Source organism: Mustela nivalis (assembly GCF_964662115.1).
Source record: "Mustela nivalis genome assembly, chromosome: 7".
Classification (NCBI taxonomy): Eukaryota; Metazoa; Chordata; class Mammalia; order Carnivora; family Mustelidae; genus Mustela; species Mustela nivalis.
Genome location: NC_139026.1, coordinates 89,925,974 through 90,068,359, shown reverse-complemented (window position 1 = coordinate 90,068,359; position 142,386 = coordinate 89,925,974). Strand labels below are relative to the sequence as shown.

The 142,386-nt window shown below is 47.0% G+C and overlaps 7 protein-coding genes and 1 pseudogene across 8 annotated transcripts; all 8 read left to right on the top strand.

The window, feature by feature from the left end:
- Positions 1–11,135: 11,135 nt before the first annotated feature.
- On the top strand, positions 11,136–17,293 carry KRT5 (keratin 5). Its single transcript, XM_082741381.1, has 9 exons — positions 11,136–11,839; positions 12,388–12,602; positions 13,379–13,439; positions 13,549–13,644; positions 14,203–14,367; positions 14,760–14,885; positions 15,188–15,408; positions 16,158–16,192; positions 16,645–17,293. The coding sequence occupies exons 1-9, from the start codon at positions 11,282–11,284 to the stop codon at positions 16,929–16,931; spliced, it is 1,764 nt and encodes a 587-aa protein (XP_082597507.1). The 5' UTR covers positions 11,136–11,281; the 3' UTR covers positions 16,932–17,293.
- Positions 17,294–38,812: 21,519 nt separating this feature from the next.
- LOC309869762 (keratin, type II cytoskeletal 6B-like) lies at positions 38,813–44,245 on the top strand. Its single transcript, XM_082741383.1, has 9 exons — positions 38,813–39,417; positions 40,347–40,561; positions 40,933–40,993; positions 41,151–41,246; positions 41,371–41,535; positions 42,058–42,183; positions 43,014–43,234; positions 43,451–43,485; positions 43,599–44,245. Exons 1-9 carry the CDS (start codon positions 38,878–38,880, stop codon positions 43,850–43,852), a joined length of 1,713 nt encoding a protein of 570 aa, XP_082597509.1. The 5' UTR covers positions 38,813–38,877; the 3' UTR covers positions 43,853–44,245.
- Positions 44,246–59,061: 14,816 nt separating this feature from the next.
- On the top strand, positions 59,062–64,632 carry LOC309869761 (keratin, type II cytoskeletal 6A-like). The gene is made up of 9 exons (XM_082741382.1): positions 59,062–59,664; positions 60,586–60,800; positions 61,180–61,240; positions 61,398–61,493; positions 61,618–61,782; positions 62,287–62,412; positions 63,266–63,486; positions 63,713–63,747; positions 63,861–64,632. Exons 1-9 carry the CDS (start codon positions 59,125–59,127, stop codon positions 64,112–64,114), a joined length of 1,713 nt encoding a protein of 570 aa, XP_082597508.1. The 5' UTR covers positions 59,062–59,124; the 3' UTR covers positions 64,115–64,632.
- A 4,870-nt stretch (positions 64,633–69,502) lies between these two features.
- Positions 69,503–73,982, top strand: LOC309870306 (keratin, type II cytoskeletal 6A-like; annotated as a pseudogene). The gene is made up of 5 exons: positions 69,503–70,042; positions 73,071–73,291; positions 73,518–73,552; positions 73,665–73,732; positions 73,780–73,982. The product of its transcript is annotated as a keratin, type II cytoskeletal 6A-like (transcript).
- Positions 73,983–85,581: 11,599 nt separating this feature from the next.
- On the top strand, positions 85,582–95,534 carry LOC309869771 (keratin, type II cytoskeletal 75; the record flags this gene model as incomplete). The annotated part of the gene is made up of 9 exons (XM_082741396.1): positions 85,582–86,079; positions 86,822–87,036; positions 87,987–88,047; positions 88,390–88,485; positions 89,318–89,482; positions 91,304–91,429; positions 91,572–91,792; positions 93,339–93,373; positions 95,292–95,534. 9 exons carry the CDS (start codon positions 85,582–85,584, stop codon positions 95,528–95,530), a joined length of 1,656 nt encoding a protein of 551 aa, XP_082597522.1. The 3' UTR covers positions 95,531–95,534.
- Positions 95,535–97,665: 2,131 nt separating this feature from the next.
- LOC309869770 (keratin, type II cytoskeletal 5-like) lies at positions 97,666–109,169 on the top strand (the record flags this gene model as incomplete). Its single annotated transcript, XM_082741395.1, has 9 exons — positions 97,666–98,145; positions 99,972–100,180; positions 102,687–102,747; positions 103,528–103,623; positions 105,656–105,820; positions 106,594–106,719; positions 107,407–107,627; positions 108,165–108,199; positions 108,910–109,169. The coding sequence occupies 9 exons, from the start codon at positions 97,666–97,668 to the stop codon at positions 109,110–109,112; spliced, it is 1,596 nt and encodes a 531-aa protein (XP_082597521.1). The 3' UTR covers positions 109,113–109,169.
- A 3,468-nt stretch (positions 109,170–112,637) lies between these two features.
- Positions 112,638–124,254, top strand: KRT82 (keratin 82; the record flags this gene model as incomplete). Its single annotated transcript, XM_082741397.1, has 9 exons — positions 112,638–113,042; positions 114,711–114,919; positions 117,277–117,337; positions 118,012–118,107; positions 118,460–118,624; positions 120,522–120,647; positions 122,134–122,354; positions 122,610–122,641; positions 123,146–124,254. 9 exons carry the CDS (start codon positions 112,638–112,640, stop codon positions 123,382–123,384), a joined length of 1,554 nt encoding a protein of 517 aa, XP_082597523.1. The 3' UTR covers positions 123,385–124,254.
- An 8,469-nt stretch (positions 124,255–132,723) lies between these two features.
- On the top strand, positions 132,724–140,975 carry KRT84 (keratin 84; the record flags this gene model as incomplete). Its single annotated transcript, XM_082741384.1, has 9 exons — positions 132,724–133,260; positions 134,448–134,656; positions 135,260–135,320; positions 136,769–136,864; positions 137,737–137,901; positions 138,067–138,192; positions 138,309–138,529; positions 138,990–139,021; positions 140,416–140,975. The coding sequence occupies 9 exons, from the start codon at positions 132,724–132,726 to the stop codon at positions 140,751–140,753; spliced, it is 1,785 nt and encodes a 594-aa protein (XP_082597510.1). The 3' UTR covers positions 140,754–140,975.
- Between the last annotated feature and the right edge of the window lie 1,411 nt (positions 140,976–142,386).

Here is a 142,386-nt window from a genome sequence, read left to right as displayed (position 1 = left end):
AAGCAAAAATATTTAAGAAAATGACAGTCCAAGTGGTTTGTAGATACGGGCAAAATCCCACGTGGCACCTGAATGGCTGTAGATGGGGAAATATTGGAGGAGACATGTACATGTTAGAGAGGGGCAAACAGGCACAGTCGGCAGAGGCCAGCTATCCCAGCACAGCTCTGGGTTGGCTGCCAGGGTGGGGCCAGCTCCTGAGGGCTGTGAGAAGCTCAGGGCTGGGCAAGCTGCCACGGTGTAGACAGCTTGGGATAGAACCACATTTTTCTCCTCGGGAATAAGTGTCCTCCAAGTCAGAGAGGGGATAGAGACTCAGAAATGTCCCCAAATACGGAAACATTTGGCAAAGGGAAAGAGAAATTTGAGCCTCATCTGTGTCTCTCTATTGAGCAGAACCACAACCAAGAAGTATATGTTGGGGGGAGGTGACTTCAACATGCAGTGAGGAAGGACTTTCTTCTAAAGGGAACTGTCTGAAAATGGGCCCTGGGCCAGGGGAGAGTGGTCCTCTCACTGGCCTCCAATAGGGTTGGGGAAGGGCATCTTCCTCCTAGCAAGTCCAGTGTGACTCTCCAATGAGGCAAAGTGGGAGGGACATGACCACCACGCTCTCAGTGGCAGCTGAGAAGAGGCTCATGGCCAGTTGAGGCCAACTTTGGTTGTTGGGAATGGAATGAATGAGAACAGGGAGAGTGAGACTCTGTGGAACCTGACAGAATGTGCTTCTTGCCTCAGCTCTCAGGAGATGTTCGGATGGAGGCCCTGCCTCAGACATCTCGAGATTCTGGTCCACGGAAAACAACCACAGCCTGGAGCTGAGCGTGTCAGAATGAAGAACGTGGCCAACCTGTTGCCCAGCCTGAGGCCCAGCTTGAATCCCCGTACGACAGTGAGGCAGGTAATTGTCGGTGCTAGAGGCCTTTGGAGGTGTCTGTCCAACTGACTCATGAGGTGGGGCCCAATTTGGCAATCTGAACCCTGTGTTTGGGTGTTAGGACAGCAATGCTGCCTGGGTTTCCTCAGGGAGCAAAACTAAGACATCACTTACTCTACTCTTTCCACTTCCATCTGGGGCTATCCTTCACCAGTGGAAGAGCCATGAGCCAGCCATGCTCATTTCCCTGGAGGAATGTGGAGAGGACCAGGATATGGGAGTTCTCATGAGGGTGCAAGGTGACAGGGAGGGCAGAATTAGCAAGGAATCCAGAGCTATTTTCATATTAGGCATGCCCCATTCTTCTCAAGGAGTAGAACTTCAGTCAAGATCCCAATACAGGGGTGCCTGGGTGGCTCGGTGGGTTAAAGCCCCTGCCTTCGGCTCGGGTCATGGTCCTGGGGTCCTGGGATCGAGCCCCGCATCGGGCTCTCTGCTCAGCGGGGAGCCTGCTTTCCCCTCTTTCTCTGCCTGCCTCTCTGCCTACTTGTGATCTCTCTCTCTCTCTCTGTCAAATAAATAAATAAAATCTTAAAAAAAAAATCCCAATACAAAGAAAAGGCAGTCTCTGTTTTGGCCAACCAAGAAAACTGGGGCTTTGGGAGGATGAACAAAGCCCATTCTGTTTGGGGTAAGCCCTCTGGGGATGTCTGGGAAAGGGTGGGGCCATTTCCACTGCCTCCTTCACAAGGAACCGGACCACTGGGAAATGTCAGTGTTTGTTATGAGGCCAAAGTCCTCAGGGAGATACCAGCTGTGGTGTCATTTTCCAGGAAAGACACATTCTTCACCAACTGTCTGAGACTTCCCTACAAATTGGCCTCTTGCCTTTCTTGGTCACACCAGCATGAAGACTTACAGCTAGTGACAGGGGGAGAACCCAAGGTGGACAAAAACAGGAATGAGCAAAGTCAAGTGACCAGGAAATGAGGCCACTGAGCTGTCAAGACCATTCCCCTCCAGACAACCAGGATGAAGCCTGGCAAAGTGGAGTGATCTTTACCAAGCAGCCTGGGCCCCACCCAAGAGGCCAGACTGCAGGATGGAGCAGATGTGAACTTGAAGGCTCAAGATATTAAATAGTAACCAAGGGATGGGTCTAATTCCAGCCCAGGTTCTTCCTATCCTCCACCAACAAGTGAGCACCTGTGACTGTCAGTTTGTGCCAGGCATTGCTCCTGCTGCACCTTGGGGGCAAGGCAATGTGGAGGGGTCAAAAGGGAAAGGTCAGTTCTGAGGAAGATGGATTCAGGGACCCATCTGGAGTGACCTCTCCAACTGAAATCAGTGAACAAAAACTCAGAGTGTATATAGTCCCTGGGTCAGAAAAACATGTATCTGGCAGAGGAACTACAGGGGATGGTGCTGTTCTATGGACCTAGTCCAGTGCCTGGTGGCACCACATGGGAAATGGGCAAGTAAATGAGACCTAAGGTAGTCGTCTGCTGTGCGCAGCTTTTGCAAGAAGGCTGTGAGAAGAGGAACTGGAAGGGAGGTGGGGCAGGACTGGGTGGAAGAGGCAGGGGTGAGGTCTTGAGATTGGGAGAGGGTTAACTGGGTGTGGTGTGGAGGATAAAGAGTAGGTTCTTTGACCAAAGCAGAATCTGGATAGAGACAGTGTATTTGTATCCTACTGTTGCAGTAACAATCAGAAACTCAGTGATGGAAACAACATAAACTTATTATCTCATAGCTGCAGAAGTCAGTGTCAGAAAGGGCTATCTGCTGGGCTAAAAGCAAGGTGTGGGCAGGGCTGTGTTTCTTCTGGAGGCTCTAGGGGAGAATTCATTTTCTTGCCTTTTGCAGCTTCTAGAGGTCACCCACCTGCCTTGGCTCACAGGTCCCTTTGTCCCTTCTTTAACAATGGCCATAGTGGTCTTCTGGTTTGACGTCACTCTGACCTCCCCTCTGCCTCCTTCCTCCACATTTAAGGACCCTTGGGATTATGTTGGATCCACCTAGATAATCTAGGGTAACTATCCTAATTTTAAGGGTAGCTGATTAACAACCTTAATTTTTTCTGCAGCCTTAATTTCCCTTTGCCAGGTAACATATCATTGTCCACGTTGTGGGCATTAGGGCATGGACCTGTGCCTATACCAGATGGTAGTAGGGATGGTGAGGAAAGGGTATCCAGAGCAATGAGGAGGTGAGTATAAGGCCAGTAGGAAGCTACTGTGCGTTCTCAAGCAAAGGAAGGCCATGCTTTACCAAGTAACCGGGGGATAACTTCAATTCTCAGGGTTAATGTGAGATCATTTTCCAGACTCAGAACAATGAAGCCATGTTATGTCTGAGGCCTTGCAGACCATAACACGTTATTGTTCTCTGCTGAGGGCAATGTGCCAACCTGCAGGAGGCCATGGCTGGTGCCAGAGTGAGGGGCCCCAGCCCTCGGGGATGCCTAGGTCAGCTGGGAGCTAGGGACTGCCTGAGAGGCTGGGTAGAAGGCTGGGAAATATTGATTGCCACCGAGTGTCTCCCTGGTCCTGAATGGTGAGACTGCCCTTTCTGAGGAGGTCTAGAGGGTGAGGAGGTCGATGGGTGGGACAGGCCCTAGAGGCAGACTCAAACCGGTTGGGGCTCCTGGGCCACTGAGGAGGGAAGTAAGGCATGGTGGGGGTGGGGTGGGGGGGGGGTCACTGTGAATGAAGCTTTTGTTCACTCCTTAACACATACTCTGTCTGGGAAGGCAGATGGGTAAATGGAGAACCAGGCCTCATAGATCCAGGGAGTCAGGAAGTCTCACCTTGCGGGGGCATCATGGTGTTGGTGGTCCTAAGGGTGCCTCCAGAATTTCTGCATGAGCAGGGCTTGGGGCTTAAGAACTGTGATCTGATTGGAAAGGGGCAATGGGACGACAGGGCTGGCTCAGAGCTGGTGGGCAGAGCAGTAAACCATTTTCGTTAAGGTGGTATGGTGATTTGAGGAGGCGTTGGTGTGTGGTCAAGTGGGTTGCTAATGGAGTTTACGGCTGTGCTGGGCTCCTTGGGGTCCCCTGGGTATCACCACTTGGATGCTGGTTGAGAGCATAGGCATTAGGAACAGCCAGACCTGAGGTCAAATCTCAAGTTTGCCACTTACTAGCTGATGACCTTACAGAAGACACAATTCCTTTCTGAGGTTCAGAAAACAGGGATAATAATGGCTTTACTGCCTATGGTAATGTGAGTAGTAAATAAGACAAGGTATGTTTAATCTTAGCACAATTTCAGGCACACAGTGAGGCTTCAATAGCCATTTATTTCAAAGAAGAGTGAGAGGAAATCAGGTCCAATGTCACCAAAAGAAATGAGGCTACATCTGAATAAGATGGGGTTCATTTATTTTCTGAGTAGTGTGGCCTAACTCAAGGAGTTAGTCTAATCCCTATGAGGTCACTTGGTAGCCCATCCACCCCTAAGAATCAAAAATGCCAAATAACCCTCAGGCTGGGTCACCCCTTCTTATCCACTTGTCTTCACGGCCTCTTTTCAACAAGAGTAAAAGTTCTGGGGGACACTATCCGGGTGTCTTGACGTAGAGAGTTTCAAGGATGGGAAAGAGGAGCAATAGAGGAAAAGGCTGGAGGTCAAGCCAAGACACTCGGTCACACATGTGGTCTTGGAAAAAGTGGTGGTCAGACACCTCTTGGCCATCCGGAATAGACAGCTACAGAGGCATCTGGGCCTTTGCCGTGCATCTGGTGCCAGGGATGTAGGGAGAGGAGTGGTAGTAGGTGATCCCCAAGCTTCCATCCCAGGGACACTGTATAGGATGACCCCAGTCCTCTGGAGTCTTGCCCCAGAGTCCCAGCTGCTCTACCCCAGGTCCTAGCAGTCCCAAGAGGGAAGAGTTCTCCCCAAGGACCACCCCTCTATCCCCACTCAAGGATGGACACTCCTCCTCACCAGGGCTGCTGCAAGATGCTGACACACACTCACGGCTGAGTGGCCCTCTGTGTTTGCTGCCCTCACAGGCTGCCCGGAGACCAGAGACGCTGCCCAGGTCCTCATCAGGTCAAGTCAGGGTCACCGACCAACAACCTGAGCATCAACAACGGTGAAGACAGGGCTTTTGGTGTCACACTTGCCCGTGTTCATGTTGAGGCTCTGGCACTTACCAGCTACTTATGTTCTCTGGGCCTCAATTTCCTCATTTGTAAACTAAGGACAATAACTGGCTCACCTCATGATGTTATAAAGATTAAATGAGTTACACTATCCAGACCTGGGCCTGGCCCTCAGCCGGTGCTAAGTGTGCCTATGGTTACTATCTTCTGTCATACCACAGAACACATCCTGAGCATGATCCATCCCATGTTCTGAGTGGTTTGGGATCATGGACAAGTCCAGGGTCAGAAAGGCACCCCACCTAGCCATTGTCAGGCACCCATTTGGAACAGACTGCCTGAGAAGCCTCTGGGTCTCTGTCTCATGTTTTGTGGCAGAGAAGCCAAGACAGAGGAAGAGTCAGAGAGAGACACAGAAAGACAGAGACAGATGGAGAGACAGAGGCAACACTCAGAGTAACTGCCCCTCTTAGCATGAAAGGCAGGGAGAGGGTGGGCCCAGGGGTAGGGGTGTGAATGGATCCACCTGGCTGGCTGGACGGCCATGGGAATCCAGGGATTGGGTGGGATGGGGGACAACAGGAGCCCTTGAAAATGACTCCAGAGGATATGGATTTGAGTAGACAGCTAGCTGAGTACACAATGTGGTCTGGACATAGGTGAACAGTGTGTGATTCTCACTCCTTCCATCAGTGGGAGGAGGGATGGGAGAAGGGCAGGAGCAAAGGGGTTTCCAGTACTTGTTCCTCATCATCTCTGGCACCAGCCCCTGGAGGGACCAGGCCTAGCAGGGGCAGATGTTTTCAGGGGAAAGGGCCTTGGTGCTGACATCGGCTCAGAGGCCAGTCTCCACCCAGCCCTTGCACGACTGAACACAGGCAGCAGATAGGGGTCACCATCCTGGGCCTGGCAAGGAGATCGGGGGACCCAATCCTGTCCTCAGACCTGTGTCTACCCCACAGGCCCGTCTTGTTCACTGTTGCACTCCCACGGTGGCGGCTCACTGCATGGAACCCCCGCAACAGCTCAAAACACTCGTGTTAAATGAAGAAATGATGAAATAATTGGTACAAGTGTTTTTGCAGTTGCCTTGGACATTGTGTCTCTCTTGGAAAAGGCTGACCCGTTTCCATGGGCCCTTGACAGTGCTTGTCAGTCCCAGTGGACAGTGAGCGAAGCCAGCAGTTTATGCCTATACGGTGTTAGGACAGGATCTGGGAGCGCGCGCAGAGGGTGCAGCTGGGCTCAGAAGGTGTTGGTGTGCCTCCAGGACTGTCCCAACACCCAGTGTATTTCCTGAGCCAGCCCCAGGTCTTCTCTCTGCCTCCCCTACACATTTTCTGTACTGGCTCACCCCAGGTGATTATAGCTCTTGCAGAGCTGGCAGTTGGGGGGGTGGGGTGGGGTGGGGTGGCCAATGGAAACCAGTCTCTGTCCCCAGGCCTTGCTCTAGGGCAGGACTAGGAGGCAGTGCACCTAGCAGAGGCTCCGTTGGAGAGGACAGCTCTAGCCTCTGCCTCCGCCTTCCCTTCCTTAGCTGTGGCTGCTGTGATGGGAGGAGGAAGGATCAGGGAGGAAAAGAACGTGCAGGTTAGGGATGCAAGTGGGGCTCCTTGCCTCTTCTGACCCCATCAGATAGAAGCCTGGGATCAGTGAGTAGAGTCCCTGCCTCTCCTTCGTAGAGAAAGTACTGTGAGTTTGCAGAGTTCCAGGCACACTCATACCCACGTGTGAGGACAAAAGCGAATGCCAAGAAAGTGGTAAAAAGCCCTTCTTTGTTTCTTCACCATTTTAGATGTACAAATGCAGCGTTTGTAGGACAGTGCCTTGCAAATGGTGAGGACTCTGTGTTTATTAAAAAAATAAAACCACCCTCCATGAGAAAACCAAACACAGAGGGTTTTGCTGTATATCCTTTTTTTAAGTCCCTCTGACTAATTAAAGTATTTGTTGATTTCCAGTCCATAGTTTCAATCAACCCAGGGGGATTTTCAAAGGCTTTGGTATGTCATTGGCAAAATACCCTTCAAATGAGGAATGAGCATTCCCCAGACTTGCAGAGGCCTGTCAGAGGGCAGCTCAGCATTCTGTCCCACAAGCGCCAATCGCCTGCTCAGTGTGAGGGGGAAGGGCAAGGCTGCTCCCAGGGCCCCCTGAATGTTTGCCCCACCCTTCCTGCCAACCCCAGCCAGCTCAAAATTATAACTCCAACTTGCACGGCCCCTTTCCTTCTGCATCTGCAAACCGTGCTTCCTCCCAGTGTGATGGGGGAAACGGCAGTGCAAGGCCAGGCTATGTGTCCGGGGTCCCAACAGTGCAAGGGTTCCCTGTGGACCTAGACATAGTCCAGAGTAGGCCCACAAGCTTCTCTACCTAAACTGTAGCCCACAGCTTGTGTGAAGCCCTTGTGCCAGAAAAGTCAGCTCCAAGGGCCCATTTATGACCATGACCCAAGTAACAGCAACAGGACACCACCTCTGAAAACCACCCACGCCAAGGCAAAGTGGTTGCTTTGCTTGGGGACATTTGCCTTCCTAGCCAGGTCTGTTTCCAGTTGGGGGTTTGACAGTCGCAGAGAGGTAGGGAGGCCCTCTCAGCAGCATGGGGAGCCCCAGCACACATGGCCACAGGAGGGTGAGCTGGTGTCACCAGCTCCCCAGTCTGCAGAGGGGCTGGGTTCCTCGATGGCCCTGCAGTCCTGAGAATCTAGCCGAGATCAAAGCCGGGACCCAGAGTTGAGGTGGGGGGCAGGATGCCACTGACTCTGGGTGGAGGCAGGAAAAATCTTCCTTCGGTTCTTCCCCGAGGCAGGGCTGTGTGAGGAGGCGCCAGGGCTGGCACACGGTCCCTCTGCCCTTGCCCATCCTGCTGAATCTGGCTCTGTACTCCCAGACGGGGCTGCCAGCCGCTGCCCAGTGAATAGGGTGATTCATGCTCTGACTATTGCTCCCCACTTTTTGTGCTGAACACGCATGGGATAGAAAGCCTGCAAAGACGAGGACGCTACCACTTTTTTTCTCTCTCAGAGGGGTACGGAACGGCTGGGACAGGGCATAGGGGCAGCTAGGGAGCTCAGGTGCTGAGCGCTCACAGGGCCAGAGGTGGTAGAAGGAGAATAGAGTGAAGGGCAAAGGACGAAGAGTCATAAGCTCTGCCGTCAGAGGGAGCCCAGACGAAAGTGGACCAGGGCCTACCTTCTGGACATGGACCCAGGGAAGGAAGCCGATGGATGGGACTCAGAGACACAGCATGGGGCTAGGGAGAGCCTCACACCAAGATCTGGGGAAGGAATGGAGGGAAATGCCTTATGTCTGCCAGGTCAATTCAACAAACGTTTGCTGAGCACCTTCAGTGTGTCCGGCTGGGCTGAACGTGTGGTGGTAATGTGAAGGGGAGCCAGCTGTGTTTCCTAACCTTGGGGCATGTCCGATTCAGTGAGACCCAGAGGCTGTGTGCAAAACCATCTTCTGTTTACCTGTGGGGTCTACTCCTCACATTTCCTGAGAGGCTTAAAGATTGCAATGGCGCTTCGAGGAGGGAACCTTGGGCTGGAATTGCAGGATGAGTCCAATCCCTGCCCATGGACACCTGGATTTATCCTTCTCACTGCCTGCTCTCTGAGGGAGGTTAGGTGTCCTGCCCCCTCTGTGGGCAGACCCACAGCGCCAGCCACTACAGCTTACTTAGCACTGTGCTCGTCTTTGCTGATGGGAAAGGCTAGGCAACGTGTGCTGCCATGACTTGGTCACTCCCTCCGTGGGTGCCCGGCAGAGCAGCTCAGTGAGCTTGCTGTAATCCCTCCCTTCCTGCCACAGTGCAATGCCGGGCTGGGGTGGGACTCTCCCACATTGCGGTGTTACCAGTGCCTGGCTCCCCACCCCCGATATTTATAGCTGTCCAGGTCTGGCACTGCAGGAGGGACCACCTTACCTGCTGGGAGGAGGGTTCCCACAAAACTCGGACTGAAAAGTGCCACCTCCCCCCTCCCACCCCAAGTCAGGCACCTAAACACTCCCTGCCACAGTTACTCGCCACCCACACACCCTTGGTCCCTGGCATCTGAGCTTGGCACACTCTAGAGATTCTCAGACTGGCCAGAATGCATTCCTGTTCCACTGAGTCCTTCTCTTTCCTCTACACAGCTGGGAGGAGGAGGGATGGAGGAAAGAGAATGTCCCAGTGTCTTGGGAGGGGTGGGGCTTCCCCGAGGGCAGCGGACTGAACCCAGGACCTGTGCGGGGGTGCAGGGTGCATAGCCTGATGGTGATCTTCCAGTGGAGAGGGAGAACCATGCTAGGAGATCCTCCTTTCAGCTTGGATCTGGTCTCTCAGACCAGATGACCCTGTCAGGGTCCCTAAACACTCACATTGGTCCCCCAAGAAGGAACAAAGTGTGAAATTGGCAAACTCAGTAAAATTAATCTCCGAGAGCTTCAGGAATTCTCCAGGTGGCAAGGCAACCCAGACCTCATTGCCCAAGACCTGGGAGGTGAGCTCTGGCTATCGGTCTGTCTGTCTGGATTTACCTGTCCACTGCTTGCTCATCACAGCCCTCTGGTGAACAAGCACATCTTAGCTGATCCCTGGTAGCCTAGAGTCATTTTCCCACAGCTGTGGCTTCCCAGGAGCCAACCACAAGCCTGACTAGAGATTCTCCAGTTTGGGCTGGGTTCTCATTCCTTTACTCTTGAGAATGTACTTCCTCGGCCCCAAGGCTCTTGATCCATCCCCTACTTCCCCAGGAGCCCCCTGGACCTGTCCCAGCTCCTAATGGCCCAGTGCTGTGTGGACTTAGAGTCCTGTTTCTGTATTAGGGAGGCCGAGAGGTGGCCTCACTCATGTCTACAGCTAAAAGGGCCACGTGCTTTAAGACAGACACATGCTCAAACCTGAGCACCACGTGATGCCCACCGGGACCAGCACAGCAGAGGGGACTAGCAGGAGTCCTCCCTAAAGCAGCTGTGTCAGACTGTGATGCCGGCGGCCCAGTCCCCCAAGTTGGCTCCACGGGCCCTAACTGGCAGGACAATCCACAGTCTCAGAATTCTACTTCCCATGCCCCCAGCCCTCAAGGAAACTCTGGGCTGGCGCTCAGAGAGAGTGTAGCCATCCCCGCTGCTCGCAACGGGGTGGTTCTCCGTTATAACAGGCCGGCGGATTCTCAACATGTTCCTGATGAGATTAGGAGCTCCTGCAGGTATGTGTTTGTGGCAGCCTTTAGCCTGTATCAACAGATACGATGACTCATTTCTTCCCTAGTGGAATAACTGAGGGCTTGCTGGAACACACCTGGGGGGCTGGGGGTGTGGGCAGAACAGCTCCCTCTGAAGAGAGACATAACTGCCAGGTTGAATCTAAGGACCTTTTATGAGGGCTTGCATGGGGACCCCAGGTCTGCTAAGACCCCGCGGGGTCCTGGAGAGGCTGAAGAGCAAGGGGAGAGGTCAAAGCCACGGAAAATACTGAATCAGGAGATGTGGAGGGATTGGCCTGGCCCTGTAGACCTATAGACCTGGGACTGAGAATGTCCCACATTCTCTGTTTCTGGAGCTTGTGGCTTAGGGAGATTTCCTGGCCCAAATCCTGCCAGAGAATCTGCCGAGTGGGCTTGGGCTCTGGGATGATAACTTCACCTCCCCCCAGGAAAGGGAATTCTGCAGTAAAGGACAGAAGTCTACTCTCCCCTCTAGCACATAGCTGAGATGTCAGGTCACATTGCCTTTCCAAGTGCCAAGGTCCCTGCAACAACCCTCTGCCTAAAAGAGTAAAAAGAGCAGATCTCTCGCAGTGGGAGACTCTCTTGGCCTCCAATTCATGGACAGTATGCCCCATGTTGAGATGGCTGACGATATCCCCAGTCCTGTAAGGAGCCTTCCGGACATTGGCCAAATGTACCCTGCCTTTCTAGTGTCCTTCTTGGGTGCTTGCAGCCCCAGGCCCCCATGGTGGAGAAAGACTGGCTGGCAACATCGCCAACTTTCTGCCAAGACATCAGCGCTGCGAGGCAAGGTTATTCCTAACTGAGCACAGCCTGCCAGGAAGCAAGCGTTTGCTCCCCGTACCACTGTGCAGGTGTGCCGGTGAGCTCACAGCTGCCCCCTGGGCATGCCCAGCCCACTTAATCATTCACAGCTCGACAGCTCTCCCGCCCAACCCAGTTCTAGAGAATAAAAAGGGGGGATTGCAGTTCCTGGGTAACAGAGCCACTTTCTGCATCCTGCTGAGCTCTGTTCTCTTTAGCACTTCCCAACCCCAAGTTCCCGGTACTCTTGCTCCACCAGGAACGAGCCATCATGTCCCGCCAGTCGAGTGTATCCTTCCGGAGCGGAGGCAGCCGTAGCTTCAGCGCTGCCTCTGCCATTACCCCGTCTGTCTCCCGCACCAGCTTCACCTCTGTGTCCCGGTCCGGGGGTGGCGGTGGCGGCTTTGGCAGGGTCAGCCTGGGGGGTGCCTGTGGAGCTGGTGGCTATGGCAGCCGGAGCCTCTACAACCTGGGAGGCTCCAAGAGGATCTCCATCAGCACAAGTGGTGGCAGCTTCAGGAACCGATTTGGAGCAGGTGCTGGTGCTGGAGGTGGCTATGGCTTCGGAGGTGGAGCCGGGAGTGGATTTGGTTTTGGCGGTGGAGCTGGTGGAGGTTTTGGGCTTGGTGGCGGCGCTGGCTTTGGAGGCGGCTTTGGTGGTCCTGGCTTCCCCGTGTGCCCCCCTGGAGGCATCCAAGAGGTCACCGTCAACCAGAGCCTCCTGACTCCCCTCAACCTGCAAATCGACCCCACCATCCAGCGGGTGCGGACTGAGGAGCGGGAGCAGATCAAGACCCTCAACAACAAGTTTGCCTCGTTCATCGACAAGGTGAGTGGGATTGTTTGTGAAAAACCACCATACGTGTGGAGTAAATGCCAAAGAAAGTGAGAAGACGGGAGATTTTCTGACTTTGTGCAAAGACCTCCATAGTTGGCCATTACAGTTTTTTCTGTGTCCTGAATTTGTGGCCCATTTTCTTAGTTAGACTGCTTCATTGGCTGCTTAAGAGAGAGGGTCTTATTTCTTCCCCTTCTGAGATGACCTTATAAGGGCTTCTTGATGACTTTAGGGCAAAGGGAAGAGTTCTATGCTCCCTATAACAGGGCTGATTGAACAAAAAGATAGATGAGCTCATCCGGCAGTAGCTTGAGAGTCTTTACAGCCACCCAGCTGTGTCCAGTGCAGTCTGGGAGTCTTGTCTCCCATAGAGGAGTGAGGCCAAGCACCTCACTCTGGACCTCCACTCTTGCGGCCCAGGGCCTGGCACTGTACATGAAAGGAGTAGGGGACCAGCATGAAATGGGAGGGAAATTGGTGAACTGATCATCAAAACATGAAATTCAGGTTTCTCCACCTTCAAACCCTGCCCTCTCCAGGTGCGTTTCCTGGAGCAGCAGAATAAGGTCCTGGACACCAAGTGGACTCTGCTCCAGGAGCAGGGCACCAAGACCGTGAGGCAGAACCTGGAGCCCTTGTTTGAACAGTATATCAACAACCTCAGGAGACAGCTGGACAGCATCTTAGGGGAGAGGGGCCGCCTGGACTCGGAGCTGAGGAACATGCAGGACCTGGTAGAAGACTTCAAGAACAAGTGGGTTGCAGGGAGCAGAGATGGGGCGGGTGATATCCTCTTGACACCAGATGTACTTTATAAACACGCTGCCACTTATGCCTTCCCCACGGGCTAGATGCATGTATGTTTCATGGGCCTGAAGCACTGGGGAAAAAAATCCTGCCCATGTTTATAAAGTACCAGCCCCAAGCTCAGTCCTTTGGTACCACCAGCACTTAGCCACCAGTCAGAGCAAGAGGCTCAGTGCCCTTGGTACTGCCTGGTAAAATGAGCCATAATGTAATCCTTATTCTTTGGGGGCTTTTCTCCCCAGTATATCCAAAGTCCACAGCATGGGCGCTCTGATAGATTTACCCCAAACCCAACTTAGTGACCCAAATAATTTCTTTAGTCCTTATGGAGCAGCAGCTGGGTTGATAGTTTTTTTTTTTTTTTTTTTTTTTTTTTTCCACAAGGCTGTGAAAGTTGAAAAAAAGCACTAGGGAAATTGACTAGATATGGAGTTGGGGAGGAAATAACACAGCTTCTTTATGGGAATATCCTTGAACCAACTGAATGATAGCAATAACATAATGATGATCTGGTAAGCAGTCGCAGAAAAACTGATGTCCCTATAGGTGAGGACCATGCTGAGGGGCTCATACAACCAGCACTCTCTCCCTCTCTGGCTGTATGGTGTGAGAAGACCCTTCTGAGCATGAAGGCAGGCTGACAGTGGTCTTCATGCAACAAAAACCCCACCTCCACCTGTCCCTCATTCTCTGATCAGCAATTCCCATCCTTTTTACCACCAGGTATGAAGATGAAATCAACAAGCGTACCACTGCTGAGAATGAGTTTGTGATGCTGAAGAAGGTGCGTGGGTAGAAGACAGTCCACAGCCCAAGGCTATGCTGTCTTAAGGGGTCATTCATTTAAGGCAGGGTAAAATCGGGTGCAGTGCCAACAATCCCTGTTTCTCTAGGATGTGGATGCCGCCTACATGAACAAGGTGGAGCTAGAGGCCAAGGTTGATGCCCTGATGGATGAGATCAACTTCATGAAGATGTTCTTTGAGGCGGTAAGAAATGCCTCCTATTTGGGACCTAGAGACATGGGACGTCACCAGGAATTAGGGGCTCCAGGATTGACTTCAGTGTCTCTCCTTCCCCTTTGGTACTACTCACACTTTATTACTTATGAAGCCAACAGTTCAAAAAAAGAAAGTTAAATTTAAAGCAAAAGATGTCTTCAGCAGTCATTGTGCAGAGTGAGGTTTGAAGTGCATTACTAAAGGCACGGCTTTCCTGGCCACCTCTCCTTTTTGGAGTGGCGTCCCTTCTCTGTTTTCGCCTAGCATGCAATCCATGCAACTAGATTATTCTAAAAATATGTTATGGTCCAAGAAGATGAGAGTCTGAGAGGTTACATGAGAGGGGTTTCTTGGAAACTCAAAGTTGTTTAAGTTTTTTTTAAAAAACTAGGTTGAGTCATGATCTGGATTGTTTATTGACTTATCTTAATTTTTGATGTAGGTGGTTATTATTTCTTTTCTCAAGTTGACATACCACAATGAGTGGAAGATTTGAGTGGACCCAACATTAAATGATGGAATGACTGACTTCAAATCTCCCCACAGGAGCTGTCCCAGATGCAGACACATGTCTCAGACACATCTGTGGTCCTGTCCATGGACAACAACCGTTCCCTGGACCTGGACAGCATCATCTCTGAGGTCAAAGCCCAGTATGAGGAGATCGCCAACCGCAGCCGGACAGAAGCTGAATCTTGGTACCAGACCAAGGTGAGTGCTGTGGCAAATGCATCCTGAGTGAAGGATGGACACGTGTCTAGGATTCCAGGCCATTGACAAAATGTTAAGGATAGGGCTCCTGAAACCTGCTGAGTGAGGCCTTGTGGGGTGACTTACGGGAATAGTCATGCATGACATTTGCCACATAAATTTAAGAACCTTAAGAATCTCATTCTGAATCCCACACCTCTGTCTCCATGAAAGCAAAGGCACTAAGGGGAAAAGTGTCTAAGACCAGGACCACCTGGACAAAGCTGAAACCAACCACAGCCCTCAGATAAGGATACTACTTGCCACTTCTTGGTAGCTCCTGCTTGTGAGTGTTGATAAATTGTTTCCATTCTTAAACAAATGGGGTCTTTCCTCTTTTCTGGTGGCTTCAGTATGAAGAGCTGCAACAGACAGCAGGCCGGCATGGGGATGATCTCCGCAACACCAAGCAAGAGATCTCTGAGATGAACCGGATGATCCAGAGGCTGAGAGCTGAGATCGACAATGTCAAGAAGCAGGTAGGGAGAGGTTGCAAGAAGGCAAGGAAGGGACCTGAGCTCTGAAAATGAGACCCATTTGTTTTATTTTACTTTTTATAAACACACACACATGCGCGTGCACGCGCATGTGTGCGCGCGCACACACACACACACACACACACACCCCAGAGCTGGAACAAGTACCAGCATTTCAATATTCCACCATGACCAAAGTTCCACAGGAAAAATGTGCTGGCTTCTCCCTGGGATCCCAGAAAGATAAATACTTCAGGCTTAGGTCAGCTACTAAAGGGTTCCCACTCACTTCTTTCCCTCTGTAGTGTGCCAATCTGCAGAATGCCATTGCTGATGCTGAGCAACGCGGGGAGCTGGCACTCAAGGATGCCAAGAACAAGCTGGCTGAGTTGGAGGATGCCCTGCAGAAGGCTAAGCAGGACATGGCCCGGCTGCTGAGGGAGTACCAGGAGCTAATGAACACCAAGCTGGCCCTGGACGTGGAGATCGCCACCTACAGGAAGCTGCTGGAGGGCGAGGAGTGCAGGTGGGCATCATGACTAACTTCACAAGCCCAGGATGGCCTCCCATTTGACAAAATGGAGCTTCTTCTCCACTACAGGGTGTAAATCACACACACGAGTGAGCACTATCTTGTACATGATAATTGTTCTTCACTAATCCAGTTTCAATCTGACACCTAGGCAAACAGCTGACCTGGGGACCCCTGGTCACCCCAACTCACTTTTCTGACCCTGTTCCCACCACTAGGATTCTTTCTCACCCTGTTCCCACCACCAGATTCCTCTCCTTCAAACAACTCAACAAATGTCTTCCCCATTCTTCAAGTACCCCTTCCTTCAGGAAATCTTTCATGATCACTCCCACTGACTTAAATTCACTTGCCTTTGGATTCTCAAACTACTCTTTTTCTGCAATCTTCTGACACTACCCATTGCATCCTTCCTGTTAGAAATATTTCTGTCCATGCCAAATTCCCTCAAAGAATGTAAGCTCCTACCAGGCCAAAACTGCTTGATACATATGCATAGTTCCCATAACCTCTTACTCGTGTTTTCCTTATAATGGGTGGAGGAGAATGTGAATTACAATCTTCTTCCAATAACCTGTTTTCAGGTCAAACAGGCTGATACTCCTCTTCATTGGGAAGTCACTCTAAAGGGCTCTCTTTCTCTGATTTATGCAGGCTTCTAGCTTGTAGGACAAGCTTTAAACATGACGACTACTGTCTTTTTGGGGAGTTTTTAACTCTTATTTTAATTTTTCCCATTTTAGACTGAGTGGAGAAGGAGTTGGACCAGTCAACATCTGTAAGTAACTTTGGATAAACCTTAACAATGATGATTATATGTGGGTATTTGGTGACAACTCAGAATCCTATTGTTACAACATACCAGAAACTCCCATCTCAGTATATAGTTATTCAGTATATTAGAGAGAGGGACGTAGTGCACGGAAAAGAGCACAAATTCAGACATGAACCAACATGGCTCATGTCTTATTTCTTAAAGCATAGACCCAGTATTCCATACATCCTGTAGCCTCTCCCCTCACTGTCCTACCTCCTGAGGACCATCCCTTGCCTTCTATGCTCACCAGCCTCTGTTAGGGACCTTAACTAAATGGCATAATCCTGAGCCACATTTGCTATTCTGTGAAAGAGGCCAGGTACAGTGCTAACACTAGTGGGATCAAATAATTTGGATGTGTATGATCAATCGAGCATGCTGGTCTCACCAAGTTCTCCCTCCTTTCTCTGCAGCTGTCATCACAAACAGCGTGTCCTCTGCCTATGGCGGCGGCAGTGGCTTTGGCGGTGGCCTCGGTGGAGGTCTTGGTGGTGGCCTTGGAGGAGGTGGCAGCGGAAGCTACTACTCCAGCAGCAGTGGAGGTGTCGGCATGGGCGGTGGGCTCAGTGTGGGGAGCTCTGGCTTCAGTGCAGGCAGTGGCCGAAGCCTGGGGATGGGCTTTGGCAGCGGTGGGGGCAGTAGCTCCAGTGTCAAGTTTGTCTCCACCACCTCCTCTTCCCGGAAGAGCTTCAAGAGCTAAGAGTCTGCTGCAAGTCACTGCCTCCCAAGTGCAGCAACCCAGCCTGTGGTGACTGCCTCTTCCAGGTGGCTGCCCAAGCCAAGTTTTCTTTTTCTGGAGTGTGGTCTAGACCATTGTATTGCAGAGCAACGTTCTTGGTTCCTGGCAGTATCTAATCCTCGGTCTCTAGTCTCCCATGTTGTGATTCTATGTTCTGCTTCAAATCAGCCTGTGGGTCTCTATAGCATGGTCCTTGATGAGAGAAGAATCTAAAGTTTTCTGGTGTCTAAACCTTCAGAACCGGGTCCCCATTTAAATCACAAATTTTATTTTGGTTCTGACTACCTCCAGAGTGTGTTCAATAAAATGCTTTTATAATATAAGCTGTTGTGAAGAATCATTTTTTTTCAAGGTCTACAACCAGCCTAGAGACCCCATGAGGGTCAATTTGTCCAGATGTGATTGGTTCCTCCGATGATTCATGGGGAGAATAGAATGACCTTCAAGATCCAGTGGCCAACATGGGTGGTCCAGAGACTCCAAGAGGCATGAAAGAATGTTGCTAAAACCTCTAGAATGAGGTAGTGTCTGGGGGGCATGAACGGTAATGTCCACTATACTGCAATTTGGACAGATTTTAGAGCTTTTGTTGAAGAGGATCCCCATTCAAGGTGGGCTGACTTATAAGTAATAGCTTAAATGGGCTTAAGTGAAATTTGTAAATAAGGAATATGTTACTTTCACAACTCAGAAAGGGCCTCAAATATGTTAGGCCTGTTCTAGTATTGTGGGTGCCAAGCAAGTCAGTAGCTGTTTCTTGACAGTGTCCAGGTGGCCTTCAGATTACCAGATAATTCCAGGTTTTTAACTGAGGTAGCAAGAATTTGAACTGTGTGTGGAGAAGTGACCTATCCTTCTTTGTGACCTTCTTTGTATTTGCATGTTCTGAATGAATGTATCCAATGAATCTCTTCCAAGGAGGATTCATCAGTGTAATATTATACCTGTGCTCCTGGAGAAAGTCCAGGCATTTAAGATCTTGCCTGCAAAGATTGTGTGCAATGGCAGGGTTATGGAGGCTTTCCCTGAACATCTGAGTTAAAGATGTATAGTGCCCCATCAGGGGTGAAGGCAAACTGTGGCTGAAAGGCTGTGGGAATGGGTACTGAACAGAATATTGTTAGCCAAATCCATAAAAGCAAAGTATTTACCAGTTGCTGATTGGGTAGAGTCAGCAATTTCATTAGTATTGGGTAGGGGCCTTAATGGATGTGACCATTAGATTAAGGCTGTGGTAATCCATTGTGAGATACCTTTATTCTTTCCACATTTGAAACCAAACCAAGTTGGTTGTTGATGGAGAAACAGTGAACATAATCCCCCTTCTCTAAACAGATCCCATATAATGGGTTTTACTGTTTGAAGACCCTGTTCTAATTTACATTGGGACATATTAACTGTTTTGTTTTTTTTTTAAACTAGGGGAAGGTCTATGGAGTCCCATTTTTTCAAGCCAATGTGTACGTGTTGAGGACTTGATTTAATTTTAGTTTGTTACATATTGGTTTTAAGTGTGCATAACCACTGTGAGAAGTTTTAGCGTCCATGAACGAAATTTAGGCAAATCAATAGCTCTGATAATTAAGGTGAGGCTTATCTGCCTGTTCTCTATTTTGCGTTCAAAAACTCCCCCAAGATTACACGGGTACCTTGTTTAAATTTAGTGAGATCCCAAGCAGAAGTGTAATTTGACCTCTAGTATGAATTAAGACCATGAGGGTTTTCCAGCTAGTGTATTTCAGATGTTAAAGTTAATTCAGAACCTATATGGTAGATGCACAAGCCAATTCATGCCTTTAAAAAAAAATTTCTTGATGTATAAATTCTTTTAGTAAACTGAGTTTCTAGTTGCATCAGATTGTGTTTCAGCTCTTTGTTTCCTCCTTGTTTCCAGATTTTTCTTTCAATCCTTTCTTTCTCATCTCTTTATCTCCTTTTCTTCCTTTCTCTTTCTCTTTTTCTCTCTTCTTTCCTTCTTTCCTTTGTTCCTTCCCTTCTTCCCTCCCTTCCTTTATCCCTCCCATTCTCTCTTTTTTTCTTTGCTGTGTTTATTTGATATCCTTGGGGGAAAGAGGGATTATTCCCTACCTTGCTCAAATCTATGACTGTCTTCCTCCAGAGAACTTCAAATTGATATCATCAGGGTTTAGGGCTTCCTTCATGGAAATAGTTGAATTAACCCCTTAGTTGTGTTACAGCTGTACCATATGTGTTTTCCCCTATAGCCCTGAAGGTGAGGACCTTTTTTGGCAACCAAGTAATGAGAAGCAGCAGCATCAAAGTCATTTTGCAGGGTCCTAGTAAACCACCTGCTTTTCATAGTGTAGCCTTAGCATGCCACATAGGAACTGCTCTTTCTCCACATAAGTGACCACCTGATGGGACAATATATTGCACAGATTATTGATCTTTCCTTTGAGCACTTCACAGGATGGAGACCAACATCTGCTTGAGACACACACTAATATTCACAGGGTAAGAGTCATTCTCATGATCTTAGCATCAGTCATTGTTTATGGGAGGATCGAGAAATACAATTCTATATGAGACATACAGACAGGTCTGGGCTGAGTGCATGGCCCAATGTCATTTTAAGGAGGGCCCCAGCCCCACACTCTTGTCTCTAAATGACAATTATTGACACTTCTGACATAAGTCAGTCAAGTCTGTAACAGATGTCTTGGTAGAACTCAGTAAATGTAGCATAAAAGAGTGTAGTTCAGAATGCAAGTTTGAGAGCATGCAGCAATACGACTCAAAGAACCTACTAGATAGAAAGCTGTAGCTCAAACTGAATGCTCACAAGTACACAGCAGAGCTACATTACAAAGCAAAGCAAGAAAAGAAAGACCTCAATGGTAACAGTCATCCTCGAGACAACCTGCTCACAGTACCAATCACTGTGGCCCCCCCTAAAGAGGTAAAATGGATCTCCACTCAAAATTTGGTTCAACTATTGAGACTGATGACAGTACACACACACACACACACACACACACACGCACACACACACCCCAACATGGTATGAAAATACATCACTAATATAATAAGGCTTTCCGGGGAGAGAAGGGAAAGCCTCAAAAGCTGATCCAAATGTGGCTTGGAAGAGCAGATAATGGAGATGGAGTGGGGTTTTTATGGTAACTAGGTGTGAGGCCAGGCTGAGGATTCCCACACATGGCTTGAAGCTCTCACTGATCAAAAAAAGGGAACACCCAGGCTTTCTTATCTGTTTTCTCAGATTTGGGAAGAGGAGTAGAGGTAGTAATAGGGCTTAGAAGCTGTCAAATACCATTACAGTAAGGGTGGTTCTTGTGGAACATAAGGAATTACACAGAGGATGTTGGGAGATGGAGTGGAGAAGTGAGTTGGGGGGAAATGGAGGGGGCGACAAACCATGAGAGACTGTGGACTCTGAGAAACAAACTGAGGGTTTTGGAGGGGAGAGAAGTGGGGGGTTGGATGAGCCTGGTGGTGGGTATTAAGGAGGGCAGATATTCTTTTTTTAAAGATTTTATTTATTTATTTGACATAGAGAGAGAGATCATAAGCGGGCAGAGAGGCAGGCAGAGAGAGAGGAGGAAGCAGGCTCCCTGCTGAGCAGAGAGCCCGATGCAGGGCTCAATCTCAGGACCTGAGATCATGACCTGAGCTGAAGGCAGAGGCCCTAACCCACTGAGCTACCCAGGCACCCCAAGGAGGGCAGATATTTAATGGAGCACTGGGTGTGATGCATAAACAATGAATCTTGGAACATTGAAAAAATAAAATAAAGTTAAAAAAACCATGCACACAATTATGTAATACACAATGTTAACAGAATAAAAGGAGAGAAACCAAATGCTCTCCTTCTCTCTCTCTCTCTCTCTCTCTCATACACACACACACACACCAGCAAATATCATACTGAATGATCATGCTAGTGCAATGAGGCACGACAAAGAAGTAAACATCTTAAGGATTAGAAAGAAAGAAAACAAGCTGCAGTTATTCACATATGACATGATTATGTATGTTGAAAATGAAAATATTCTCTATTAGAATTAATAAGTAAATTTATCAAAGTTAGTAGAAAATTAATATAAAAATCATTGGATTTCTATATACTAGCAAGAAACAATTAGAAAATTAAGTTCTAACAGTAGCATCAAAAATGCCTCCATCAGAATAAATATTGTGAAAATGTCTATGCTACCTAAAGCAATCTACACATTTAATGCAATTCCTATCAAAGTACCATCCATCTTTTTCAAAGAAATGGAACAAATAATTCTTTTTTTTTTTTAAAGATTTTATTTATTTATTTGACAGAGAGAAATCACAAGTAGTTGGAGAGGCAGGCAAAGAGAGAGAGGAGGAAGCAGGCTCCCTGCCAAGCAGAGAGCCTCATGTGGGACTCGATCCCAGGACCCTGAGATCATGACCTGAGCCGAAGGCAGCGGCTTAACCCACTGAGCCACCCAGGCGCCCGAAACAAATAATTCTAAAATTTATATGGAACAAGAAAAGACCTCGAATATCCAAAGGGATATTGAAAAAGAAAGCCAAAGTTGGTGGCATCACAATTCCGGACTTCAAGCTCTATTACAAAGCTGTCATCATCAAGACAGCATGGTACTGGCACAAAAACAGACACATAGATCAATGGAACAGAATAGAGAGCCCAGAAATAGACCCTCAACTCTATGGTCAACTAATCTTTGACAAAGCAGAAAAGAATGTCCAATGGAAAAAAGACAGCCTCTTCAATAAATGGTGTTGGGAAAATTGGACAGCCACATGCAGAAAAATGAAATTGGACCATTTCCTTACACCACAAACGAAAATAGACTCAAAATGGATGAAGGACCTCAATGTGCGAAAGGAATCCATCAAAATCCTTGAGGAGAACACAGGCAGCAACCTCTTCGACCTCAGCTGCAGCAACATCTTCCTAGGAACATCGCCAAAGGCAAGGGAAGCAAGGGCAAAAATGAACTATTGGGATTTCATCAAGATCAAAAGCTTTTGCACAGCAAAGGAAACAGTTAACAAAATCAAAAGATAACTGACAGAATGGGAGAAGATATTTGCAAACGACATATCAGATAAAGGACTAGTGTCCAAAATCTATAAAGAACTTAGCAAACTCAACACCCAAAGAACAAATAATCCAATCAAGAAATGGGCAGAGGACATGAACAGACATTTCTGCAAAGAAGACATCCAGATGGCAAACAGACACATGAAAAAGTGCTCCATATCACTCAGTATCAGGGAAATACAAATCAAAACCACAATGAGATATCACCTCACACCAGTCAGAATGGCTAAAATCAACAAGTCAGGAAATGACAGATGCTGGCAAGGATGCGGAGAAAGGGGAACCCTCCTACACTGTTGGTGGGAATGCAAGCTGGTGCAGCCACTCTGGAAAACAGCATGGAGGTTCCTCAAAATGTTGAAAATAGAACTGCCCTATGATCCAGCAATTGCACTATTGGGTATTTACCCTAAAGATACAAACGTAGTGATCCAAAGGGGCACGTGCACCCGAATGTTTATAGCAGCAATGTCCACAATAGCCAAACTATGGAAAGAACCTAGATGTCCATCAACAGATGAGTGGATAAAGAAGATGTGGTATATATACACAATGGAATATTATGCAGCCATCAAAAGAAATGAAATCTTGCCATTTGTGACAACATGGATGGAACTAGAGCGTATCATGCTTAGCGAAATAAGTCAAGCAGAGAAAGACAACTATCATATGATCTCCCTGATATGAGGAAGTGGTGATGCAACATGGGGGCTTAAGTGGATAGGAGAAGAATCAATGAAACAAGATGGGACTGGGAGGGAGACAAACCATAAGTGACTTTTAATCTCACAAAACAAACTGAGGGTTGCTGGGGGGAGGGCGGTTGGGAGAAGGGGGGTGGGGTTATGGACATTGGGGAGGGTATGTGCTTTGGTGAGTGCTGTGAAGTGTGTAAACCTGGCGATTCACAGACCTGTACCCCTGGGGATAAAAATATATGTTTATAAAACATAAAAAATTTTTAAAAAATGCCTCCAATCAAGCACTGGGTGTGGTGCAAAAATAATTAATACTGTTATTCTGAAAATAAAAAATAAATTAAAAAAAATTAAAAAAAATACCGAAAACAACAAAAAAATATTCAACATCCAAAAAAAAAAAAAAAAAAGCCTCCATCAGAAAGAACGAATACCCAACTTTTGTATCAACATGGACGGGACTGGAAGAGATTATGCTGAGTGAAATAAGTCAAGCAGAGAGAGTCAATTATCATATGGTTTTGCTTTTTTGTGGAGCATAACAAATAACATGGAGGACATAGGGAGATGGAGAGGAGAAGGGAGTTGCAGGAAATTGGAAGGGGAGATGAACCATGAGAGACTATGGACTCTGAAAAACAATCTGAGGGTTTTGAAAGGGAGGGGGGTGGGAGGTTGGGGGACCCTGGTGGTGGATATTAGGGAGGGCACGTATTGCATGGAGCACTGGGTGTGGTGCATAAACAATGAATTCTGTTACACTGAAATTTTTAAAAAAAGATTAAAAAATCTGCTACCTAAGAATAAAGATATGCAAAACATATATACAGAAAACTATAAAAGCTTACTGGAAATGACTAAAGAAAATTAATAAAGAGAGGTATACACAATCTTTATGGATTGGAAAACATAATATTGTAAATATGTCACCCCCATTTGAACTATAGATTCAAAGTACTTTCAGTGAAATTTCAGGTGGTATTTTATGGAAATTGATAAAACTATTCTAAAATTTGTATGGAAATGAAAAAGATCTGAAATAGTAAAAAAAAAAAAAAAAAAAAAAAGAACAACTTTAAAAAGACCAAAGTTTTTAGAGTTTCATATATTGAGACTTACTATAAAAATATATCGAGTAAGAGAGTGTGATGTTGGGAAATGAATGAAAAATGGATTAGTAGGATAACATATAGACTCTACAAACAAAATGCATACAGACTCACTTGATTTGCATCAATGGTGCCATTGCAGTGTAATAGGGAGAGAAAGGCTTTGCACAACAAATGGTATAAGGTCAGTTGAATCTTCATATGATAAAAATTGTATCATGAGTCCTAATTCACAACATGGACAAAAATCAATTTAACTATATTAAATTGTCTTATATGTGAAAGAGAAAATGATAATGTATGTAAAATAAACAAATTTTTCATGATGACCTAAGGATAAACAATATTTCTAAACATCATAAAAAGTGCTTACCTTACCAAAGGTATAAACTTCTACTCACAAAACAACATAAAAAGAGCAAAAAAGAAAGCCACAACCCAGGAAAAGATATTTACATTACATATATCTCTCCAAGTAATTGGATTCAGAACATAAAATATCTATATGATATTCAAAAACTATCCACAGCAACATTCTTTTCAAGTATACATGGGACATTCACAAACATAGACCATGTTCTGAGCCAGTTTTATAAGATTGACATTATATGAAAAATGAAATTATATGGATTGTTTTATAACTGGTACATTACGTTAGAAATAAAAAACAATGAAATATCTCAAAAATCCTAATTATTTGGATACCAAAACAAATACTGCTAAATAACCCATGGTAGTTTATAAGGGAATAGTTTAAAGGAAAGGGTCTAAATTCAATCATTACCTATTGCCTGCTCCTTTACAATAGAAATCCAGAGCAGCAGCCCAATCACCAGTGCCTTTATCTGTAGTTCAACATGAGGGAAGATCTATATTGGTGTATATCAGGGTTGCCAGAATTAGAAAATAAAAATATGAGATGTGCTCTTCAATTTGAATTTCAGATAAATGACACATAATTTTTTGGTGTTAGTATATTCTGTGCAATATTTAGGACATACTGAATTTCTTATGTTGTTTATGAAATTGAAATTTAACTATATGTCCTCATGAACTATATGTTCATGTTGAAATTGAAATTTAACTATATGTCCTCTGTTTTGGCAGGATAGCCCAATTCATAGGTGGCTGAGATAGTAATGCCTGCCCTGAGTATCAAACCTGCTGGTAAGTAGTTGTCCTCCATAGAACTGGAACTCATTTGGGCTTTACTCAAGGATGTGAGGGAGGCCTGTAGGGTAACCAGCTGTTATGGAGCTTCTCAAACAGGGAAGGACAACCAGAGTCTAAGTCTGACTCATTAGAAGTTTCCCTGTCAGCTTTTGGGATTTTGTTCAGCATGGCAGTGCCTAAGCTCCTCTTCCACCCTACCCTTGACCTCAAATTCTACAGCTGCATAATAGAAGGATAGGGAGGTAACTAATATTCAAAAGTTTCCCTCAACACCAAAGCTTCTGTCTAGCAACCTAACCTGTTCAGTAGCAAGACCATTGAACCACCTGTGGACAACCATGGAATAAACCTAGACTGCAGCATAATTCATGAGCAGGGGGTGGGGGAGAAAATCTTTTCTGTGGCTTCAAATTAGCAAAATATTATTATAACAGAATTGGTTATTGTTGTTCTTGTGAAATTTTTTTCTGCATTTTATTATTTGGCATATAGGTAAGCCATGGTATGGATTGTCTGATTATCCAGATTCTAGAGTAAACTTGTATAAACATAGCCTTAAAAGGGAAAAAGACCATTTCTGTTTAAAAGTCAAAATTATGTCCATGAGACTGATATCTGGGGAGATTTGAATTAAACTGATCTTGCTTGTCAAAATGTATATAAAATTTATGTTAAAAATGGTTTTTAAATATTTTACCACAAAAGGAGAATGTTCCCAGTCAGAACCACCCTGATGCTAATCTGGGTGTCATCTGTCAACATGGACCATCTTTCAATTTCATCTTTTAGTCAATGGCATTTCAAAACAAAGTCTTTAACCAACACTGTTTTGAGATTTTAGTAATTATTTTTAAACTAGTACTGGGTGGAAAAATCTGAACTGTAATTAAAATTGTTGGAGGCTCAGTGTGAATAAATTTGAGAGTTAAAAAATTTCAGTGGGATCCAGTCTTTTTTTTTAATTTATTTTTTATTTATTTTCAGCGTAACAGTATTCATTATTTTTGCACCACACCCAGTGCTCCATGCAATCCGTGCCCTCTATAATACCCACCACCTGGTACCCCAACCTCCCACCCCCTACCCCTTCAAAACCCTCAGATTGTTTTTCAGAGTCCATAGTCTCTCATGGTTCACCTCCCCTTCCAATTTCCCCCCATTCCCTTCTCCTCTCTAACTCCCCATGTCCTCCATGCTATTTGTTATGTTCCACAAATAAGTTAAACCATATGGTAATTGACTCTCTCTGCTTGACTTATTTCACTCAGCATAATCTCTTCCAGTCCCGTCCATGTTGATACAAAAGTTGGGTATTCGTCCTTTCTGATTGAGGCATAATACTCCATAGTGTATATGGACCTCATCTTCCTTATGCATTCAACCGTTGAAGGGCATCTTGGTTCTTTCCACAGTTTGGCGACTGTGGCCATTGCTGCTATAATCATTGGGGTACAGATGGCCCTTCTTTTCACTACATCTGTATGTTTGACAGACAAAACAGGAAAAAATATACAGTGGAAAAAAGACAGTCTCTTCAATAAATGGTGCTGGGAAAACTGGGCAGCTATATGCAGAAGAATGAAACTCGACCATTCTCTTACACCGTACACAAAGATAAACTCAAAATGGATAAAAGACCTCAATGTGAGACAGGAATCCATCAGAATCCTAGAGGAGAACATAGGCAGTAATCTCTTGGATATCAGCCACAGCAACATCTTTCAAGATATGTCTCCAAAGGCAAAGGAAACAAAAGTAAAAATGAACTTTTGGGACTTCATCAAAATCAAAAGCTTCTGCACAGCAAAGGAAACAGTCAAGAAAACAAAGAGGCAACCCACGGAATGGGAGAAGATATTTGCAAATGACAGTACAGACAAAAGGTTGATATCCAGGATCTATAAAGAACTCCTCAAACTCAACACACACAAAACAGACAATCATATAAAAAATGGGCAGAAGATATGAACAGACACTTCTCCAATGAAGACATACAAATGGGGGTCAGTCTTTTGGGGACAATCACATTTTGTGAATTTTAACTCTGGGAGTTCTATCAAGGGCAATGACTAGAAAAGGTAGCAAATATGGTAGCTATTAATCCAACTATATCAATAATCACTTTAAAGGTCAATAAGCTAAATACATCAATTAAAAGAGAGATTATTGGAATGTATCAAAGCCACAAGACCCAAGTGAAGATTGAATACAACAAACTCATTTTAAATACAAAGACATACCCAGAGTAACAGTAAAGAGATGGGGAAAGATATACTATACTAAGACTAATTAAAATAAGGTTGGTGTATTTGTATTAATTTCAGAAAAAGCAGACTTCAGAGCTAGGAAAATAATCAGGGAGAAAGAGGGTATTACCTAATGATAAAGGGATAAATTCTCCAAAAAGATACAGCAATCCTTAATGTATTTATACCCAACAACAGAGCACCAAAATACATGAGGCAAAAACTGATAGAATAGCAAGGAGAAATAGATGCCTGTACTCTTATAGTTGGAGACTTTAACAACCCTCCATTATTAATGGAGAGATCTAGTAGGCAGAAAATCAATAAGGACATAATTGAACTCAATAGCATCATCAATCAACTGGATATAATTGACATCTATAGAATACTTCATCTAACAAGAGCAGAATACACATTCTTCTCAAACTCACATGGAACATTCAGCAGGATAGAAAGAACAGGAGTCATACAATCCATGCTCTCAAACCACAACAGAAGTAAATCAGAACCGAATAAGAGAAAGATAATGGGAAAATCCCCAGTTATGAGGAGATTAAACAACACATTCCTGTAACATGTGAGTCAAAGAAGAAATACCAGGAAAAATTTTAAAATATTTTGAACTAAGTGAAAATGAAAATATAATTTATCAAAATTTGTGGGATCCTGCAAAAGCAGTGCTTAGAAAGAGATTTATAGAATTGAGTGCATACATTAGAAAAGAAGAACCACCTAAAATCAATACTCTACGTATCCATCTTTGGTAAGTAGAAATAAATTCCAAAGTAAGCAAAGGGAAATAAATAATAAAAACTAGAACTGAAATAAATGGAATAAAAACAAGAAATTGATAGGAAAAAATCAATGAAACCAAAATCTGGTTCTTTGGAAAAAAAAATCAAAAATATTAATGTGCCTCTAGCCAGGTTAACTAAGAAAAAAAAAAAGAAAAGAAAAGACGTAAGTTGCTAATATCTGAAATGAATGAGTGAACATCACCATGGATCCCCTGCACCTTAAAAAGATAATAAAGGAATACTATGGACAAACTCTATAACCACAAATTTGATAACCTAGATGAAATGGGGAAATTTCTTGAAAGACACAACCTACCAAAATTCATATAAGAATAAATGATCTTGACAAGTCTCTATTTATTGAAGAAACCAAATCAATAATTCATAGCCTTCCAAAATAAAAAAAATATCAGGCCCAGATGAGTTCACTAGTGAATTCTATGAAACATTTAAGGAAGAAATTATACCAATTCTGCACAATGTCATTCAAAATAAAGAAACAGAAAGAACACTTCCTAACTAATTCTATGAGGCCAGCATTGACCTAATACAAAAACCAGACAAAGACATTATGCAAAAGGAAAACTATAAACCAAAATCTATCATAAACATGGATTAAAATATCCTCAGAAAAATGTTAACAAATTGAATCCAACAATGTTTGAAAAGAATTATACATCATGAGCAAGTGAGATTTATTTAAAGTGTATATATAAGGTTGGATCAACATCCTAAAATCAATGGTTATAAACAATCACATCAACAGGCTATAGAGAAAAAGATCACACAATTTTATCAGTAGACTCAGAAAAACCATTTGTCAGAATCCTATACCATTTATGATTAAAAAAAAAAAAACCTCAGCAAGCTAGAAATAGAGGGCAACTTCTTCATCTTGTTAAAGAACATCTACAAAAATTCTACAGCTAACATCACAGTTAATGGTAAGAAACTAGCAGCTTTCCCACTAAGGTCAGGAATGAGGCAAGGATTTTCCTCCTCATGGCTCCTTTTTAATATCTGGAGTTCCTAGCTAATGCATTAGGACAAGAAAAGGAAATAAAAGGTACACAGACCAGGAAGAAAGAAATGAAACTTTGTTCACAGAAGATTAATTGTTTATGTAGAAAACACAAAATAATTGATTAAAAACTACTCCTAGAATTAATAAGTGATTATAGAAAGGCTGCAAGGTATGTAGTTAATATATAAGCCAATTGCTGTGCTGTATACCATCAATGAAAATTGAAATTTGAAATTAAAAACCCAATTCCATTTACATTAGCAGCCCCCAAACTGACAAAGTATATATAAGATCTGTATGAGGCAGGGCACCTGGGTGGCTCAGTGGGTTAAGCCTCTGCCTTCGGCTTGGGTCGTGGTCTCAGGGTCCTGGGATTGAGCCCCACATCGGGCTCTCTGCTAAGCAGGGAGCCTGCTTCCCCCCTCTAACTCTCTGCCTGCCTCTCTGCCTACTTGTGATCTCTGTCTGTCAAATAAATAAATAAAATCTTTAAAAAAAATCTCTCTCGGGCGCCTGGGTGGCTCAGTGGGTTAAGCTGCTGCCTTCGGCTCAGGTCATGATCTCAGGGTCCTGGGATCGAGTCCCGATTCGGGCTCTCTACTCAGCAGGGAGCCTGCTTCCCTCTATCTCTCTCTCTGCCTGCCTCTCCATCTACTTGTGATCTCTCTCTGTCAAATAAATAAAAAAAAAATCTTTAAAAAAAAAATCTCTCTCATGTTTCATATTATGGACTCTGAAAAACAATGAGTGTTTTGAAGAGGCGGGGGGTGGGAGGTTGGGGGAGCTAGGTGGTGGGTATTATGGAGGGCACATATGGCATGTAGCACTGGGTGTGGTGCATAAACAATGAATTCTGTTACGCTGAAAAGAAATATAAAAAATCTATATGAGGAAAACTATAAAACTCTAATGAACAAAATCAAAGGACTAAACACATGAAGAGACATTCCATGTTCATCAATAAGAAGACTCAATATTATTAAGGTGCCAGTTTTTCCTCCAATTTAATCTATAAATTCAATGAAATTGCAATCAAATTCACAGCAAGTTATTTGTGGATATTGACAAATTGATTCTAAAGTTTGCATAGAGAGGCAAAAAAATCATAATAGCTAATACAATATTGAATGAGAAGAACAAAGTCAAAGGACTGATACTATCTAACTTTAAGACTTACTATAATGCTATGGTAATTAAGACAGTGTGCCACTGGTCAAAGAATAGATAAATAAGTCAATGGAATAGAACAGAGAGCCCAGAAGTAGACTTATATAGCCAATAGATCTTTGATAAAGGAACAAAAGCAATACAATGGAGAGGCAATCTTTCCAACAAATGGTGCTGAAACAACCAGACATCCACGTGCAAAAATGATTCTAAACGCCTTTCACCTTTCACAGAAGTTAACTCAAAATGCATCATAAACCTAACATAAAATGCAAAACTATAAACCCTCAAAGACAACATAGGAGAAAATTTAGATGACCTTGTGTTTGGCAATGACTTTTTAGAAACAATATCAAAGGAATGATTCATGAGAGGAAGAATTGATAAAATAGATTAATTAACATGAAAAACTTCTATTTTGCAAAAGGCACTGTCAAGAGGCAGAAGTCAAGCCACAGACCATGAGAAAATAATTGCAAAAAACCACATCCAATAAAAAGACTGTTGTCTGAAATATAAAGAACTCTTAAAATTCAACAATAAGAAAACAATAAGAAAAAAAATTGATAAACAAGAAGAAAACTATAAGAAAAAATTGATAAACTAGATTAATTAAAATTAAAAACTTCTATTTTGCAAAAGGCACTGTCAAGAGGCAGAAGTCAAGCCACAGACCGTGAGAAAATATTTGCAAAAAAACCACATCCAATTAAAAAGACTGTTGTCTGAAATATAAAGAATTCTTAAAACTCAACAGTAAGAAAACTAACAACCCAGGAGCACCTGGGTGATGCACTCAGTTAATGCATCAGATTCTAGGTTTCAGCTCAGGTTGTGATCTCAGAATCATGGGGTCTGAGCCCCAAGTGAGGCTCTGTGTTTGCCATGGAGTCTGCCTGACACTCTCCCTCTGCCCCTCCCCTCCTAAAGAAAATAAATAAATCTTGGGGGGGGGGGAAATAAAGAAAACAAAGAACCCAATTAGAAAATAGGCCAAAGACCTTAACAGACAGCTGACCAAAGAAGATACACAGATGGCAAATAAGCATATGAAAAGACGCCCACATCACATGTCATTAGGAGAATGTAAGTTAAAACAATGAGGTGCCATTATGCACCTTTTAGAATAGTGAAAATCTAAAACTCCCGACAATACCAAATGCTGATGAGGACCATAGAGCAACAGGAACTCCATTCCTTGTTAATGAGAATACAAAATGGTACAGCCACATTGGAAACAGTTTGGCAGTTTCTTGCAACATTAAACGTAGTCTTACCATATTATCCAGAAATTATGCTCCTCAGTATTTACCCAAATGAACTGAAAACTTATGTCCATACAAAAACCTACATGTGATGTTTATAACAGCATAGATTCATCAACTGTAACGAACGTACCACTCTGGTGAGGGATGCTGATAGTAAGGGAGGCTATATACATGAGGGGTCAGTATATATGAACTCTCTGTACTGTCCACTCAATTTTGCTATGAACTTAAAACTCTAAAAATTAAAAAATTAAAACTAAAAAAATTACCAATTTTTAAAAATGGTACAATCATTTTGGGAGACTGAAATATGTTTCGTGTGTGTGTGTGTGTGTGTGTGTGCGCGCGCACGCACGTGTTTATGGTACTGGTGAGATGTACCTGGCTGGGCTGGTCATACATTTACTTTTGATGCAACAGTTCTATTTCCAGGTATTTATTTGTTTTAACTAAAAACGTATGTCCACACAAAGCCTCACGAGTATGTTCATAACCATTTTATGGAAGGTAATAAACTGGAAATACTCATCAGTCAGAATGGGTAAAGAAACTGTGGTATATTTATACCATGGCACATCACTCAGCAATAAAAGAGACTGAACTATCAATCAACAATGAACTATCACAACAATCTGGGTGAATCTCAAAACATTTTGCTGAGTAAACAAATCCAAACACACACATATGTAAATAATATATAATATATAAATATATAGCTATATATATATGCTATATATAAATATATAGCAATATATAAATATATAGCAATACATATATATTTTAAAGTATATACTGTTGATTCCTTTAAAAATTCTAAAATGAACACATTAATCTAAGATGGAAAAGTTCAAAACAGTGATTGCCTGGGAGCAGTGGGATTAAAGGACATAGATTTCCTGGCATAACAGAAATCTTCTCTATCTTGATATTGTGTGGGTTACAGAAGTGCATGGGTTTGTCAAAATTGATTGAACCCCCCACTAAAGATCTGTGCATTTCACTGTACATAAATTATATCTAATAAACTTCTTAAAGATCTTGAGTAAAAGAATGTCTCACTTTCCAAGTTTCTATAGTGGAGATGGGAAGGAAAGTATGGAACTGGGAATGGACTCTAGAATACCCAGTCAACAGATTCTACCACAGGGTACAAACGCTCTGTTCTTCTATGCCTATTTGGAAAAATCCAGGCTGTTTCCTGGAAGCAGCTGAGGAAAGTTTAGAGGAAAATGGGAAAGAAGTTGAACTTATCAGACCCCCTGAGGCTTCCTTCAGCACGTTAGTTCCATAGACTTGTGCCAAAGAATCTATTGAGGGGAGAAAAAGGAAGCAAGGGCCAGACATGGCTGGCAGTTTCCAGGCAGAATTCCTGAGGCATATGGATTGCAATAGTCCTACAGCTCTTTCAAGGACTTGCTTCATTGCTTTACCCTTGTAGCTTTGCTCTTGTTAGTGTCACTCTCCCTGATTGCTGCAAATGCTCCTGAGAATTTATTGTCAATGACTTCCAGGGCATACGTGCCACTGAAACACATCTGAAGAGTGTCAAGACTGACTTTTACTAGGCAATAGTAAATAACCCTATCTTAGCAGTGGTTAGTCCCTTGTGGTCCTGAAAACCCTGTTTCCAAATTTCTTAGAGACTTCCACTATTCTTAGCCACCAATAACTAGAAGGGATATAATCAGCCACTCCTCATGACCCCAGAACAGCTCCTTCTGCCCACGGGTCCTGTCCCTGTGCGGTAATAAAAGCACCTTTTTGCACCGAAGACATTTCAAGAATTCTTTCTTGACTGTTTGCTCCCAGCCCACATCACATCATTGAAGATCTGTCACTAATCCTAAACCCAGGCTTAAAGTGAGATTGCAGAGGATTAACAGATGGAAGTTGTCACTAAAGCCAAGAAATCTCAGAAGAGCACTTCTGAGGCATGTTTGCTCTCTAGGATATTCATAATAAGAGCCAGATGATTTTGAGATGCATTTTTGGGGGTAGGAATTACTGCAAATCATCCTGAATTGGGGGGACTTACCCAACGTACCCATCATTAACTAGATGTATTTCCCCCCCATACTGACATTAAGGATGTCTCACCAATAGGCAGATGTAGTAAGACATCATCCCATAGGCTGCATCTCAACCAACCACTTACAGTATTTAAACCAGGTCTTTGTGCATCTCGCTGGAGGGTTGTTGGAATATTTTTACCCAACTATCATTGTTGTTTCTATGACAGAGGCTAGTGAGGTGGACACTTCAGTGTTAAGGAGGCAGGATACAGATAGGAGGTGGGGGACATGAGGGAATTGGTGGAGAGAAGCAGAAACCAGGCTACCTAGAAATTTTGCCAGTGCCAGGCCACCTAGAACTTTTGTCGGTGCCTGGGGAGGGCTGGCTAGGCTCTCCTCAACCCCGGTTGTTATGGAGGACCTCATACACATGATAGGAGGCTCCCCACCCATGACCTTTCACCCTGCTCATCCCAGGCCTGATCTACTCCAGCCCTGCTGTAAGGCTTCTCAAATCTTTTTGAAAGATCTTTCTGCCTCCAAAATTGCTTCTTGCCTCAGAGCCTCATAATGTTTCACTTATTCCAGTTTCCATACTGTCTGAATTGCTCTATATGTCATAAAGGGCTGTGTTTCCACTCCAACTTGAGTGCTACTGTCTCTCCATGTTGATCAGGGAAGGCAAGCATTGTCCCCTTCATCTGAATCTGTCCCAATCCCAGCTTAATTTTGCGCCTTTCAGTTATTCAACCATTCAAATGCCCTTACCGACCCAAGACCAGTGTGTACAGCGTGAGTCAAAAAGAAATGAACACTTTCAAAAATGTGTTATGCAGTAACTAGGTTTTATAGGAATATGCACCAAAATCAATGTTTAAAGGAACATCAGAGTTTTTCTATAATTGTACAAACACTCAATTTGTGTCCTTCAAAGCACATGACATGCATCAATCCTAAATGCTAGTAATTGTAACCCAATTCATCCCAGACCTTTTGTGCATATTACTTTTGGTGGTTGAAATGATAGCCACAATGCTTCCCTTCATTACTTCCAGGCTGTGAGGAAGAAGCAGGACAAATATGAGGTTCTCAACTTATACTAGAGGTCACATGGGGTGGTGTCAGGGGGTCCGGGACCACAGTTCCACAGACAGGCAATGCTCTGAACTGAACATCTCACTGAGCACCGTGGAAGGTGTTCTTTTAGTGGCCTCTGGACTCCATGACTAACCTGAGGTAGAGCCTCACCCCACTGGAAGACAGGAGTTGTCAGAAACTTCCAGCAGCTGTGGGTAAAGCCACTCAAATTTCATGTCCAGATATATGACCCTGTCACTGTATTCTCTGCAAAAATGGATGCACCTTGTGTGTGGAAATTGAGAAATACAAGGGAATTTCTACAGTTTAGTGCAACTATATGTTCACGACAGTTACTTAGTTACAAAGTCGTGAAGCTTTGGAAGTTTTCATATTGTCTGAACAGCTCTGTAGATCATAGAAGGCTGCCTTTCTACTCCAACTTGGGTGCTACTGTCTACAGTCTTTACACAGGTGGCTGCATGTGTTTTTCTTTCAGTGGGTGCTCCCTAGGGACAGGACTGGGTCTGTGGGATTCCCTCTGAACAGCATCATCCTGCACTGGGGCTGGGAGGGTTAGGCACTCAGTCTTAAACTTTTGATGGATAATGACAATAGCCTAGCCCTTAGTCTCATCTGCCAGCTCCACCCAGGGAGGCAGAAAGACAAGGCAAATTCCTCTTGAGGCAGATTTTGCATGGACTCGGGCTCTGGGCTTCCTTGCTGCCTTCCTCCATGCTGGGAAAAATGCAAGGAGCGCAGGTGAATCCCGGGGCCCTAGAACAAAGGCCTTCTTCATTCCAAGACCAACAGACAACAGCAATGAATGGAGGATGTCCTGGCAGAAGAAAGAGGCTGGGTTCGGCAGCCTTCTGGGGAGGAGGCTAGCTGTCATCGGTGTTACTCACGTTGCTTGCTTTAGTTTCTCTCACATATTTGCCTGAACTATCACCCTTTGTTTCAATCTTGTTATGAAGGTCTGGCCTTCTCCACCCTGCTCCTCTGGGAAAATATAACCACCACGGGACATGATTCAGGAACGCTGGAGAGATTTCATTGAAGAAATCAATTCTCTAACCATCCAGCAGGTCCCCTGTGAGCACATCCCTCTCCTGAGTGTGGAAGCAGGAGCAGAGAGCAGAAGACTGGACTGTAGAGGAGGAAAAAGGACAGCTTATCCCAGAACGGCAGTGTCAAACTAGAATGCAGAAGAGAGGGTACCTCCCTGCAGTCAAAGATACAGAAAATCAAGGGCAAATGAACCAAGTACAAAGGAAAGAGTGAAATCAGAAATGGACCTGCCATGGGGCCCCTCCACTGTAACTCCTCCTCTGCTGTCGTAGGAGCCTACAGCCGCTCTCATGAGCCTTCCTAGCTGACTTCACTAATAGTCAGCATTTCCAGAATTGGTTTTAAGGCATCATTCCCTGGCAGGTAGTGATGCGAATCTTGGGGAAAAAATGTATCTTTATATATATCTTAGAGAGAACATAATATAAAATAATATGTTACAGAGTGTCTTAGAAATCTATTGATAGGAGAAATACTTGTGTGGGGAAATGAAACTTAATAGTTTATATTGCTGGTGCTCTCTGGTGCACATGCCAAGCTGGGAAGTGGGTAAAATGTTCAAGACAAACCATCCTCTGACCAGATAACTGGTTGAATGTGAAGTTTCTGCTGCTACTACTGAATTACACACTTATTCAAGGATGAGTCTTCTCCCACCCTAGAGAAGATATAAAATTAGTACTAAAGGAGGCATTGATCTGGTCATCCATGTTGGTTGATGGCAGCCTGTCCCTGCATGCAGAGCCCTGAGAACAGAAGAGGGCCCAGCAGAGGATGGCCCAAGGGAGACTGACCCCACACAGGACAGAGAGAGCAGTCTGCTCGGCTCCTGTCAAAGACACAGATCCTCCTTCTCTCTGGCCACTGCTTCCTTCCAACCACTTGGGTAGGAAGCTGCATTTGCACTAGAGCAGAAATTTCCCCTGTCCTGTTGCTTTGAGCACCAGCAAACTTATAAATCATACTTCTGCTTCTGAGGCTCTTCTGACTTCCATGGTGCTGTGCTGCTTCTGGGAGCAAGTGCAAACCCCCATATGTGGCCTCCAGGTCCTTACCAATAGGACACAGACCTTCGGTGCTGGCATCATTTCTTCTGTCTCTGTCCCCTCCACCACACGCACAGCTGTACCTGTGGTTCCAGTTCTTGAGGATTCTCATGTATCCCTGAACTCACCAATCTTCTTCCTACTTGCATTGTAATAGTGATATTAACTCAGCTTAATGGAGTACTTCTGTGCAGGCCCTATGCTAAAGCTTCTGCATTATTTCCTCCAATCCCCACTGTGAGGTAGATATTATTTTCGACCCCACTTTACAACTATAAAAATGAATAATTTTCAAAGACACACATGAGCCTAGTTAGGAGCCTGAGCACTCCATCTCCAGAGCCTATGCTCTTAACCAGGGGTTGATATACTTTTTCTTTAAAGGGCCACATAGTAACTCTATTAGGTTTTGTAAGCCATGCACACTCAGTGGCAACCACCCAACTCCACCACCGCACTGTGAAAGCAGCTATAGATATAAATACTGGGGAAAATGTGTGCTGCTCCCACCTGACTTGCCAATCCTTCCTACCCTTCCTGCAACATCTATGCCAAACTTCCATCTCAAGACAGTAGAACAGAGCAGAACACCATGCCATGGTAAGGAACACTTCTTTCCCAGAAATGGGTGGAAGCACATTGTGCAACGAGGGTGGAGAGAAGGGAGCTGTTTCCGTTGTCTTGAGAAGGTATCTCTTCCCTATGCTTAGATAGCACCTCGTTTGGGCAGGAAATGACCTGCTCTCCTGGATATTGTGCACCCCAAAACACTGGAGAGATGAGACATTTCTAAGATAGTAACAAGAGCTTTTCTCTGGTCATCTCAATGTGCGAGTTTGTCCTTCCTCTGCTAGTTGCCATTGACCCATGTGTTCTCACAGAACAGCATGCCTAAAACTGCCCTCAGTGCTCCTGGTGCTCAGCACCTAATGTGTGGGCTGGGAGAAAAGGACTTCATTCCTCTTCAGGCCAAACACCACACTCTCTCACAGCCTTCTTTCCCTCTGAGGTGTATAGCCATTTCAGATTTTAAGTGCTGAGATTAGAAATATAAATTTGGAATTTACATGTGACATAATCACACATGTAAGGGCACATTATTATGATTCACTGTTTCCATATGCCCCTCAACTTTCTGTACACACCCCATTAAGGTGTCTGCTTTTTTATTCCTCAGAAGTGTCAAAGTGTGTTGGAATCAAAATTCAGTAATTTCCTCAATAATTTTTGTCATATTCATTTTAGATTTCTTAAGTTCTAAGTGATCATTCTAAAACAGGAGCGAAAAAAGTGTTTATGGTTTCCAGTTGGACAAAAAATGTGCATAATAACAAGTCATTGGGAAGCAAAAATTGGGGAGGGAGGTGCAGAAGTCAGGTCTCTAGACAGAGTTGTCTTTGGTGATGTCTCCTGTCCTTTCAGGAAACTGCCAATTGGTGAGCTTATCACATAGGACAGAGAACAAATGTTGACTACACAGTGTAAAAACCCAACTCTTCTGGCCCTTTGTTTTTCAAAGGAAGATTACGTCCCCAGTATAGCCCCCATATTCATGCCCAGGCCACCAGGAAGAAGCCAGGAGTTACAGAAGGACAGGCAGAAACATGATGAAAAACACTGCAGGCCACTTCTTGTGCAGGCCTTTGGGCAAATGCCTATAAGAACTCAAGAGTCAGTCCCACCCTGATGGGAAGGGTGGTGCTTGAAGAGGAGAAAACCTGTGTGGGAAGGGGGCACACAGAGGAGTGTCTGAGTAAGCAGAAGGAAGGGACAATTATCACAAATCAGCTCCTTGTCTCCTTTGTTTCAGAAAATGACTAACTCATGACTTCAGTGAATTCACATCCAGGCTTATTGTGTTGGGATCATCAAGGCTGGAAGGCAAGAGAATTTCTCCATGACTAAAGGAAGCCAAAGAAGCAATCTTCATGTTTCATACCTTTAAGAGGCTGGGGCTGATCTCACTATTTGTAAAGATCAGCCCTTCCCAATCTGCAAGCTCACCTTCCAGGACGGAGCCCAACCCATTTCACCATATATAAACTGCTGCCGGGAGGTTCATCTCACAGATCTGCTCCTCTCAGCCCTACCCTTCAGCCTCTCACACGTTCTTCAGCCTTCTCCTCTTCAGAAACCATGTCTAGCAAATCTACCATGAGGAGCCAAAGCATCAGCCACCGTGGCTTCAGCGCCAGCTCAGCCAGAGTCCCAGGGGTCTGCCGCTCTGGCTTCAGCAGTGTCTCCGTGTCCCGCTCCAGGGGCAGTGGTGGCTTCGGTGGAGCGTGTGGAGGAGCCGGCTTTGGCAGCAGGAGCCTCTATGGCCTGGGTGGCTCCAAGAGGATCTCTATCGGAGGGGGCAGCTGTGCCATCAGTGGTGGATATGGTGGCAGAGTTGGAGGCGGCTTTGGCTATGGAGGTGGAGCCTCAAGTGGATTTGGTTTTGGTGGTGCACCTGGTGGTGGCTTTGGGCTCGGTGGTGGACCTGGCTTTGCTGGTGGCTATGGGGGCTCTGGCTTCCCTGTGTGCCCTCCTGGAGGCATCCAAGAGGTCACCGTCAACCAGAATCTCCTCACTCCTCTGAACCTGCAAATCGACCCCACCATCCAGAGGGTGAGGACTGAGGAGCGAGAGCAGATCAAAACCCTCAACAACAAGTTTGCCTCCTTCATTGACAAGGTGAGCCATGAGCACCTGTCTCCACTGGGATTCCAGAGTCCCCAAACTAGACAACCAACCAGTGTCCTACTAGGGGAGACTCAGGAGGAAGGGAGGGAGAAGGGGACTGGGACTCGCTCTCCCCTGAGATGCCAGTTGGGCTCCATGTTCACAACAGGCAGAAGGTGATGGAAATCATTTAAAACCACTGGGTCTCTTAAGTATCCATCATTCCCAGGGAAGAATATTCTACTTTTGATAAGCATGAAGCAAAAGAAGGCAGTGAGAGAATGGAATGGGTTAGCTTTCCCTTCTGGAGATTCCTAGAGATTAAAAAATAATGCCAGCAGAAATCTCCTCGAGGACTCTGGGCATGAGGAAAGAGTCAGAAAAAAAAAAAAAGAAAAGAAAAGGACATCTGCCTGGCTTAGAAGAAAAAGACCTAGAAACATTTATATAGCCATAGGAATACTAACTGTGTAGAACCAGAGCATGAGCATTAAGAAGTTTCTTGTAGAGGGCAACCATGTACTAAAACAGAAGTTACTGGAATCCAATCATTAGCCACATTGGATTTAATTGTTAGATTCTACACATTTAATATGCTTTTAGCTGAAGTACGATTTTTTAAAAAACTGTGCAACATAATGGGGAAATATATGATTGTGGTTTTCAATGAAAAGAAAAGAACTGTTAAACGTCATTGATAAGCAGCATAACTTACCTAGTGAGAAGACTTCATATGTCCATGGAAGAATTTCACACAGCACCACTGGAGTGGGAAGGCAATAGGTTTGTGGGTGCAACACTGTCAGCCTGAGCCTCTGTATATGCTGTGTAGTAGCCCAGGTGCGTGCTGGGTGACACCCCAGGCGTGCCTGGGCACCTGACAATGTCTACCTCTTTCTCCTTTGCTTTCTCCGGCAAATAATCACCTTGTCTTCCTCCAGGTGCGGTTCTTGGAGCAACAGAACAAGGTCCTGGACACCAAGTGGACTCTGCTCCAGGAGCAGGGCACCAAGACTGTGAGGCAGAACCTGGAGCCCTTGTTTGAACAGTACATCAACAACCTCAGGAGACAGCTGGACAGCATCCTGGGGGAGAGGGGCCGCCTGGACTCAGAGCTGAGGAACATGCAGGACACAGTGGAGGACTTCAAGAACAAGTGAGTTCAAGGAGAAAAGGGGCTTCAGTTCCCTGAAGCAGATGCTTGAAGACTGCCAGGTGACCAGGTCCAGATGTGGGCATGGCTCCGTATGGAAACAGGTCCATGGAAATGAAAATCATAATCATTGTCCCAAAACAACCCCCAAAGAACAAATGGGCCATAGAGGTGGGTGGGAGAGAAAAGAAATGAGGAATTGGGGGAACATACACACACACACCCACACATACACAAAAGGTGTGGGGGGGGGTCAGTGGCAGGAAAACTCAATTTGGACCTATCTGTTTTGTGGAAAGTGGGGATCCCAGGCTGATCTTGCTGTATTATCTCCATCTCTGGCTCAATTATGTCTTACCTTGTTCTAATTCTAGATATGAAGATGAAATCAACAAGCGCACAGCAGCAGAGAATGAATTTGTGACTCTGAAGAAGGTGAGCTGATGAAGATCAGGGGATCATGTTCCTTTGTAGAGGGGGAGGACTCTGGGTCTCTGCACACATCCAAGAGGGGAATAGAGGGAGAGACTCAAAGGTGTAGAGACTGGGAAGAAGGGCTCAGCTGACTCCAAGTTGTTGGCTTATTCCCCAGGATGTGGATGCTGCCTACATGAATAAGGTTGAACTGCAAGCCAAGGTAGATGCTCTCACAGATGAGATCAACTTCACCAGAGCCCTGTATGACGCAGTAAGCATCACCACTCCTCTTTTATTTGTTGTGATGGGACTCTGCAAAGGGTGGGAAATCTTGGGACTGGATACATCAGTCAGTGCCACAGGAAAAGATGATCTGACCATCTTCTGCTCTGCAGGAACTGTCTCAGATGCAAACCCATGTCTCAGACACTTCCGTGGTCCTGTCCATGGACAACAACCGTAACCTGGACCTGGACAGCATCATCGCTGAAGTCAAAGCCCAATATGAGGAGATCGCTCAGAGGAGTCGGGCTGAGGCTGAGTCCTGGTACCAGAGCAAGGTGAGCCTTGAGTTGACAGCCGCCCAGGAATGCCCGTGTCCCCTACCTGATCACTAGTGAGGCTACAGACTTTGCTGGGAAATCTGCTATAAGGAAACTGATATTTTCTCATAAGACGTGTACCATGCCCTCTTAGACCAGGCATTTACAGAATTTATGTCCAAATTTGATAAGTCAAGAACCCAAGTCACTAGATAAAGACCTAGTGTTCTTTGCTTTTGTCCTTTCCCTGATCCTGGCTCTCAGAAACAGGATACAGAACATTGTTGGTCCACAAATGAACTAGGCAGACAGTGGTCCATTAGAGAGAGGGTCTGTGATCAATGTACAGTATCCAATGACCTTGGACCACGTCAACTTTCCCTAAAAACCCTTGTGGAGAAACCACTGGCTTCATGGTCTAAATGTGTTAAATGCCTTGTTTGGAAGGCAAGCCACTGTTGGGATGTGAAAGCCCATATACATCATCTTCTCTCTCTCTCTCTCTCTCTCTCTCTCTCTCTCTCTCTCCCTGGATTTCAGTATGAGGAGCTGCAGCTCACAGCAGGCAGACACGGGGACGACCTGCGCAACACCAAGCAGGAGATTTCTGAGATCAACCGCATGATCCAGAGGCTGAGATCCGAGATCGACCATGTCAAGAAGCAGGTATGGTGGGGGGCTCTGGAGAGGAAAAACATCCTTTCCTTGCTACACCACTAGGTGGTTGTCAGCCACCTTTGGGAAATGCTTGGAATTGAGGGAACAGCAGAGAGAGGGGAGAACACACAGCTCCCACCTTTGAGAATTCCCACAGATCAGGGCACATGGATGCCAACTCTACAGAATGATACAGTCACATCTCAAGAATAATCCCAGTCAGTCAGATGTAAAAAGATAGTCTTGGAGCTTTTAAAAGAGATTAGTTAAAACAAAAGGTTGTTTTAGGAATATATGAAACAAGTCAGTAAAGAAAAGAGGTCAGGACAAGGCAAGATTGCTTCAAATCTGCTCAAGATTCAATGGAAAAAGAAAGTTGAGCAAGGACCAAAGGTGAAGATCAGTGTTGCCCAAGTGTAATAGAATCTGTTAGGAGTGAGGAAGTCAAGATCTCCACAGCTAGATGTGAAGCTCATCTGCTTAAATGAGGATGTTCCTAGTTTTGTATAAGTTAGTGTGGCATCCACGTGAGGTCACCAGAAGAGATCCTTGTCTGGCTTTGAAGATGGCACTCAAAAGAAATGAGTAGGACTATTTCTTCCAAATCTGCTGGCATTTTGTCCAGTATAGTGCAGGGAGGTTATAAAAGGGCACAGGTTTTCTCATGTGGCTCCCAGACTAACTCATTTGTGCAGAACAGAGAAAGACTGGACAAAAAGAGGAAGAAGGCCTTTTCTATGATATTGGACTCTGGAACTCTTCCTCACTAGAAAGAAGTGTGTTTAGTATCCTTTGGAGGACTAAATCTCGAGTTCATCCTGCCTATGTTCCTCCTCTAGTGTGCCAACCTGCAGTCCGCCATTGCTGATGCTGAGCAGCGTGGGGAGATGGCCCTCAAAGATGCCAAAAACAAGCTGGCTGATTTGGAGGATGCCCTGCAGAAGGCCAAGCAGGACATGGCCAGGTTGCTGAAGGAGTACCAGGAGTTGATGAATGTTAAACTGGCCCTGGATGTAGAGATCGCCACCTACAGGAAGCTGCTGGAGGGCGAGGAGTGCAGGTGGGTAACTCATCACACAAGCCCCTCAAACATCCTGGATCCAGGTTTAGGATGTTGGGCCATGAGCACAAGTTGAAGGCACCCTAGTTATGGCCATAGTGGCTACTCTCAGAGAACCATTTCCAAGGCAGCTTCCCCTCACATCAAGGCTTCCCACTCTGGTCCCTTGGTAGCTCTCTGAGGTCTCATGTCCCCCCGTGTCTTCTCCCTTCCTAGGCTGAGTGGCGAAGGCGTTGGACAAGTCAACATCTGTAAGTACCTTTGCTCACCTCCTTCCCTTGCCCTTGTGCTCCTCTGACTGGACTGAAGCTGGCAGAATGAGCTCACTGTGTCCTGTGTGTCTTTGTCCCTCTCTCCTTCACAGCTGTGGTGCAGTCCACCGTGTCTGGAGGCTATGGCAGCGCTGGTGGCTATGGCAGTGCCAGCGGTATGGGCGGTGGCTCAGGCCTGGGCGGAGGCAGCAGCTACTCCTATGGCAGCGGCCACAGCCTTGGAGCTGGCTTCAGTTCCGGCAGTGGCAGAGGCATGGGGGGTGGCTTCAGCTCCTCTGGAGGTAGCAGTTCCACCATCAAGTACACCACCACCTCATCTTCCAGCAGGAAGAGCTACAAGCACTAAGTCCTGCCGTTGGCTCTTGGTCCCACGTTGTCCCCGTCTATAGCGGCATTGCCCTCTCTTGGGCCACTTCTCTCTTGTCTCTGATTTCTCTTACTTTCTGAGTTTGAGCTGAAGTTGCTGAGCACCTTCATGTCACCTCACTGTCTCTACCTGCCCCACTTGAGCTTCCATTGCTCCCCATCAGAAGGTCACTGCCTGGATCTTGGTTCAGAATAAGGCAACTTCTTGCTTTTACTGGCCCAGGAATTCCCATCTTTCAAACATTGAGATCCTCCCTCACAATGGTTATGAAAGCACAAGTAATCAGGTGTGTGATAAACATGGTTTGTATCTCTGTGACATTTTCTGTTCTTTGCTCTCTTCTAATTGCAATAAAGCAGATTTATATTATAATTTATGGTGTAGTATTGTCTTGCTTTATCACTTTTAAATCTTTAGCTTTTTCATTGCACAAGTGTCTTATCATGTGATAGATACTCCCAATACCCATGTTCTTTACTCTCTTCCTTCAGACAGTTTCAACAAACTGCCGTTTGGTATCCTGATGTTCAGAATTCCTTCCCAGATCAGATTCCATATACATTTTTGGCAAATGGAGTGGCAAGGATCTGGTCTACCATCATTATAAAGTTATTTTTACTGCCTGTATTACGTAATAGTAGCTTAGTTTCTCTAACTTAGTCTCTAAGACTTCTCTGCCACTTGCCCAGTGGCTACCCATAATGCCCAAAGAAATATGTTATCTTCCCAATTACAGCAAAAGACCATTGGCAAGAGAATAAGATATTTGATTTTTGCTTGTAATTGCCTTCATGACCTAGAAACTTGCCTGACAAGGTGTATGAAGAATAATTAAAATGTGTATATCCCTGAACTGGAATTATACTTCTAGAAATGTATCCTGAGAAAATAGTACAAATGCAGGAGGGTGTATGTATGTCGATGTGAATTCCAACGATCTTCACAATATGAAAAAATTGAAAACTCTGTAACTGGACAAATTAAGGGTCCAAAAATGCAGGCACAAAACTTATATGCTGATTTCTTGAAGTGTGAAGGCAGAATGAGAATAGAAATTCCCTCTTCCTTACCTGATAAGGCTTTCATGGTGGCTCAAAGAAGCCAAGTCCTGTTGCTCTTGCGAGATGGTCCCACATCCCTTCTAGGTGTGCCCTGGCCCACTTTGACTTCTAAGAATGGTTAAGGGAAAACAGGATACAGTGCAAGGATGGTCTGTTAACTTCTACTTCCTGAGGGCCAGTTACTGTTTCCAGTCCGTTTTCTCCATGCCCCTAACCCCAACTCTCAGTACAAGAGAAATTCTCAAGGATTGGCTAATTTATTAAGGTATTTCTGGATCCCGCTGTATCAGTATTTTGCTGTGTTCTCCTCTAACCATTCCTGCAGGGAGCAGAGGTAGCCTTTCATTTTGGCACTGACTCACTTTCTGCACAGGATTTATCTAATACCAGATTTATGACATTTGGCTTCCAAAATCTAAGCCCACTCACCACACAACTAATATTCCCATGAAGAATAATGGAAAGTAAAATAATTGGCAAAAACAGACACATGAAAAAGTGCTCCAAATTACTCGGCATCAGGGAAATACAAATCAAAACCACAATGAAATATCACCTCACACTAGGCAGAATGACTAAAATTAACAAGTCAGGAAATGATAGATGCTGGCGAGGATGCAGGGAAAGGGGAACCCTCCTATACTGTTGGTGGGAATGCAAGCTGGTGCAACTACTCTGGAAAACAGCATGGAGGTTCCTCAAAAAGTTGAAAATAGAACTATCCTATGACCCAGCAATTGCACTACTGGGTATTTACCCTAAAGATAAAAACGTAGTGATCCAAAGGGGCACATGCACCCGAATGTTTATAGCAACAATGTCCACAATAGTCAAACTATGGAAAGAACCTAGATGTCCATCAACAGATGAATGGATAAAGAAGATGCGGTATATATATATACACAATGGAATACTATACTTTTGATGAAAAGAAATGAAATCTTGCCATTTGCGATGACATGGATGGAACTAGAGGGTATCATGCTTAGTGAAAAAAGTAAATCAGAGAAAGACAACTATCATATGATCTCCCTTATATGAGGAAGTGGAGATGCAACATGGGGAGTTAGGGGAGTAGGAGAAGAATAAATGAAACAAGATGGGATTGGGAGGGAGACAAACCATAAGAGACTCTTAATCTCACAAAACAAACTGAGAGTTGCTGGGGGGCGGTGGGGAGGGAGAGGGTGGTGGGGTTATGGACATTGGGGAGGGTATGTGCTATGGTGAGTGCTGTAAAGTGTGTAAACCTGGCGATTCACAGACCTGTACCCCTGGGAATAAAAATACATTACATGTTTATTTAAAAAAAATTTTAAAAACAACTAAAAAAATAATTGGCAAAGAATTTTATCTGGGATATAGAAATACACAGAAATGAAGTTAAAAACCTGTATATGCTGAGAGAAATAAGCCAAGCAGAAAGAGTCAATTATCATATGGTTTCCCTTTTTTGTGGAGCATAACAAAGAGCATGGAGGACAAGGGGAGACAGAGAGGAGAAGGGAGTTGAGGGAAAATGGAAGGGGAGGTGAACCATGAGAGACTATGGCCTCTGAAAAACAATCTGAGGGTTTTGAAGAGGGGGGTGGGAGGTTGGGGGAACCAGGTGGTAGGTATTGCAGAGGACACAGATTGCATGGAGCACTGGGTGTCATGCAAAAATAACGAATACAGGTACACTGAAAAATAAATTAAAATTTTAAAAACCTGTATATGCATATATGGATTTAAATTAAAATCATATGGTGCAGGGACATCAAAACTATAATCAAGAAAAACTACAAACAACTCAATACTTACAAATTTGATAATTTAGATGAAATTGGCCAAATTAGAATGACACAAAACTACCAGAGTTTACACAAGGAGAAACAGATAATGGTAATAGTCTTGTACCTATTGAAGAAACCAAATCAATAATATATAACCTTCCAAAAAAGAAAGTACCAGGCCTGGATATTTTCATGAGTTAATTCTACCAAAACTATGAAAAAAGAAATGGTACCAATACTTGACAATCTCTTTTAGAAAATAGAAACAGGAAGAACACTTTCTAACTCATTCTATGAGGACAGCATTACTTTAATATCAAAACCAGATAAAGATGTTTCCAGAAAAGTGAAGTACACTCCAATATCTATTCTGATCTTGGACATGAAGATGTTCAGCAAAATATTATCAAATTGAGTCCTATGATGTATAAAAGAATTCTACACCACAATGAATGAGGCTTATTATAGACATGCAAGGCTGATTCAACATTCAAAATCAATCAGTGTAATTCACCATAGAAAAGGCTAAAGAATAAAAATCATATGGTTATATTAATAAATGCAGAAAAAAATTACATAACATAATGTAACATCCATTCTTGATTTTTTTTAAAAAAGGCAACTCACCAAACAAGGAATAGAGGACAAGTTCCTAATCTTAATAAAGAACATTAAAAAAAATCTTATAGCTCATATCACACTTACTGGTGAGAGACTGGACCCTTTTTTTCTGAGGTTGAGAATGAGACAAGCATGTGTTCTCTCTCCACTTTTATTCAACATTGTCTTGGAAGTTCCAGACAGTGCAGTAAGATGAGAGAGAACAATAAAAATTATACAGATTAGAAGTGAAGTAATAAAACTGTCTTTATTCCCAGATGACATGATAGTCAATGTATAAATCTGAAAGATTTTGTCAAAAATCTCCTGGAATAAAAGCCAGTATAACAAAGTTGTAGTATACATCGTTACTATTTAAAAAGTCATTTGCGGGGCACCTGGGTGGCTCAGTTGGTTAAGTGACTGACTGCCTTTGGCTCAGCTCAGGTGATGATCCCGGAGTCCTGGGATTGAGTACCACATCAGGTTCCCAGCTCCATGGGGAGTCTTCTTCTCCCTCTGACCATCTCTCTCATGCTCTCTCACTCTGTCTCTCTCTCTCTTTCAAATAAATAAATAAAACCTTTTTAAAAATAAATAAAATAAAAAGTCATTTGCTTTTTGATATACCAGTAGTAAAGAAGTGAATGTTGAAAATTTAAGAAGTATCATTCATAGTAGTACCAAAAGATTAAGTACTTAGGTATCAATCTAATAAAATATTAAGAGCATCTGTGTGTGGAAAATTATAAAATACTGATGAAAGAAATCAAAAGTGTAAGTGTAGAGTAGACATTGTATATTTATGGATTAGAAGATTCAGTATTATTCAGATGTCAATTCTTCCCAATTTGCTATATAGATTCAACACAATTTCAATTGAAATTTTAGCAAGATCTTTTGTTGATTATTAACAAGTTGATGCTAAATTTTTTTTCATTTTTTTAATTTATTTTTTATTTATTTTCAGCATAACAGTATTCATTATTTTTGCACCACACCCAGTGCTCCATGCAATCTGTGCCCTCTATAATACCCACCACCTGGTACCCCAACCTCCCACCCCCTGCCACTTCAAAACCCTCAGATTGTTTTTCAGAGCCCATAGTCTCATATGGAAAGGCAAAAGACTATTGCAAGGTTAAATAAGTGAAGCACAGGATGACGTTGAGGGCATTAAACTTTTCTCTGTGATACTGTAATGGTGAATTAACAATACTCTGAATTTGTTAAAAACTCACAGAATTTTGTAGTGAAAGAGTGAAATTTAATATTTGATATTTAAAAAGAGGGTGCCTGGGTAGTTTGGTTGGTTAAGCATATGCCTTTGGCTCAGGCAGGGTCCTGGGATCAAGCCCCATGTTGGGATCCCTGCTCGATGGGGAGCCTGCTCCTCCCTCTCGCTCTGATGGCCCTCCTGCTTGTGCTTGCTCTCTCTCTCTCTGTGTGTGCAAATTAAAAAGGAATAATTATAAGATTGAGCAATCCCAAGTTGAAATGTAAAATGTGGAAAAAAGAACTACTGTATCACAGATGTATGAAACAACCTCACGGAAGGGGTTAGAGATAAAGTCTAACCTAAACAACTTTGGAAATGAGTGGAATCTGTAAGACTAAAGGCTAAGAGGAACTATACATACATGCTATGGTTGATAAGGTTGATTTCCATAGGGATAAGGTATAATAATTGTGAAGCCGCTATACACATATGCCATTAAAAAATTAAATAAATGGATGGCGTATGCTTAGAGCCAGGTTTCTCACTGTTGGTGCAAGTTTACATATAAGCAAAGGAAAAAGCTAAAATTATCTTTATGATAAAAATTAAAGATGTAGACATCAGCATGGGTTTATGGTTAGTTTAGCATAGATACAGATGGTTACATAAGGTAACATTTATAGATATGTGTATATGCAGGAAATGCTAGAATGTACACATTGGTTTTTTTACCTCCACCACCTAAGGGCACCTGGAAACAATGACACTCTAGTGGCACATCTAGCACCCAGATCTTGGTTTCTAATACCATGACCCATGTAAGTGTGATGGTTAATTTTATGCATCAAGCTGACTAAGCCATAAGGTGCCCAGATATTTGGCCAAAATTCATTCTGGGTATTTATATCAGAAAGTTTTTAGATGAGATTAACATTTAAGCTTGTAGTTTGTGTGGAGTTGAATGCCCTTCATAATGTGGGTGGGCTTTATCCAGTCTTCTGAAGGTCTAGAGAGAATAAAAGTCTGACCCTCCCCTAAAGAATCAATTCTCTTGCTTTGAGGGCCTTCAAACAGGGGCATCAGCATTTCCTGGCTCTGCAACAGCTTTCCAGCCTTCAGACTTGAACTGGAACAGCAACTAAGCAGATTTTGGACTTGCCAGCCTCCATATTACACAAGTGAATGGCTTGTAATAAATCACTTTATATATAAATATATATATTATATATGTGCATACAAATATCATATATAGATATAGATACATGCAAAAAAGATATATTATAAGGAACTAGTTCATGTGATTATATATTATATAAAAAGCATTTATTATATATATAAAACATTTACTATAGATTTATGATATATAACTATATTTATTTATATATAATTATCTGTATTGTATATGTCATAAATCTATAATGTGTTTTTGTACATATATATGTTGTATATGTGTGTGTGTGTGCGTGTGTGTGCGCATGCATGCGCGTGTGTATCTGCTTGGCTCTGTTTCTTTGGAAAACCCTGACTAACACCATTAAGAATAAAGAAGGCTCCCTGGAGAAATGACAGATTCTAGGACTGGGATAAGAAATACACAAAATAACTCTAAAGCATCTTTCAGTGCCAAAAATTTAGGAAATAATAAAAAAGCCCACTGAAAGAGCTCCTAATGGTCAAACTGGAACAGTTTTTTTACCAGAAAGGAAGGAAGGAAGGAAGGAAGGGAGGAAGAAATATCTGATTGTAATGAAAATATAAAATAAATAATCATGAGCCCATACGGATACAAATAAATGATTAAATTAATTAATTAATGAGGGAAGATAGACTACTCTGGTGCAGAATTCCCAATTATTTACATAGGTGCCTCCCTTCCAGCAGAGAGTGAGTAACTCCGCCCCTCCCGAGTGTAAGCTCTGCATGCTTTTGTTCCAAAGAGTATGAAGGAAAGGGGTGAAAGAATAACTTCATAACGACCTTACAAAAATCTGAGAAACACTTCCTCAGCCAGATGATCAAGGTTAACATCAACAGTGATAAATCATGTCAATAGCATGTACCCTTGATAATATGTGATGAGAATGGCAATTCTCATTGCCAAAAACATCTTCCTCTCAAAATACCATAACATCAGGGTCATCATGAAAAAACAGGAGACAAAGCCCAATGGCCAAATGTGGAAATCTACAAAATATCTGGCCACTGCTCCTCAAAACTTTCAAGGTCATCAAAACAAGGAAAGCCTGACAAACAGTCTCAGACAAGAGTTAAGGAGACATAATGACTAAATGTAGTGGAGGATCCTGGATGAGATCCTATAATAGAAAAAAGGACATCAGGTAAAAGCTAAAGAAATCCAAATAAAGTATGGACTAGTTAATAATAATAATAAAATATACATTCCTTCAATGTGACAAATGCACCATACTAATGTGAGGTATTAATAATTGGGAAATTGGGTGTGTGGGGTCTACAGGACCTCTCTGTATTATCTTCACAATTTTTTAATAAATCTAAAATTGTTTTAAAGTAAAAAGTTTATTACAAATGTGCTTAAGGTGTGGGGCTCAAAGTATTTTTAACTAATGCCAAATTTGTAAGCAAAATTACAATACAAATAAGGTGGGGAGAGAGAGACAGAAGCAGAGAAATAATTGAAGGACATATGCTAAAACAATAATACTGATTATCTCAAGTTGGTATAAACCTAAATAACCTGTATTAATTTTAAGTTGTGTACTTTCTGAATATTTAAATGTTGAACATATATCCTTTTCATCATTGAAACATATTTCAAAAAAGGAAAAAGAAAGTGTCTGCCAATGATGTCCTAATTATAGGAGATCTGAGATTAAATGTGGTTATGCTTTTTGGTACAAAGGGAGAAAAGATTTATTTAAATCTTGATTTAAAGCCCTTGTGAAGAAAACATTGGATTTTATTCCTTTCCCCCACTGAGAACTGAATAAGAGGGAATGGATTTCTTTTGCAACAACAAAGACTTGTTCTTGAGGCAAGGATTGAGCCCTCAGAACCAATGGTGATTAGATACTAGATTTGGTTCCTAAGAAGCCTAACCAATTGCCTTCTTCAGTACAGAGTCCAATTATCTGGAAAAGATAGAAAACACATCTTTTTAATAACACTCTCAAGTAGAAGAACTTTTAGCTCGTTAGACAGCATACCCAAAGTCTACCATACCTGCATCCTCTGTGGTTCGGCATGATTGAGAGTGGGCAGTCCAATGTAGATTCCAGCTGCACTTAGGTAGAATCCTGAGCACATCCCTATGCGTGGAATCACATCTCATAGCAGGGAAGGCTGCAGCATAATCAGGGGAGGGAACGCTTCAGAAAGGGTTTAAGAGCAGGCTGCTCTTCTCTGCCCTGCTCCATGCTCCAGGAGGCAATCCCTACAGACTTCCTTGCTAACTACCTATTCATCGTATTTGACTTTATGAAAAGCTGGCAGTTGATCCAAGGATGGGATGACAAAGGGTTGAAGTATCTCTGGAAGTAGCTGTACCCTTTTGACCATGACTCCTGTCGAGCAGTCCCTTCTCAACGTTTTCACTTACTAGAATAGGGATGGGGCAGGAAAAGCATCTCTTTAGGTCTTGGAGGCATGCCCACTCAAAGGCTCCATTTCTCCCAACCATTTTACAGTCCCCAACCTCTTCATGCTCTTTTAGCAGGCCACTTCTTTAAGGCTACTGTCATCTGTGTCTGTACTCCTCTCATTGAAGAAACTCTGTTCCATCAGTTGTGGTAATGAAAGACCTTACGCTCCTGCTTCTTTCTGAAACCACCAGCCTAGAATTTGGATGCTCAAGAAAGCTTTCTTTCACCTCTTTCTCTCTCTCCATTCCCTTTACCTAATTTGTTTTTCTTTGTAGTACTTGGAGAAAGTAGGCCTAGAGAAATCACAAGCTGCATTCAGTAGATTTATTTTTAATCATAACATTGATACTGTTACTTTTATACTATCTTAAGTATGGCGCAGAACAAAGCAAATAAATAATATGTTTATGTCATTCAGGACAAAGATTTTAGGGTGAGAAACAATAAATACAGGTATAGAATTACTACAAACTTTTGATTTGTTTTTAAATATATTCTTACATCTTTCCTAGTTCTGTCCATTGAAAATATTTCAAGGGGCACCTGGGTAGCTCAGTGGGTTAAAGCCTCTGCCTTCAGCTCAGGCCATGATCCCAGGGTCCTGCGATTGAGCCCCATATCAGGCTCTCTGCTCGGTGGGAAGCCTGCTTCCCCATCTCTCTCTCTCTGCCTGCCTCTCTGCCTACTTGTGATCTCTGTCTATCAAATAAATAAATGAAATCTTAAATAAATACATAAGTAGAAAATATTTCAAAACAGAGACAGCCCAATAACAGTGAGTGCTCCTATCATCCAAATTCTAGTTTATGAATATTATTTCCCAATAAAGGAAACCACAGTTATTTGGCAAAATGACTGATTTCATGTCTGTTGCAAGGTAAGTACAAGGTAAGCAGGAGAAATCTCATCACAGAAAATAAGGAAGTTATTAAAGCTGAGTGGGTCTTGTCAAAAGAACACAGAAGCCAATCTGAAAAACTTCCATTGGCCTAAAATGGGACACCTTAAGCACCTGAAGGCTGCAATGGACTAAAACATATCAAATATATATATATTTTTAGACTATGAATTTATAATTATATAAAAAAATAAAACAAATTACCAAACTAAAATCTTTCTTGATTACCTTTGGAAAGTGCTGGACTCCCAATCCATTAGTCTAAAAAGTGATTTTTAAAAGGGAAAGAATCAAGTACTTCTTTTGACTGTCCTGGATGAATTAACTATTAGTTTACCTAAATAGTAAACCTGAAGAGTCTTTCTTCATAGATGATCCCTGGCTAATAAATGCAGAGGCAGGATGATAAAATCAGAAAGTTGCCTTTGTGCAGTCCCTAATGAAATAGTGAGTCTAGGGAGATATCAATGAATACTACAATCTTAGATAAACTTTACTGTGTGCTTTTCAGTGGAGGGAGGAAGCCAAACCACAGAAGTCCCCTGATCAGTCTTTATGTTGCTAAAAATTGGACAACTAGTACTGTGTACCTCATGGTCTATGTAAAGGAATACAGAGCACAACTAGTGCTAATTGTGCCTGAAACAATGGAGATAAATCTAATTGACTGCAGCACAGATACTGCTACACAGGAACACTGGGGCTAGAATTTACGTGACACCAATGGGAGACAACAAATCAAATCTAGCATGTAGACATTCTATAGAAAAAAATAATTTCTCTACAAATCAATGGCCCAGGAAAGAAAAGGAAAGAGTTTGTTATCAAACCAAAGAAACCTAAGAGACATGGCTGTCAAGTGCAATATGTCAACCAAGTTAGCATGTTGCTTCCAGCAAAACGGGATCAAATGACTGTTTCCTTTGCTGTGCAGAAGCTTTTGATCTTTTTTTTTTAATTTTTTCAATTTATTTATTTTCAGAAAAACAGTATTCATTATTTTTTCACCACACCCAGTGCTCCATGCAATTCGTGCCCTCTATAATACCCACCACCTGGTACTCCAACCTCCCACCCACCTGCCAATTCAAACCCCTCAGATTGTTTTTTAGAGTCCATAGTCTCTCATGGTTCACCTCCCCTTCCAATTTCCCCCAACTCCCTTCTCCTCTCTAACTCCCCATGTCCTCCATGCTATTTGTTATACTCCACAAATAAGTGAAACCATATGATAATTGACTCTCTCTGCTTGACTGATTTCACTCAGCATACTCTCTCCCATCCATGTTGCTACAAAAGTTGGGTATTCATCCTTTCTGATGGAGGCATAATACTCCAGAGTGTATATGGATCATATCTTCCTTATCCATTCAACCGTTGAAGGGCATCTTGGTTCTTTCCACAGTTTGGCGACCGTGGCCATTGCTGCTATAAACAATGGGGTACAGATGGCCCTTCTTTTCACTCCATCTGTATCTTTGGGGTAAATACCCAGGGGTGCAATTGCAGAGTCATAGGGAAGTTCTATTTTTAATTTCTTGAGGAATCTCTACACTGCTCTCCAAAGAGGCTGCACCAACTTGCATTCCCACCAACAGTGGAAGAGGGTTCCCCTTTCTCCACATCCTCTCCAACACATGTTGTTTCCTGTCTTGCTAATTTTGGCCATTCTAACTGGTGTAAGGTGATATCTCAATGTGGTTTTAATTAGAATATCCCTGATGGCTCGTGATGATGAACATTTTTTCATGTGTCTGATAGCCATTTGTATGTCTTCATTGGAGAAGTCTCTGTTCATATCTTCTGCCAATTTTTTGATATGTTTGCCTGTTTCGTGTGTGTTGAGTTTGAGAAGTTCATTATAGATCCTGGATATCAACCTTTTGTCTGTACTGTCATTTGCAAATATCTTCTCCCATTCCGTGGGTTGCCTCTTTGTTTTTTTGACTGTTTCTTTTGCTGTGCAGAAGCTTTTGATTTTGATGAAGTCCCAAAAATTTATTTTCGCTTTTGTTTCCTTTGCCTTTGGAGACATATTTTGAAAGAAGTTGTTGTGGCTGATATCGAAGAGATTACTGCCTATGTTCTCCTCTAGGATTCTGATGGATTCCTGTCTCACATTGAGGTCTTTTATCCATTTTGAGTTTATCTTTGTGTACGGTGTAAGAGAATGGTCGAGTTTTATTCTTCTCCATATAGCTGCCCAGTTTTCCCAGCACCATTTATTGAAGAGACTGTTTTTTTCCACTGTTTATTTTTTCCTGTTTTGTCGAAGATTATTTGCCCGTAGAGTTGAGGGTCCATATCTGGGCTCTCTACTCTGTTCCACTGGTCTATGTGTCTGTTTTTATGCCAGTACCATGCTGTCTTGGTGATCACAGCTTTGTAGTAAAGCTTGAAATCAGGTAATGTAATGCCCCCAGTTTTATTTTTGTTTTTCAACATTTCCTTAGTGATTCAGGGTCTCTTCTGATTCCATACAAATTTTTGGATTATTTGCTCCAGCTCTTTGAAGATTACCAGTGGAATTTTGATCAGAATGGCATTAAAAGTATAGATTGCTCTAGGCAGTATAGACATTTTAACAATGTTTATTCTTCCTATCCAAGAACACGGAATGGTCTTCCATCTTTTTGTGTCTTCTTCAATTTCTTTCATGAGTGTTCTGTAGTTCCTCGAATACGGATCCTTTACCCAAATGACATCCTTGAGATAATCAGAGAAATTCAAATGGAGGTGGCTATTAGATATCATTTACAAAGTCCTATTCACAAAAGATTGTTGCTGAAGAGAGCTATAGGGCTTTTATGCAGTTAAATTTAAAAAGCTCTTATTCCTTAGACCTGCCTGCAACTATTTACAAGTGAACTGCTTTTATGTCTGGATTTCCTTTAAGTTACTTCAAAAAAAGTAGTAGAGGATTTAGATATAAAAAGAAGGGGGATTGAGGAAACAATAATGAGAAAACATTGATAATTGTTTAACCTGGGTGATTGGTACCTGGTAGTTTCTATGCTATTCTCTGTGATTGTATGTACTCAAAATGTTCACTGATAAAAATTTCATTTGAGCAATTAAGCGAGTTGTCACACTGAGGAAAGCATTTAATTTAGGGTTTAATTCCTACTGACAGGAAATATGATGTCCTATAGAAAACTGTCGGGTGACTCCCAATCTGGCTCTGGGGAAGAGAGGCCCTGAGGACAAATACGTCTGCACTGAATATAATTGTTTCCATGCAGTGTGAGAGAGGAAAAAGTAATATTTCTACTTTAACTTATTAGCTTGATACTTTGGTTAGTATGATATTTTAAATACAAATATGTGAACGGGAGACTTCTGAATGGAATGTAGCAGAAGAGAAAGAGGCATTTCCCGCTTCTCAGAAATTACCTGAAAACAAGAAGAACAAGAAACACAAAGGTAAACCCCACCCTCAACCATCAAAATGAAAACATCTTAAATTCCCTAAATTAAAAAAAAGAACAATATTCTCTCAGAAATAGAGACTCGCAAGCACAGCTGTTGAGAAAACTCAGAGAGAAGATGGCCACAGCCACAGATCTCAGTGAAGAACACTCTCCACCAATTGACAAATCAAAACCAAAGAGCCTGGTAACCACGAAGGAACAGCAAACAAAGCTAATGCTGGTTTCCCTACATGCCAGCCACTGCTGACTCACTGAGCTCCTGCCAAGTCACCATAAAGGACACTTCATCAAGTGCAAATCCACAATTCCCTTGTCTGCAACAGTCAGAACTGGGTGTGTGGGCGGGAGGCAGGACCCCATTTGTCATGAAGGTTCTAGAAACTGTGAAGGCAGAGCTGAATAAGGAATCAGTCGAGGCCTATTGGCAGCATTTTATTGGGAAGAAAAGAAGGCTGAGAATGAATTGTGAGCCACTCTCCAGTATTCTTTGTTGGTTTGTCTGATTTAAAGCATAAAGGAAATATTCCCACAGCTTTGTGTTATAATGAGAATCCCTGTTAGCCTGGCTATAGCTCTAGCCCCTATCCCAGAAGACTTCCTATAAGTGGCAGATCCAGAGGGGTTCACTTCTTTCAAAGATGAGCAATGGTCAGGAAGGAACCATTCCAGGATCTTAATAGATATCTTATATTTAAGCAAACAAACAAAAACAAAACAACAAAACAAAACAAAACAAAAAACTGGGAACAGGAAAAACAAGAGGCACATGAAAAACACTCAACAGAAAAAAGTTCCAATAAAATATTACCCAAATCTCAATGACATAGACACCATGATACAATAAAAGAATGAAGGAACAAATGAATGGGATAATACAGGAGAAAATGTGAGCTTGTAGAGCTCAGAAAAGGAGCAAAGAAACAAGACATCCCTAATAGAAATGAAGACAGAGCTGGAAGCAGACAAGGAGACCAAGGTGCTGCTGAATGTACAGTAATGATGTAGAAGGGGAGGCAGGGAGAGGGGAGGGGAGCAAGAAGGCAGGAAGCAGCAATCCTAGAGCACTGAAGGAGACTGAAGAGAAAACACCAATAAATACAACACAGGTGTAGCTGAAAAGAGAATATATGGGTGGGGTTTATATATACATAAGTATGCATACAATATATACTTTTTTAACAATAGGGGCACACTCTCTACATATACGCTCCTGCCCAATATCTCTCTCCATCTCTCTCTCATAAACACACACACACACACACACACACACACACACACACACACCTCATATGCTAGGAAAAACACAGAAATATATCCAAATGAGGTTACTACAAAGATACACAGAAACTGGGAATGCTGCTTGCATCCATATATTGGCTGGTGGGACAATAACCTGGAGCATGTATTTGTTTCTTGAACATCTATGACTTCTTCAATTTTTGAATATACAAATAAGTGTATAAGTAGTAATATTCAATATAAATAGGCAGTGTACTACATCTACCTCTGGAACGTTTAAATATATAGCGTATTAAGATTTTGGTTTTAACTATCACTTTATAGGATATAAAAAGAACACAGTATGGTGTTAAGTGAGACATCCTGTATATGCTGTAAGAAAACTTCAAGAATGAAACAAAGCATGGGACAAATAACCTGGTTTCTTTAACAAATAAACTGTAAGAAAATTATGAAAGAGATCCAATGAATAAAAAGAGTTGAAATATATGATCTAAAATACATATCACCCACGTACAACATGTATAGAGCTTATTTGGGTCCTGGTATGGAAAACCAAAATATAAAACATAAATAATCCTGACAGGACTATTTGAAAATTGAATAGATACTTGGTAATGTTAATGAATATATAAACTTTAGAGATATGAAAATGATATTTTGGTTATATTTTTCTAAAGAGTCTCTCATTTAGTCATAAATATGAAGTGATATACCAAAGAGACAATATGGTCTCTGGTATTCATTTTCAAATAATTTACAGTTGCTAAGGAATAGGGTAGGAATATGAAAGCTGTAAGATGGACCATGAGATAATGGCTTTATAAAACCAGTTGATAAGAACATAGGAACTGAATATCTTGTTATTTTACTCCTCTATGTGGGTAAAATTTTACATAAAAGGAAAAAAGTCATATTTAACTTTACTAATTATGAAAAAGAACAAGAATATTTTTATGATGGCATATGCAATAGAATATTTCTATCTCCTATCTCTGCTGGGTACAACACAGGTGGAGCAGAGAGCACTTAGTATGTTCTGATGCACAAGCATAACATGCAGATCCTTTGTCTGAGACAGTGACTAACTCCTAGCTCAGTGAATTAAGAATGGTCTCATTGTACTGAGATCAAGTCAAAGCTGGAAGACAGGAGATATTTTTCCCTGACTAAAGGAAGCCAAAAATGCAATCTTCATATTTCATAACTTTTCTAATAATCCAGATGTGACATCACTGTTTGTAAAGCCCAGCCCTTCCCAATCTGCAAGCTCACCTTCCAGGACAGAGCCCAACCCATTTCCACCATATATAAACTGCTGCCGGGAGGTTCATCTCACAGATCTGCTCCTCTCAGCCCTACCCTTCAGCCTCTCACACGTTCTTCAGCCTTCTCCTCTTCAGAAACCATGTCTAGCAAATCTACCATGAGGAGCCAAAGCATCAGCCACCGTGGCTTCAGCGCCAGCTCAGCCAGAGTCCCAGGGGTCTGCCGCTCTGGCTTCAGCAGTGTCTCCGTGTCCCGCTCCAGGGGCAGTGGTGGCTTTGGTGGAGCGTGTGGAGGAGCCGGCTTTGGCAGCAGGAGCCTCTATGGCCTGGGTGGCTCCAAGAGGATCTCTATCGGAGGGGGCAGCTGTGCCATCAGTGGTGGATATGGTGGCAGAGTTGGAGGCGGCTTTGGCTATGGAGGTGGAGCCTCAAGTGGATTTGGTTTTGGTGGTGCAGCTGGTGGTGGCTTTGGGCTCGGTGGTGGATCTGGCTTTGCTGGTGGCTATGGGGGCTCTGGCTTCCCTGTGTGCCCTCCTGGAGGCATCCAAGAGGTCACCGTCAACCAGAATCTCCTCACTCCTCTGAACCTGCAAATCGACCCCACCATCCAGAGGGTGAGGACTGAGGAGCGAGAGCAGATCAAAACCCTCAACAACAAGTTTGCCTCCTTCATTGACAAGGTGAGCCACGAGCACCTGTCTCCACTGGGATTCCAGAGTCCCCAAACTAGACAACCAACCAGTGTCCTACTAGGGGAGACTCAGGAGGAAGGGAGGGAGAAGGGGACTGGGACTCGCTCTCCCCTGAGATGCCAGTTGGGCTCCATGTTCACAACAGGCAGAAGGTGATGGAAATCATTTAAAACCACTGGGTCTCTTAAGTATCCATCATTCCCAGGGAAGAATATTCTACTTTTGATAAGCATGAAGCAAAAGAAGGCAGTGAGAGAATGGAATGGGTTAGCTTTCCCTTCTGGAGATTCCTAGAGATTAAAAAATAATGCCAGCAGAAATCTCCTCGAGGACTCTGGGCATGAGGAAAGAGTCAGAAAAAGAAAAGAAAAGGACATCTGCCTGGCTTAGAAGAAAAAGACCTAGAAACATTTATATAGCCATAGGAATACTAACTGTGTAGAACCAGAGCATGAGCATTAAGGTGTTTCTTGTAGAGGGCAACCATGTACTAAAACAGAAGTTACTGGAATCCAATCATTAGCCACATTGGATTTAATTGTTAGATTCTACACATTTAATATGCTTTTAGCTGAAGTACGATTTTTTAAAAAACTGTGCAACATAATGGGGAAATATATGATTGTGGTTTTCAATGAAAAGAAAAGAACTGTTAAACGTCATTGATAAGCAGCATAACTTACCTAGTGAGAAGACTTCATATGTCCATGGAAGGATTTTACACAGCATCACTGGAGTGGGAAGGCAATAGGTTTGTGGGTGCAACACTGTCAGCCTGAGCCTCTGTATATGCTGTGTAGTAGCCCAGGTGCGTGCTGGGTGACACCCCAGGCGTGCCTGGGCACCTGACAATGCCTACCTCTTTCTCCTTTGCTTTCTCCGGCAAATAATCACCTTGTCTTCCTCCAGGTGCGGTTCTTGGAGCAACAGAACAAGGTCCTGGACACCAAGTGGACTCTGCTCCAGGAGCAGGGCACCAAGACTGTGAGGCAGAACCTGGAGCCCTTGTTTGAACAGTACATCAACAACCTCAGGAGACAGCTGGACAGCATCCTGGGGGAGAGGGGCCGCCTGGACTCAGAGCTGAGGAACATGCAGGACACAGTGGAGGACTTCAAGAACAAGTGAGTTCAAGGAGAAAAGGGGCTTCAGTTCCCTGAAGCAGATGCTTGAAGACTGCCAGGTGACCAGGTCCAGATGTGGGCATGGCTCCATAGGGAAACAGGTCCATGGAAATGAAAATCACAATCATTGTCCCAAAACAACCCCCAAAGAACAAATGGGCCATAGAGGTGGGTGGGAGAGGAAAAGATATGAGGAATTGGGGGAACACACACACACACACACACACACACACACAAAAGGTATGTGTGTGGGGGGGGTCAGTGGCAGGAAAACTCAATTTGGACCTATCTGTTTTGTGGAAAGTGGGGATCCCAGGCTGATCTTGCTGTATTATCTCCATCTCTGGCTCAATTATGTCTTACCTTGTTCTAATTCTAGATATGAAGATGAAATCAACAAGCGCACAGCAGCAGAGAATGAATTTGTGACTCTGAAGAAGGTGAGCTGATGAAGATCAGGGGATCATGTTCCTTTGTAGAAGGGGAGGACTCTGGGTCTCTGCACACATCCAAGAGGGGAATAGAGGGGGAGACTCAAAGGTGTGGAGACTGGGAAGGAGGGTTCAGCTGACTCCAAGTTATTGGCTTATTCCCCAGGATGTGGATGCTGCCTACATGAATAAGGTTGAACTGCAAGCCAAGGTAGATGCTCTCACAGATGAGATCAACTTCACCAGAGCCCTGTATGACGCAGTAAGCATCACCACTCCTCTTTTATTTGTTGTGATGGGACTCTGCAAAGGGTGGGAAATCTTGGGACTGGATACATCAGTCAGTGCCACAGGAAAAGATGATCTGACCATCTTCTGCTCTGCAGGAACTGTCTCAGATGCAAACCCATGTCTCAGACACTTCCGTGGTCCTGTCCATGGACAACAACCGTAACCTGGACCTGGACAGCATCATCGCTGAAGTCAAAGCCCAATATGAGGAGATCGCTCAGAGGAGTCGGGCTGAGGCTGAGTCCTGGTACCAGAGCAAGGTGAGCCTTGAGTTGACAGCCGCCCAGGAATGCCCGTGTCCCCTACCTGATCACTAGTGAGGCTACGGACTTTGCTGGGAAATCTGCTATAAGGAAGCTGATATTTTCTCATAAGACGTGTACCCTGCCCTCTTAGACTAGGCATTTACAGAATTTATGTCCAAATGTGATAAGTCAAGAATCCAAGTCACTAGATAAAGACCTAGTGTTCTTTGCTTTTGTCCTTTCCCTGATCCTGGCTCTCAGAAACAGGATACAGAACATTGTTGGTCCACAAATGAACTAGGCAGACAGTGGTCCATTAGAGAGAGGGTCTGTGATCAATGTACAGTATCCAAAGACCTTGGACCACATCAACTTTCCCTAAAAACCCTTGTGGAGAAACCACTGGCTTCATGGTCCAAATGTGTTAAATGCCTCGTTTGGAAGGCAAGCCACTGTTGGGATGTGAAAGCCCATATACACCATCTTCTCTCTCTTTCTCTCTCTCTCCCTGGATTTCAGTATGAGGAGCTGCAGCTCACAGCAGGCAGACACGGGGATGACCTGCGCAACACCAAGCAGGAGATTTCTGAGATCAACCGCATGATCCAGAGGCTGAGATCCGAGATCGACCATGTCAAGAAGCAGGTATGGTGGGGGGCTCTGGAGAGGAAAAACATCCTTTCCTTGCTACACCACTAGGTGATCATCAGCCACCTTTGGGAAATGCTTGGAATTGAGGGAACAGCAGAGAGAGCAGAGAACACACAGCTCCCACCTTTGAGAATTCCCACAGATCAGGGCACATGGATGCCAACTCTACAGAATGATACAGTCACATCACAAGAATAATCCCAGGTAGTCAGACGTGAAAAGATAGTCTTAGGACTTTTAAAGAGGTTACTTAAGGAGACTGGTTGTTTTAGAAATATAAGAAACAAGTCAGGAAAGAAAAAAGGAGGCGAGAAGGGGGGTACGTTTGCGTCAAATCTGCTCAAGATTCAACGTAAAAAGAAAGTTGAGCAAGGACCAAAGGTGAAGATCCGTATTTCCCAAGGGTGATAGAATCTGTTAGGAGTGAGGAAGTCAAGATCTCCACAGCTAGATGTGAAACTCATCTGCTTAAGTGAGGATGCTCCTAATTTTATATATTAGTATAATTTTATATCTTAGTTAGTGTGGCATCCACATGAGGTCAACAGAAGAGGTTCCAGTCTGGCTTTGAAGACAGCACTCAAAAGAAATGAGTAGGTACATTTCTTCTAAATCTGCTGGTATTTTGTCCAGTATAGTGCAGGGAGGTTAATAAAGGGCACAGGTTTTCTCATGTGACTCCCAGACTAGCTCATTTGTGCAGAACAGAGAAATACTGGGCAAAAAGAGGAAGACGGCTCTTTCTATGATATTGGACTCTGGAACTCTTCCTCACTAGAAAGAAGTGTCGTTAGTCTCCTCTAGAGGACTGAATCTAAAGTTCATCTTGCCTGTGTTCCTCCTCTAGTGTGCCAACCTACAGTCTGCCATCGCTGATGCTGAGCAGCGTGGGGAGATGGCCCTCAAAGATGCCAAGAACAAGCTGGCTGGGCTGGAGGATGCCCTGCAGAAGGCCAAGCAGGACATGGCCAGGTTGCTGAAGGAGTACCAGGAGTTGATGAATGTTAAACTGGCCCTGGATGTGGAGATCGCCACCTACAGGAAGCTGCTGGAGGGCGAGGAGTGCAGGTGGGTAACTCATCACACAAGCCCCTCAAACATCCTGGATCTAGGTTTAGGATGTTGGGCCATGAGCACAAGTTGAAGGCACCCTAGTTATGGCCATAGCGGCTATTCTCAGAGAACCATTTCCAAGGCAGCTTCCCCATGGGCTATCCTCACATCAAGGCTTCCCACTCTGGTCCCTTGGTAGCTCTCTGAGGTCTCATGCCCCCCGTGTCTTCTCCCTTCCTAGGCTGAGTGGCGAAGGCGTTGGACAAGTCAACATCTGTAAGTACCTTTGCTCACCTTCTTCCCTTGCCCTTGTGCTCCTCTGACTGGACTGAAGCTGGCAGAATGAGCTCACTGTGTCCTGTGTGTCTTTGTCCCTCTCTCCTTCACAGCTGTGGTGCAGTCCACCGTGTCTGGAGGCTATGGCAGTGCTGGTGGCTATGGCAGTGCCAGCGGTATGGGCGGTGGCTCAGGCCTGGGCGGAGGCAGCAGCTACTCCTATGGCAGCGGCCACAGCCTTGGAGCTGGCTTCAGTTCCAGCAGTGGCAGAGGCATGGGGGGTGGCTTCAGCTCCTCTGGAGGTAGCAGTTCCACCATCAAGTACACCACCACCTCATCTTCCAGCAGGAAGAGCTACAAGCACTAAGTCCTGCCGTTGGCTCTTGGTCCCACGTTGTCCCCGTCTACAGCTGCATTGCACTCTCTTGGGCCACTTCTCTCTTGTCTCTGATTTCTCTTACTTTCTGAGTTTGAGCTGAGGTTGCTGAGCACCTTCATGTCACCTCACTGCAGATATCTGACCCACCTGCTCATCCATTGCTCACCATAGAAGGTCAACCTCTGATTTACATCATAATATAACCACAACTGGGTCTCAGTTTGTTACCAAATAATTACTCTCTTGCCTCCACTACTTTGTATATGAGGCTGAGAATCAGAAGTAAATTATCTCTGCCCATTTTCATTACAGAAACACTGCCTGGGTCCTTGTCCAGAACAGAGCAACTTGCCCTTTGCTTCCAGGTACCCAGTTCCCAATGGTCTTGCAATGGTCTTGAAAGCAAAAGTGACTAGTTTTACAATGTATAGAATCTCTATCCCTGTGACATTCCTTCTACTCTTTGCTTTCTTCTAATTGCTAAATAAAGCAGATTTATTACATAATGCATTGTTTTATGACCTTGATTTGTTAGCTTGAGCTTTTCAATGGACAAATTCCTGTTTATTTATTAAAGATACTCCCACTCTCCACTTACTTCACTCTTTTCCTTGAGAGAGGTACAAAAGCCTACAGTTTAGCATCCTGACACTCAGATTTTTTTCCTAGATAAGATTTAATTTAAATATTTGTCAAATGGAATTGGAAAAATCTGGTCTACCACCATTTTATACTCTGATTTTTACTGCCTGTATCTGTTTGAAATGGCTTGGTCTCTAAGTCATATAATCACTTACATTAAGATGTAATTTCATTACATCCCACAGGAATGAACCCTATACTATCAGTTGGGGAAGTGTATTTTTGACCTATCAGATCAAAAGAACATTTAATAAGGGATAAGATATTTGATTTTTACTTGGAATTAGCTCCATGACCAAGAAATTTGCCTGACAAGGTGTATCAAGAGAAGTCAAAGTGTACATAATTCTAACTGCAATTATCTTTCTAGAAATGTATACTGGAGAAATAGCACAAATGTGGGAAGGTGTATGTACCTGGATGTGAATCCAAAGTCTTCACAACAATGAAAAATTGAAAATACTAGAGGTTCTCAAATCAAGTATCCAAAGACTCAGGCACAAAACTCATATGCTGATTTCTTGGTGTGATGGCAAAATAAGAATGGAAATTCCCACCTTGTCACACCCTAAGACTCTCTTGGAAATAGATGAAGCTGAGTCTTTGGTCCTCGGAAGAAATGCTTCCACATCTCCCCTCTGGTGTGGCATGGCCAGGTTTGACTTCTATGAATGAGAAATGAAAATTCAGGGTATGGTGCAAGGCTCATCTTTCAACTGGTCCTGCCATTGTCCACATCAGTTCCTATTTCTTCAGGAGTGATCATTATCTTCCTAGTCCCCAGGCTTTCACATCACAAGAGAAAATTTCTTCAGTTCAATACATATAGGGGGTATTTCTGGATCCTGTTGTATCAATATTCTCCTGTATTCACCTCTAAATGTTCCTCCAGGAACATGGGTAACCTCTCACATTGGCACCTCCTCATTCTCTGTCAGAACTTCCCAACAACAAATAAAGTGATGACTGGGTTCCAAAATCTAAGCCCATTTAACTTTCATATTATTATACACTCATGAGGAATAATGGAAAGAAAACAACTAACCTAGAAAATTATATAAGATATAGCATCTAACAGAAAAACAAGTTACAAAAACGGTATGTATACATGGATTTATTTAATTAAAATCTTATGATGCAATTAATCATAGCAAATTGGCGGACTGGAAACCCCCAAACTCTCATTCTGCCACCAGAAACATCAAAAAATAACCAGAAATTGAGTAAACTCTGTAGGAGCTCTGGAAAACAGTCAAAGTTTATAATAGCCGAACATATGCCCAATAAAGAACATGCAATTTCTAAATTATAGCAAAGGTTTTTTGTTTTGTTTTTTAACATTTTTCTTAACCCTTGCTCTACCCTCTACCTGTTGCATGTTTGGTCTTGAGTGGGCAACAGCCTGTTCCTAAACTCTTCCCCAACCTCCCTCTTTCCCTTCAACCCTCTCCCCTCTCCCTACCCTCTGCCTCTGATCCCCCCTGGCACATATACCTTGAACTATAGAAATCAATTGTCAACCCTATTTGCAAATAACAGTATAGTTTCTTCAAACATGTCTAGAGGAGTTCCTAAGAACTAAGGCAATGTTCTTAACTTCATTTCACATAAATCCAAATGTAGATAAGAGATGTAGTTAAGAGATAAGAGAAAAGATAAGAAAAAAGAGAAAATGTAGATAAAGAAAAGAAAAAAGAGCAAGGAAGAACTGCCAGGAAGACTACAAACCCACAGAGGCCAGGGCAAGAGATTATAGGAAGAAACAAACAATAGACCATCTGACCTCTAAGATCTAGAAACTCTTTGGGAAATTAGCACATTTAAAAGTTGGTCTGTGGGGGCGCCTGGGTGGCTCAGTGGGTTAAGCCGCTGCCTTCGGCTCAGGTCATGATCTCAGGATCCTGGGATCGAGTCCCACATCGGGCTCTCTGCTTGGCAGGGAGCCTGCTTCTCTCTCTCTCTCTCTCTCTCTCTCTCTCTCTCTGCCAGCCTCTCTACCTACCTGTGATCTCTGTCAAATAAATAAATAAAATCTTAAAAAAAAAAAAAAGTTGGTCTGTGTATGAGAGAATTTAGGAAGTCATGCATATATCCAGGAAGACACATGGTCAGAAAAGTTTTGAGAAAATCTTATGTATTCACCTTGTACTGATCTGTAGGTTCAGAGTAAGCCTAGCTAAGTGGTGAAGGAGTGTCCCATCACAGGGATAATATGCAAACATTGAGAGGTGAGGTTTCCTCAGTTTTCTTATTTTTGTTGTTGTTGTTTCAGCTCATGGAACACAAGAAATTATCTATCAAAATAATCACTGAACACAAGCTAAAGAAGCAGGCTGATGTTGAAGTTTTATTATATGCCAGGCACTGTTGACTCATTTAGCCCAAGTATGTCAATGTGAAGGACAAGTCATCATGTGTAAATCCAAGAAGTCCTTATTTGCAATGGTCAGAACTAGGAGTGTGACTTGAGGCAGGACCCTATTGGTCATGAAGTTTCAAGAAATGTGGAATTGAAAAACTATTAAAAGACAAGGCCTATTGGCAGCATTGTTAGTGAAAGAAAAAATCAGTGACTGGGAAATGTAAGCCACTCTGCAGTTGTTGGGTAGGGTGTTTTGAGGAGTAAGAATTATCCACCCAATATGTTAGCCTGCGTATGGCCCAGCCCATGCCCCAAAATACTTTCTACAAATGACTGACTGGTCAAGAAGGAATTCACCTCACTCATGGATGAGGAGTAGTCAGAAAGGAACCATTTTAGGACCCACAAAAGATAACGTATGTTTGAAAATGAAATGAATATGAAAAATGAAAGACAGGTAATGATCACTCACTAGCACAAAGTTGCTATAAAACATTACCAAAATTAATGAAATAAACCCTCTATTAAATTTGAGAATAAAAACCATATAATGAGACAATAATAGTTAAAACTTTACTTAGGGAAGTCAGATATGAGGCAGAGAGAAAAATAAAGCCATGGTGCAAATGAAGGCCAAATTAATACCAATACAAATGACAATAGGTATGTTAAATGAAAGGACTTACAGGACAATATTGAGAAAAGAGAATTTCATGAACTGGAGGATGGGGCAAAGTGTGTTAAAGAAGAGTCAAAAGGAAATACAGATAAAGAAGATAAAGTAGGTGCAACACAAGCATAACTGAAACACCTAAAGGAAGTATACACGCAAACGGTCCCCTCAAAGCACAAAAACATCTTCAATCATATGGCTGGAGACTTGCCTTGAGAATTTATTTTGATGGACAAATACACATTATTTAGTCATTTCTAAATATGTAAATATTTATTAAGCATATATATAATATTCATTATTTTTAAAAATATTTGTTCTTTTATTAAGATTTTATTTATTTGTTTATTGAGAGAGAGTGGGTGTGTGTGCAAGTGAGAGGAAGGGAAGAGGGAGATGTAGAGAATCTGAAGCAGACTTTGTGTTGAGCAGGGAGTCTGATGTCAGGCTCAATCTAATGACCTTGAGATCATGACCCAAGTCAAAATTAAGAGTCAGTCACTTAACCAACTCAACCACACAGCCACCCCAGTGATAATATTCATTTTTATACACTTTCAACTACACCTACTTCTAAAAAAGTTTAAATATGTAAAATAAACTTGTTACCCTTCTAGATTTAATTTCCCATTGACAGGAACACAGAGGAGAGAGTAACATATTTAATGACACCAGTGGATGCAAAGACAAAGAATAAAAAAATTCTATGGAACAATTAACATAGTTTATTTAATAAATAAATTGCAAGAAAAAATATGGAGGGTTAAATGATTTAAAAGACATATTATTTGGAGGATACATCACTCAAACAAATATGCATGGACCTTCTTTGGATCCTGAATTGAACAAATTATAAAAAAAATCAATGAGAATACAAGGCATTTAGATGTTAGACACTTCATGATGTTAAAGAATCACTGTTATACTTTAAGATATAAAAATAGTATTTTGGTCATTTTTAAAAACAGTGTGCCATTTAGAGATAAAAACTGAATTATTTACTGATGAATCATGTGGTCTTCTGGAATTTCCTTTCAAATAAATTTAAGGTGGATGAAAAAAGAGGGGGAAGTTATGAATGAAATAAGGCTTACCTTAGATACAATAACAAAATCTGGGTGATGGGCATCCAGGGCTTTATTAAGTTCTTCTTATCCTTTTCTACCTATCCAACATTCTACATAACAGAAAAAAAAAAACAACTCAAACTTCACATATTTGCAATTATTAGAAAATATTAATATTTTGTTCAGTCATAAGTAATAGATAACTTTCAGATTTCTAGTTCTCAGCTGTCACAAAATACCAGGTTGGAGAAGAGAGCACTCAGGACACTCTGATATACAAGCAAAACATTCTGAACCTTTGTTTGAGACAAAGTCTAACTCCTGGCTTCAGTGAATTCAGAATAGTCTTACTGTGTTGATATCAATCATAGATTAAAGATAGGAGAATACCTCCCTGGCTAACAGAAGCCAAAAAAGCAATCTTCATATTTCATAACTATTCTAATAACAAAGATGAAGAATCACTGTTTTTAATAGCCAGCCCTACCCAACATTCAAAGTCACCTTTCAGGATGAGCCCAGTCCAGTCCACCCTGCACAGTGGCTTCTGGAAAGCATCTCGTGTTCCTCCTCCTCTCAGCTTTACCCTCCAGCATTCCATGCTTTCTTCAGCCTTCTCCTCTTCAGGAACCATGTCTATCAAATCCACCATGAAGAGCCAAAACATCAGCCACCGTGGCTTCGGTGCCAGCTCAGCCAGAGTCCCAGGGGTCTGCCGCTCTGGCTTCAGCAGTGTCTCCGTGTCCCGCTCCAGGGGCAGTGGTGGCCTCGGTGGAATGTGTGGAGGAGCTGGCTTTGGCAGCAGGAGCCTCTATGGCCTGGGTGGCTCCAAGAGGATCTCCATCGGAGGGGGCAGCTGTGCCATCAGTGGCAGATATGGTGGCAGAGTTGGAGGCGGCTTTGGCTATGGAGGTGGAGCCTCAAGTGGATTTGGTTTTGGTGGTGCAGCTGGTGGTGGCTTTGGGCTCGGTGGTGGACCTGGCTTTGCTGGTGGCTATGGGGGCTCTGGCTTCCCTGTGTGCCCTCCTGGAGGCATCCAAGAGGTCACCGTCAACCAGAATCTCCTCACTCCTCTGAACCTGCAAATCGACCCCACCATCTAGAGGGTGAGGACTGAGGAGCGAGAGCAGATCAAGACCCTCAACAACAAGTTTGTCTCCTTCATCGACAAGGTGAGTCAGGAGGACCTGTCTCCACTGGGATTCCAGAGTTCCCAAACTAGACAAGTAACCAATGTCCTACCAGGGGGAGACTCAGGAGGAGGGGAGGGAGAAGGGGACTGGGACTCGCTCTCCCCTGAGATGCCAGTTGGGCTCCATGTTCACAACAGGCAGAAGGTGATGGAAATCATTTAAAACCACAGGGTCTCTTAAGTGTCCTTTATCATTCCCAGGGAAGAATATTCTACTTTTGATAAGCATGGAGCAAAAGAAGGCAGTGAGAGAATGGAATGGGTTAACACTTATCACTGAAGAGTCTATGATGAGATACAAAGAAAAGGTCAGTCATAACTTGCTCTGAGGCTCCGGGTAGGAAGAAAAAAAGTGAAAAAGCAAAAAGAAGAAAAGAAAGATAATATTATTTTCGGTCCATATGAGAAAAAGAAATACTTGAGATGTACAAGTGTGTATATTCCATTAAAAATGAATTTATTCTAGAAACAGAGCATGGCCATCTATCAAGAATGTTTTCAGAGAATATACTTACACTAAATGGAAGTTTAGAATAGAATTGAATCATTAGATAACATTCAACATCCCTTCTACTGACATCCTCTGGAAAATAAAAGCTTTGCACAATGTTATCTGGTAAAAACTATTTTAAATTACATTTGTGATTCTGCTTATCAAGAGAAGGAGAGGAAGTGATGAAAATTCATTGAATGGCCACAGTAACTTATAAGGAAGGAACATCTCAAAGGTCTTTTGGGGGAATTTCATTGAGGAGATCTGTGGGTTGAGAAGGAAAAATATTTGTGGAACATTCATCCCAAACTGAACCTCTCTACATTGTTTAGTAGCCCAGCACCATGGAGACCACCCTGACATATTTAGAAATCTAACAGTACAAACATCTTATTTTCTTTCTATGTTTGGAAAATGACCATCCTGTCTTCTTCTGGGTGTGGTTCCTGGAGCAGTAGAACAAGTTACTAGACACCAAGTGAACCCACCTTCAGAATCAGAGCACCAAGACCTTAAGGCCAAACCTGAAGCCTATGTGTGAACAGTACCTCAACAACTTCAGGAGGCAACTGGAATGTCTTCCCTCCTTTAATGATTGTCTGGACTTGAGGCTCAGACACACGCAGTCCTGGTGGAGAACTTCAGAGATAGGAGCTTGTTTCTGAAGCCCATATTTCAAGTCTATGAGTGGCCAGGTTTAGTTGTGGGCATGATTGCTTAGGAAAAAATATCCAGTTGAAATAAAAATAGTAAATTATTGCCTAAGAAAAATCATAATAAACAAAACAGACAGTAGGTTTCATCACCAAGTACACAATAAGGGAGAAAATGAGAGAGTAGTCACTTTCTAGGCTCCATGAACTGATAGTTCAAGAACCATCCATTTAGTGTGAAAGGTTGGGTCTTGGGAGGTGAACCATGAGAGACTATGGACTCTGAAAAACAATCTGAGGGTTTTGAAGGGGTGGGGGGTGGGAGGTTGGGGTACTAGGTGGTGGGTATTATAAAGGGCACGAATTGCATGGAGCACTGGGTGTGGTGAAAAATAATGAATACTGTTATGCTGAAAATAAAAAATAAATTTAAAAAAAAAAAATTCTTTACTTATTGGCTCAAGTATCTTTCCTCTTCCTCTTTTTAGATACAAAGGATAAATCAATAAGCATGAAGCAGCACAAAATGAATTCACCCAAAGATGGTGAGTTTATCAAGATTAGGTGTCTTAGTCCCTTTGTTGAAGGCTGGAAGAGTAAAAAGCAAGAGCCAAAAATAGAAGAAAAGAAAGATTTTAATAACATGTACTCCTGAGCTTTGCCTTTAATCTCTCCCTGACTGTGAATACCATAGATATGAAGAGCATCACAATTTTTTGCAACATTAGGTGCTCAATGATCCCCAGAACTATTCATTTATGAAACAGCAGATAATCTTGTGCCATCTACTTTTCTTAGAGATGTGATATTATTTGGTACAAGCTTATTAAATGATTTGGGAATTGAAAGCCATTGTTCATATGTGAAAGCCCATACTTTCCTTTCTTTCCTTCTGAACTCCTGCAGGTCAAGGTGAACAGATCACCTTGTTACAAAGTACCAAGAAGGAAACTACTGAGCTCAACCAAATGATCCTGAGACAGATATCTGACCTTGATGATATCCAAAAACAGGTAGGACGGAGCAGAGAGTGGGAGTGGGGAAAGGAAGAAAAGTACTATCTCTTTGCTAGACCATCAGCCAGTAATCAACCATCATTTGGACATATTCTGGGCACTAGAACCTACCAGGGAGGAAAGACCATCCTGTTCTTAGTAAGTGCCACTGGGTTTCTCAGGACAAATGGGCCCAATCCCAAGAGCATGATACAAACACATAGAAACATCTCTCCTGGTCACAGGAGTAGACTATGGGCTAGAAGCATAGCAACAGGATTGATCTTAGAGGAATGATTGTACTGGGAGCTGCAAAGGAACAAATGGGGAGGAAAGGCAGGCTGTACAATTTGAGAAAAGCTGTTGCAAATCTGCTCATGATTCAAAAAAAAGAGGCAAAAGTAAATGTGGAGAGCAGGGTTTTCCAAACATGTGACTCTGAGCTGGGATGAGAGCAGAGTTTCAATAGTCTTATGGAAAATTCACCTCCTCAAGGAACCGTATTTTTAATGTGCAAATTTAGTTGTGGACGTGCCAGACACATTTGTGTCTGTGGTCCAGATTTGGCTTTGGAGACAACACTCAAAAAAATCCAGTTGTCCAGTTCTTCTAATATGTAGACTGTAGATTCAATTAGTCACCATCCACATCCTCATACAGGTGGTTAATACAAAAGGCATAGGGCGTTAATAACAAGCTCAGAGATGTGAAAAGGTTAGCAGATAGTCAAACAGCTAGACAGGAAGATGCAGGGTTCCCTTTCTACCAATTCTACACTTCAGAATTCTTCCTCACTAGAAAGAAGTGTGGTTAGTCTCCTCTAGAGGACTGAATCTAAAGTTCTTTCTGCCTATGTTCCTCTTCTAGTGTGCCAACCTGCAGTCTGCCATCGCTGATGCTGAGCAGCGTGGGGAGATGGCCCTCAAGGATGCCAAGAACAAGCTGGCTGGGCTGGAGGATGCCCTGCAGAAGGCCAAGCAGGACATGGCCAGGTTGCTGAAGGAGTACCAGGAGTTGATGAATGTTAAACTGGCCCTGGATGTGGAGATCGCCACCTACAGGAAGCTGCTGGAGGGCGAGGAGTGCAGGTGGGTAACTCATCACACAAGCCCCTCAAACATCCTGGATCCAGATTTAGGATGTTGGGCCATGAGCACAAGTTGAAGGCACCCTAGTTATGGCCATAGTGGCTACTCCCAGAGAACCATTTCCAAGGCAGCCTCCCCATGGGCTATCCTCACATCAAGGCTTCCCACTCTGGTCCCTTGGTAGCTCTCTGAGGTCTCATGCCCCCCGTGTCTTCTCCCTTCCTAGGCTGAGTGGCGAAGGCGTTGGACAAGTCAACATCTGTAAGTACCTTTGCTCACTTCCTTCCCTTTCCCTGTGCTCCTCTGACTGGACTGAAGCTGGCAGAATGAGCTCACTGTGTCCTGTGTGTCTTTGTCCCTCTCTCCTTCACAGCTGTGGTGCAGTCCACCGTGTCTGGCGGACACGCTATGACAGCGCTGGTGGCTATGGCAGTGCCAGCGGTATGGGCAGTGCCACTGGGTCTCTCAGGACAAATGGGTCCAATCAGGCCTGGGCAGAGGCAGCAGCTACTCCTATGGCAGCGGCCACAGCCTTGGAGCTGGCTTCAGTTCCAGCAGTGGCAGAGGCATGGGGGGTGGCTTCAGCTCCTCTGGAGGTAGCAGTTCCACCATCAAGTACACCACCACCTCATCTTCCAGCAGGAAGAGCTACAAGCACTAAGTCCTGCCGTTGGCTCTTGGTCCCACGTTGTCCCCGTCTACAGCTGCATTGCCCTCTCTCAGGCCACGTCTCCTCTCTTTCCAACTTCCCTTGGTGCCTGAGTTACAGATGATGTGTCCTCCTTCCCATTTTCACTGTCTACACCAGCTGTATCTGAGCTCCCATCATTCGCCATCAGAAGGTTAAAAATCACTGACACTCAGACAAGCACATGTCCATTTGATGTGCCCATCTTATGATCTGCTGTCTCTGTCTTCCACGATTCTGGGATGAAAATGACCTATGCCCCTCTTGAAAACCGAAACTCAGTGTGGATCGTGCTACAGAATAAGGATTCTTCCCTTTGATTTCTAACTGTCCTGCCCGTTGGAGCTACACTCAGGAGTTCCCCATATGACAAGTTGTTATCCCTCCTTGAACTGTCCCTCAATAGTATTGACACAACCCTCTCAGGCACACATTTACAGTCCTGCATAGACCTGCAATGCTTGCTTTCTGCTTTCTGCTTTCTTTCATTGTGTTAAATAAAGCATCAAATAACAATTCTATCAGATTTTGCAGCTGATTATGTATTGGTTCTGAAACTGCCCCATCCCCACCTGATCCTTATCTTTGCGGAACCTTCTCTCAGCCCCACTGACAACTTATCCTGCTTCATACTGAACTCTGTCAGTCAACATTATGTGATACTAGTTATCCTGTGAGCGGTATGACTCCCAGCAACTATTCAGCCCTCTGCCACTCAGGGCTCTTTCTCAAAATGGAATCTTCTAAAAAGCTTTAGGAGAGAAAGGGAAGTCGGGATCCTGGAAAGTAGATTAGCATAATCTGATAACTGAGGGGTTTTGTTTTTCCAACTGGGTCACTCGGTAGCTTGGTCCTCAGCCTCGTCTCCTCCACCCAAGCCCCAGCCACCGGCAAGAAAACACTGCACTGATCCAGCAGGACAGAGGCCAATTGATAGGAAGGCAAAATGCTTGGTTTGGCTCTGTGATAAAAAAGATTTGCTGCAAAGTTGCTGCTTTTAAGTAACTTCTCGGATCCATCAGCTGAACCAATAACCCTGTGGGGTGGAAGCATTGAAAGCCTGGGAGCAGAGCAGTAAATGAATTGAAATAGGCTCCTTTGCACGCAAAGGCATTAGGGTCACACTGAAGAACTTGACACATGCTGGTTACAATCCATAGAACTGTATACCTAAACACAGGGAATCTGACTCTTTTTAAATTAGGTCATAATTTCCTTGAAACAAAGTGAAGCTGTCAAGAAATTAATAGAATGAGCTAATAAAACCTCCAAGCAGTGTTTGTTGGAGACTTTGTTTTGAAGTGCTGTTGGCAAAAGATGAGACTGAACGATGGTCCATGTTGACAGATGGCTCTCAGATTAGCACGGGGGCGGTTCTGGCTGGGAAACACTCTGCTTTTGTGATAGGACACCCAAAAGCCATTTTCAGTGTAAGCTTCATGCAAGTTCTGGCAAGTGAAAGCAGATAGTGGAGGCTCATTCAAATCTTCCCAGATATTGGTGTCAGGGTTATAATTTTGACTTTTGCCCAGAAAGGGGCTTCCTATCTTTTAGGCTATGTTTGCACAAGTTTATTCTAGAATATGGCTACCAGACTTTCCATACCGAGTTATCTGTATGCAAGGGAATAAAATGGAAGAGAAACTTTCACAAGAAAAATAACAACTGATTCTGTTATAATATTTTGCTAATTTGAAGCCATAGAAAAGACCTTCTCCCCCACCACCCCCTAGCCATGAAGCAAGCTGCAGTCTAGCCTTATTCCATGGTTGTCCTCAGGTAGGAAATGGTCTTGCTACTGAACAGGTTAGGTTGCTAGGCAGAAGTTTGGAGCTGAGGGAGACTTTGGAATATTAGTGACCTCCCTACCCTTCTATTATGCAGCTCTAGAGTTTGAGGCCAAGGGTTTGGTGGTAGAGGAGCATAGGAACTGCCATGCTGAATAAAATCCCAAAAGCTGACAAGGAAACTTCCCAATAAGCCAGGCTCAGACTCCGGTTCTCCTTCCCCGTTTGAGAAGCTCCATAACAGCTGGTTACCCTACAGGCTTCCCTCATATCCTTGAGTAAAGCCCAAATGAGTCCCAAGTTCTGCAGAGGCCAACTGCTTACCAGAGGTTTGATACTCAGGGCAGGCATTACTATCCCAGTTACCTATGAATTGGACTACCCAGCCAAAACAGAGGCCATACAGTTAAATTTCAATTTCATGTAAACAACATAAGAAATTCAGTATGTCGCAAATATTGCACAGAACATATTTACACCAAAAAATTATGTATCATTTATCTGAAATTCAAATTGAACTGTATATCTTGTATTTTTGTTTGCTGAATCTGGCAACCCGACCTACGAAGTAGGTAAATCTGTCCTCATATTGACCTGCAGACAAGGGCATTGGTGGTTGGGCTGCTGCTCTGGATTTCTATTGTAAAGAGGCAGACAGTAGGCAAGGACCAAACTTCAGACCCTTCCCTCCAAACAGCCCCCTCCCCCCGCTACCTCAAACTTCAGTCCCAGGCTGCTGCTGCTACTACCTGCCCCTATAATCAGCTCAAACAGCCTCAGAGCCCCCTGGGCTTCATCAGAGTTTTTGTGGTTGTAACTGGTAGTTTTTAGTTCCCAGGCCTTCCATGTGTTTCTAAAGTTTCTCAAGATTGATCCTGAGGGAGGGAGACAAACCAGGTCCAGCTGGTTACCCATCTTAGCAGGACTTTGAGCCATGGATTGTATTTAAAGGACATTGTGCTTATTTATTCTATATGTGACTTATTAAAAGACATTAGCTTGGAAAGAAGGATGAAAGTAAATAAGTTAAAATAATCATAGCAATTGATACTAAAGAGTGGGAATTTGGATAATGGCTCTTTTCCTTTTTGTACATTTCTGCTACATAAAGGTAAACATCCTCATTTCTATCCCCCCCAAACACACACAGACATTTTAAATAAAGAAAAAAAATAAGTTATACTTTATTTAAAACTAAAAAATACCACTTTCATTACGTGCTGAATTCATACATTTTCTCTTCTGCTCCATTGATCTCATTACGTGATCACACCATTGTAATTACTAATGCTTCCTATTCCATATTGGTTTCTGGTACAGCAATTCCTACTGTTTGTTTTCAGTCTTCTCTGGTCATTCTTGTGCATTTGGTTTCATTGGTACTGTTGCTGTTGGGTCCCTAGGCACCTCAAAGAGTTTTTGTGATGAATGAGAACCCTTTCTCTTCCATCGTATTTTCTTATCACTGGAAGGCAGTGCCTGAGAATTACAGATTTCTGGACCCACTCACATCATTATACTTTATCCCAGTTACAACAATGAGGTTAAATGAGTAAGAGGCAGAACTAACATCCAAGGACTGATCTCCCTCCTTTCAGAATCTATCTCTCCCCCAGGATTAGAGAGGTATGTGTGGTCTTGTCCAGGACTCTGGCTCCATCACAGGGAGAGGCACAGGAGAGGAGGGACTGAGCTTGCCTTCCCCTACCACTCCAGCCCTTCCTTGCTTTGCCTGCCCTCTGGTGGAAGTGCTATACCATGGGGTGCTGCCAGCAGACACCGGAGTGGGCCCCTCACCTAGCTGGGGCATCTGCCTGCATCTGCCAGATGATGACCTCAGCTGGTGACATACTCACACACTGAGGGCAAACACCAAGCTGCGCTGCCCTTCAGCTTGAGAACCCCAGCCCACACTGGAAGGAAGAGGAATGACTGCTTTTACAAAGCTGGCGAGCTTACGGCTCTCTCCTCCCCCAGCTCTGGACTCTGTCCAAGCTTTATTTTGTCTTGCCTTTCCCTGAGAGCGCTTGCTTGTCTATGAAACCTTATGTTCCCTACTCTGACTTCTCATTCATTCTTCAGTGATGAGGGAGTGATGAGTGGAATGTGACTGTCTTTAGCCTAGGTTAGCCTTCCTTCACAAAATATCTCCCAAATATATGCCCTGTGTGGCTCAGCAACCCAACAAAGCTACCCAGCAATACAGTTTCAGATGGTCGGTGGCATAGCCAGATCATAGACACTGCAAATAATTTAAAGAAAGGAGGAAACACTATTAAGTTCATCTTGGATTCAACTGAATCCTGTGCCTACCCTTGAAAAAAAAAATTCCTCTTACCTGGCAGAACCAGAACACACATACACATGTGCAAGCGTGCGCGTGCGTGCGCACACACACACACACACACCAGAAGACAAGGACAGTGTGTGCAAAATTATGAAGTTATGTGAGCCATGTCAGATCCACTTTGGAGAGGCTAGGTGGATATCGGTCCCTTCAAGGGGAAATTAAAAAAAAAAATTTTTTATTAATGTATAAGGTATTATTAGCCCCAGGGGTACAGGTCTGTGAGTCACCAGGTTTACACTTCACAGCACTCACCATAGCATATACCTTCCCCAATGTCCATAACCCAACCCTCTTCCTATCCCCCTCCCCGCCGGCAACCCTCAGTTTGTTTTGTGAGATTAAGAGTCTCTTATGGTTTGTCTCCCTCCTGATTAAAAGGAAATTTTTTTAAGATGTAGGAAAATCATAGTTTAAAACCAAATCCTTAAATACCACAATGCCTAAACAACTTTATCGGGATGCAGAACATAGGTGCTTATCTCAAGAGACATTAAATGCTCCAGAGAAAAACCAAACCAAAACAAACAAGAAAGAACTCCATTTATTGCAGAATCATATCTTCTATATCATTCCAGGAAGAAACTACAGAAGTCTCACCATTTCTCTGGAGAGAAGATTTCCCTGTTGACCATTAAATTCCAGAGACCCTCGGATTCTGAGTTGACTCTTCTAGCTGAGGTTTAAGGGTATCAGCTGGCGACTCCAACAACAACCAAGAAACTGACTGGTCTACTGTAGTGCTCTTCCCCGCTCCCCATACCTCCTATTTCCCAATTCCCTCATCATATTCATTAGTCTCTGGGCTCACTCCAAGTTGGCCAACTCTTGCTTAATAAACCAGCCCTCAGGGGGAGGGGGGAAGGAAAAGCATTTTGATGCATTCCTTTAAAAGGAGTTAGTGTCTCTCATTGGCCCAATGGGAGCATACCCAGTATACCCACCACAGGAAATCACACAGAGGCTGCTGAGACACCTGCCTGTGGGTTCACGCCCCCTTTCACCCCTTTTCCGGGAAGGCAGGTCACAGCAGCGTCTGGGCTGCTCAGATGAAACCTACATCAAATACGTGGTGCTGGGCCTTTCAGAATTGCTTCATCCCAACTGATTCCAGAAACATGCTTGGTTTTGCACCCTTGAAGCCTCCCCTGCAAAGCTGCATATCCATCCATTGCCCTTTGAGTGCACACAAAGAAAGCCAGCTAATTTGAAGTGTCCTCTGCTGCGTGGCTTCCTCTAAGAAATGGTTTGTGGTTTTTTTTTTTTTAATTTTGTAATCATGAGCCATTCTTTTTTTTTTTTTTTTTCATTTTTTACCCTCTGTCTCTGGGCTTTCGAGTGTTTATCCCTCTTAAAGCAGAGCACAAAGAGCTACCTGCTCTCCAGTGTACCTTGACTCAATCATTCCAAGCTCAATGGCTCTCAGTTTCCCGACATCATCATCCATTGTCACTGACCTCAGCATCAGTGTGTGCTCACGTGGTGCCCACAGGGCAGCTGGCAGTCAGGTGGCCCAGTGTGACAGCCTTCATGAGGCAGGGACTCTCAGGCCCTCCAGGGGATGGTGGAAAACAGAGCCCCACATCCAGAAGCAACTACCCATAGAAACTCCCCGGTGAATGATGCAGCAGAGATGTCTCACATAGTAAGACACAACTTTACAGACAAGTGGGTGTGCGTTCAGCAGATAAATGCAATCCCATATTGAGTATCCACAGATAGATTCACTCTGTGATTTATCCATGAGAAATGCTAGACCAAGCCAGTGTCCCAGTCTCTCCTTGTACACTCAGGCTGTATTCTCATACGTGTGCCATAAGCGTGGCCTCTGGAGCCCACAGGGGGAGTCAGGCTCATGTGAAGCCCTCAGGGTCTGTCCTGTGATCAGATCACAATGTGCACGGTTTGAACTGCAGATCTTCGGTTCTGTTCTAGGGCCTCTTACACGACTCTCACTGCACCACAGGCGTCCATTTTCTCTTCCTCGCAGCCCAGCAGGCCTGTGACGGGAAGAGTCACATGGGACAATGGCTGTATGTCTAGCACACTGAGGAGTGCTGTGGCATGGGCCCAGACCCTGGGCAAGGGAAGAGGAGACGACAGTCCTGGTTCCAGCCTTACTCTCCACTTCATGTGGGACTCCAGGGCCTCGCTCTCCTCATCCAGAAATGGGGAACCTCTTGAAGGCGTATGTCATGAAGTTTTCTAGAGCTGAAGTGAACAGCAAGGGCCAGGGGGTCTAGACCCCAGATCACGGCCTGCTCTCCAAGGAGGAGGGGTCACTTCCCGGCATCCCAGAGCTCCCCATGCACGGGCCGTGCCTGCTTGTGTTCACACAGTGACTCCGTATCGTCGTGGCTCCTTTACTTGAGGCAGTGGGGATAACAGCATCTCCTCTGCGGGAGTAGCCCAGTACCTAGTACACTGTAGGTCCCAACCAGTGTTCTTTGACAGAATAAATGAACAAATGAATAGATGCACCTTGGTTGAAGGCACCAGTCAGCAGTGCCCCTCAGATGTGACCAGGAGTGAAGGATGACACTGGAAGGCAAGAAGGAGGGAAGGTCTTCCATGTTATCCAAGTCCTGAGGTAGTGCCAAGCCCTGCATGGCTTCTGGCTGTTACTTCCCAGCTGGTGACAAATACCCCAGACCTCGATAGCACCCCCAAGCCCTGGAAGGAGCCAATGGATGGTGTCAACAACCTCCCATGGTGCAGCAGTGTCACCCAGCCCACCCAGCCTGTTCCCATGGACCGTGGCAGCGTGCCATTCCACCTGTCCAGGGCTTCTGGGTATTGTGCTCTCTATTCACAGAGGTCCAGGAAGAGCCATAGGGGGCATTCTGGTTGCGCCCACTTTCCTCTGCCAGCAGTGTCCCTGTTTGGCTGCTCCTCCTTGGCACCAGTGGGAGGGGACCTGGTGAAGCTCCCTGATCTAGGGAACAAATGAAGCCATTAAAGTGGTCAGAGGTGACAGCCAAGACACACCTGAAGCCTGTCTTGTCTGAATCCCTGTGTCTGCTTTCTGTGGGACCCACAGGGGGACTGGAGATGCTGGCACCGCACCATCCCATCCCCCCAAGAGGGGACCCAGCTGTGCTTCCTGGGCAATGGGAGCTTTTCTCACTGGTTGTGAAGTGAAGGAGGCTCCGGGCAAATGTGGGCAGGCCAGGGAACCAGGATTCCTTCTAGGCTACCAGACAGCTGCATCGCCTTCAGATGGCTCTTGTCCTGGGTGCCCTCATCGCTGAGGCTCCTTCGGGCTCAAAGACCTGGCCCTACTCCTTCATGTCACTTCTCTTCCTAGACACACCCAGTCTCTAGACACACCCAGTTGCTACCACATCGCATCAAAACTGTTGTTCCGTGAATGTTCTTAAGACATGCGTGTCCGTGTGTTCATGCTTCGCACGTGCACGTCTGTTGGGTATGTCTGGAGAACTTGATTTTGGAGGAAAGGGGCTGTTCCACCATCACTTAAACACAAACTTGAATGAAAATAACATCCCATTTTGTCACTAAAATTGGCTGAAGGGGACTTGAGGGCTGCCCTCCCACTTGCCCAAGGCACGCATCTGCCCATCAAATCTGGGCCCCGGGGAAAGGCCTGCTTATATGGACAGTAGAAGGGAGCGGATCAAGCGAGGTCTGGCCATGAGCAAGGAGAAATCCCAAGTGGTGAATCTTGGTGGCTTCTTGAGAGCGACGGGCACATCTAGTGCCCTTTGGACAGCAGTGATTGCCTCTTAAGGCAGTGGGAAGGGGACCGTGGGATGGAGAGTCTGACCCCCTCAGGGGCAGGCTGGTGGTGCCTCTCAGATGTCCCAGACAGGAAGAGAGTCGGCTACCCTGGCATGCACCAACAACCCAGGTGGGAAAGGATTTCTGGTTGCGACGTCTCCGGCAGCACCACAACAGAACTCTCTTCTCTCCATTCAGTCACTGGGAGTTGTAAACTGGCAGAGCCACATGGGGTGCCTCCCCACCTGCCCCGACAACCTCAGCTCCCCTTTCTCTTTCAGCACATACTCCAGGAGGAAGGTGCTGTGCACACTTAATTCACCACTGTATCTCCCAGTGCCTGGAACAGTGAATGTCTGTCACACTGTAGATGTTGAGAAATAGTTATTAACTAGAGGAGCGGTCCATCCCTGTGTATGGAAGGATTGGGGGGAGGTGGTTTGGGGCTTGGGTCCTCTGAGATTGTACACAGAGACTTGGCTCTGTGCCTCAAAACTGTCTGCTCTAAGGAATTACCTAATCTCTTCTGTCCCCACCAAGCCTGCCTTACCTTCTCTGGCCTTGGCTGGTTGGAAGCCAAAGCTCCTTGGTGTGCCCCGCCCCCCAACTCCTTCGGCCTCGGGAGGCATGCCTCTGTGCCTTCACTGCCTCCTCCACCGACTTCCACAGCCCTGACTGCCTCTCTAGCCTGGTCTCCTTGAAATCTACCACCACCAAGGACCTCAGTGTCCCTCTGGGGATGGGAGAGCTCACCCTGAGCTGGATGGATGGGGAACAGCCTGGGGCAGCAGAGCACACACCATAGTCCTTGACCCACCACTCTCTAAAACCTCCAAAAAATTCTTCCGGACAGACCCAGGAACACCGTGTTGTAGGAACTCAGCAGACGTGGAGAACAGAGAAGAGTATGTAGTTCTTCTCTGAACTAGTCAACCTAACTTGGGTGAACTGCACCTTCCATATGGAGTGGTAGGAGGCAAGTCCGGGGGGAGGGGTGGTGGTGGAAGAAAAACACCCTTACCCCTCAGGGGTAAGCTAGCTCCTGGACCACCAGAAAACCAAAGCGGTGGAAATACACAGTGGCGGGCAAGCCTGAACAGGTAGTCTCAGGAAACATGCAGAAAGGGGTCAATACCTGAGTGCAGTTCATCTGAGAAGCCTTCTTGAGGGTGAGTTTTAGGCGGAATTATAAAGGAGGTTAATATCAAAACAGACAACCTTCCGTGGCAGAAAGGAAAGAAGATGGTATTAATAGTCTCAAGTTTTGAGGTTTTGAATGGGACAGTGACACAGGCTGTCAGGGAGGCTGGGGTGTCCTCGGCATTCATGTAGACATCGTTCGCTGGAGAGAAAGCCACCATGAAGGCCAAAGGCCACAGAAGAGGGAGTAAAAGAAGAACAAAAGCCAGAGGGTTATCCATTTCCATCTATGTCACCAAAGTCCGTGAGGGAGACAGTCCAGCTCTGGAAACAGTCCGGGTGGAAAAATTAGAGAGAGGAGGGAGGGGAAGAAGAGAGCCGTCCCAGACACATGATAAATGGAAACAGGACGAGAGGTAATGTCTGGGAATAGGGCTCCCCAAGAGGGCATAGGGAAGAAAGGAAGGACCCAGGCAGGAAGGCAGACTGGAGTCAGCTCCCACACGGGAAGTGTGAGGGGAGAAAGTGCAGGTGGCCCCCATTGCCACAGGCTACAGTGCTCCCTAAACCTCTCCACCGGCCTCTGTTGGTGGAAAGCTCTGAAGGGTTTCCTCAGCACAGATCAGGAAATGAGTGTCTCTTCTCTGGGAGAAAGATTATCATGAGGTGAATACGGAAAACAAAGACAATTATTCTTTCCGCCCCAGATGCATGAACCACCCGGCTCAGACCTGGGCACCCCGACAACCTGGTGAGAGAACTCCCATGCTCCTCTCGCCCTGTATCAACAAATGCTATGATTCATAGGTTCCCTATGGAAACTGAGACTCTCAAACAATCTATCCACGGAGGAGAGCTCCCCCCACCCCTGCTCGCCTCAGCCGCAAGGAGGAAAGAGCTCCGTGAACCAGGGCCAAGCTGTCATTCCAGGCCGGTGAGCGTCAGCTAGCCCATCGTTCCACGTGTGTCTCTGAAAGGACACCTGTGTGGGAAGACCATGGAATCTGGCTCAACTTCTCCATAGCTGGGTACCACTGGTCTGTTGAATTTACCATTCAGGGACACAATTTCCAGCACCTGAATATACTGCCATTCCTCTCTCATTTTGCTAGCTTTTGAAACCAGTGCAAGGAGCAAGCAGTCAGCAAGATAAAAGAAAACCTAACAATTTCTCTGTTTGGCTCCCCCACCCCAGGGTAGAAGCAGTGGGGTGAGAGGAAAAGAAAGGGAAGACCAGAAGTTTGCAGGTTTCCTATCGGTTTCCACTGACAGGGATGTGGGCTCAGTCCAAGAGACGAACAGGGAAAAACAAGACAAACTTCTTGGGCACCCTCCACTCAGTGCAACCCCCAGAGCTCTTACGATCAAGACTGAAAGCCAGGGACCCCCGGCCTTCAGCCTGAGTGACCAGTCTGGGAAGTTTCTGGTATAAGGCAGCCTCAGATAGAGCTGTGAGGCAGTTTATGGTACATCACTTTTGTATAAGTTAATGAACTTCAGTTCTTTCTAACCATTCATACCACAAGCCTGTTACTAAAGAAAAAGAACGTGTATGGTGTTCGTTTCAAATCCCCACCAGACTTGCCACAGGGAGGGACATCCAGCTGGCTCTTCATTCATTCGTGCTTGATGCACCAGAAGGAGAGAAGTCTCCACAAATGCTTCCTTGGCATTCGCACGTCCTAGGCCTTGCAACAGTTGTTTTCCCACACAAATCCTCGTCACAAACCCCACTTTACAGACACCTGAACTGAGGCTCAGGGAAAGCTCGTGCGTGGCGCAGGGCCTCATAACTAGTAAGTGGGGCTGGGACTCAAACCCATCGCCCCACACTCACAGCTTCTCTCCGCAGCAGACAGACAGAGGGGCTGGTCCCGAGAGTCCTGTTGTGGAGCAGACAGGGCATATATGTGTGCATGGCCGCCCGCTCCAGGACATCAAGTGTGACCTACACTGTAGAGAGGGAAGCTTATGAGGAAAACAAAGGAGCAATCAAAACTGAATGGTTTCTTAAGAAAGGTGAGTGTGAAACAGGATTTTTAGGACCTGGAAGGACAGTATGGGGCAGGGGACATAGCGGGCACTTGGTGAGAAAAGGCTCAGGGGCAGGAAGCACAGGTGGGAAGAGGAAGGCCTGGGAAACAGGGAATCGAGGCACTTGTTTTGACACACGATGTTTGCCCAGGAGGGGGTGGGTCCCAGGCCTAAGGAAGCGGTTTAGAAATGAGGCGGTGTTTTTAGAGCCCATTAAGAGATGCATGATTAGGACATGACTGAAAGCAATTAGCATGCTTCTCATTCGTCTGCTGATCAAGTTGCGACTGGAAAGGAGTTTCCACGTGGGGGAGGGATGCCAGGGAACCAACCAGTGGCCTTGACACCGTCCCGGAGGGGTGCTGAGCATGAGCTCAGGGCTGGTGAATGCCTGGGGGATGCCATCAGAGGCCTCCCTAGGCAGCGCCCCACCCCTCCCGCAGGTCCATAAAAGTCAAGGCGGTCCAGAGCTCCCCAGGTGCCCCATCTTCTCCATCCCCCCGTCACACGCGCCCCTGTCAGGAGCTCTCCTCGCCAGCCTTGCTCAGCCACCATGTCCAGGCAGTCTAGCATCACTTTCCAGACCGGCAGCCGCAGGAGCTTCAGTGCGGCCTCAGCCACCACCCCAGCCGCCGGCCGCTCCCGTTTCAGCTCCGTCTCCGTGGTCCGCTCTGCAGGTGGCGGTGCAGGGCTGGGCAGGATGAGCAGCGCTGGGGCCGGCTTCGGGAGCCGCAGCCTCTACAACCTGGGGGGCACCAGGCGGGTCTCCATTGGGGGGTGCGGCAGCAGCTTTCGAGGTGGCTTTGGTGGCAGGGCCAGCAGTGGGTTTGGGGTCAGTAGTGGATTTGGCTATGGGGGCACAGCCGGAGGAGGCTATGGGTCCTCTGGCTTCCCCGTGTGCCCACCTGGAGGCATCCAAGAGGTCACCGTCAACCAGAGCCTCCTGACTCCCCTCAACCTGCAAATCGACCCCGCCATCCAGCGGGTGCGGAAAGAGGAGCGGGAGCAGATCAAGACGCTCAACAACAAATTTGCCTCATTCATCGACAAGGTGAGCTGGGGGGATGTATGTGTGCCATTGGAGTGGGGTGGCAGGAATGCTTGGAGAGGCCCTCCGCACAGACAGGGAGCAGTAATGCAATGGCCTCCCTGTGGAAAAACACATCCACTCAACAAGTACCTTGCAAGTGGGGCCAGATGGCCCCACGGGACCTTGTGGAAAGTTCCTTCATCCTCCCTGGGAGCCACGCAGTTGGTTCAGCCAACACCGAGGGAAGAGCTACATTGTTCTCCAAGGAGGAGTTTCCACTGAGCCAAGTAGCCTCACTCAGAGCAGGTGTTGTCAAGACACTCAACCCAAGAATAGAGTCTGCCCCAAGAGACCTCTACGCCCACTATACCAGTTCTATGGTAGCCCCGGAGAATAGTGGGGCAGCATCAAGGGCTTTCTCATTCTGATTTGGAGTGGTCAGTTATATAGTTGACAGATGGGTATCAGGTAAAAGGCGGACTTTTCTTCTCTCCCTTATCAGTTGGAGTGTCTGGCACTGCCTCCCCAATTTCTCAAGATTTCATTCTCCCGGGGTGCCTGCTTGACTCAGTTAAAGCCTCTGCCTTCGGCTCAGGTCATGATCCGAGGGTCCTGGGATCGAGCCCCAAGTTGGGCTCTCTGCTCAGCAGGGAGCCTGCTTCCCCTCCTTCTCTCTCTGCCTGCCTCTCTGCCTACTTGTGATCTCTGTCTGTCAAATAAATAAATAAAATCTTTTAAAATATTTCATTCTCCCTCCCTCCAGGTAAGGTTCCTGGAGCAGCAGAACAAGGTCTTGGAGACCAAGTGGGAGCTTCTTCAGGAGCAGGGCTCCAAGACGGTGAGGCAGAACCTGGAGCCTTTCTTTGACACCTACATCAATGACCTCCGCCGGCAGCTGGACAGCATCAGCACAGAGAGGGGCAGGCTGGACGCTGAGCTGAGGAACATGCAAGACGTTGTGGAAGATTTCAAAGTCAGGTAAGGGGAAGACGGGCTGCTGGCCACACACAGTCGTCTCAGGACTCCTTTTAAATAGGACCAACAAGGTGCAAAGCAGCAAATACCAGTGCCCACAGGGAGGTTTGGAACTTGGAGTCATTATCCCGTGATTGGAAGATAGCATGGCATAGAGTAACAAAGAGACTCGCATCTCACCCATCGCTATTAACAAGAAGCCTATTCTGACGTGTCCACATGACCACAAAGGGATGTCTGCATCATCTAACATAACATGGCTATTCTGGAAAGCATGATACCATTTCACAGTCAGAATATTCTTTAACTCTGCTGGCACGGGCCCTATTATTGAGCTGGTGCATTCCCAGTGTAAATGAGGCAATTCTCCCGGGGGAGGCAAAATTTGACTAGCCATCATCCACGCTGCAGTAGGTGAGGTATCCAATCAAAAGTGATGTCCCCCCTAACTTCTTAGCTGGCTTACCCTTGGTTTCTGAATTAAAGCCACTCTTATTTACTGAAAGCGTGCTGTCACACAGCTGCTCTGAGGCTCAGTGAAAAGACCTCACAATCTACCAGGAATGGTTTTCTTCCTGAACAAGCAAAATTTACCCCGCAGTTCTAGCAGCCACTAGAGGCAGGAACATTTTTCAAAGACTGCAACTGTGCATCTCTAAGAAGATGGAGTTGCATAAGTACGTATTTTATTCCCATCAGTTCCATGCTCACCTTCTACTCTTACAAAAGGAATAATAAGAAGAAAAAACTGCTGGCAGAAGAAATGATTCCCCTTTTATAGAGGGAGAAATAGAGGTTAAGTGAATCACCCCAAGTCACACACAGGTCAGTGGAAGAGCTGGAAAGGATCTGAGGTCTCTTAACTCTTGCTACACCAGAAATGGTCCTCAGTCGGGGAAGAGTTCAACTGAACGCTTGCTCAACAGCACGCCCCCTCTCCTCTGTGCTTACAGGTACGAGGATGAAATTAACAAGCGCACCGCTGCCGAGAATGAGTTTGTGGCCCTGAAGAAGGTGGGTGGAAATGTCTCTCAAAGGAGAGGATTCGAAACTGAATCTTGGAGTATGCAGTGACTTCACCCTTGAAATGGCACAGAACCCTTCAGAGTATCTGGAGAGCTCAAATCTGCCAAAATGCTCCCTCTGTATTTATGTCCCCCTGACCCTGCTAGGGTTTCTGTTAGCTCAGGGGACTCAAGACCCCAGTTCTCTACAATCATCCACCACAACCCCAAGCCCCAGATCCAGAGTTACTAAAATCTAACCTGGAGGGGCCAGGAAGGAGTCTGCCCAACTTCTTCAGGACTCACTGCTTGGGGCTGGGTCTTAGAGGAGCATCTTGTGCTGTTGTTCTAGGATGTGGACTCAGCCTACATGAACAAGGTGGAACTGGAGGCCAAGGTCAACTCTCTAACTGATGAGATCAACTTCTTCCGGATGCTCTTTGAGGCCGTAAGAGCCTGCAAATGGTTTTGTCCCTCCTAGATCTGCAGCCTGGGAAGAAAAGGATGCTGCAGAGAATGTCATCTATATGGGGCCTCCATCTAGCATCTTGCCCCAGATGGTCCAAACTGGGGCTTAGGTGGTCATGGGCACCTGGGAGAACTGCTTGCAATCTTGTCACACTAAACCCTACTTCAGCTCTGAGGCTGCTTCCCCTACCCCACGGCAGCAAAGACAGAGTGCTGATTCTTGAATCCCAGATCCCTGGGTAGCATTTCCAAGGAATCAAGACACACCTCTCCCTCTCCTATCCCAGAAAAGTTCAGAAAAGGCAAGTTACTCCTCAGTTCAGGGTGCTTCTTGCCCTCTGAAGATGCCTCCTCTGGGCACTGCCACTCTGAAGGCAGAGACCTGGGTCTTTGAAGGGGAGAAAGAAGTAGGGAACGATGAAGTCACACTGTACAGAGGGAAGCAGGGTCCTAAAACTCACTGTATCCTAAAGAAGGCTTTTGTGCTGGCATATGAATCAACATATGTCATATTCAACTCAGAATAATTTGAACCAGAGAACACTGGCTCACCCTTCACACTCAGGGAAAACACACAGGTGGGTGTCTTGAGAAGCTATGCCGGGGCACACACCCTCATCGCACTGATCTGTGACCCAGAAACTTTTCTGGGATTGACATCGGAGTCCCAAAATGGCTTCAAGTGCCCAGGGAAGGGCTGGAAGAATCCCTCCAAGGGAAGCCAAGAAGGGATTCCTGACCTTGACAGGTCATGTGATTTCAAGAACATTTCTTTTTATGTCTTGGTGATGCTGAATTTTCTGGCTCTACAGGAGCTATCCCAGATGCAGACCCAGGTCAGTGACACATCTGTGGTCCTGTCCATGGACAACAACCGCAGCCTGGACCTGGACAGCATCATCGCCGAGGTCAAGGCCCAATACGAGGATATCGCCAACCGCAGCCGGGCTGAGGCTGAGTCTTGGTACCAGACCAAGGTGAGTGTAGGCACCTCTGTGATAGGTTCCAGGACTAGTGTTATCTGAAGCCCCGAATAATCATTTAACTATTAGCCATGAGCATCAGGGAATACAGGAGCATTTCTGTTTCTTTCGACATGGCAGAAGTGTCCGGTGCTATGAAAAGTCAACTTGAAATGGGTGTGGAAACCCAACCATACCCCCTACCATGTGGTCAGACAATGTTGGGTGCTCAGGTCAGCCCTTGTCCCCATATCACTTATGATGTGGTTGGGCCTGGGTGAGACTCCAAAACAACCAAGAAAGAGTCACAGAGCTATTTCTAAATGGCTTATTTATTCAATACACTTGTGTCAAGCAGCATTGCAGAGTTATAAATAAATAAGCTGCAAGCAGTTTATTTTTGATTAATAAAAAGCTTCCAAGACAAGGTGGGTCTTCCTGGCATTTGGAAGCATCCAGGGACCATAGATGGCCAAGGACGGGGCAGGCATTTAAGGGAGAATAAGCAATCCTGCGGGGGCTGGAAGATAGAAATGAGGACTTTGCTGAGCAAAAGACTCTATCAAAAAAGGCGGCATTGGGAGGACCAGTGAGAGCTACTGTCCGAAGTCACAGATGGCCAGAAGAAGGTTGGGCATTGGAGGTTGTAGTGACTGGATAGTCCAATCCATGAGATCACCTCTTTGCCCAATGTAGACCCCTCTCAGGGCCAGCTGCTCCCCTACATGTGGCTTCCATCTTTTACCCTGCTGTGCACACTGCCTTAGTCCCTACCACTGCAACATGGTAGGAAGGAAGAGGGTATCAGGTCCTGGGGTGCACAATACAGAGGGACATCCCCCCTAGAGGCAGAGGCAGATGGTGAATAGAGGCGAGGTATGCCTAAGTTGAAATTTACAGTGGTTCAGATTTACAGTGAACATTTCCTTTTGTTGGTAGGGTCTGTTGTTCCCTTAAACCATATGTATCTAGAAATGGAGGAGCTGGGCCACCCAGCACTTTCAAAGCCAGACAGATCTTCACTTGGGCAGGGGCTCTTCTTCCCTGGGAAATGTGTGGGCTGGAGTCAGGGTGTGTTATTTCTCCTAAATGAGTGCATCCTGGATATGCCCCACTAGGCAGAGAGCTCCCTCAGATGGGGGATCCTGTTACAAAGTCTTCAGAACTGTGCCCCCTTCAGCCTGGCTCCATCCAACACCCCCACCACTGATGTCTGGAGAGCTACCAAAATTCATGGTCACATGGGTCTGGATGTATGTCCCATGACCGGGATCCCTAAAGGACACTGACCAAGACACCTTTTCTCCCCCACTCCCACCTGCCCAGAGCTCACCATGCTTCTTCCTGCCCCAGGGTCTTCACACAGACTATCTCCCCTATCTGGAATGTTTTCTCCCCAGCCTATCACTTAGATCACTCCTTCCCACCCTTCAGCACAAAGCTCAAACACCTCTATCTCTGGAAGGACTTCCCTGAGCTCCTTCCCACAACTCCATATCTGGGTCAGATTCCTTTCTTACACTACCCATTCATTTCCTAAGAGATATTCATCCCAGTTTGGAACTGTAAATTCAATAATACTTCATTAACATCTATTTTCCCAATAATCTGTAAGCACGGGTCTGATGATGCTGTCTGTGATACTCCCAAAGCCTGGCATGTGCCTGGCAGGTAGGTGTGCCTAAGAAATACCACCAAAATGACTGAGCAAGGGAGTGCGTGAATGATCAGCGAATGGTTGGGTCTGCGGGTGGCCTTGAGGGCCAGGCTGTGCACATGGAGAGTACCCAGCCCACGTGTTTGACAAGGGGACTCACTCTGCTCTGATTCTATCAGTATGAGGAGCTGCAGGTCACAGCCGGCCGGCACGGCGATGATCTCCGCAACACCAAGCAAGAAATCTCCGAGATGAACCGGGTGATCCAGAGGCTGAGAGCCGAGATCGACAGCGTCAAGAAACAGGTAGAGTTTTGGCAGGGCCAAGAGCTCCTTGCACATTCATTTCTCCCGGGTCATCCTGCCATGCTTCTAGGACTCCTACCCAAGAAGCACCGCACCTCCAGGGGTTGTCAGTTAGGTTCATGGCTTCCTCCTTTTCTTATAGTGTTCCAGCCTGCAAACGGCCATCGCTGATGCAGAACAGCGTGGAGAGTTGGCCCTCAAGGATGCCCGGGCCAAGCTAGTGGACCTAGAGGAGGCCCTGCAGAAGGCCAAGCAGGACATGGCCCGGCTGCTGCGCGAGTATCAGGAGCTCATGAACGTCAAGTTGGCCCTGGACGTGGAGATCGCCACCTACCGCAAGCTGCTGGAGGGCGAGGAGTGCAGGTGAGGACAGATGCACCACCGCTGTTCCAGCTCCGCGAGCATTCCTAAGGGCTCAGGTTGCTGTGGCCCCCTCTTCTCCTAAAATGCAGACAGAACTGCGCTGTGAGAAAGAAAAAAAACAAAAAACAAACAAAACAAAACAAACAAACAAAAAAAAAACAACAAGCAGGTGCAATTTCTTTCCGGGTTAGTAACTCATTATCAAATGCCATTATTTGAAGCACAACTGCTTTTCATACCCCATAAAAATCTAGCACCTGATCAGGCTCTAAGTAATAAAATTCTATCAAAGGAGAAATTGTGTTATGCAGCAGGTCTGGTATGAGAATAAACTGTCCCAGGATTTGGGCAGACAGGCCTACGACCAACTAGGTACATAACCTCAGTGTCCTTTCTCTGGTCCTCAGATTCTTTATGATGGAATAAAGAGGCAAATCATCTGATCTCCAAAGTTCAGTGTTCTGCCGATTACTAGCTGTGTGACCAAGGGCAAATTACTTTACTTTTCTGTTTCTCACCTATGAAATGAGGCTAACCGTGGTTTCCATCCTATATGTTAGTAAGAGTGTTAAAATAAGGGGCGCCTAGGTGGCTCAGTGGGTTAAGCCTCTGCCTTCGGCTCAGGTCATGATCCCAGGGTCCTGGGATGGAGCCCCGCGTGGGGCTCTCTGCTCAGCGGGGAGCCTGCTTCCTCCTCTCTCTCTGTCTGTCTCTCTGCCTACTTGTGATCTCTCTGTGTCAAATAAATGGATAAAATCTTTAAAAAAAAAAAGTGTTAAAATAAGGGAATACACATAAAGTCCTTAGAACATTTCACGATCCATAACAAGTGTCAAAAAATGCTAGTGATCATTCAGTTTTGTAGCCAAAGATATGGGCTTTGGAGCCAAGGGAGTCTGGCTTCAAATCTAGCTTTGTGAACACGGGCAATTAATTCACCTCTCTGAGCTTCGCTTTCCCCATCCATCAAATGGAGGTAGCGACACCTACTGAATGGGGTCATGAAGAGAATTAAGTGGCATAATGTGGGTATCAGGTATGTAGTCCTTTTTAATGTTCTAAGTATGTGCTTATGAATGAAGGCCAGCTCTGTCCTTAGTATGCGAAAGCAAAATTACTCTGGTTGCTACAATAATGGGCTGATTATTGTTATTGTTATGTTTATGACTCAGTCTCCTCTCCACACCTCTAATCACCCGAGGCACTGCCCCATGCCTAACAACGGTCCATTGTTGAGAGGGAAATCTTATTCCTCAAGGAGCCCTGCCTTTCCAGCCTACTCGAGTGTATGATTCCCTTTCATTTCCTCCAGGTGTCTACCTAGTTTGAACCCCCCCCCCAAAAAAATGTTTCTGAGATTACAGGTTTTCCTCCAGATTGTTATTTTTAATACTACTACTATTTAAATTATTTCAACCTCCACTCACAGCTGCAATAAAAATAATAGAGGGTTTTTCAATGTTCATCATTACAAAAATGTGATTTAAATGCCCACGAGCTGCTGGATGTAATAGTAACGTTCCTTCTCCCTCTTCCCCCTGATCAGGCTGAGCGGAGAGGGCGTTTCTCCTGTTAACATCTGTGAGTATGACATCCTCTGTGTCAGTTCACGTGCATGTGGTTGGGGCAGGGAGGTGGCATCACGGGGGAGGGGAGAGGGCATGCACAAGACATTGGACGGGACCCCCCTCAGACAGGGTTCATTTTGAGATTTGAGGTCTTGACTTCTTTATAAGGAGAGCCATATTAGGAGTCTTTTTCTTTCTTTCTTTTTAATTTTTTTTTAGGAGAGAGTCTGTAAGGTCCCACTTCTTACCCCTTTGCAAGGGACAGAGCACCAAAGGAAGGGTGAGCGGAGGTTTTCTCTGACCCTTCTGCATGGGTTTAGACCTATAGGTTCTTCCCCCCATGTCCCTGGACCCCACCCCTTTCTCACTGGAGGTGGAAGTCTAGATCAGACAAGAGCATTCACTACAGATAGGATTTAGGAAAGCCTGCTATGCCCTCAGCCTGTGGAGGGAGCCTCCACGCTGGGCTGAAGGGCATGGCCAGGAAGGCCACACCTTCTGGGAATGGTGTGGGGAGAAGCCCTGCCGCTCCAGTTTACAGAGTATAACAGCAGAAGGTCACCCAGGTTTTTCCAGGCAGCAAAAGCATATAGGACAGGGCAGGTGGGTTCAGCTGCTCAGGAAGGGAGAGGGGTAGTAAGCTGGTGAAACCCCATGCCACTAAGGGTGGAGGTCACTCACAGAGCTCACTGCTGGCATCATGAGGCTGACTGGGATGACTTTTCCAGCTTGCATCCTACAAATGAGTTTGGTATTCCTGATACAGGATTCACAAAACCAACGATTATGTTAATTGATGACTCTAGAAGGCAGAGCCCTCTAAACTACCCAGCTGTCCTCCTTCCCTGATATCCTTGTCTAGTGGCTCCCGAGACCCTCAGAGCTAGTTTTGGGGATGGCTGCTGTAACTTCTAAAGTTCCTTTTCCCTTGAAAGCACATAAAAGTCCGTGTTTGTTATCCAGGGCTGCGGCATTGCAGTACCACAAACTGGGGGGCTTCAGATAAGAGAAATGTACTGTGTCATGCTTCTGGAGAGTTCTCGGTGTTCCCTGCCCTGCATCACGCTGATCTCTGGCTCTGTGATCAGATGGCCCTTTCCCTATGTGTTTGTCTTCATGTGGACGCCCTTCCTCTTCTTATAAGGACACGAGCTCTATTGGGTAGGGCCCTCCCTAATGATTGTATCTTAACTGGATTCCATCTGCAAGATCCCATTGCCAAATACGGTTGCATTTGCAGGTACTGGAAGTGAGGAATTCAACCTATTTTTTTTTTTTTTTTGAGAACACAGTTCATTCTGTATCCATCCATTTTTATTTCAGTTTCCCTTCCGAAGAGCCCAGTGTAGTGATTGCATGTTGAAGGTGATGCATGGTTATAAGAGCTCAAAAAAGAGCAGGTTGGGGAGCGGGGCAGAATGGGAGCAGAGTTGGCTGGCCAGTGGGTCATCTGTCACTTGGTCTAGCAAGATTACTCCAGCTCCATTCTGGGATTCAGGGTGCAGAGGCTGGGGACATCGAGGGAAATATGTATGTTCGCCCGAGAAAGAAGAGAGACGCCAGAGCCAGGCCCACAGAGGGAGAAGGGGACAGAGTGGTAGGGGACTGTGGAGGGATCAAAGAGAAAGGCATGTGGACTAGAATCGCTTCCTGAATGTAAGAAGTCTCCATTAAGTTCTGAAAGGAACAGCTAGGCGCCAAGTAGCAGAGAAGAAGCAGGAAGCCATTCCAGACAGGAAGACTGGCCCAGGGAAAACCAGGCTGAGCCCAGACAAGAGCTCCCACTAAGTGGGCGGGGAGCCTGGAGGAGGCAAAAGTCTGCCTGACCAGACAACCACATCCTCACCCCACAGACACAGGGGCACAGGCCCTGACACTCCAGTTCTCTTCTCTCCTGCTCTGGGTCTTGACTCTCTCCTCTCTTCTGGTAGCTGTGGTCACCTCCACTGTTTCCAGTGGCTACGGCGGCGGCAGCAGCCTTGGAGGCGGAAGTCTGGGTCTCAGTGGGGGCAGCGGTTACTCCTTCACCACCAGCGCTGGGCACAACCTGGGCTCGGGCCTGAGCAGCTCCAGCTTCAGCGCCAGTAGCAGCCGGGGCCTCGGGAGCAGTGGCTCCAGTGTCAAGTTTGTCTCTACCACATCCTCCAGCCGGAAGAGCTACAAGCATTAAATGCAGCCACCCCACTCCCCCACCCCTGGCCTAAAGCCTGCTCGCTTGCTGACCTGGCCTGTCTATACTCACAGACACGATACCTGGGTCCTTCTTCTTCACCCCTGGCCCACCTGCGCTGCCAGGAAGCAAGCCTGGCATCCTGGCTAAACCCCATTCCCCAGCTTAAGCTAGCCTCCGCCCTCCTGACAGTCCCCAGAGTGTCCCCACCCCCACCCGCTCTGTGCCAATGCCCTCCCTCTCTCAATATTTACATTTGGCCTATCTTGCGGAGACCACCCCCCTTCAACTCCTCCTTCTTCCTCCCCACCTTCCAGACACAAAGAGGAGGAGTGGGTGTTTCCCAGGCCATCTCAATGCCAGGTTGGCAACCCACCTGTCTCACGATGCTTATAAGCTGCCTGCTGGGAGTGAGAACTCTCTCTCTTCCCTTCCGGGGATGTGTCTATTAAATGCATGTGTATTGTGTTTGGTGTCCAGCCCTCTGTCTGGCGTGGTTATGGAGCATAGAACGCTTCTCCTCCTCCCCGGGCCACAAAGAGAGCCCAGGGCACATCAGATCTTCCTCACTTCGCTCAGAATGAAGAATGTTGGGCTGGGGCGATGGAGGGATGGAGGGAGGCTGACTGCCAGCCAGACTCCAGGCTGGTGTTTCTGCCCACTTCCTCCTGCCTCTTGTTGGAATGCCTTCTTTGAGAAGCCCAAGCCCCTGGGCAGCTCTGTCCTCCCCACTCTGTATGCCATTCAGGGCGATACCTTCCCCTCCCAAACACAGACGGTTTTCTAAGGACACTGACGTAGGGTGGGCAGCCCAGCCCTTCTCCAGCAAAGGGGCTGATTGTTCCCTGACAGCTTCAAACTTGCAGACCTGAGCAAAGAAATAACAGGCCAGGAGAGGAGTTAAAAGTCAGCCCTGGGGGCAATGCTTTCACCAAGCAGAGGAGCCTGCTGAGACCCATAATTGCAGGGGGCACTGAGGCATCCAGGAAGCTCCCACATTCCTGAGTTTACAGTCTCCGGAACCCCTCCCATAAGGCAAGAGCCTGGCATCACCCGGACTGGGGACCGCTCATGTGGACTTAGAGGAAGTGGGCTCAGGGCTCAGGACCTGGTAGGAACCAAGAAATAGGAACCAGGACTCTGAACCATAACCAATCAGATGCCGTGCAGGAAGCTAATGGCAGGCGGAGCGAGACCATGAACAGAGAGAAGATGGGTGTAAAACCTGGGGCTAAAGGCTGGGAAGGGTGGCAGGAAGGAGAGAATTGAAATGGTGGGTAATCGTTAAATGTCCCTGGTCCCCAGGGACAAGAGGAATAGAAGGGATAGGAATTTTGAGAAAAATCCTGAGTCTGCCACCCTCAACAAACCACATCTCCTCCACCAGCATCAGGTACAAAGATCCTGTGGTCAGACCACTGCACCCTAACATCAGCCCAGCACCCGCTAGCCATGCGACCGCAGCCAAGTCTCACAACAACTCTATACCTCAGTAGCTTCATGAGTAAAACAAGAGTAATAATAGCTACCCCATGGTGCTGCATGAAGATTAAATGAGAAGACAGGTGAAAAGCAGCTACCTATCATAGCTGCTCAATAAACGTTGGCAACTATTAGTCTCCTCCTTATCCTCACCAAGTCTTTATGTTAATCAAATGACATAATGCTTACAGCTGACCTCCCTGTGGTCTGGCAAAGACTGAGTCCTCAGTAAATGAGGTTTCTCTTCTTTTCCCAGCAACAGGAAGGGCATAATCCAGTACTTGGGTTCAGAGTCCAAGACCTAGGAATCCAAAGAGAGGAACAGCTCAGAAAGAGTGGGAGTGCCTGCCGTGTGAGCCTGAGAACCTGGGCGGGCGGGGGGCTCAGGACCCACGCCTACCCCGGGCCCGAATCCCCAGGCCTGGTCCTGCCCTGGGTAGGGTGTTCCCCGTGATGATTAGGGGGCAGGAAAATGGGTGCTGGCCAGACATGCCATTGAGGTGAACTCAACAGAGTGGTCTTTGATCTTCTCCGGCCAAGCCCAGTTCTTGAAAGGGATAAAAGTCAAGGAGAGTCTGGGACAGCTAGACTTGGAAAGCTCCTCATCCCTTTGACACTTGTGCTTCTCTGACTCTCTGGCATCAGCTCCCACCATGACCCAACGATCTTCTGTCACCATCAAGTCAGGAGGCACTCGGAACTTCAGTGCTTCCTCGACCAGCCTCCTCCCAGGCTGCCGGCCCAGCTTCAGCTCTGTCTCTGTGTCCCAGGGCGGGAAGAGCTTCGGGGGCAGCTGTGTGGGTGGCTTCGGGACGAGGAGCCTCCACAGCTTTGGAGGTAGCAAAAGAATCTCCATCAGTGGAGGCTACCGCTGTAGCCGGGCCAGCGGTGGAGGTGCCAGCTATGGGCTGGGGCTGGGAGGCATGGGCTACAGGGCTGGGGGAGCCTTTGGCGGGTATGGATTTGGAGGCGGGATGATGTCTGGCTCCGGGGGCATCCAGGAGGTCACTGTCAACCAAAGCCTCCTGACCCCCCTCCACCTGGAGATTGATCCCTCCCTCCAGCGGGTGCGAAAGGAGGAAAGGGAGCAGATCAAGACCCTCAACAACAAGTTCGCCTCCTTCATTGACAAGGTGAGAGGCAACTGGGATCCCCACCAGAAAAGCAGCAGGTGCTTGGGGTATCTCTACTTTCTGTGCTTTTCTGAGGTAACCTGGGACTTGCCCAGGACCTGCAATCCTGGGGGCTAGGAAGACTGCTGACTTGGTGAAAGAAGGAGTGGTTTCCTACCTTGTTGAGGTGGGAGCAGAAAAATGTTCATCTCCACACTCCAGAGCTGTCTGACCTACTGCAAGGCCATTGCTCTTTTGATGGATAATGAATGTGTATTCAAGTCAGACAGCAAAAAGGATCATTTTAAAGGCAAAGGAATGAAGGAATGAAAGGTTATGAGAAGCGTGCTGGGGTCACTTTTTCCTGCAGTTAATAGGGGCAAGTCCTCCTGTGGTGACTTCCCTGGTGACTTGGGTATGTCGGGGAAGCTGAGTGGTTCACAAGGGGCTGGCTTTTCCACTTTTCTTCTGGTGAGAGCTGACCTGTGACGTCAGCCCTGAGGGTGCCCTGTGGAATGACCTGTCCTCCTAGGGATTTCCCCAGGTCTGGGAAGAGAAGCTTTTCTCTTCTGTTCTGCCACTGGTTCCCCCGTAAGCTTATTGCTTTGTCTGGGAAGAACAAATTCAATGATATGACTTATTCTGGCTCTATATATGAGACCTGGAAAGAAGAGTGCTAGACTCTTCCAACCTAGATCCTAGTGCTAGGAGGACATCCCCTAACGTCTTGGGCCTTGGTTAGGTTGGACAGATGGACTCCATGGTGACTCTGCAGGTCTAACAGGCTATGGAATGTCTCATCCATATCTACGAATATGCCAGTCTAACCAATGGGACCATTGAGCAACAGGTTCTTCCATTTGATCACCCATGTCACCCCACTTGGCCTGGTATTTGCACCAACAGATGTGAGGTTTCCAGGAAACTGGCTCTGAGAGAAAAAGGCAGGCTATCCTTTGCTTGGTTCATCTGGAGGGGATGTGGGGGAAAGGAGATGTGATAGGAAGGGACTTGAGGGATTACCCCTCTTCTTTTAACAACAGAGAAGAAAGGTGGGCAGGGCAAGAGGGGCATTTGTTAAAGGCCCTCTGGAGGTACACTGCCATCTCCAAAGTTATGGAGGCTCCTTCATTGCTTCATTCGGAGGCTGTGTGTCATTCCAAGGGACCCCAAAAGAAAGACTTTGCATAAGGAGAAAGGTTTTGCATATTCCCAAGGCTGCCTCCCAGATGGAGGAGCAGATAGATGAGTACAACTCAAGCAAACCAGGCTAGTAGCACAAGACCACAAGGGACCTGAGAGAGCAGAGGGGGCTTCCTACGCCACACAGCAGGCCAAAGACATGGCTGGCATTGTGGCCAGGTCCCCCAGTGCAACTTTAGGGTGACCCATTTCGGCATTCCTGGACTATATGGACAACTGTGTCCAGGTTCTAGGTCTGGAGAAATCACGTGGGAAAAGAAATGGACAGACTAAATTTTCTGCCAGGAACCTCCTACCCATTTAATGGGAATCAAAATCCCACCCAGCCAGATGACGGTGGAGTGTTCTTTCCATCAGCATTGTTTGGTGGATGCAGATGGTTTCCAGCCCCTCTGGTCCCAGTCCTCCTTACTTCTCCTGCCTCCTACTTAAGCCACTGCCTGTCTCCCAGGCCCGTTTTATCCACATTTGTGTGGTTCTCTACGTTCCAGTCTCCTCCAGGATGACGACAAGGGGGAGACTGCCACCTGGGCTCCAAGCTCCTAGAGGGCCTCCCTGCATTGTTGGGGGGCCCTGTGTCGCAGAGCCCTCTGGGAGGCTGCTGCAGGGCAGCCCACATGGTCTCTCCCCTCCGGTCTGGGCAGGTGCGGTTCCTGGAGCAGCAGAACAAGGTCCTGGAGACCAAATGGAGCCTCCTGCAGGAGCATAAAACCACCAGGGCCAACATTGAGCCCATGTTTGAAGCCTACATCAGCAACCTGAGACGGCAGCTGGACTGCCTGGGTGGCGAGCGGACACGGCTGGAGACGGAGTTGAAGAACATGCAGGACGTGGTGGAAGACTTTAAGAACAAGTGAGTAGACGCTCAGCCAGCTCCGGCAAGGGCCCTGCCCCAAGAGTCCTGGGGAGGCCCTGCTCTCTGAAAGTGTCCAGTCTAATGGGGCAGTGGGATGCACACTCAGGGCAGCGAGGCAGAATCAGATAAAGAACTGGGACCCTGTGGTCAAGAACAGTGAGGCTTTGGGGAGGGGAGGGATGGAGATGATGATGACCTGCACGGGCACTAAGAGTGGGTTTTGCACAACCACCGTGTCAACTCTGCAGATGGGGAGAGTGAGGCTTGGAGACAGCCCCTGACTTAGCCGATGTTGTGCAGGTGGCCAACTCATGAGTTCAGAATCAAACCCATAGACTCTCACTCTCACATCTGTTCAACTCAGCCCCATTGCTACATGAGGGCACGCACTCATCCCAGCCTTGGCCAAGGCCAGGAACAAAGCAGGAGACAGATTTGCTGCCTTCTCTGCAGAACCACACACACACACAGCCCACTAAACATGATGGCATGCTTTTGCCTATAGATTCAAGCAGCTTCTTACTTCTGTTGTTTTAATATATGTCTAATGCTCTTGGTCCAAACAAAATAAGGGAGTTGAGGAGTTTCTGTTATAGTTTTTCTAATGTAATGAGAATTCAGGTCTGAGATGAATTTAAATGGTAGCCACCACACACCTGTGGCTTTTTAAATTTTAATTAACTAAAATTAAATAAAATGTTAACGTTAGTTCCTCAGTCACACTAGCCCCATTTCAAGGGCTCAGTTGCTGCATGTGGCTGATGAGTCCCAGACTGGATATAGATATAGAGCATATCCATTGCTGCAGGAAGTTCTATTGGGCAGCACTATGGAATCTTGGCTCCACTACTTACTAATTGAATTACCTCAGATTCCCTGAACCCTAGTTTTTTTGTCTGTTAAAGAGCCTATTAATAGTGCCCACTCTGTAGGGGTTGAGAATATTATATCAAAATTTGCATGTGAAATACTTGGTAGGGTGTCCAGTGCCTAGTAATTTTTAAATAAGTGTTAGCTATTTTTATTATAGGGATGATTGTGCATTTAATGATGCAGACACAGGGAAGAGAAACAAGTGGAGATGGATAATTTATAATATGTATGCAACATGGAGTAACAGTGCTTCAGTCTAAGAAGTCTTCCTGGAGGAAGAGACTTAACACTCAAGGTGGAGAAAGACAGAGGCACTGGGGAGGACTATTGGGGGATCAGTTGAAGAGTGTGTCCTGGTTAATGGACAGTGATATTCCTGTGGCAGGGACCTTAAGAGGCCCATGCAGGGGGAGGGACTGTGAGACAGAAAACACAGAAGGTGAGGACAGTTACATGGAGTTGCGGGAGGAGAAGATTCAGATTTTATTAAAAGGCAGCACGAGGAATAAGGAAAACCTCATCTGCTCTGGAGAAGGAACAATACTGAAGATTCAGTGGCAGGAAAGGGCTTTTCTCAGATCCTACTGGACAGTGGAGGCAACACAATGTACTTAGTGTATATACATATATACACTATATACATATACACACACACACACACACCACATATACTTAGTATATATACCACATATACTTAGTGTGGGATAGTACCTGGTGTTTTAAAAAAAAATAATAACGAGCCATTCAGAGGTTAAAAAGAGCCTCTGAAAGGTTAAGTGACCTGACCCAGTGTACTCTGCTGGGAGGAAGAAAAGACAAAGCCCAAACCCCAACCACCCAGAGCTGCTAAGAGGGTAGGACTCCTTGATGCTTAGGAGGGCTGGGGAGGAAATGAGTCACCTAGAGCAGAAGGGAAGCTTCCTTCCCAGAGCTCAGTGAGCAAAAGTGCACCTCCTCATGCCCCTAGGGGGCAGGAGGGGAAAAGGGCTGCTCTCTAGGGGCAAATTGAAGAATGAGAAGCCTAGGCAGAGGGGGAGGGAGGACCCCTATTAGCCTGAGGATGGTTCCCTCTCTATGGTTCGGTTTAGCTAAGACCAGAGCGCCAAGACAATGTAGAGGTACCACGGAGGACAGGAGCCAATCAAGGCCTGTGACTGTCTGCCTCAGGCCAGACCACTCCTTTTTCCTTCCTTCTTTTTGGCTTGGGGTAACACGAGGAGAAAAAGGAAGGCTGCTGGCCCCCTTATGGGGACATCATCACTCTATGGAGCAAAGCCTTGAAAAAGACAACCTCAGAAGGAATGAGGGTGGTTCTGCTTTACTGTTGTTTTGGGCTTGAGTTGTATTTGGACAGAAGTGGTTGTGTGATTGATGGGGCATGGGGGAACACGTGTACAGTGGCTCACTTTCCATGGTTTTTCTGGAGACCCACACCGCCTACCCCCCTATGACCCCAACTGTTGGACCTCACTCCCAGAAGCCTGCTCCTAACACCCATCTGCTTTTTTGTATTGATTTATGATTGGCCTACAATAGGAGATTCATTTCAGGTATCCAACATACTGATTCCATATTTTTATATATTAATCAGTGATCACCTTGACAATCCACTTCTTGATCCTTCCCACAGGTATGAGGAAGAAATCAACAGACGTACAGTGGCGGAGAATGAGTTTGTGGTGCTCAAGAAGGTGAGGCGACAGAGTTGCCCCCTCCTGGCTCCCAGGCCCAAGGAGCCCCTTCTGGGAGTGACGCCACTGAAGCCAGTGGCCTGGCACCTTTTAATTCATGTAGCTGATCTTTGAAGCAGGTTTTACTCTAGAAGTGTAAAAACTCAGGCTCAGGGAGGTCAAGTAAGTGGCCCAAGTTTATCCAGAAAATCAGAAGTGAGTCACGATCTGGGACTCCAGAGTCCAGGCTATAAATCATGACACCAGCCCCTCCCCACATGGAGTCCTTGCGGAGAGAAATGAGCAAAATGGGCCCTGTGTTGCGCTAAGGCTCAGTCAGGCTCAGAAGGACAGGAGCAGGACAGGGAATGGCTCCATGGAGTGGTGGGCCTTCCTGCTGAGCAGGGGCGGACCAAGGGAGGGGAGAGCAGCTGGGGAGGGAGAACGGAGCAGCCCTGTGTGCAGCCCAGGAAGGGGCTGAGAGTGTGAGGAGGAGGGCCCAGGGAGAGGCTGGGAGAGCCCAGAGGCAGCCGAAACCCACGGACCCAGGATGGTATTGACCTCACCAGTGCAGGTGACCTAAGATCTGTCCATGTAACATGAGCTAGGGAACAGGTGAGCATTCCCTGACAGCCCTGGTCCCCACATGTCTTCGCCCCCCTGCAAATTCCATTCCAAAGCCTGGAACAGAGAAATGCTCTCATCCCTGGGTGCTGACATTCTCCAGCCTAGCTCTCTGCCAGACGGGCTGGCTGCTGCACCAGAGATGAGCCTCAGAGTGATAGCATGTTCTGTGCCCAGGATGTGGATGCCGCCTACATGAACAAGGTGGAGCTGGAGGCCAAGGTGGATGCCTTGATGGATGAAATCAACTTCCTGAGAGCTTTCTATGATGCGGTAAGCAGTGTCAGGGGCTGGGGGCCTGGGCTGGGCACACAGGCTGCCGGCTCCTTCCCTCATCTCCTCTCTGCTCCCCACCATGTCCCCAGGCTGGAATTCATGGAGCATAAGCTGCTTTCCCTACCAAGGAACAAAATGAGTTTCCCTAGAGCAGCTGGGGGGTCAGGCAAGATATTCAACCTTGACCACTTGGACCATGCATGTGCTATTGGTCAGGCAAAAAAAACAAAGCAAAACAAAACAAAACAACAACCAAAAAAAAAAAAAAAACTCCTGTTGATGAATTGCACATGTTTCCAGAGACGTCGCTGGGCATCCTGGCTCACCCAAACCCAGCACAAATTTACCAGATACTCTTCCTAGAGGACGAGGTTGTGAATGATGCCATTTCACAAACCAAGTGGCAATCAGTGAACCCTTGGGTGCTTTTAAAAGCACCAAGGGCAGATGTCCAGCTCTCCTGAAGACACGTATCACTTGCAACTCCACATGCCAGACACTATCCTTGGGGCTGCAGGGGCAGTGCTGAGCAGACACAACAAAGCCCCTAAGTTCTTAGAGCTTCTATTACAGTGGAGCAGCACAGAGAGGATGGGATAACTATGCCATTTCAGGCATAGTAGGGCTGATGGAGAGAAACAGGGAATGGTGACAGGCAGGAGGTGGGTGACAGCTGATGAGAAATGGGAAGAAATGAGGACTCAGGAATGCCAGGAGGAGGCCAAGGTGGCTGGAGGAGAGTGGTCAAGATGGGGTGAGAGGTGCATTGTGTGCCCCCCAGTAGACCTGATAAAGACAGGTGATATGCCCATGCATGACGTATGTTTGGGGTGCAAGAGAAGTGGGTCATGTTCCAGGAGCAGGAGCATGGGCTCCATGGCTTTGGACAGGTGCAGTGACCACCCTGCCGCCCACATAGGAACCAAAAAAAAAAAAAAAAAGGCATCATTTTTCTCTGCTTGTTCACTACAATGCTGACAGCTGTAAGCATGTGGGCTGAGACAACCCCCCAACTCAGGCTAGGTCAGCTACCAGGAAAACTATGTAGGAAAAACATATTGCAAAACAACAACAAAATAATAATTGCTTGAAGCAGGGAATGCATGAACCAATCCTTAATAAACAAAGGAAAGGAATATTTTTACCTAGATTTGTGCTGTGGACCAGGGATTCTCAAATTTTAAAGTGTATCAGAATCTTCTAGACCACATGTTAAAATACCAGTTCTGATTCAGTGAATCTAAGGTAGGAACCAAAATATTGCACTTCTAACGAGTTCCCAGGTAATCTATTGCTGTTGCAGGTCTCAGGATCCAGCAACCTTAGTGGTGGAACCGACACCTTAGATGAGTCTGGAAAGTGATCAATAACAAATAATTTGTGGTTTACTGTTTCAAAAACAGTGTTATGTAGACATGAATTGGTTTAATACTCGCAGAAAGCATGTAAAACAGTGCTAGGACCAGCCACCCTGAGACTCAGAGAAGTGATCTAACCCAGACTCCAGTGCTTTGCTCTGGTGCCCTTTCTGCTGTCTTGAGCTGATTTCCATTTTCCATCCCTGAGGAACAGGGAGGAGCCAAGTTGAGAAACAGGATTGAGATGCAGCAGAGCTTTCTGGCTCCTTGTGACTCAGTTTTCTGTCACAAGAGGATTTCTTTATTTGGTATAAAAGGTTGTATTTTCTCAGAACCTGAGACAGCCCGGCACTGACAGCTCACAGCAAGGTGTACTCCCTTGATAGCGGGAGTGGCTGCTGGAGGATGCTGGCTAGGGTTCCCTGTGTGGCTGCTCCCCACGTGCAGATGAGCTGATGATCAAGTCCGGGTGTAAACTCAGTGACCTTCCTAATGTCCTTCCCAGCCCTTTGGGCCAATACAGAGGACTGCACCCCAACAGTACAAGTGAGGTCCTTGACACCAATGCCTGTTTCCTGGGCCTGGCCACTGTCTCCCAATACACACACACACACACACACACACACACACACACACCCTGCTTCAGCTATTCTGTTTGGCCCCCAACACAGGAGCTGGCTCAGCTTCAGGCCCAGATCTCAGAAACCTCCGTGGTCCTGTCCATGGACAACAACCGCAAGCTGGACCTGGACAGCATCATCTCTGAGGTCAAGGCCCAGTACGAGGACATTGCCAACCGTAGCCGGGCTGAGGCCGAGTCCTGGTACCAGACCAAGGTGAGATGTCAAGGTCAAGTCCATGAAACAGTCTTAGAGAACTGGGATTTCAAAGGCAAATTAAGTAAGAGCCTTGTCCTGTCGGGTGTCGTGTTCAGATGGGGTCAAAGGGATATGAGTTCAGCCTGAGTTTACCCTCTGTCAGGAGCACCCCTTGGGCAACACCATCAGGATCCCGGGGGAACAACCAGGTGAAGCAGGAGGTGGTCAGTCCTCTGCAAGGGGGAGGATGGACACACCTCAAATGCCCCATAGAGGCCAGCAAGGGACAGCTAGACAGCACCAGCCAGCAGGACCCAGAGAGGGAAGGTAGGAACTAGACCAAGGCTCAGCCTCCTGGATCTGAAGAAGGGAGGTACAGCGTGCAGTGGTGAGGGGCTGGGAACAAAGGGTCAACATGGGCCACACAATGAGATTTTTCAAGTTAGAGAAAACTCTCTGAGCGGGGGAGCCACAAATATGAAAGAGCTTTAAAATCAGAGAGTGAAAAGCACCCCTGTGTGCTGCTGAGCTCGTGAGGAAAAGATAACCTGATACAGAGGGGGAAGGATGAGAGACCAGACACAGGGCGGGTCCAGCTGTGGGGTGGGGTCAGCGGGCATGGAGGGGACAGAGCCGAGAGACAGTGCAGATGGAATCTGATGGAAGGCAGCTGTGGGGACAAAGGGAGGCACTTCCAAGCAGCACTCTAGAAGACTGTCGGGCCCTGGGAGGCCACAGCCACCTTGCCTCTGGCCTGACCATGCCCTCCCTACCCCACCACGTCCCCCCAGTATGAGGAGCTGCAGCGGTCAGCCGGCCGGCATGGGGATGACCTCCGCACCACCAAGATGGAGATCTCCGAGCTGAACCGCGTGATGCAGAGACTGCGCTCTGAAATTGATAACCTTAAGAAGCAGGTAGGGCTGAGCTCCCAGCAGACATCCCACCCGTGCCCCTGACCACTGGCGGACCTGGGCCTGGTCCCAATGCAGCCCATGCAGAAAGAAACCTCCCCAGATGAGGGACCATCCAGGATTGTGACTATGCTGTCTCCCGCCCCACCAGGGAGGTCAGGATGTTCTTTCTGAGATCTGCCCATCCGTTGCTCCTTAACAGATGGGTCTGCCCTCTGGGGACATACAAGACAAAACTATGCAGAGAAGTGCAACATCAGAAAGGGCCATCCCCCCAAAAATCATTTTCTCCCTTATGGTTAAGTCTCAAATTATCCAAGGAGGACAGAAATTAATCTTTTATTTATTTGTTTGTTTGCTTGTTTGTTTATTTTTATTTGACAGAGAGAGAGCTCACAAGTAGGCAGAGAGGCAGGCAGAGGGAGAGGGGGAAGCAGGCTCCCTGCTGAGCAGAGAGCCCAATACAGGACTCGATCCCAGGACACTGAGATCATGGCCTGAGCTGAAGGCAGAGGCTTAACCCATGAGCCACCCAGGTGCCCTGATTAATCTTGTTTTTAAAGATGATGAAACTCCAAGTTCCTTTGCATAAATCCATTTCAGGAAATTCTCCCATATGTTTAACCTTAAAAACACATCTTACTCCATTCTCTGGGGGCGACCTCACAAACTCCCCTGTGCCCCTGGCAGTGTACCACACTCCAGAATGCCATCGCTGATGCTGAGCAGCGTGGGGAGCTGGCCCTCAAGGACGCTAAGAACAAGCTGGCCGAGCTGGAGGACGCCCTGCAGAAGGCCAAGCAGGACATGGCCCGGCAGCTGCGCGAGTACCAGGAGCTCATGAACGTCAAGCTGGCCCTGGACATCGAGATCGCCACCTACCGCAAGCTGCTGGAGGGCGAGGAGTGCAGGTGGGGGGCTTTCCCCGACCATGGCTGCTCAAGAACCTTGGCTCCCACCGTGGCTCAAACAGACTTCACAGATACCAAGAGCCCCAGTGTCAGGCCCCAGAAGAAATTCCAAAGGCAGAAACAGAGTTAAGATGCAGCCTTTCCCCAGAGGCACTCTGTAGTCTCAGCCTCTCCCATCGTTGCTACTGGACCCGGGGCAGAGGATCGGGGTGATGATGTCAGGCAGAGGTGGCCCATGACCACCTGGAAGGCCACTAGCAGAGCCATTCCTACCCAGCCCCCAGGCTACACTGGGGATGGGCCACTGGGGCTCTGTGCTTGCTGGAGATGCCTACAATCAAAGTGTCCCTCTCCACCTAGCAAACAGGCATCCCTCTCCCCATTTCTATGTATTTTGATTTCGTGTCTCTTCTAGAGTCCCCTCGCAGGTTCTTATTAGCTAGATGAAAGTGACAGCAGGAGACGCAAGAGCCCAGGGATCTTCAACTTCTCAGCAAATGAAATGTCTCTTTCTCTCCCCCCTTCCCCCCGCAACAGACTCACTGGGGAAGGTGTCGGACCCGTGAATATCTGTGAGTAAATGTCTTGGGATACTAGAAAAGTGGGCATCGAAACAGAAGCAATAGCATCACCAACAAGGTGTTGGGGATAGATGGGACAGAGATGTCATTAAGACAGAGAGGGGAGGTCGAGGCATCTTCGAATGTTTGACAGGCTGTAGGGAGCTGTGTCCCATGGTAGTGAGCTCCCTGTCACTGAATGTGGTTAAGTGGACACTATAAACCATTGCCTCTCAGTGATGTGTCAGAACGATTACAGTTGGGGGACACCCATTCAGGTGGCCCTCAGGCCTCTTCCATTATGGGAGCCTATGCTCCTGCCCAGCACACAAGGCCTTGTGCTCCATCCAGTACGAGAACCCTGTGCAGCAGAGAAATGGACACAGCAAGTATGACCCTGGACTTGCCACTTGATGTCTCTGCACCCCCATTCTCCCTCTGGAAAGTAGAGGTGATGGTAGTAATGGTGCTTTCTCGGCCTGATGAGATCAACATGGTCACAGCTGTGAAAGTGCTTTGAAAAGTGCAATGTCCTCTACAGACGCTCAGGAGGGGGGACAGCGTGTCACGGGGATGGCGAGTCCATGACCACCCTCTCAGACCCCGGCCCCTGGGTCCAAGACATTCCTGTTCTGGGGGTGGGGCGGGGAGCCCCCCCCAGGGAGGGAGCTCCTGGGGACCCAGAGGAGTCTACCAATGTGCCCTGTGTCTTGTCTCCACAGCCGTGGTCTCCTCCAGTGGGGGCACTGGCTACAGCTCAGGCGGCGGCCTCTGCATGTCAGGAGGCGGCGGCTACAGCAGCAGCCTGGGCTACAGCTCCGGGGGCAGCTTCAGTTCCACCAGCAGCCGCAGCATGAGTGGCAACAGCTCCAGTATGCGCATGATCTCCAAGACATCGTCCACCAAGAAGAGTTACAGGAGCTAAAGCGCCCCACCCTCCAGGCTCCCGCCTCCAGACTCCCCTGATCCCCCACCCTAAGGCCTGCCGCTTTGCTGATGCCCCATGCACAGAATCAACAGCAGGAGGCGTGGGGAGTGGCCTTTGAGTTCTAAGATGATCTTGTCCATCCCTCTGCCTCCAGATGTGTCCCCACAGGGATAACCCCCCACCTTGCTCCTTATCCCAGGGCCCTCCAGGGGCCCCAGGTATCCACTTCAACTAACACCCACTCAACTCCTCCGTGCTAAGACCTGGGCTAGGACTTTGCCCATCAGCAGCTCCCAGAGCTGGAGCACCGTAGGGTCATCCTCCCCACCAGAGCCAGATCCATGCCGCCCAAAGTCCTCTATGGGGGAGGAAGGAGCTTAGAATTGACCTTGGTGCCCCCAAAGAGGTTGCAGGTAGTCTAGACCAGAGTTCCCACGCATGTGTTCTCTTGCCGCAAACAAGATCCTTTCCTGCAAGCCCCTCCAACCAGGGAAGTCTGCCAATCCAAGCAGGATGTCGTGTCCTCACTTCCTCCCATCTTGTCCCTTGTTGGACTCCCAGCCATTTCCCCTGACCACTCTCCCACCACCAGAATATTGCAATAAGGAATCAACACCCTTTGAAATATGACCAACTCGATTATTCATACTAGAATAGAATGATTTTATCAAGAAGGCAAAAGTTCTCCATGGCCTGGGGCTACACTCCTTGATAGTTCATAGCCGAATTCCTTTCAATTCTGCCCCATTTAGGCCACTATTAGAATTAGCGTCCCACACAGAACCGCTCTACTGCTGAGTGGGAGGGAGGCAGGCTAACCGGGGTGTGGGAAGGTAGCCGGGCAGCAGATGACCTGGAAAAGGAACCCAGTCAGCCTGTGTTAGAATGGCCCTGGGAGAATCCTCCCACAGAAGGATTCAGGAGACTTTCTCCTTGCTCCTTTCTCCTTGCTCTGTGGTAGCCATATCTCTTCTCTGGAAAGTTCTCTTTCCTTCTTACCTTGCTCTTTCCACCTCCCTCCTTGTTCTGCTCCTCCTCCTCAACCCTGTGTGTCTCCTTTCTTCATCCCTCCCCTCTGCTCCTTTATTTCTCTCTTTTCTTCCCCTCCCACTCATCCATTTGGCAATATATCCCCTGTTCCCTCTCCCCTGACCTTTCTTTTTCCATCTCCCCATATCTGACATGTCTACGGAGTGGATTTGCCTGTGCCACAGGCCTGGCTAGAACTGCACTCTCAAGGTAGTCCACCAAACCTTATGCCCCACAGGGAAGGCCTAAGAGGGCAGACTCAGGAGAGAGACAGTTCTTCCTCTGACACCTTGCTCGCTCTCAGAGGATGCTGGTCCAGCCTGTGAAGGAAGCAGAGGTAGAGGAGCGGTGGAGGAGGGGAGCTGCATAGGTCCAGAGATCTTTCTCAGACCGGCCTTCACAGAGTGGTTTCCCTACTTGAGGATCTAGGAGCTCTCAAAACACCCGCCATGCATTCAAGACCAAAATGAATTCCAAAGGCAAGCAGGGCCTGGCTTTCAGCTTTGGACATGAAGCCAGGAGAGATATGAAGTCAGAAAAAAAGTCACCCTGCTCTGATTATCTCAAACCTTCCCAAACTGCCTACTTCCCATGCCTGCCTAGTTCCTGAAACCGCTTCAATAAAGTGTCACTGAGCTCTTTAGGTGTTGGTAGAGTCTGTGTCTTATCTCACATTCAGAGGGCAGCCTTGGAACCAGTGTTTTCTGGGAGAAGGTGCCTTCTGCCCTCAACAGATCCAGACAACAATCCCCTACTCTCTGATCCCCAGCTCTGGTCCCGGGCTCCCGGGGACCCAACATGTCACTGCACCACGCTCTGGCCTTGGAGTGGTGGGGGACTGCTCTCCGGTCTGACTTCTTAGTGTCACTATCCACTCTCACACCATCTCCTGGGCCAACTTCTGTGACACTTACCCCAGGGCAGAATGGGAATCCCCCTCTCCTGCCATCATGCAACAAGACCCATCCCACCTCACCTCTGCCCCCCACCATTGCCCTTGGCCTTCTGTGACACCCCTGACCTCCCCAAACCTCAATTTCCCTCCCCAGCATTTTACGACCCAAAGTCAAGTCTAGGAAGAAGGGGACAGTGAAATAGCACAGTTAGACCAAAACTATGGAGCTCCAGGCTCCTAATCTTCAGGTGGAACAGAGAAGACATAATGCATATTGGCGGGAGACTCACATTCTCAACCAGGCTTCTCTCCACCAACGCAGCAGAGCATGGTGCCAACAGAAAGAATAGGACCAAACCCCAGTCTACCACGAATGCGCTGTGTAGTTCGGGTTACTTACTTAATCACTCTGCTCCTTACGTTCTCATCTATAAAACAGAAACTACATCATGATGCCGTCAGGCAATTAAATGAGATCGTGGGTGTAGAGCTTGAGGTGGTCCCAGCACTCAGTAAACGCCCAATAAATATTATTATTATTATTTTGGCTTAATTGTGACCTGGAAAAAAGCAGTATGGCAGGAAAAGACAGTGACAGCAGAAGTCTCATGGAGGAAACTGATGGAAAGGGAGAGGGAAAAGAATTAGGGGCGGAGGCACTTCAGGCATCTCCAAAGAGCTATGACCTGGGTGCTGGGGAGGAAGCTGGTGTCCCGCATCCATCTGAGCAATTCCTGAGGGCAGCAACGGTCCCTGGAAATGTCCTCAGGTTAGAGCAGGCTCTGTCTACCTCGGGGAGGATGGGGATTGGGTGGGGACAAAAAGCAAAAGGCTAGTGACACAATAATGTCAACCTAATGGCTGACATCAGTGCATCTTTGGGGGGCCCAAGGGGTCCTGGGGAGAACATCTCTTCCTCCCCCTCCTCTTGAGTCCTCTGCAAGCATTTTGGGGCTAAACAGGCCCCAGAGACAAGAGTCCATTCAGGAGCCCCAGAGGTACTGAGCCAGAGCCAGCTCCCACCTGGCCTGAGGAGGGGCAGGTCCCAACCTGCTTGTGGGGGCTTTTCCCACCTCAAACTCCTCCCTCCCAGGGAGCTTCTAGAAACACCCAGGATCCTACGGACGTCCCTTGGATCTGGCATACCTGCAGAAAAGCAGCTTTGGGGGAAAAGAACATCCCCAAGCATAATTAATTTGGCCTCTAGTCTTGGGCAACCAGGGTGTGTAATTCATACCTCTCTCCCCACTGCAAAATGGCATAAAGTCCTAAATCTCGCTTTCCTTGAGGCTGAGCCACCCAATATGCCAAACGTCTGTCTGGCTGGCCGCTTTCATTGCCCCCCATAAACGAGGAAAGAGGACAGCAGCACTGCCCATTGGCTCCCACCCTTTGCTCTTTGCTACCCTAATTATCCACCTTGGTACTTAGCAGCTGCCAATAGCCCAAGCTTATAAACCTGTATATAATGGTGATTTGGGGTTTGACTCTGCCTGGCCCTCCATCCCCAACGAGATAAAAGGTGGAGAAGCTGGGCTGGCTTGATAACTCGGTCCTCCCGCTGTCCCCGTCAGCCGCCTCTCTGCGTCTCTCCCACCATGTCGTGTCCCTCCTTCCAGCTGGGCTCCCGATGCGGTGGCCGGAGCTTCAGCTCCTGCTCAGCTGTCCTCCCCCGGATGGTCACCCACTATGCCGTGAGCAAGGGGCCGTGCCGGTCTGGGGGTGGGGGGGCCCTCCGTGCCCTGGGCTGCCTGAGCTCCCGGAGCCTGTGCAATGTGGGCTTCGGGAGGCCCCGGGTGGCCTCCAGGTGTGGCCTGCCCGGCTTTGGGTACCGAGTGGGGGCCCCCTGTGTGTCCTCGCCCTGCATCGCTCCCGTCACCATCAATGAGAGCCTGCTGGTCCCGCTTGAGCTGGAGATCGACCCGGCTGTGCAAAAGGTGAAGAGGGACGAGAAGGAGCAAATTAAGTGCCTGAACAACCGCTTTGCATCCTTCATCAACAAGGTAACAGGGAGGAGCCATGCTCGGGGCTGGGGAACACAGAGAGCACTTTGCATCGGGGCCAAGGAGGGGCCGGCGGCTGAGAGGGTGTGGTGGATGACGCCCCCAAATCGTAGAAAGCTGCTTAGATCCAGCTCAGTGCTAGACATTTCTTCCTGCTCATTCTTTTTTCACTCTCTTGTCATCTCCCCTTGAGTATTAGCTGAGAAAATCACCAGGGCTGGGTGAGGTCAGACTATAACAGGAACTTCCAAAGCAATGATAGATACTGAAAAGAAAAACCAATGAGGCAGAGGAGGCTTTGACAACAGAGTCGCCTTCTGAGGGTCTGAGCTGGGGTGAGATCCTTGGGCCTGGAGGCAGGGATGAGCACTGCAGCCCCAGATTTGCCCCCGGAGGAGGCCTGGCGTAAGAAGAAGGTAGAGCAGTCAGCACAGTCGCTGTCACCAAAACCACAGCTCCGAAAGGCTACAGGGAAGGGTGGTGTGCAGCCTTCGAAAGGCCAGATATGAACCCAAGCAGCTGCCTTTGCATCTGTTTCCACACCCCAGGGAGGCTCTTGGGATCAGGGGCTGAGCCAGTGTTTTTGCTGACCCCTGGCTATAGGGCAAAGAATCCTGAGTCAGAAGTCAGGAGGCCTGGGCCCTGGTATTGGCTCCAGTCCTGACTGCTCCCCTGAGGTCCTGTGCAAACATCTCACTTCTCAGCCTTGGGGCTCTTGCTACCACCTGGTGGGAAAGGGGGCCTTGGTGGTGGGGAGTCAAAAGAGGTAAGATACGTAAAAGGGCTCCAAAAAGAAACTCATTTCAGGAAATAGGAACTGTTCCACTTCCAGTTTTATTTTTAAAGCTCGTTAAGTTCTGGGCTCTGACTTTCCGCAACATCACACCACATTCGTGAGGCTGGGAGCCTCTTGGTGATGTGGCCGTTGACCAGAAATAGGGCAACGTTTCTCCCTTTGCAGATTTCTTTCAAGGATGGGATGCTGGTTCCCTCTGCCGATGGCTAAGAGGGATGGCCGTGATCGCTCACTGAGCTTCTCTTTTTCTCGGTTCCTAAGTCACCAAAACGGAAAAGCCAGCGGGGAGCTCTCCATGTTCCCAGGATGGGGATGTTTTTTGGACACAGCCTCACAGGGTGCATCAGAGTCAGGGGAGAGAGCTTAGAGTCTCATGACCATGCTTTTGATCTGACCTCCCCTGAATGCCGCCGGGCTGTGACCAGAGAAAGCCTGAACTCCCAGGCATCACGTCACCCGCTTGCATTAATATGAAGAATCCTGAAGAGCTTCCCATGCACAATACCTAACCTTAGGAAACCGAGTGAGGCTTAAAGGGACAGGATGTGTTGGCCAAGGTTGCAAGGCTCGTGGGAGGCCGACAGGCAGAGCTGGGAGGGGGACCTGTCCCAGACCTCTCGGGACACTACTCCTCCCATGACAACGTGCGACCCCTAGGGGAGTAAGTGGGGGTCTTATAAAAGCTCCCCCAGGCAGGGGATTCATGGAAACAAATCTTCCCAGGCCAGTCTATGCAGGGAGTCTTATCTGACAACATTGGCAGCAATGTGTTGGGATTAAGAGCACACGCTGATTCCATTGGCCACCCAGCCCATCACGTGGTACGGTCCCTGGGCTCCCTGCTCTCAGTGACTCCCTGATCTGGATGGCAGGTGCGGTTCCTGGAGCAGAAGAACAAGCTGCTGGAGACCAAGTGGAACTTCATGCAGCAGCAAAGGTGCTGTCAGAGCAACATCGAGCCCATCTTCCAGGCCTACATCTCTGCCCTTCGGCGGCAGCTGGACTGCGTGGCAGGGGACCGGGCCAGGCTGGAGTCCGAGCTCTGCAGCCTCCAGGACGTGCTGGAAAGCTACAAGAAAAAGTGAGTGTGGCCTACTTTCAGCTCACCAGGGAGCCTGGAGCAAGTTCCATCAACAACCTGGGCCTCAGTTTCCCCATTTCTATAGTGGGAGGCCTCCAGCTTCGTCGATCAGGTAGCAGCAACAGTGTGGTGGGGTAACACAAGAGAGCAGCTAGGACACTGCCCGTTGGGCACACGGCAGAAGCTCTGAAACCGTGTATTGGTCTTCACCTCCCTTCCTGCCGCCCTCCCTCAATAAGGCCCTGTCCATGTCCCTGCAATACTAGCTCTTTCTCCTGCCATTTCCCGCCCTCCAGGGCTCTGCTTGGCCACCTGGTCTGCCATAGCTTCTAGCAATCCCCGTTCAGATCCAGAACCATATCTTATTCCCCAAACAGGCATCTAAACCTTCTTCCCTCCATGCTTTTCCTCCCACTGTCCCTTCCTCCTGATACGCCCCTCTCGGTACCTCCTGGGACCACATCCAAGCTAACCTGGCCCATGTTTTTCTCTCACTCCCCGATGCTCAGCTCCTGGACCTCAACCTCAGAGTCCACAGCTGGAAGCCTTTCCCCTCCCCACGAGCAGGGCTCTACATCCCCAGTGCTTGTGGCTAAGGTCAGGTAGCCTGCTAGACTTGCCCTCTCCAAGGGAAGCTCCCAGCCTGCCTCCCAGGAGAAGGGAGCCAAAACAGATGTTACCGAGGAGCTTGCTGGGTACTAGGTCTAGAGCCTATAAGAGGCTTGAGGCCAGGACACATTGCCTCACAGGTCCTAGGTGGGTGTCTCTGGTCCAGGGCCCCATGGGAGCACATATTGGTGAGTGAGGGTTGAGAGAGATACATTTCCACTGACAAGCAGCAGTACAAGTAGGCTCAGAGCCATGGTCTCTAAGGGATATGCCTCAGTGGAATAGAGTCACATGGTGGTCACTCACGCTGCAGGGGTCAAGTCCTATGCCTTCCTGATACCAGTCGCTGTGCCAAGGTGGCTCCCACCCTCCAAATGCCCTGGTCCTGCACAGACCTCCATGCACACCAGCCAACAGCTACGATGGGGGTACGGGGCAGAAGCAGAAAGGAATGCCAGGGCAGTGAGGGCACAGACAGGGCCCAGGAAAGCTTCCTGGAGGAGGTGCCATTTGCTCAGGGCCATGATAAAGTTTCATTCTAGTTGGGCCTTACAAAAGGGGAGTCTGGAGTAGATTCCAGGAAAAGGGAAGGGATAGAAGCAGGGGACAGGAAGGGCCAGAGTATGCCAAGTGAGAGAGGACCACTGCAGCAGACCACAACAGGTGAAATGGGGTGAGGCCAGCCCTCTCCACCAGAGCAATGCCTTTCTTGGCAGGTAACATACAAGGTGGGCAGGACACATGGTTTGCAGCTCATGATGAGGACTTTGGATTGGGCAAGTGGGGGTAGAAGGATGAGACTAAATGCTGTTTTGATAGTAGCAGCCGATACTTATGAAGCCTGTGCCCCATGCCAGGGGCCCAGTGCTTGGCAGACGCTACCTGTGGCACGTGTTAGCTCACTGCAGCTACATGAGGCTGGACTGGTGTCATTCTCATTCTGTACACAATGAAGCTGAGACACAGAAAAGTCCCCCACCCTGGACTCTTCCCCAAAGTCACAAGACTAGCACCTGCCCGAGCTGGGATTCCCGCCCAAGCAGAAGTCTCCAGCTCCCAGGGCCCATGCTGAGGCCGAGGTCTACTGGAATAAGGAAGGATGGGCGTCAGGAAGCGCAGCGAGGCTATTAATGGATCAATAGCACTCATCAGACTGAGTCATCCCCGTCAGACTGAACCCCCTGGCCCTGATTCCATTGCCCAGAGGGACAGGGAGTGGGCGGGAATTTCCCTCGAAGCCTGGAGGTGGCCAGGCTGTCTCTACGGCTCTGGTGAAGTGGGTAATTGCTACCTCGGCAAATAGAGGCCAGGCTTGGACCTCTCCTGGCGGGGAGGGCAAGGGGCAGGCTGAGGTTCCAGTGTCTGCAGCCAAAACTGAGAACAACTCAGAGAAGGCAGCCAACTCTTTACCACCTTCCCAGAGGAAACAACTGCATGACGTGGGCTTCCTTAGCAGCAACAAGGAAAGGAGGTGGCCTGGAGAAGGACTTCCCAGAAGATGATAATCACAGGAATGGGGTGGGGAGGGAGGTTAACAGGTACAGTGGCTAATGAGAGTCTAGGATGACAATCGTCTGTTCTGATTGGTCAGAGGAGCTACAGGTGTCCGATGAGGAGGAGGAGTGGGCCTGGCGACTCCTTAGGGCATTAAGTCACTGAAAGGCAGGTTTGCTCCCCAGGCTCCCTCCCTTGGGACACTTCTGAACCCCTAGGCCAGACTAAAATATTTCTTCCTGCCCATCTACTAGGTATGAAGAGGAGCTCTCCCTGCGGCCCTGTGCTGAGAATGAGTTTGTTGCCTTGAAGAAGGTGAGGGAGGGCGGCACAGGGAGAGAGAAGGCCCCCCGAGTTGGCCCAGGTGGCCTCACCACACTCAGCCACTGGCCGGGTCCCAACGTGTCTGCAGCCCACCCACCCCCGACAGGGCCTCTCTCCCGTCAGATCCCAGGGCCAACCTCACCGACCCTGGGAAAGAGGAAAGCCAGCCTTCCCCCACTTCTTGCAGAAGGGCAGTGATTGACCTGGCCTCTGCCTCCCAACGCATGGGGGCCTGACCCGGTTAGGGTTGTGTCTACACCTGCCTGAGAAGTTGGAGGTAGAGCTAATGCCAAACTGAAAACCAAACAAAAACTCTGACTCTGATACAAAAGAGGAAAACAATAGCGATGGTTTCTCAGATAAACACCAAGGTAATCTATGGCCCGTGCACAACACAGCAGGCTCTAAGAACCTACACTCAAGGATCCTTCAAAACCCACTCCACAGATCCTTCCCCATCAGGGTGCCAGGCCCAGGCATGCGGTCCTGGGGTTGGGGCCCCTCCCCTCCATCCTTGGCTTTGTCACCTTTTCCCTTCCATGTGCGCCTACACCTGGGTCACTCAGCTACCACCAGGTTGCCTGGGAGGTGACCCAATGGGAGGAGAGGGTGGCCTCACTTGTTCCCTGGGCCCCAAATTATGGTTGTCCCTGCTCTGGCCGCAGGATGTGGACACAGCCTTCCTGATGAAGGCTGACCTGGAGACCAACGCGGAGGCTCTGGTCCAGGAGATTGACTTCCTGAAAGGCCTGTATGAGGAGGTACCTACAGCCCCACTGCCCACAGATGCTCGGTCAGGGGCCAGTTCCGTGGGCATGATGGAGTGGGAAGGCTTCCACTAGCGGGTATGGTCCAGGGCAAGCTGACTCAAAAGTGAGCATGGGAAGAAATTCTCAGACAGTGAGACTCCCAGAAGTCAGAGGGCCCAGACCTTGGCTCTTGAATCTATGTAACTAGTGGGGGGCTGAAGAACAGGTTGGTGATGGAAGACTCAGGACAGCTATGCAAATTCCTGTGCAAATCTGCTATGGGAAAGTCAGAGCTGTTTCCGTCCTCCGCTCCTCCACTTTTGTCCTCAAAATGCTCACGCATTCCCACGTGCCCCCCACCCAGGAGATCTGCCTGCTCCAGTCTCAGATCTCTGAGACCTCCGTCATTGTGAAGATGGACAACAGCCGGGAGCTGGATGTGGATGGCATCATTGCTGAGATCAAGGCCCAGTATGACGACATCGCCAGCCGCAGCAAAGCTGAAGCCGAGGCCTGGTACCAGAGCCGGGTGAGGACCTGGGCAGGGCCCGGCTGGGACCCCAGACCCGCCTCCCCTAGGGACTGAGTGAGATGATAACGAGGGCTGTGTCACACCACAATCACAGGGAACCTCATCAACCCCGGGGTCCTGTTGTTTCTGCCAGGTCCCTGCAGAGTATGTGGGAGGGGACCCCACGGACAGCCCAGGCCTGTCATCAGGGTGCTGGGGCTTCCCACCTTTACCCACGCACAGACACTGGAAGTATTCCTTTAGGCTGCACTCGAGAAGCACTAATTGCCAATGACTGCAAGGAGGGCCCTGGGCTTCAAGGCGTGAGGGAGGCTAATGGTGCAGTGGGCACTAATGGCAGGGCAGGAGCAGTCATTAAGGCAGCCCCAGACTTAGGCAATTAGGGGCTTGCTGGGACAGAGATGGATACCCACAAGGGCGATTTGATTTTGCAAATATTATCATCTCTGTCTCACCGGTCCTGTCTGCGAAAGGCACCATGCATTCATTCGCTCAGTCATTTATTCATCCAACAACTGTTTATTGAGCATCCATCACACTCCAAACATTGTTCTAATTGCTGGATTCCAGCAGGAGACAGAATAGACAGCAAACCCCGCCTTCCAGTTACTTTCATTCTAGAGGCAGGGTGGGGGAGGGGCGGACAATATGCAAGGTATTGAATCAGTAAGCTTGGAGTACGCTAGATGGTGATGTGTGCTTTGAAGAAAATCAATCAGCATGAAGTGCAGGGAGTGTTGTGGGAATGAGGTTTTGAATAGGGTGGCCAGGGAAGGACGGTCTTATTGAAATGTGTGGCACCGTGAGGGTACTAAGAGTCACACCATCCCAGTCCTCAAAGAGGTTACAGAAACAGACTGCCCACAGATGACACAGGGGTTCTATGTTCCCATCAGGGACACAATCTTCTTCTCGCTTTCTGTTCTGCTATCCTTAAAACTGCAGTAATCTTCACGGTTGCCTCATGTCCCAAGAAGGTTGCCTTATCACTGATCTCACATGTTCTTCCAGGCAGGAAGAACACAGGGCAAAAGAAACATGCCAACTGGGTCATCCCCCACTTTAAACAGCTTTCCTGGAAGTGTTACCCATAGATCTCATTAATGAAAAGGCCAATAAATATTCTCTTATCTGGACTCACTGCCACGTCAAATAAAAGCAGAGTTCTGTTGGAAGACGGAGAGTGCGTATTGCTAAGGCAACTGCAGGCTTTGTCACAAAAGCCAAACAACAAAAGAGCCAAAGAGAGTGACTTTCTTATCACTTGTTTTGCCTTCTCTACGTGGAAAATCTAAAGTTGGCTACTTGTTTTAATCTATAGATGTAAATTGATAAAACGTTATTCAGAAATTGAATTTGGAGCTGCAAAGGTAGCAAAGGTTTTTTAAAAATGTTAAGTCAAAGTAGGAAGCAACATTGCATATTGTTTTTTATTGTTTTGAAAAAGAATGTACGAAGGTACTCACCCTAGTGAGGTAGACATGGTCTGTCCTCACTCCCAGATCTGTCCGGCATCCCAGACTGAGCACAGAAACCCCTTCTAAGATCTGGAGGGAACTCTAAAGGGGAAGGAGCCCTCCAGAGACCCTGGGACTCTGGGCTTGGGAGAAAAAGATGAGCCACAGGACAGAGAAAAGGGGAGTTTAGAGGAGCATTTAATAAGCGTGAAGGTTCAGGGTTGGGGAAGGAAATAAGAAGCAGCCCAGAAAAAAAACCCAAAATTAACAGGAAATGACAAGGGGATGGAGAGCAGAACAAGCATGAGAACCCAGAGAGCCCTGAACTAGGAAACCACTGGAGGAGAGACTCTGGATGGTGAGAACAGGGGCAGTGGGGTGCCGTGGTGCAGATGCCTGCACCCAGGGCTTTGACCTGCCTGTCCCGGTCCTGGCAGTATGAGGAGCTGCGACTGACAGCTGGGAACCACTGTGACAATCTCCGCAACCGCAAGAATGAGATCCTGGAAATGAACAAGCTGATCCAGCGGCTTCAGCAAGAAATTGAGAACGTGAAAGCCCAGGTGAGGCCAGAAAGCCATGGTCCTGAGGCCCCATCACAGGCTCCCCCACCAGTGGTTCTGAGCGGGTGGGTCCATTCTCCCTGGGAGCACTTGGAAGTGGGAATGAATTTGTGCCCCTTGCACAAACCCTTTATTTAAAAAAGCTAACCAATAGCGGGAGCAGCCTAAGGAAAGAGCGAGGTCCCATCAGACACTAGGTCACCTTTGGTCACAGATGAAAAAACAAGGGCACCCCCCCCAATGGGGGCACAGAAACGATGGTTGACATGGTTGACATGGTTCCTTTGGACCCAAAGACTCCAGTCCTGTAATCCTCAAATTCCAGACAACTCCCAGGAGTCCATACATGCAGACCCATTCTGTTCTCCCAGGCTGATGAAGACCAGTCAGACGCTTCCAATCTATTAACCCCAAAGAAATCGCTCAAACCTCCTTGAGCTGTTATAGACAGAAGTTGGTCCAACATCTCTGGAAGAACCAGATGTCATAACCCTAGGCTGAAAGGTTCAGCAGCTTTGAATCTGGCATGGCCCCATGACTGTGAAGGAAATCTCCCTCCTCCTATGTGTTCCCATGAGTGTCACCTTCCTCCCACACTCACAAAGCTGCCCACCCAGGCAATTATACCACCCCAGCTGGTGTCCTACAGTTCAGCTCAACTCAGACACTATCTACCTGGAGAGAGAGTCAGATCACACAGAGTTAGGGTCCCACCTCACTGCCCCTAATTCACATGCCGACCACAAGTCCAGGTTGTAACCCCTCAGCTGTACATCGGAGGTTCCCATGATCCCCTCTTCAGGTTCGATTAATTTACTAGAATGGCTCACGGAACTCAGGAAACAGCTTACTTACTGTTTAGCAGTTTGTTATAAAAGGCAATGATAAAGAACACAGATGAACACCCTGTTGGAAGAGATGCACAGGGCAGGGTAGGCAGGAAGGAGATGGAGCTTCTATGCTACCCTCTGGGCATGTGAGTGTCCCACCACCTCTGCGTGCTCACCAACCTGAAAGTAATGCAAACCCCAGACTTTGGGATTTTACAGAGACCTCCTCTCCTGGGCATGATCAATGATTAAGTCCATTTCCAGCCCCTCCCCTCTGCGGGAATAGGGGGTGGGGCTGAGAACCCCAAGCTTCTAGTCATGACTTGGTCCTTCTGGATGAAGCCATTGGAGACTCAGCCAGAGTCACCTCATTAGAACAAAAGACACTGCTACCATCCAGGAGTCCCAAGGGATCAGAGAACTCTGTGTCAGAACCCAGGGTCAAAGACCAAATATGAAACCAAAGGATGCTCCTAATGCTCTTTATCACTTGTGAAATTACAAGGATTTGGGAGTTCTGTGCCAGGAACTGGGGGAAGAGATCCATATATGTATTTTTTATCATCTCACAATGACCATGTTCTCCCTGCTCTTCTGAGAGTCAGCCTGGGGCTCCTGGGGACTCCAGTAACTCCTTGCTGTGCCCTCTCCCCCAGCGCTGCAAGCTGGAGGCTGCGGTGACCCAGGCGGAGCAGCAGGGTGAGGCGGCCCTCAGTGACGCCAAGTGCAAACTGGTAGGGCTGGAGGAGGCCCTGCAGAAGGCCAAGCAGGACATGGCCTGCCTGCTCAAGGAGTACCAGGAGGTGATGAACTCCAAGCTGGGCCTGGACATCGAGATCGCCACCTACAGGCGGCTGCTGGAGGGCGAGGAGCACAGGTGGGTCAGGGCCATCCCTACTCCAAGGCTAAGTTCACCTGCCTCTGGTCACCTCTGGCCACTGCTGAGGCTGCGCTGCGACGGGCCATCCCACAGTCAAGGAAAGTCCCAAACATCCCAGAATCCTCAGGCCCTCCTCCTGAACACAGCGGCGGGGGGGAGCGGGTGGCCTAGGCAGGAGGAGGGGTGCCCCGCGTTTATCGGGCTTGTGCTCTCTGATGCAGTTACCCTGTGTCTTCTTTCCTCTTCCTCTAGGTTGTGCGAAGGCATCGGACCCGTGAATATCTGTGAGTAGTTGTGTACTCCCCTGGGGCTCTGGGGTCGTGGGGGCTGATCCACCCGACAAGGACAAGATCACAGCACCCTGGCCCAGACTTCGGCATGTTTTCCCCACCCCAAGGAGGAGCTTTGTCTGCCAGGAGCTCCCGGTCAGATGGAGGGGAAGTCAGAATTATGTGAGGAGCAGAGAAGCAACAGGGCCTCAGGGCTGTGGGGCCCCAGAAGCTGCGGGGAGCCCTCATGACAAGAGGCTGCCTTTCTGGAGAAAGCAGTTTCAAAGCAGGTTCAGACAAGTAGAAACTGAGGGCATGAAGCAGAAACCAAGGCTGTGGGGAAAGAGGAGAGCTTCTAAGCACTTTTTGTGGCTAGTGTGGGAAGCGGGTGGCTGGAATGGGGGTGTGCTTGTCAGTGAGTGGCAGCAGGTGGGGACACGGTCTGGCTGAGAGGTTTGAGGGCCATGCCCTTCTAGCCACACAGTAAGGGACCCTGAGCCTCACTCCCTGTTCCCACAGCCGTGAGCAGCTCCAAAGGCGCAGTCCTCTACGAGCCCTGTGTGGTCAGCACCCCCGTGCTGAGGACTGAGTACTGCCCGGGGGGTACCAGTGTCCTCAAGACCAGCGGGGCCTGCAGCGTCATGGGCACTGGTGAGGTCTACGTCCCCTGCGAGCCCCAGGGACTGCTGAGCTGTGTGAGCACGCGGAGTTCCTGCATGAAGCTAGGGGCCGGGAGCAGCTCCTCCCACAAGTGTTAGGACAGTCCGGTCCCCGAGGCGGGAGGCCCAGGGACAGGGTGCCCGCACCCCTCCACCCCCAGCCTAGATGTTGTCCCCCAACCAGGGCTGAAGACAAGGATATTCCCAAACCCCACTTTCCTGTATTGACCAAAGTTTTCCCTCAGGCTTTTCGCTGAGAGGCGCCGCTCAGGCCTCTCCAAGGGTCACCTTTCACTTAGCCATGTGCAGATCCCAAGCTAGGCCCTCGGTGGGGAACACATCAAAGCTCTGCTCTGTGGATTATCCCCTGAAAGTTTTCCCACAAAGCCAGGATCCCACTCCCAACCCCTGAAGTTCCCCACCTCTCTTACGTCTGGCTCTCAAAGCACCTAAGAAAAAGGAACTTCCTTTAACATCCGGCTAACACATGCACTATTGCAATGATCAAAAAGAGGTACCCCAAAATACTATTGTGATTTCCAAAGAATTTTTGGAATTTCCAAGGGCCAGCATTTCAGAATCACTCGAGATCTATTAAAGGTCCTCTTGATTGGCACGCAGAATCAAGAGGTGGTCTTTGGGAAGTAATTCACCAGCTCGAATGCTGAGCTCACACTATGAAAATACATCTTTATTCCTGAGCCCCACTGACGGGGAAACGCCAAAACAAAGGCAAAGGGACTTGGAATACTTCCTGGATGGAGAGACAGTCACAAGCTGACATCACCTGCTCAATGGAACCAAGCTCCTCCCCCACCCTCTGTACATAGCCCTCCCCACCCCCTCCTCGCTCTGGTCCTGCTCCCCCTCCTTTTAGGTCCTCTTGCTTTGGATCTGATATGAACGTTTTCCCAGCTACAGTGATGGGGGGCTGCCCCCAAACTGGGAGGCTTTGGCTCAGGGGTTGCAGGGAAGGATGTGTGGTGCTGACCCAATCTCCCCAGAGGCCCCTCATGCAACCTCCTGCAGAAACCCCCACCCCCACCCCACCCAGGGAACCACCATCTCTGCCATAAGCCTCTGGTCTTGTCTGTTCCCAATAAACTGACCGTACACACGCTGCAGGAGTCAAGATTATTTACTCGGCTCCATAGGGTACAAGAAGGCTGGAGGGGAACCAATGAGCAGCCTTTGGGAGCTGAAAGCCGGGCGGGCTGGGGAGTGGAAATGAAGGTTATGATCTACATGGAAAAGCTACATATGAATGATTTGCAAACAGCCTGCGGAATAAATGTGGATCCATACAAGTTGCATTTAAAACCTGCATACCACACCCCGGTAGATGGCAAGTCACTTGCCATGTTAAAGACCATGGCCTTATACACATGGGTCTCCTCACCACATGGCCCCTGCACGTGTCCCAGAGAAATCCCGTGGGGCCCCGATCATGTCAGTACTTAGCAGCCTCCAAGCCCCATGTTCTGCCTCCCCATCCTGGACCAGTCTCAGGACAGGTCAGGTGCAGGGGAAAGCTGTGCAGACAGGAAGGAGAACTTTCTAGTCCCCTGTCCCTCTTAGGGAGCCCCGAGGCCAGGAGATGAGCCTTGGTAGTAGCAGCTCTGCCCCAAACCCTTCCTGTTGCCTCACTGATCCCCTAGAACACTTCCCCCATGACAACCCTCCCCTTGTGGCTCCTGTGTGTTGGGGTACAACTTCCCTCTCCCCACAGTTCCATGCAGAGCATTTATTCTGTGCCAACCCCTGCATTAGAACCTGGTGATACAGAGGTGACTAATACCCTCTTTTAACCCCAGAGGGACTTTTGGCCTCCCAGAGGAGTCATAGATAATGAGAGGCAGAGAATATGGGAGCAACCAGAAAAGGCAACTAATGATTATGCCCGGAAAGGGGGTCAGAGCGAGGTTCACTGAGAAGGTTGTAAGGATAGCATCTGGGCGGAAGTCGAGGGCAGTATAAACTGAAAGGGAGCCATTCATTCACCTTTTCTTTCATTCACTATGTATTTATCAAGCACCTGGCATGGGTCCGGCCACCCAGAGGCGAGGGACAGTGACGAACAAGACAGCTCCAGTCAAGGCAGAGTTACTCAGACACAGGACCTAGAGCCCACGGTAAGGAGTGTGAAGCATTGCAGCCACTTTGAAAAACATTCTGACAGTTCCTCAAAACGTTAAACAGAGAGCTGCCATAGGACCCAGACGTTCCACTGCTAGGTATACAGCCAGGAGAAATGAAAACATGCGTCCACACAAAAACCTGTATGTGAATGCTCAAAGCAGCGTCATACACAACAGCCAGAAGGTGGAAACCACCCCAATGTCCCTCAATGGATGAGTGAATAACCAAGATGTCACAGAGCCCCAAGAATCAAGATATCACAGAGCCCCAAGATCGACTACTACTCCGTCATGAAAAGGAATGATGGACTCACACATGGTATCACATGGGTGATCCTTCAGAACACTGTGATAAGTAAAAGAAGCCAGACACAAAGGTCACATATTCTATGATTCCATTCCTATGAAATTCCGGAATAGGGAAATCCCTAAAGGCAGAAAGCAAATTAGTGGTTACTTAGCGCTGGAGGGAGATGACGGAATTGGGGGGGGGGGCAGTAAAAGTTTCCATTTGAAGTGGTAAAAATATTCTAAACTTGACGATGGTGATGGTTGCCTATGTCCAAGCATATACAAGAGCCACCAAACTGTACATTTTATTTTACTTTTTTAAAAAGATTTTATTTATTTATTTGAGAGAGAATGGAGGAGAGAGAGAGGGCATGGAGGGGGTCAGAGGGAGAAGCAGACTCCCTGCTGAGCAGGAAACCTGATGTGGGACTCGATCCTGGAACTACAGGATCATGACCTGAGCTAAAGGCAGTTGGTTAACCAACTGAGCCACCCAGGAGCCCCCGAACTGTACATTTTAAATGAGCAAATTATATGGGTGCCTGAGTGGCTCAGTTGGTTAAGCATCTGACTCTTGGTTGCAGCTCAGGCCATGATCTCAGGGTCATGGGTGGAGCCCAGAGGCTGGTTCTGTCCTCAGGGGAAATCTGCTTGAGATTATTTCCCTTCTGTTTCTCCCCCACCCCACCCCATGCTGGCATACTTGCTCTCTTTCTAAAATAAAGAAGTAAAACTTTTTAAGAATAAAAATAAAAAATAATGACCAAATTACATAGCATGTAAATTCTATCTCAACCAAACTGTTTGCTTGTTTGTTAAATGGGGCCCTGGCCCCAATCCATACCTCGCAAGGCTTACAGACCTACAATGGGGAATGACTGACGGGAGGATTGCTGTGAATCCAATGTAACTGAGGGTCCCACCTAGTCCCGGGCTTCGGGAAGGTCCCCAGGAGGAGAGGCAGCCCTACTGGACGGTGAAGGGCAGCAGGACTCAGGGGAACAAAGCCTGCTGGGGGTTCTAGGCTGAGAAAACAGCTACCGTGAGCAAGACTGCACTGTGGCCCCGCCCATGAGAGTCTGGAGTCCAGGCCTGCACAACCACACAGAGGGAAGGAGGGGGCAGGAGAGCAGGGCCTCCCAGCCTCAGTTCCCACCTCAGCCCTGTCACTCTGGACCTGGTCCTAGAGCCAGCTAAGCTCCTTGATGATGAATGTGCAAAGCTCTGAAACTGACAAGAATGTTCTGGCCTGGAGTCAGCAGAAACAGAGATTCTAAGAGACCGCCCACCTCTAGCCCACAGAGGGCTACCTGAGGCCCAGGAAATAGGCCACTGGATTAAATAAGGAAAGGGAGGGGAGATTTGCGACCCTCACTGGGAGGTGGGCTCCGGCTTGGTGAGCAGAGAAGGCTGTCGGAAACATTTCACTAAGCAAAACTTGCCCCCAGTAGTGGAGGGACCCAAGCTTGGTCCTCGATGTGAGCTTGGAGGCCTGGGCAACAACCAACATTGGGGGGTCCCCTTCAGTGCTGGGCAACAGCGCCCCATTCTTCCTCCCTCCTCACTAGAAGCTGACTCTAGGCAGATAGGACAAAAGTGCCTCCTAGTGGTGGCCTGGTGGCACATTCCATCCACCAAGGCAAACCTCTTGGAGCTGCCATGGGGCCCAGCCCCATGCGGGGTGCAGGGTGCTAGGTAGGATCCAGAGAAGACCGTCTTGGCCCCATGCCCTCAGGAAGGAAGTCAGAGCTTCACCTGCATGCCACTGGGCCTCAGGAGTCCAAATCCTGGCCCCCTCCAGGACACCCCTGTTAGGACAAGAGGGGCACAGCCCCAAGAGGCCTGGGGAGGATGGAAGCACCCAGAAGGGAGCTCCTCGTTTCTGCGTCTGTCTCTCCAGAATATCTTCCATTTCCTTGTCCCTCTTCTTATCTGGGGCCTCTCTTCTCCCCCTTCTTGGCCCCACTGGCCCCTCCCTCAGGGGCCCTCTGCCTCCACCACTCACAGGCCCTTGTCTTGCCATAACCCCTTCCTCATCCCAGTCCCCTCCGTGGCCCCAAGTGCACCCACCACTGCCACTCTCCAGCCAGGGCTTGCACTGGGGGCAATGGCTTCAGAAGAGGCACTGTGACCAGAGGAGGGGAAACAGGATCACCATGTCTGATGGAAGGGGGACAGCTGGGCCCAGGCCATGCCAACAACTAAATGCAATGCCAGGCACACAGCAGCACCCGTCAAGGGTGTGGAAGCAACCTGACCTGTGCACCTTGGAGGACCATCATTTTCACTCTGGACAGGTGACAGCTGCGTGGGCCAGGTGAGAAAACTGAGTTACACCTGAAAAAACACTCATCCTTCATGGAAGAGTGGGGATCCCTGAACAAGAGGGGATGCTCTATTTCTCCTGGGGAGGTGTTTAGCTTCCATCTAAGCGTCATTCGTCTGAGAGGGCAGAGAGGTGGAGGCCCTAGGCAGGAGTGGGCTTAGACTCTCCCCACCATCCCCCTCCTTCTACTGGGGGACTCCTGAGCTTCCCGTCTCACAGCGGCAGGTCTCAGCATGAACACCTCCCAGTGAGTGTCTCCTTCCAGCACAGACTTGTCTCCAGGCAAAACGGAAACACTCTGAAGACGGCGGCTTTTAGCAAAGTCTCTCAGCACCTGGGATTCCCCCATCTCCCTCCTCCCCTCCCACGCACACACACGCGCGCATACACACACAGTCCTGTGTGCCCAAGGTTCCCAGACCCTGCTTAGCCACCCAAGGACCTGGCCTCTTCCTACCCTTCCACGTCAGCAGTTCCGCCCCTCACCCCACCCCGCACAGACAGCATCTCGGGGAGCCCAGTCCCCAGATGTCCAGATTCCATCCAGCCTGACCCACAACAGGAAGAAGAAACTGTCAGGGCAGCCAAAACTCCAGTCAGCCCAGAGTTTCCAGGCAACCCCTCCCCTCTCCCTCTAGGCCAGCCCCGGTGGGGAGGAGAAATGGCTGAGACTTGTGATATGCATCGTCTGGCGAAATGATGCCTCAGAACTAGAAACTGCTGATGGTGAGAGTTCATCCCAGAACGGGAGTTATGCTTGACTGGTCCCGACTGCCCCACCTGGTCAGTCAGGCCCCAGGGAAGCAGGGACTTGGGACAGCCCCAGAGCCGCTGGTTGCTGATGAAAGCACTGCTGGGGCGTGGGAGGAGGCGGGTGCTGAACAGGAACCCAGCCGCCCACCTAGAAGGGAAGGGAGGCTTGTGCAAAAGAGAAGGGAGGGGCGGGAGGGTGGGGGGAATGGATGGCCGTAGCCGCAACATCTACCACAGCTGCACCCCAGACACTTTCACACTTATCCCTATGATACTGTGAAGGAGAAGCCGGTGTCAGTCCATCTTACTGATATGGAAACTGAGGCTTAGACAGGTTAAGGGACGTCCCCAGGTCACCGGTACCCATGGAGGGGGCATGCTTGCTACCTCCCACTGTTCAGAATGGCCGGTGCACAGTGATAATAAAAAGCAGACTGACTTTCAGTCAGTCGTATTATCATTTTAAGTTCTCGGCAGACAAGCACCCAGAACAGAGCCCTGTCCCCACCCTCCCCCTGGTGCACCACCGTCCAAGGTCACTCTGCTAGCAGATGGCAAAACTGGGACTGAACCCAGGTCCATCTGACTCAAGGGCAATGTCAAGTCTCTGTCGTTGGCCTGGCACCCTCGGTGTTCTGGACGCCTCTCCTTCCCCTTTCATCTCCCCAAGGATCTGCCAGTCACCTTCCCAGTCTCCTGGATCCCCTTGCCTGGCCCTTTTTTCCAAACAGCCAGACTCACTGCAGAAGAGGCCAGTCTTGAAGGGCAAACTGTGCTGACTTCCTGGTGAGCACTAGCATCTTCGAGGCCATGCCTGTCCATTTTGGAGCCTGGAGTCTCCTCTTCGTGACCTATCTCCAAAAGCAAATGCTCGAATTCCTCTTCTTTTCACTTCCTGCTCCTTTCTCCCCCCTTTTCTCCTGCTTTGCATCTATGATGTGTATCCATGCATTCTACAGAACAAGCTAGCATTCCCTCCACATGTCCTGCTCTACCAAGCACTGGGGGCACAGAGAACAAAAGACACAAAGTGTCTGCACCCTGGAGCTCATATCCCAGCCTGGCAAGCAAGCAAATCCATGCAGGAGAGGACCACTAATGGTGACAACTACTAGGGGAGAAGGGAGAGGGAGGACATGGGGCAGGGAGGTTTAAATAGGGGATGACCTATAAGCGAAGACCTGGAAGAATTGAGGGACCTGGTCATGCAGCTATTTGAGGAAAACAAGTTTCTGGCAGAGAAAAGAGCAAGTGGGAAAGTGTCCGAGGCAGGAGTTTTCCTGCCTATTTGACAGACAACCAGGAGGTCAGGGTGACTAGAGCCTGTTAGGATAGATAGAGGGAAATAAGGTTAGTGAACATGGGAGAGCAGGCTGTGGAGGGTCCTGGATGCCACTTACTTTGAGTGGGATGGGAAACCATAAGAGCCTAGAAATGACATGACGGAAGATGTTGTTAATGGATCACTCTGCACTGTTAAGAAAAGACTGAAGGGGAAAAGGGACACTGGCTGGAGGACACACCAATGGACCCTGTGAGAAATGATGGGCTTGGGCAACATGGCAGCAGTGGGGTGGCAAGAGGGAGTAGGAGCCCACATACATTCTGAAGGGGGGACTTGCCAATGGATTAAATGAATCCATTCAGTGAATTGAAAAAACAACAACAACAACAACAAAGGAACCAAGGATGACTCTGAGATTTTTGGCCTGAGCTACTACTATAGGGATAGTAAGCCTAGCAAGAGGAATGTATTTAGCAGGAACTATTAGGAAAACAGATACATTAAGGGTGAGATGCCTATTTGATACCCAAATAAAGATGTCGATTAAAATATACGTGTGGATAACAGAAGGTATGTTCACCAGAATGCTATGCCTTGGCAGTCATCACTGTGGATAGACAGTATTTAAAGACATGAGATTGTGTGATGTCACCAAGGGAATGAGTGAAGATAAATAAGTGAACAGGTACAAAGACTGGTCCCAAGGATGCTGCAATGTGTAGAGGTTGGGGATATGAGGAGAAACTGGTTAAGAAAACCCAAAAGAACCTGCCAGTAATATGGCACGAAAATCAGGAGAGCATGGAGTCTGGAAACCAAAAGAAGAAAGCGTTTCAAGGAAAGGGGAATGGTTGACTATGTCAAACACTGCTGAGAAGCTGAGTGAGAGGGCTATGGACAAACCACTGCAGTTACCAACGTGGAGATCACCAGCGATCTTCACAAGAAGGATTCTCTCATTGTTACTTTCCTGCTCTCTTTAGTCATACACCTGATAGCTGGGTCAATGGAAAATAGCTGTAAACTAGGAACAGAGGGAAACATCCTCAATTTAATAAAGAACATCACCAAAGAACCCACAACTAACATCCTACTTAATGGTGAAAAACTTGAAGCTTTCCCACTAAAATTAAAAATAAGGCCAAGAATTCCGCTCTCCCCACTGTTTTTAACATCATCCTGGAAGTCCTAGCTAATGCAGTAAGACAAAAGGAAATAAACGCTGTAGAGACTGGAAAGGAAGAAAAGAGTAAATACCCAAGCCCAATAGCTTAGGTGAAAAGCACACACCCCCTTCCTTCCAAGTAGAATCCAAGCGTCCCAAAGGATGCCAAGCATCTAGTCAAGTACAAGTTCCACCAGGCACAGGGCAAGTAGGATGAAGCATGTCATGGACTAGAATAGAAAAGGCAAACACCTGTCTTGGGGTCCTGAAGTATCTGCCATATGGATAACAATGATAATATCCAGTTGCTTAGAACTTTTCCTTTTCTATCCAGATGCTTATTGCTTTGTCTCTCATCCAAGTACTAACCAGGCCCAACCTTGCTTAGCTCCCAAGATAGATGCATTCAGGGTAGTATGGCCATAGACCAGATGCTCATTGCTTTGCGTCTCTCTATCCTAATCAAGGATTCATCAGTAATGGAAGAAACCTGCACAAAAGCCTATAGATCAGCCTTGATGTGTGTTTTGGGGATTCAAAACCATGTGGTTAACTTTCCACAAGGTACATGATGAAACCATTGGCATGCTTTGGCCTCATATTACACCCCGGAAGTATTGACCAGAGGAAGTCCTTAAGATAACTCTTCCTCTAGCATAGAGACTGTCTTCTTATCTCTGTACCCTCAGCACCAACCACACTGCCTGGGACAAAGCAGGCAACTGATAATTGTTGAATGAAGAAATGAATTCATGAGTTAATCTCTTCTGAGTGTCTCAAATCAAATATGTGTCTATACTAACCCAAATGAACTTTACCGAAGATTCGACTTTTAGGTAACAGCCAAACCAGAGCACGGAAGACAGATAAGACAGTACAGAAGGTTTTTGGACTACTTAATCCATCTACAGAGATGCAATAAACCGTATTCTTGCTGTATCATTTCTTATTCAGAGCTGTGCAGAACCTGACCCTTCTGCATATGCCCCTCATGCCACCATCTGTTTAGGGGATTATAGCTGTATGGAATCACCTCTTTTGAGCCTCTTGCTAGAGGTGTTACGTTCCTAACTTTCTGGTGGTTAGCCACACTTGTAGTGAAAAAGTCTATTGGATTTATGACCAAAGCAAATTTATGTCCCCATAATGGCAATTGTGGTGGACTTGCGGGAAAAAATAGGACCATAATGTTTATGTGTTTATGTGTTTTTAATGTTTATAGGTTTGATGTTATAGCCCTGATCCTGAGCAGAATAGGTGTGTCTGAGATTAGCTCATTATTAACAAAGTTACAGGCATGAAGAGTTTCTAACTACCCAAGCTCATAAATGCATCCAAATGTATCTTCTGCGTTTTTATGGGGCCAATCCTCAGATCCCCAGACACATAAAAGGGGGAAAGGGATCCACTAGCCTCAGAGGGACTCTCAGCTCCAGCTCGCCCCACTCTGCAATCCCTGCTCTTCACCCAGGAAACCATCATGTCTTGCCGCTCCTACCGAGTCAGCTCTGGGTGCCGCATGGGCAACTTCAGCTCTTGTTCTGCAGTGAGCCCCCAGAACCTGAACCGCTTCCGGGCCAGCTCTGTCTCCTGCAGGAGTGGGCCCAGCTTCCAGGGCCTTGGCAGCTTTGGTAGCCGGAGCGTCATCGCTTTTGGATCGTGCTCACCCCGGATAGCAGCTGTGGGCCCTCGTCCCATCCGCTGTGGAGTTGGCTTTGGTGCTGGCAGTGGGATGGGCTTTGGCTTCAGTGATGGGAGCAGTGCTGGTCTGGGCTTTGGGTCCAGCAGTTGTGTTGGTCTGGGATTTGGAGCCGGCAGTGGTCTTGGCTATGGCTTTGGCTACAGAGTTGGAGGATTTGGAGTCCCAGTGGCCCCATCTATCACAGAAGTGACTGTTAACCAGAGCCTGCTGACCCCCCTCAACCTGGAGATTGATCCCAATGCCCAGAGGGTGAAGAAGGAAGAGAAGGAGCAAATCAAGACCCTCAACAACAAATTTGCCTCCTTCATTGACAAGGTACCTATGACAGCTCAATCTGTGGGTCTGGGTGAGAGCTAAAATGCATTGGGGTGTCCTCTTCTTTAAGAAGAAACATCCCAGGCCTGAGGCATTAGCCTTGGCCCACATCCTTCAGTAGGATTTTTGGGTCACTCTGCTGCAAAACAAGGACAATCCTGAGGAAATGCTGCAGGGTGGGATAGACAAAGACAGTGGTTGTGTCTTCTGGAGGAAAGAGGAACATCCAGCCATATGTAAGGGCATCTGGATAAACTAAGACCTAGCACCTAGTCACTTAGATAAGTCTCCCAAACAGGCTAGAAGCATTAGGACTTTGGGCAGATGTTGACTACGTGTTTAAAGGGCTTTATCCTTTGAGATCTTCCTGCTCTTTTTGAGATTGTCATAGTCTCTCAGATTGGGTAACCACATCTGTTCAGGCTCGGGAATGTAGAGAATGGAACTGAGAAATTTTTGCACAAAAGAAGGAATGTATACTCCTCACATGGAGTACCCAGATTCAGCTGAGTTGCCTAGATTGAGGAAAATAGTAGGAAAGCACCATGGGAAGTCATCTTCAGACTGATGAGAGAAATAGTGATGTGGAAATGATATCCCACAAACCGTGTCTCCATGGAGCAGGAATCCTCTATATCTGAGAATGGAAACTCACCTCTGTGAGCTTTAGGCACCTCATTTTTGAAATGAGGGGGCGGAGCTAATGATCCAAGTTCTCCTCCAGCTCTACAATTCTCAGCTGATGGAGTATCGGGTGGTGCATATGACTTATGACCTGAGAATTCCCACCTCCTAATACCTTATCTCCCACCCCAAAATACTTTACTCTGCTCCTCATTCCCTGCAAGGGACAGCCAATTAGTTTTTAGATAGAGGCAAATCCCAACTCAGGTAAAATCAAATTTTCCAACTTCCCAGTGGGCTGGCTTATACCTTTCTTGGAGGGTAGAGGGGAAATTGTACTGGAATGTTTTGGTTTAAAAGCTTCTGCAGTTGAGCCTGGCTGAACATGAGGAAGACCTAGTATTCCAGCTTCTACTGAGTTAGAGGATAAATAAAAGTCAGCAGACAAGAGGACAATGTCAACCTGAGGCTGAGAGTCATCTCTGGCCACCTGAAGAATTTGTTGACATGTAAGTGACCTGTCAAGCTCTTCAGGTATCATTTCTTTGCCCCTGTGGATTTAGGTGCGGTTCTTGGAACAGCAGAATAAGCTCCTAGAAACCAAGTGGAACTTTCTCCAAGAGCAGAAATGTGCCCAGAGCAACCTGGAGCCCCTCTTCGAGAATTATATCACCAATCTGCGGAGGCAGCTGGACCTAGCAAACAGTGACCGGGCCCGGTTTGAAGCTGAGAGGAACCACATGCAGGATGTCCTTGAGGGTTTCAAGAAGAAGTAAGTGACCTCTGGACTGCATAGACCAAGGACAGGCAGGGTTTGGTTCCCAAAGCTGCTGCTATACTCAAATAACAGCAGCTGGTTGGAACGGGATTGAATGCTGGTTTCAATACTTAGCTTAGAGATAGGAGGAGGAGCAATGATATGTAGGGGAGGAGGAGGTGGTGGAGACCCTCTGTGGGTCCTGAGTAAATAGAAGTCTTGGAATTGAGCATGTGTTGTCCCTCCTCTTGTCTGTGGGAAAGGGCAGTGAACTGTAGAAACAGCCCTCGGTTCTGAGAATAGTGTTCAGACTCAGCAGTGAGTTGGGTCCTACTTTCTCTATGTTCAAGTGAAATGACTCCAAGTCTTTTCTAGCAGAGGAGCATAGCAATGGTCCATGTTTTCAGACCCCAAATCTAATTTGAGAAAGTAAAAGGGATTTGGAAAAACTCAGGGCCACCGACTCATAAAACGTCTTAAAATAGAGGCAAAGTAGATGAGAATATGTAGGTGGCAATAGGGACCCATGCTCCTGGATGTAGCAGAGATATCTTAAGAGGCTCACTGGAGAGTTGCCAGTTCAGGTGAGAACTCATCCTTTCAATCCTTTTCATCCAGGTATGAAGAGGAGGTGGGATTCCGGGCCAGTGCTGAGAATGAGTTTGTGGCTCTGAAGAAGGTAAGGGAGAGCAACAGGTCCAAGCAAGCTTCTCCTCCAGACAAAAATAATGTTCCCAAGACAAAATTCACCCCCGCACCCCCCACCTGAAACTGCCCAGGCAGCCCCATGGATTCTGGGGCCACTAAATAGAGTGGAACCTCTAAAGTCATAACAGGTTCCCTCTGGAGTTCTGATTATTTAGGATTGGGTCTTCACCAGAGCAGAGCTCTGAAGAGATGACTTTTTAAGAGTCTCAGTTTTTTTTTTTTTTATTAATTTCTTTTCAGTGTAACAGAATTCATTGTTTATGCACCACACCCAGTGCTCCATGTCATATGTGCCCTCCATAATACCCACCACCTGGATCCCCCAAACTCCCACCCCCCACCCCTTCAAAACCCTCAGATTGTTTTTCAGAGTCTATAGTCTCTCATGGTTCATCTCCCCTTCCAATTTCCCTCAACTGCCTTCTCCTCTCCATCTCCCTATGTCCTCCATGTTATTTGTTATGCTCCACAAATAAGTGAAACCATATGATGCTTGACTCTCTCTGCTTGACTTATTTCACTCAGCATCATCTCTTCTAGTCCTGTCCATGTTGATAAAAAAGTTGGGTATTCATCCTTTCTGATGGAGGCGTAATACTCCATAGTGTATATGGACCACAGCTTCCATATCCATTCGTCCGTTGAAGGGCATCTTGGTTCTTTCCACAGTTTGGTGACCGCCGCTATTGCTGCTATAAACATTGGGGTAGAGATGGCCCTTCTTTTCACTACATCTGTATCTTTGGGGTAAATACCCAGTAGTGCAATTGCAGGGTCATAGGGAAGCTCTATTTTTAATTTCTTAAGGAATCTCCACACTGTTCTCCAAAGTGGCTGCACTAACTTGCATTCCCACTAACAGTGTAAGAGTGTTCCCTTTTCTCCACATCCTCTCCAACACATGTTGTTTCCTGTCTTGCTAATTTTGGCCATTCTAACTGGTGTAAGGCAGTATCTCAATGTGGTTTTAATTTAAATCTCCCTGATGGCTAGTGATGATGAACATTTTTTCAAGAGTCTCAGATTTTAAAAGGGTGGAGATCTTAGATTATCCATATTCTCCTTGCTTATAAATAGGCATTTAAAAATGTCCTGTACCCCTGGAGATAAAAATATATTATATGTTTATAAAAAATTTAAAAATTTTTTAAAAAATAAAATTTTTTAAAAAATAAAAATAAATAAAAAATAAAAATGAAAGTGAAAAAAAAAATGTCCAGGAGCCCCCAAAAGAGTTTTCATGTTGTAGTAGGAAGAAGAACAATCATCACTAAAGTGCATTCCAAGGATACTCCTACTTATCCCAAAGCCTGTCCTGGCCCTGTGTGGATTGGCCTGATCTTTCCACCCACCTCCAGACCCTGCCAAGTTTAAACAGAGCATAAGTAATGACCATTTTCACTTCTCTCTTTTATACAGGATGTGGATACAGCTTTCTTAAATAAGTCTGATCTAGAAACCAATGTGGATACCCTAACTCAGGAAATTGACTTTCTGAAAACTCTATACATGGCGGTAAGCATTCATCCCCTCTGAGACAAACAAGGAGATCAATGCTTGGCCTGGACTCCGGGGGGCTTCGTCTGGACTAGCATTATTTCTAACATTTAGTATTGTACATCTTCTTCCCATTCCAATCTACTACCCTCTATTTGATGTATCTACAAATAGAGAAAGGAAGGTAAGCATGCAGGCTTCTCAGCAGGTCTATGAATAAACTCCTTAGATCTATGATCCAACTCCTCGTTGACCAATCCAAAGAGAGGTCTAAGAGGTCACTTTCTCTCTACCAATCAGAAGACTCTGGAAAACTGATTTGATAGTAGATGTAAGAAAAACTGTGTTTGACCTAATTAGCTAAGTGAACTAGTTATCTTTTGCTTGGTAAGTGGTCTGTTTGGTCTGGTACAGAGCCAGCCAGAGCTAATTTCTGGCTTTGAGCAGAAAGGCATCAGAAAGTTCCATCTGGAGCCCCTGGTTCTATTAAGGACTTGAGACAGAGAAATTCTTAGACCAATATGTTCTAGAATATTATCAACTCTCAACGACCAGCACAGTCACTTTGTGGATAAGCCAAGGAAAACTTCAATCCTAGTATGGTTCTCATTCTCCTCTGCCAAGTTTCTAGGCCCCACATATTCACCTATGCAAATAAGGAGTTAAAGGCATGTCTTCGAGTATATAACAAGGGTTTCAATTCACACTGAAATGGTTCTTGGTTCGTGTCTTTTTCTCTGTTTTCGGTTTGGATGGGCAGCTCCATCACTTTGCTCTGAACAAATGAGCAATGCTCTCCGCTCCTGAAGACACTCCTGGGGCCTCTCTGGCACAGTCCTGGCCACTGATGGGACTCTGAGCCCAACTGTCTTGTTCATCCTCCAATACAGGAAATCCAGTTGCTGCAGTCACACATCTCAGAGACATCAGTCATCGTGAAGATGGACAACAGCCGGGACCTGAATGTTGATGGTATCATCGATGAAATCAAAGCCCAATATGAAGAGGTTGCCAGGCGCAGTCGGGCTGATGCTGAGGCCTGGTATCAGACCAAGGTGGGAAGAGGTTTGGGGAGCTAAGGAAGGGGTATAGGCAGCTCTAGAGTAAGACTCTTGTATGACAGAGGAGGCCCAGTGGAAGTTGAAGGCCACCAAGTCAGTTGGGGCTGTGGTCTCCACTCAAACTTTGGACCCTCCTAACTCTCCCTCTCCCACCCACAGTATGAGGAGATGCGGGTGACAGCTGGACAACACTGTGACAACCTGCGCAACACACGGAATGAAATCAATGAGCTGACCCGTCTGATCCAGAGACTGAAGGCAGAGATCGAGCACGCCAAAGCTCAGGTAGGCAAAGGAGAGGAGAGAAAGCCCCAGCGGGAGGAGAGGTGGCTGTGTTTCTAGCCCCAACCAGGGATCCCCCGTCCCTGCCAAAGCCCACCTGCATGCCACCCTTCCTGCAGAGAGCCAAACTGGAGGCTGCAGTGGCCGAGGCAGAGCAGCAGGGCGAGGCGGCCCTCAATGATGCCAAGTGCAAGCTGGCAGATCTAGAGGGTGCCCTGCAGCAGGCCAAGCAGGACATGGCCCGGCAGCTGCGCGAGTACCAGGAGCTCATGAACATCAAGCTGGCCCTGGACATCGAGATCGCCACCTACAGACGCCTGCTGGAGGGCGAGGAGATCCGGTGAGAGCTCTCAGTGCAGCCAGAGGGAGGGAGGGCATCAAGAATAACTATATTGGGGAGGGACCAGATGAAGAACTTCCAGATTGAGCCATCTCTAGAGGTAGTAGTACCTTCTCTGCAAACATTACTCAGGTTGCCCTTCCCAGGGAATCAGAAGATGATTCTATATTTTTGCCTCCAAAATACAAGTTTGTAGACAGGCTGCACCAGAATCAAAGGATATTTTGCGTGAGTGGTTGTCTGTTTAAAAACAATAATAAAACCACATTTCCTCCAATATTTTGATTCAATAGTTTGGGGGCAGAGTCTAGGAATGTGTGTTTTTTCAAAGCTGTCAGGATGGCTTGTAAGCCAGGGGTAAGAACAAACAGTCCACTCTGCCAAGAAGTCCCTTCTTACAGCACCAGCTTTTCAGGGAATGACACTGCTTGTGATCTTACTTACTTCTTTCTCTCCCCAGAATCTGTGAAGGTGTTGGACCAGTAAACATATGTAAGAAACTTAATCTTTCTCCTCTTCACATTCCTCTCCTCGGGCTCTGTATATTTCCTTTAAACTCAGGCTCGTGTTGGGATCAGGAGCCCATGCTGGGCTTGCTAGCCATGACAGTCAAGTGCAAGGGAGCAAGAACCATCTGGCCTCTGGTCTGGGAACATCACTTAGCTGAGGTCTGAGATCTCCCCAGAGCCTTCATTCCCTAGAGAAAACAATCACAAAGGTTTATAGGGCAAAACAGAGGGGAGAGAGTTCCAGAAGAAAGTCAGACTTTTTCCTTTAAGTGGTCTTGTCCTTCAGGGACAAACCCCAAAGAAGGAATGAAAAGACCTGTGCTGAGGAGTTACCCCCACACCTGCCAGGCAAAATATTATTTGTGCCCAAAGCATGCAGGAGATTATGTGGGGCTTGAAGGGGTAGGTGGGGGAGCTAGGCACAAGGAAGGCAAGACCAGCCCCTGCTCTCTAGAATCAAAATCATCTTGAGGTGAGCCCTATCTATTGTCAACCTATGCCTCAAAGCCCTGAAGAGAAGAATAAGCATTAGCACCCCCCTTTTAAGCTCACTTAGAGAAAATAGCTGGTTTACCAGAAGTCCCAAAGTTAGTCAATGGCACGGTCAGAATTCAAACCCAGATATCTGGTCCCAAAGTACAAATCTACAAAGATGCATGGTGCCCTGAGAGATACACTGGGTGGGCCAGGCAATCAAAGCTACTCATCCTTGGATGACCTGCCCTCTGGGAGGAGGAGGCAGCAGGGAGTGGCTTTCTGCATGAGATCAAGCTTGAGTGGAGGTCACAGATGGTAGAAAGGATTCTGGTAAGAGGAGAGGGAAGGACGGGGGACCCTCCACAGACAGGTCTGGTCTAAGCAAGCTTTAGTGGGATTGGCCTCCTGGGGTATGGAGGTATGTCCAGTGGATACCAGAGGGCTATAGAACAGAGACATCAATGGGTCAGGAGAGAACTGGCAAGGGACTCCTTTTGGAGGGACAATATGGGGACCCCCAAGGAGCATGATATAGTCGAGGAGAGAAGCCCCATGGCTTCATTGGGGCTAACACTCCAGTTGCCTGGGTAATCCAGCTCACCACCCAACCTGACTTCAGCCATATATAAATGACAGTCAAATATTACTATATGAGACCTGGGGAATTGGCCGAATTCTTCCATTTTCATCTGAATGTTTAACTTTAGTGGAGTCACGGCCTTTGAGTCACACAGACAAGAGAAGGGAAAAGTGGGTATTGTCTGTGTAGGCAATAGGAATCACTTCCCCTGGTGACCCCAGTCCTGTCCCCTCCACCCCTGCTACCAGCAGTGAGCATGGAAGATTGGACCCCAGGTGTGGGCAGCCTGCCTCACTGACTGTTTCCTCTCCCTCCTGCAGCCGTGAGCAGCTCCCGGGGTGGTATAGTGTGCGGGCCTGAGCCCCTGGTCGCCAGCTCCACACTCTCCCGCTGTGGAGTCACCTTCTCGGGCAGCAGTGGCATCCGGCCCAGCGGCACCTGCAGCTCCAGCCTGGGTGGGGCCCGGGTCATCAAGGCCAGTGGGGACCTGCTAAGTGCAGGCTCCCGGGGTGGCTCGGTGCTCATGGGCGAGGCCCCCAGCACCCCCTGCCCGCTGCCCACCGAGGGGAATTTCAGCAGCTGCAGTGGGGGCCGAAGTAGCCGCAGCTCCAGCGTCCGCTTCATGTCCACCACCACCTCCCATCGGACCAAGTACTGAGAGGCCAGCGTCAGTGAGCCACCGCCCAAGGAAGAGCCATCTCAGTGTCACCTGCTTCTGTCCCAGAGACGTCTAGACTCTGGGTCAAAGGGGGATCCAGCTACCACACCTGCCAGGAAGGCAACGCCGCTCTCCCCAGGGATGGATCTGCCTGGCCCCTGTCCTCGGGGGGATTTTTTTGCCACCTAGGTGCTGTGTCTGCAGCCCCAGTAGACTGGCTTCTCCTTGACTCCACATTTCTGCTCCTTGGATCACTCTTCACCATTCTTGAACAGCCTGAAGAAAGGTACATTCCATACAGTTACACAAATCAGTGCACCAGGGAGAAAAAGAGCAGTTCAAAGCCAAAAATAATGTGCTTGGGCTCTATTGCCCTCCATTGCTTTGGATTAATTTGGAGAATGGAGAGTTGACTGCCCACCCTGCAGGTGTCTTTAGCCCCTGCCTTTTGCTTCCTTCTTCCTTTCCCTGACAGGAGAAGATTCTTTCCTTTTCTTCCTCACCCAAAAGGATCCACAGTCCTTGGTGGCCCAAGGGATCCCTAAGTTCTGTGAGATGGCTCTTCTCTGAGTGGCAAATGTCCTTGTTGCTTCTCTTCCTGCATTTTTGGTTTAGTGTGCATGTGGGTGCACAGTACCTGTGGGGCTGGGGAGCAGATGGAGCATGAGCTCTGCTCTGCTGCATGGACCCTGTCCCTGTGGTGGTATGAAGGAGGCCTGACCCTGTCCACCGCAGGGGGGTTTATTTCTGCAAGCTCCAGTGATGTCTGGGTGGGCAGGGTGCCTGTTTGTACTGTTCTTTGCATTGCTGGGTTTTCAATAAACTTGCCAAGCTAACATCACTAGGACTCTGGCTTCTCCTACTGGTTCACACTGCCCATAGGAGAGATTGCCTTCTAGACTCCACCAGCCAACCAGTTTATCCCCCCCCCCCATCCTGCCAGTGACTTGCCAAGGACAGAGGCTGGACAAAGGGGAGGCACGAAGTGCTCAGGCCCTTCCCTGCAGGGGCTCTCAGCTCAGTGCAGGAGAGGAGAAATGCGGCAAAGGCCTTGAGAACAAGGACGCTGCAGCCCACTCCTCTCCAAGTGTTATCCCATACCAGTTGACCAACACTCATCCTTCTACCAGTTTCCTAGGTCTTTCCCTAACCCAGCTTCCTCTGGGACCATTGCAGGATACTCATCCTTCTGCCCTCAGACTTGTCTTCATCCAGCAGACTCACCATGATGCTGTTAGAAAGGCCTTACATAGAAAACTGATCATAGGTCTCCCCTACCTGTAATCCTCAGTGGCTACTCATTGATTTCCAGAAGAACCCAAACTTCTTAACATGGCATACAAGCCCTGAGTGATCTGCCCATATACTTCTACTCCATGACATCCCTCCATGCACCCCACTGTGGCCTCTCATACTTTACTCATTCACCCATTTCATTGTGAAATGCCTACTATATGCCAGGTCTGATGCTGGGAAAACAGCAGCGAACAAGACTTGGCCCTTGTCATCCAAGAGCTTACAGTCCAGGCTGACAGATGGACAGTTAGACAAGCACTTATGTCCTGATTTGCTAAGTGCTGTGTTAAGAGTAAAATTGACATAGCAACGCACAGAGGAGAGGCCCAACCTAGAC

Coding starts and splice junctions, on each gene's coding strand:
- KRT5 (XM_082741381.1), top strand. CDS start 11,282: ATGTCCCGCCAGTCGAGTGTATCCTTCCGGAGCGGAGGCAGCCGTAGC. Junction 11,840..12,387: donor TTGCCTCGTTCATCGACAAG/GTGAGTGGGATT, acceptor TGCCCTCTCCAG/GTGCGTTTCCTGGAGCAGCA. Junction 14,886..15,187: donor TCGACAATGTCAAGAAGCAG/GTAGGGAGAGGT, acceptor TTCCCTCTGTAG/TGTGCCAATCTGCAGAATGC.
- LOC309869762 (XM_082741383.1), top strand. CDS start 38,878: ATGTCTAGCAAATCTACCATGAGGAGCCAAAGCATCAGCCACCGTGGC. Junction 41,247..41,370: donor CCAGAGCCCTGTATGACGCA/GTAAGCATCACC, acceptor TCTGCTCTGCAG/GAACTGTCTCAGATGCAAAC. Junction 43,486..43,598: donor CGTTGGACAAGTCAACATCT/GTAAGTACCTTT, acceptor TCTCCTTCACAG/CTGTGGTGCAGTCCACCGTG.
- LOC309869761 (XM_082741382.1), top strand. CDS start 59,125: ATGTCTAGCAAATCTACCATGAGGAGCCAAAGCATCAGCCACCGTGGC. Junction 59,665..60,585: donor TTGCCTCCTTCATTGACAAG/GTGAGCCACGAG, acceptor GTCTTCCTCCAG/GTGCGGTTCTTGGAGCAACA. Junction 63,748..63,860: donor CGTTGGACAAGTCAACATCT/GTAAGTACCTTT, acceptor TCTCCTTCACAG/CTGTGGTGCAGTCCACCGTG.